This window comes from Embiotoca jacksoni, unplaced genomic scaffold, assembly GCF_022577435.1.
Source record: "Embiotoca jacksoni isolate LCO1_2020_lvr unplaced genomic scaffold, fEmbJac1.0.p SCAF_7, whole genome shotgun sequence".
NCBI classification, from domain to species: Eukaryota; Metazoa; Chordata; class Actinopteri; family Embiotocidae; genus Embiotoca; species Embiotoca jacksoni.
In genome coordinates this window covers 14,663,245-14,798,567 of record NW_027185425.1, presented here as the reverse complement: position 1 = coordinate 14,798,567, position 135,323 = coordinate 14,663,245, and the positions used below count along the sequence as shown (strand labels likewise).

General features: G+C 41.8%; 8 protein-coding genes across 10 annotated transcripts; 5 read left to right on the top strand and 3 right to left on the bottom strand.

The window, feature by feature from the left end:
- The first annotated feature begins 37,002 nt into the window (after nucleotides 1–37,002).
- On the top strand, nucleotides 37,003–40,598 carry cckb (cholecystokinin b). The gene is made up of 4 exons (XM_069176628.1): nucleotides 37,003–37,111; nucleotides 37,777–37,897; nucleotides 37,993–38,148; nucleotides 40,115–40,598. The coding sequence occupies exons 2-4, from the start codon at nucleotides 37,777–37,779 to the stop codon at nucleotides 40,249–40,251; spliced, it is 414 nt and encodes a 137-aa protein (XP_069032729.1). The 5' UTR covers nucleotides 37,003–37,111; the 3' UTR covers nucleotides 40,252–40,598.
- Nucleotides 40,599–46,935: 6,337 nt separating this feature from the next.
- LOC138214462 (trafficking kinesin-binding protein 1-like) lies at nucleotides 46,936–58,433 on the bottom strand. 3 transcript variants are annotated; one of them, XM_069176109.1, is made up of 17 exons: nucleotides 58,332–58,433; nucleotides 57,316–57,392; nucleotides 56,694–56,810; nucleotides 56,281–56,381; nucleotides 56,024–56,129; nucleotides 55,863–55,941; nucleotides 55,663–55,793; nucleotides 55,491–55,565; nucleotides 55,232–55,369; nucleotides 55,076–55,152; nucleotides 54,086–54,334; nucleotides 53,620–53,900; nucleotides 52,030–52,148; nucleotides 51,278–51,485; nucleotides 51,079–51,184; nucleotides 50,394–50,519; nucleotides 46,936–49,332 (listed from the first exon to the last, which is right to left on the bottom strand). In XM_069176109.1, the coding sequence occupies exons 1-17, from the start codon at nucleotides 58,411–58,413 to the stop codon at nucleotides 48,738–48,740; spliced, it is 2,667 nt and encodes an 888-aa protein (XP_069032210.1). In that variant the 5' UTR covers nucleotides 58,414–58,433; the 3' UTR covers nucleotides 46,936–48,737. The 3 variants fall into 3 exon arrangements, with proteins under 3 accessions (XP_069032210.1, XP_069032211.1, XP_069032209.1); XM_069176110.1 differs by having other exon boundaries at nucleotides 53,620–53,897; XM_069176108.1 differs by having other exon boundaries at nucleotides 55,663–55,941.
- Nucleotides 58,434–67,219: 8,786 nt separating this feature from the next.
- Nucleotides 67,220–76,583, top strand: LOC138214459 (solute carrier family 22 member 6-B). The gene is made up of 10 exons (XM_069176105.1): nucleotides 67,220–68,211; nucleotides 70,051–70,154; nucleotides 71,825–71,979; nucleotides 72,683–72,851; nucleotides 73,022–73,136; nucleotides 73,955–74,061; nucleotides 74,171–74,382; nucleotides 74,496–74,604; nucleotides 74,687–74,899; nucleotides 75,181–76,583. Exons 1-10 carry the CDS (start codon nucleotides 67,873–67,875, stop codon nucleotides 75,281–75,283), a joined length of 1,626 nt encoding a protein of 541 aa, XP_069032206.1. The 5' UTR covers nucleotides 67,220–67,872; the 3' UTR covers nucleotides 75,284–76,583.
- Nucleotides 76,584–76,678: 95 nt separating this feature from the next.
- On the bottom strand, nucleotides 76,679–86,562 carry LOC138214458 (digestive cysteine proteinase 1). The gene is made up of 11 exons (XM_069176103.1): nucleotides 86,411–86,562; nucleotides 85,600–85,659; nucleotides 85,434–85,526; nucleotides 84,441–84,613; nucleotides 83,285–83,546; nucleotides 82,992–83,187; nucleotides 82,655–82,848; nucleotides 82,480–82,571; nucleotides 79,033–79,194; nucleotides 78,327–78,516; nucleotides 76,679–78,240 (listed from the first exon to the last, which is right to left on the bottom strand). The coding sequence occupies exons 1-11, from the start codon at nucleotides 86,454–86,456 to the stop codon at nucleotides 78,053–78,055; spliced, it is 1,656 nt and encodes a 551-aa protein (XP_069032204.1). The 5' UTR covers nucleotides 86,457–86,562; the 3' UTR covers nucleotides 76,679–78,052.
- Nucleotides 86,563–89,710: 3,148 nt separating this feature from the next.
- sh3bp5a (SH3-domain binding protein 5a (BTK-associated)) lies at nucleotides 89,711–104,837 on the bottom strand. Its single transcript, XM_069176106.1, has 10 exons — nucleotides 102,734–104,837; nucleotides 102,524–102,613; nucleotides 101,924–101,986; nucleotides 99,786–99,914; nucleotides 93,763–93,927; nucleotides 93,516–93,646; nucleotides 93,182–93,224; nucleotides 92,484–92,700; nucleotides 91,968–92,333; nucleotides 89,711–91,047 (listed from the first exon to the last, which is right to left on the bottom strand). The coding sequence occupies exons 2-10, from the start codon at nucleotides 102,599–102,601 to the stop codon at nucleotides 90,860–90,862; spliced, it is 1,380 nt and encodes a 459-aa protein (XP_069032207.1). The 5' UTR covers nucleotides 102,602–102,613; nucleotides 102,734–104,837; the 3' UTR covers nucleotides 89,711–90,859.
- A 163-nt stretch (nucleotides 104,838–105,000) lies between these two features.
- Nucleotides 105,001–113,448, top strand: mturn (maturin, neural progenitor differentiation regulator homolog (Xenopus)). The gene is made up of 3 exons (XM_069176107.1): nucleotides 105,001–105,406; nucleotides 110,004–110,126; nucleotides 111,871–113,448. The coding sequence occupies exons 1-3, from the start codon at nucleotides 105,248–105,250 to the stop codon at nucleotides 111,976–111,978; spliced, it is 390 nt and encodes a 129-aa protein (XP_069032208.1). The 5' UTR covers nucleotides 105,001–105,247; the 3' UTR covers nucleotides 111,979–113,448.
- A 1,209-nt stretch (nucleotides 113,449–114,657) lies between these two features.
- On the top strand, nucleotides 114,658–121,277 carry LOC138214903 (E3 ubiquitin-protein ligase ZNRF2-like). The gene is made up of 4 exons (XM_069176750.1): nucleotides 114,658–115,421; nucleotides 117,018–117,113; nucleotides 119,108–119,213; nucleotides 120,365–121,277. Exons 1-4 carry the CDS (start codon nucleotides 115,094–115,096, stop codon nucleotides 120,420–120,422), a joined length of 588 nt encoding a protein of 195 aa, XP_069032851.1. The 5' UTR covers nucleotides 114,658–115,093; the 3' UTR covers nucleotides 120,423–121,277.
- Nucleotides 121,278–123,814: 2,537 nt separating this feature from the next.
- Nucleotides 123,815–128,217, top strand: txnl4a (thioredoxin-like 4A). The gene is made up of 4 exons (XM_069176843.1): nucleotides 123,815–123,931; nucleotides 124,091–124,270; nucleotides 126,813–126,916; nucleotides 127,751–128,217. Exons 2-4 carry the CDS (start codon nucleotides 124,118–124,120, stop codon nucleotides 127,920–127,922), a joined length of 429 nt encoding a protein of 142 aa, XP_069032944.1. The 5' UTR covers nucleotides 123,815–123,931; nucleotides 124,091–124,117; the 3' UTR covers nucleotides 127,923–128,217.
- The last annotated feature ends 7,106 nt before the right edge of the window (nucleotides 128,218–135,323 follow it).

The window sequence follows — 135,323 nt, the reverse complement described above, 5'->3', positions numbered from 1 at the left end:
CAAGAAGAAAACTATAGAAAGATGTTAAGTTGTAGCTGCTCAGTGATACCTCACATCATCTTTCTTTCTTTGTTTGTTTCTTTTATTTCAGATGTGTAGCAGCTCCTTCCTTCCTTTCGCCCTCCCTCCTTTCCTCCCTTCCTTCCTTCCTTTCTCCTCCCCTCCCTCCCTCCCTATTGTCCCACCTTAACCAGGTGTAACTCAGTGAGCTGCAGTTCCCTCCTTCTGCCGCTTGATGTCAGCAGCGCTACATTTTCACCCTGACAACAACACCGAGGGCTGATGATGATGTTATAGTAGGTTTTTTTGGTTTGATGTACATTATTCACGTGGGGTGGTGACTTGAACCAGATTAAGTGGAGGATGGGTTGATGTGCGAGGTGTACTGTGAAGTATAAACGCGATGGAGATGCCCACCTCCTGGAGAGATGTTGCGGTGGAGGGGAAGGTTGGAGGAAGTAGAAGAAGTGGCTGTTCGGATAACGATGACTCGTGAACTGCAGGTTTACAAAATTACAATGACACGACACAACGTGTGTGATCAAACGCGGCAGCAGGCTGGTGGGACCAGGAGCACCTGTATGTGTGAGCCCCCGACAGATGGCTGGGAGGTCCTCGGGTTGGTGTGTGTTTTTGCGTGAATGGCTGTGTGTGTGTGTGTGTGTGTGTGTGTGCGTGCGTGCGTGCGTGCGTGTCTCTCAGAGGAGCCAATTAGCTGCAACAGACTGAGGCGGCTCGGCGGAGCACCGGGATGCAGACTGTTTCACTTTGGTTGCGGCTCTAACTCGACTGTTCTGCCAGAATCAGCAGAGACCGTCAGTCACCTTCAGTCAGCGAAGAGCTGGATCTCATTCTCATAGTTTTTATTTGACTTATGTGCGCTGTGAGGGGACAACAGAATAAAGACGGAGAAGATATAAACCACCAAAATGTGCAATATTATATACTTTTAAGAAGACATGATATAAATAGTGAACTGGACCAATACATGTGGAAGTAATTAAAGTGGCTCAAATAATAGGAAGTATAATTTCAGGACTATTCAAAGTGCTCTTTTCAAAAGGCTGATGCAATAGATTATGAAATAATTTAAGATATTGAAATAAATCACAAATTCTTGTCATGAAATTAATCAATCAATCAATTAGACTTTTAAAGACGTTTTCATGAATAACAGGGAAAATGTATAAATAGATAATTTAATAAATACATAAAATAAATTCGATTCAATTGAAAGCCAGACTAAAAAGGCGGGTTTTGAGTTTGCTCTCAAATATTATTTCACAAAATGTTTTCACTAAAATTTTCATTTAATGTCATATTTTGTTTCATAATGTCCATTTTCACAGAGCTGTAAAATAGGTACATTTACGCAAGTACTGCACTCAAGTACATTTGAGGTACTTGTACTTTATTTGAGTATTTCCATTTGAGGTGCTTTCTACTCAACTACATTTACAGTGCATCTGGAAAGTATTCACAGCGCTTCACTTTTTCCACATTTTGTTTTGTTTTATTTGCCTTATTCCAAAATGGATTAAATTAATTTCCCCCCTCAAAATTCTACACACAATACCCCATACTGACAATGTGAAATACATTTTTTTTTGAAATTTTTGCAAATCTATTCAAAATAAAAAATGCAAAAATCACATGTACATAAGTATTCACAACCTTTGCCATTACACTCAAAATTGAGCTCAGGTGCATCCTGTTTCCACTGATCATCCTTGAGATGTTTCTACAACTTGATTGGAGTCCACCTGTGGTAAATTCAGTTGATTGGACATGATTTGGAAAGACACACACCGTCTATATAAGGTCCCACAGTTGACAGTGCATGTCAGAGCACAAACCAAGCCATGAAGTCCAAAGAATTGTCTGTAGACCTCAGAGACAGGATTGTATCGAGGCACAGATCTGGGGAAGGGTACAGAAAAATGTCTGCAGCATTGAAGGTCCCAATGAGCACAGTGGCCTCCATCATCCGTAAATGGAAGAAGTTTGGAACCACCAGGACTCTTCCTAGAGTCGGCCGCCCGGCCAAACTGAGTGATCGGGGGAGAAGGGCCTTAGTCAGGGAGGTGACCAAGAACCCGATGGTCACTCTGACAGAGCTCCAACGTTGCTCTGTGAAGAGAGGAGAACCTTCCAGAAGGACAACCATCTCTGCAGCACTCCACCAAGCAGGCCTGTATGGTAGAGTGGCCAGACGGAAGACACTCCTCAGTAAAAGGCACATGACAGCCCGCCTGGAGTTTACCAAAAGGCACCTGAAGGACTGTCAGACCATGAGAAACTAAATTCTCTGGTCTGATGAAACAAAGATTGAACTCTTTGGCCTGAATGCCAAGCGTCATGTTTGGAGGAAACCAGGCACCGCTCATCACCTGGCCAATACCATCTCTACGGTGAAGCATGGTGGTGGCAGCATCATGCTGTGGGGATGTTTCTCAGCGGCAGGAACTGGGAGACTAGTCAGGATGGAGGGAAAGATGAATGCAGCAATGTACAGAGACATCCTTGATGAAAACCTTCTCCTGAGCGCTCTGGACCTCAGACTGGGGCGAAGGTTCATCTTCCAACAGAACAACGACCTGAAGCACACAGCCAAGATAACAAAGGAATGGCTTCGGGACAACTCTGTGAATGTCTTTGAGAGGCCCAGCCAGAGCCCAGACTTGAACCCGATTGAATATCTCTGGAGAGATCTGAAAATGTCTGTGCACCGACGCTCCCCATCCAACCTGATGGAGCTTGAGAGGTCCTGCAAAGAAGAACGGGAGAAACTGCCCAAGAACAGGTGTGCCAAGCTTGTAGCATCATACTCAAAAAGACTTGAGGCTGTAATTTCTGCCAAAGGTGCTTCAACAAAGTATTGAGCAAAGGCTGTGAATACTTATGTACGTGTTATATTTTTGTTCTTTATTTTTAATAGATTTGCAAAAATTTTAAACAAACTATTTTCACTTTGTCATTATGGGATATTGCGTGTATAATTTTGAGGAAAAAAAAAATAATTTAATCCATTTTGGAATAAGGCTGTAACATAACAAAATGTGTAATTAGTGAAGCGCTGTGAATACTTTCTGGATGCACCGTATATGAAAGCTTGAGTTACTTTAGACACAATGGATGATATAACAAGCTTTTAAAATTTTCCCTTCTAAACTTCTCACACAGTTTCATTTCAGTAAATATTTAAATGATCCAATATTTCACCAAACAAATTTAAGATTAGAGGAAGAGTCCCAAAACTGAAAACAGATTTGTCGATCAGAACTTTGTATTTTAATCATCTGATGATCCCTCACATTTTGTCTGCTGTCCCTTCGATATAAAACTGGATATAAAGTATTTCCAACTAGATCCACCTGCAGCAGCTACAACAGTAACATGCTGCTAACACACTGATTATTCACTATTATTAATCTAATGATGTCATAATAATATATCAGTCAGTGGGACCGAACCAGTGCTTTTACTTCAATATTTTAATTTGCTGCTAATACCTGTGTGCTTTTACCTAAATAGGACTTTTCATGCAGCACTTTCACTCAAGTATTTTTACATTACTGTACTGCAGTATCGGGTCTAGAAATTAATGCTTGGTGTAGTGAGGTTTTGGCAGGTTTGCATGGGAGGTTAAAAACCCCAAAACATCTATACTTCATCACATAAATTGATTCAACAAAAAAAAAAAAAATCACAAATATAGAGAAGCAATTGCTAACTGCTAAAATAGCACGCTAAGTATAAAACTAGCGAGAAATTTTGCAAAACTGGTGCTCGACTTTGTGGCCCATTGTAAGATTTAAGAGCTGAAATAAGTTAGTGAAGAGCAGCCCAGCAGTGTTGGCAACAGGAAGTGAAACAGTGTTCTTACAGCAACATCACACGTGACACACAGGATTAACATGTATGACATATAATAGGCCAAACATCCCATCACAAAATATTTATGAAATAGAAGAAGAATTTGTGGATCGTCCCCGTGATTTGGATCCACTTCAACATTTTATAAGTTCCTCTTTGGGCCATGTTTTACCCTTCCACCATTTTTTCAGTAAATCGACCGGGTAGTTTTTCTGGAACGAGCAAACTGCATTAAAAACACAACATCCTTGGTGGAGAAAATAAAAAAGGAACATTTTGAAATAAAACAATCTCATTAAATAATTACATAACAGTTCATATGAAATAATAAAACTCAAGTAAAATAGAAAATAAGGATGAAATAACATGTTATTATGTGTGTGTTATGGAGTATTTCTAAAATTACTATCTGTTAATTTGTTGGTGTGATTATTAGAATCATCTCTTACCAAAAAAAAAAAAAAAAAAGTCTTTTGGAACAACAAAACACCTTTTTCCTTCATCACCTACTTTTTAATAGTTTTTTGTGAAAGCGCTGCGCTCCAGTAGATCATAATTTTTGTAGGACCTCACCAACTCTTGACCTCCAGCACCGAGGCGTGGGCGGATTTGACTGAACCCACTGGTACAGAGCAGAGCTGGCAGCTGACGTCGTCTTGACGCTGAGGTTACGGTGAGGTGACGGTGAGGGCGTGACGTAGTTCGAGACTCCGGAAGAACCCCCCCCACCCCCTCCGCCCCGTCCAACCCCGTCCAACCCCGAGGTGCCGTCATATCCAATTCACCCCTGGTCCTGAGGAGAGTCACTGCTCAGAGTTTAGGACGTGTCAGCAGGCAGACAGCAGATGTGTTGCAGCAGCAGAAGGAGGGAACCAGAAGGAGAGAGAGGAAGACACATTGATTTCGTCTCGTATTTCACACTCTTCAAAGACTCCTCAATCAGATTGACTCCAACTCACGCCCGAGCAATATTTAGGCTCGGCCCCATCACGGAGACACACCAGAAAACAGTCCTGCTTGTGAGATAATGAGGCGTTTCGCTCAGAAAGAGAACAAGACGCACAAAGTGAAGACATGGAAAACAACGTCTTGTCACAGGATGTGATACTGGATGCCTTTTGTCGTTTCACTCACGCACAGTTTGTCAGCTGGAGCTCTCCCTGTCTCACAGCGCGGCTCCATCTCGTCCTGTAATATGTGTAGTGTAATATTTTCCGTTGCCTCTTTCATGCCGTTTGTCGCACTACGAATCAAAGCTGTGGACAGACACATACAGACAGATTTAGCTCAGCAGGGAGCTAAAAATAAGTTGTTGAAATCATCCTTATGTTTTGCAGTGAATGGTGTTTCCTTACTGATTGCTGTCGGGCCAACAAATTACCTCATCTACTGTACAGCCACCGTCCCGTTCAGATGTACTCTGTTGTGTAGTTTTATTTGGTTCCTACTTGTCAAATTCACTCATATCGACGGCAAACGAAAGCCAAACTCAAAAGCTGATGCCCTCAGGCAGATTGAGGTGACACGTTGAGTCATACTTTGGCTGATTTTCCTCCATCAGACAGCGCCTGTGCCATCGATTTATGTATTTATTTATTTTGATGAAGGCCTCTGGAGAAGATGGGGCAGATGACTGTGGATGACAGTGTTGACGTAGCAGCTGCACGACATGTGGTTACTTATAGCCATTGTACTGTATGATATCCTCTGATTAATTTCTTCCACAGATGAATTGGATCATGACATCTTCATCTTCCTCCCTGTCTGTCAGGGAGTCATAGCAACCCCACTAAAGCAGCGTCGTCAGGCAGAATGTGATTGAATGTGAATAATGTGTGTGTGTGTGTGTGTGTGTGTGTGTGTGTGTGTGTGTGTGTGTGTGTGTGTGTGGTGGTGGTGGTGGTGGTGGTGGTGGGGGCGGAGGATGGGGGGGGGGGGTGTCGACCAATGATCACTGCCCTCTTGTAACCTCAGGTTTTGTCCAGGGTGACCACCACTCTACCTCGTCATCATGCCTCGCAGACGCTCATCAGACGCACACACACACACACACACACACACACACACACACTCTCCTGACCCAGCCATCAGAGCAGGCAGTGGACTGATAACCATACAAAGCGACAGATGCGAGATGGAGACATGTAGGAGCTCATTGACCTCTGCTCTGCTCTGGGCGCTGCGTTCGCCGGCACAAATTACCCGTCCATCCGTCCCATGCATCCTCCCAGCAAAATGAGACTGACCGAGGATCACCGCATCTCCTGCACAGATGTAGCCCACTCCCATCCTGAAATCTGACCCCTTTTCATGCGTGTGTTTGAGAGAAATAACCTCAAAGTATGGGTGAGCGTAAAGTCTTCAGGGGTTTTTGCTGCTCTGGGATATTTTATTCACAAACTTTTAGCATATATATTAAAAAAGTAGCTAAATGGAGTCCATGGTTAGGTTGCATAACTGAAAACCCTTGTAAGTAAACATTGAGCATTTTAACTTTCTACCTAAATCACCTCTGCTGTCGCATCACTGTTCAAACTCTTCGGGCCTGATTTACTAAAGGTCTGTGTGTGTAAAATCACGTGCAAACTCCACACCACCCACAAAGAAATGTCCAAGCTGATCTACTAACGACGTCCAGTGAAGATTGCCTCTTTCAAATGTGCAATTTAACACGTCGTCCATTTGGCGTGTTTGCCGGCATGCACATGTAATATTGGGCGTGTCTACCTGAACATGCAAAATACTGGGAGGGAACATGCAAATAGATCAATTTAGCACCCGCAATGATATTTACTAAACCTGACAGTAGAAACAGGAGAAGTGATTGTTGTGTATTTTAGTACGACTGAAAGGAACACATTAATCAGGTGCGCAAATCTGGAGAGACAACTGCTCTTATTGTGGTGAGAAGGAGACGCAGAGAAACCAAAGAATACGTAGAGAAATGTGGTTTTACACCCGTGGAAACATTTTTGATGCCAGAGGAAAAATAATTCAGTCATGTCTGTCCAGCGATGACATTTCTGAGTTATTGAATGAACTGAATGATGATTGACAGCCAACAACAAAGAGGAGCCACGAAATACCAGCAATTAAAAACACTTCTTACGACTACATTGTCCTGCCTCTGGGTCATTGCAGCGTATCGCTGCGTGGACATCCTGCCCAGTCCTGTTATTCAGGTGTGCTGTCACAGGTCCTGAATGTGTCCCGCAGAATTCACAGGTACATAATGTCCCCGAGCAGTCGCAAGACACTGAATGAAAAGTCACCTGCTCATCACAGAAAGATCTGCACCTGCTGATCGGTGTTTGTTAGAGGAGCTCATCCACCGTTCCTCCTCTTTTATTTGCCAACGTTTTAATATAAGCCGGGTTTTTTTTCCACCTCATATCTTGCCATCTTCTTATAATTTAATCTATTAATCTTTTTGTTTTTCCCACGGCATTGACCTTCTTGCTGCCAATCTCCTTTATAGCATTTTGTTCTTGTTATATTATTATTTATTCATTTCAATAGGATCAGACTTACTTTTCCTTTTGCGATCGTTGTGTTAGAACAACTGGAATCACTTTCACACACACAAACCCCTCATTTAAATTAGACCCTTTGAACATTAGAAGTTAGCAGCTTATGCCAATTAGAAGTTCACAGACACATGGCTTCTTTCACTATTATTTCATTATTTCAGTGACGTGTCTGGCAGCAGGAAGTCCTTTTGTGCGTAATTTAATGGAGCTATCTTTCCTAATTATGTTAAACATGCTCAAATCTTCTCGGTAACCTGAGTTAACTAACTTTGTTAGCATCAGCTTGCTTGTTGAAATGGATGTAAAGCTGCGTTCAAATGGAGCTCGTGTTTACAAAGCGAGCCGTCACGTGCGCGCCACGCTGGGCGTTCAAGTCGTGAGACAACGGCAAAATGGACGCCAAAAGGCTCGTTGCTGTCGGCGTCCGGGGGCCACAGAAGCTAACAATTTAGCAGGCGGGGAACATATTGCAGGAAATACAAAGGCATCATGACAGAGGGACAAAAGGAGGCCGTCGGGGACATCACCGCTTTCCTTACATATAATATTAAATCACAAAGTACGGCTAAAATTACAATATTTCACCAACCAAAAATGAACTTTCATGGCTTCCGTTTCTGAAAACATCCGCAAACACGTCACAACTCGTGAACTTTCTGAGGTGGTGAGGTTCACCAGAGTGCAGCTTTTACATGGAGAATACAGTAAACAGTAAACACGACCCCATTTGAAGGCAGCATAAGAACTGATGCTATACCGCAGTTTACAGTACAATAAGATGACTGACATTTCATGCATTGACTATTTTATATGAAAAGTTTGAAGGAACAGATGAGAAAAACTCAACAGTAAAAGACCGGCTCGCTGAAAAATATCTTTGTTTAAAGTTTAAATATCCGTCTATTGATTTGGTTTATGGTATTTGTCTTGCTTCAAGAAAAGCTCTCCGTCTCTCTGAGGTTTCTTTAATTTCACCATGTGTCTGCTGTTTTATGGCTCACACAGCCAATTTGTCATTTCTTAACTCCTCTTGTTTGTTACATCAACCTCCTCGAAGTCAGTCATGCATAAACATTTGCAGCCGTCAATTTCATAAACTTATTTATTTATTCAAGGCGTCTTTTTTGTCTCTTTTGTTCTTGTTTCCCAGAAGTGTGTCGCAAATGGAAAAAACAGGGAGATGAGCCTCCGTTAGCGCGATCAAAAACAGATTTCCCTGTTGCCACAGTGTGAAAAGGTCAGTGAACACACGCACACATACATTCGTCATGGCGTGAAGCGACATCAAACATCTGTACTGTACCAACACCTACATTTTCTCTGCGTCTCTGATTGTGTTCTTTTCTAACTTTCTCTTTATCTCCCACTCATTCATCGAGCTTTCTGTTTGAATGAAAAGATTTCTTCCTCTCTGACGACAGGAAAAAAAAAAACCTCAGCAATGAAGTGCATCAAAGTTCGTTTCATGTCGAGCCGCAAATGCCAAGTTTTTTTTTTTTATTCTGAAGTCTTTAGAGGAATACACTGGGTAGTTGAAACAGGCCCATTATAGATAAATTACTTCTGAAGTCATGAGAGCTCACACATCAGTCATCAGTGTTTTGATAACTGCATCCATTCAAGCTCAAACTTGAGCAACAGAATTTAAATGACTGCGGGCAAATATAATTAAATCGTGAAAAGCTGTCTTTGTTTATGAATGAGGATTTTTAATTCAAACTATATTTTTAAAAGATTGAATTATGGTATTTAACTGATACGTGACCCTGCAATGGCCCTTTCAACCTCTGACCTGGTGAGAAAAAAATAGCTGGGGAACATCTGTAACAGAATCTGTTCATTAACAATTTATTAATGTTTCACAGGTTTGACAGATTGTTGTTGTAATAACCAGTCAGGACCTATTTAGATCAGCAGACAGACACAATGGCATTTTAAAGTGAGAACCCAACAACAATCCATGTGTCAACAGTTAAAAATAATAGCAATAGTAATCAATAATTAATAAAAAAAAAAAAAACATGAATAAGTTACTAATAAACAGATTAGTCTGAGATCAAATAGTTTAGAGGAGCAAAAAGAAAATATTTTTCAGAATCTGGCAGCCCAAAATAAATTATTATTAATATTCATAAAGCGTTAGTAAATGTTTTATTAAACCATGATATAGCCATTAGTTAAAACTTATAAACGCATTGTATTAAATGAGAACCCTGCAGTGACAGCATGGAGCAGCAGTGTTAATGATCCACAGGGGACACGCCGGGAAAGTTTCATTCACGACGCAGACAAACAGCAAGTTGAGCTAAATGATATGTGCTCAACATTTAAAAGTCATCTGATGGTGAGATAAGGAGCTGGACCGGTGTTGTTGCTCCCGCTGGGTTAATGATTCTGTCAATATCAATTGAGTACAGCAAACACAGTGCTGTTGGCATAACAGATCACTGATCGATAAAGTGGCACATCACCAGTCACTCACTGGACGTCAGAGGGGTGTGGGATTAATAGGTATTAGATGATGTGTATCCTTTAATAGATTGTAAATTAGATTATAAATTGTTTTGTAAATATTCAAGTTAATAATTTATCATTTAATAGTGCTTGTTCATAATAACAAAATCAGAAAAGATTATCACCTCGTCCTGTTCCAGGCTTGTTTCCAGACGCTCTCATTCCCAGTTCATTAAATACGGCTCTTTTGTCAAATAACTTGGAAGGTTACATATATAAAATTACTTATTTCAACCATACACGATGTAGAAAAGTGAACATAGCCTCATGGTCTGACAAGTGATGCCAATGCGGAAGTGACATGAGTTGCAATACCACAGATGGCCACTAGGGCTTGGCTCCAAAAAGCCTCTAGCTTCATAGACTCCCATTCAACTCGCATGAAATACCAAGTCAATTTATTTTTTCCCCGAGTTATTATGGTGACATAAGTCAATCCTTCTTAGTTTTCTGGTGGTCCATCTGAAAATAATTACATAATTAATTTTATACTAAGCCTCAAGCAGCTGAATTTGTTGAATTTGTGTTTGATTGACAGATCTGTGGTGCAGTCAGGTGTAGTGTCCTCGGGATTCCAATCAGATGGAGTCAGGTCCACCGCTCGCTCCTCCACAGCTCGTCCAAATATGGTCACTGTTAGTTCTTAAATAACAACATGGCGACAGGCGAAATGCCGAACTCGAGGCTTCATAATGGCAGTTTCCAAACCATTGAGTGATGTCACTGTTGGTTGCTGCTTGATTTCACCCCAAACTATGATCTGTTTTTTTTTTTAACCATAAGGTTTTGGTGTGTAACATTAAACAAATTTTCACATTTGACCCAAACGCTGACATCCATCTTGTGAGTTCCCCTGAGACGGCAGCGAGCTGCGACTAATTGACAGTTTGTGACGCCTTGGGATGAGAACAGGTCGTTGATATGCAGCAGGTGGTAATCAAATATTCTTTCATGAACAGCAAATTGTGACGAGCTGGTTAAAATGCCTGATATTCAGTGAAATCCAAAACAAAGCTGATAGGAGAGTGACTCACCGCTGATTCATGTTGATGGTGTCTTTATCTGCTCGATGGGTAAAAAGACTCTGTTTGCTCAGACGTTGGTCGCAATTTTATAAAGTAATAAAAAGTTCAAGCTTGATGCGTTGCCCACAGGTGGCGTCAAACATCAAGGCAGTGCTACAAGAAACAACAAGAACAAAGAACATACAAAAGGAAACATGAGCCTTGATTTGTCTCTTTTAAACGTTCAGTCTCCATCTTTTCTTCTTGCAGAGGAAAAAAACAAGCAAAACCCACAAAAATGTAACTAAACTTCACCGAAATTGAGATATGGCCGCTTAAGACCAGAGATTTTCCTCAGATTTGCAAAGCCAACATCTTTTGTTGACGCCACAATATCTGCGAAGCCTCTCGGCCCATCAAATATTGAAGTGATGTGCATTAAAAATGCATGAGGTTAACAATACTGTGTTGTTTCTCTGATCCGTCTACGACAGATCATCTTTAAAGCTCCCAGACAAGCAGCCGCTGGCGGAACGAACAGACGGACATCCATCAACATTGAAATGGTGTCCAGTGCAGCTTCACCCGTTACATTATATTTTATTTCTCAAGGAAAACTCTGATTTAGGACAAACAGAAAACAAAACGGCTTATATCTCTATCTTTATAGCTATACCATTTATTATGGTTGACATAATATTGAAGGAATAGTTCTGCAGCGCTTCGTGTTCAAAACTTTTCCTCCACATCTTCAAACCAGCCGTCGCTGTGATCATTTCTCCGTGATTATCAGCTCAAGCTGCAGATATAATTACACACCACTAGCTTTCTGCATATTTAGACATTACGCTCCATTGCATTTAACCATGAGCTCCAATTTTTCTGTATTAAATGTGCCCGCAGTTTAATAGAGATAAACACTATACTCTCTTGCTGTATATAATAGTTGAGGAGAATGACAGAAAAGCATTTGAAGTACAAATGAAGTCTTGCTTTTAATGTCCCTCTCATCTCAACCGTCCTCCCACGTCCCCACCTCTGTCGTTTTCACTCCCAAGTCCATTTAATTTCCTTTTATTCCCCTTTCCTCTCTCTCTCTCCCTCCCTCTGTAACAAAAGTTGTGAATAAGAAGCCCGATGAAGACCAGACAGACTTCATAATGGTACGTCACCATTAAAGTCCACAGGCATACATAAGTAAAGACAAGAGTGACGGGGAGAGGTTTCCAGCTCAGAATAAACTTCATTATTATGATGATTATTCAACCTTCTTCAGAGCTGGAAATACATTTGATGTTATTTGATGTAAAATAACTGCGTGAGCCCACAATGCAACTGAAGCAGAGTGATAACTTTTCACGACACGCTGCCATATGCCGTCGAGATTCGTCTCAAGGCTGCTGTGTTTTGACGTGTGGCGATGGCGGATGAGTCCATCAAGCCCGACCAGGACGGGGATTGAGAGATTACAAGCTGTACGGTTGTCCTCGCTGTCAGCATCGCGGAAAAGTGATGTGACGCGGCTGGGGGAGCTCTAGTGCATTTTTAAAGATCCTGTTATGGATGGTTATGTGCGTTATTTGCATTCTCAAACACAACACGAATAATCAGTGGCACTACGGTAACATTAGATTGAAATGCTCTGGGGCAAAAGTTAAAAATTTAAGATGTTGACGCTTAACTTATTCTTAATGGAAAGTAAACATTGAGCTTGTGTTTATTTGTGGCAAAGCAAGTGATGTACCTCTGACTGGTAAATGACTTTGGGAGTTTTACAGCATAGAGTTTGTGGTAGTTGTATATTTTCTATATTTTCATTACGAACATTTAATAATCCCAAACTGGTATTAGCCTTTGTTTTAGAGCCTACGCAGTCAGAACTGCTGAATTTTTTTTAACAATCATTATTGTCAACACCCCGCCTGATACCTTGAAATCTACTAACATTGTTTCGGTATCAAAATAAATGACAGACGGGTATGATCCACTCTTGCATGATCTTTGTCATTCAATTTAAAGGCACCCCATAAAGTTTGGAGAGTAAACCAACATTTTGTTTTTTTGACAAACTTTACTAAAACATAAATATTATTATGCCGTGTGTCCACACAGGGATTTTAATTTGAAACAGACGCAGGAAGTATTCAGTTTGTACTGACACGTAATGCAGTAACTTTAACAGGGCAAACGGTAGCGGATCAAAACTAGGCTTCGAGTTGACTGAATTATTCAATACAAATGTCAATATGACAATTTTCATCATTCCATTTGTTTTTATTGGCTCTCTTGCATGACAAATGCTGAAGAGAAGATTGGATCTTAAAAAAATGTAAATCAATCAACAGAACTGTGAACATTTGATCTAAGTGGCAGCGCGTCGTTACGGTACGCTCCGGCAGCACTACACCTGGTTTCATGCTAAAAACTGTTGCCAGTGTTTCTGAGCGGAGAGTCTCTGAGCCCAAAAAACAAAACAAGGACCTGAAAGAAACTAAAAAAGCTCCATAGAACTAAGTGAGTCATTTTTTGTGGGTTTGCAAATTTTTTTACATACATGTAAATATAAAATTATGGAGCAGTACAGCTTTAATAACAGAAAGACATCAAATTGTTTACGGCACTGCTACCTGTATTGGTGCATTGCTTTCACCAACTGTTGCTGTGCATCACTACACACTGCAGATGGCAAAATGATGTTTGTGTCTGTACAATGTGAAATATGAGCAAAAACAGGATACTAACAGCTCCTCCTGTGGTCAACAAACCAACTCTTTAACATGTTTTATTCATCACCGCCCTTTAGATTCAATAGTTTATACCAGACACACCAATATGATGGACGATGTTGTTGATCCTCTTGTTATACTTTTGGTAAAGTCACAGATAGGACAAACTTAAAGAAAACACATCTCAGCAGTAATAATAACTGCATAGCAGAGGCTGCCTCTAAAAAACAGTAAAGGAGGAGAAAAAACAGGTTGTCATGGAGGGACGGACGCCGTGCCAGAGATGTTATCGTCCCCGTTTTCTAATTAACAGCGCCTCAGACAGACGTCAGTGCAGATTGTGTTTGGTTTTGAGTGCTCCTTTGTCAATTTCCTCCACCTTGTCTTACATGGATTGATAATTAGCACTGGTTTAACATTCAAGCACAAGCTTCCACTCTAATGAAGATTGGCATTTCCCCACAAATAACACAAAACGTTTGATATATTTTCTTACAATTAAATAACAACTTGACTGTATTGTCTCCATATTTGGCGGACTTGATCGTGAATTGAAGGTATTTACTTGTAGTCCTCTATGAAAACAGAATTGGACATTCATGTCAGTGTTGATACATACATTTAATTTTAAGAAATAGGGCCCAGTATTAAAATACATGGACATCTGGGGACGACTTGCAGGTTTTTATTGGCCCCAGAAAAATTAATGATCCACTTAATGCTGGAAGATCCAGCTGTTCCCTGAAACCATTGGGATTCGAGCAAAATTTATTTCAGAAATTTTTGAGGATACAATTATATCTAATAACCATGAAGTTGAGCAATACAACCCACTGTCTGCGTAAGTCATTTTACTGTAATAACAGTAAGGTGAAAGGGTCCAAGGAGAGAGCATGCTGTGGGTGGCTTCTCATTTTTTAGATACGACATTTCGAGGAACTACAAAACCTTTCTAATTTAGAGGATATTCACAAAGAAGGTGTCACTGACAGGTGTTTATTTGGGTTTTTTTTTGTTTCTTTGTTCACAAACGATTTGTTAAGAAGAAAAAATATTTTTGGGTGAATGAACTGATTCCTTCATTTCAATATCAATAAAGAAACTTTAAAAAATATCAAGAATTACGAGTGGATTATGAATCTATGATTTTTAGCCTTGGTAGGAGCGTGGCTTTAAGGATGGCTGTCCAGTTCACTGTTTGTCCCAGGTTGAGATATTTAAACATTTATTGGATGATATTTTGTTGAAGTTTTTCTGTTTCTTTTTACTTTTTGTTTTATTTAGGTAACTTACCCTCCTCTCCTTTCAGGTGTCTTGACTTCCTGCCTTCACTTACCTGTCTCCACCCTGATTGTTTCCATCTTTACATTACATTACATTTCATTACATTTCATTTAGCTGACGCTTTTATCCAAAGCAACTTACAATAAGTGCATTTCAACCACCTGTGTTAAATTGTCCTCCCTTTAGTCTGCATGTTTCTATCAGTTCATTCTTGTCCATCGTGGTATTCGTTCCATCGGTCTCTTCCCGGTGTTCCCAGTGTTTTCCAGTGAGTTCTCCCGCTTTTGACCTTGTTCTGTATTTTTTTACTCTAAGCCTCTTGTCTCGCCCATTTGGTACCTGTTACCGTCTGCCTGCTTTTGACCACGGCCTGTTCAGGGACTCTGTCCTTGCCTCATCCTCTACTGCCTCATTGTTCTGATGCTACAGACTCTAAGTAAAGAGCCTAAACCTTCTTTCTGAGTCAGGTGTTTCAGTTGCCTGTTCCACAGTCCAAAACTGTTTTAGGAATATACACAATATATATAAGGAAAGCATCAAAGCATCCTCTTGTTTGAGGAGCTGTAATCTGAAAATGGTCAATATTTGTGTAAAATAAATAGCTGACAATGATCAGTTAGCAAACCTGGTTTATTTTCTGTCCATCTATTAATCAGTTTGTCAACTGATCATTTCAGTTGGAAACTTCACAAAGCCTAACATCGGCAAGTCGTGAAAGCATATGCGGTCATATGACATAATCAAATCACTCAATTGATGACAAAAAGTGAGGTTATAGGAGCATCTTCGTGTTCACTCTTCCAGTCAGATTCAGCTCTTTGGTACTCTCTCGCAGAACATCACCACTTTTAGTGGTAAAAAGTGGAAAATAGTTTTTTTTCTCACTGCAACAGAAGCTTCGTCAGTTCTTCAAGGAATTTAGAAGTGTACACCCCCCTCACTGCTTGTCGATGGAGCCATCTGGGAGATGGGCGTCTTGGCTCCTCTGAGATCGTCTGTCAAGCTTTAGCGCTGCCTGTGGGATTCTCTGTAGATTCAGGTTGCTTTTCTCTTCTTCTTCTTCTTTTTTTTTTTTTTTTTTTTTTTTTTTTTTTTTTACTCAGCCATCCTGTATACCACATGGCTGACTAATGGGTTGCCTGCTGAATGGATAATGGTGACTCTGCACTAGAATATGCCTGTTAACAGCCACCCTGTGTCCACTGTGCATGAATACACAAACAGAAGCTTTATGGATTTCTTTCTTCTTTGCTCTACTTTACTTTGTTTAAAGGTGAAGAAGATAATTTTACATGTATAAAATGAAGCTTTTACCTTATTTTTACAAAAGGATTCTCTATGGCGAGGAAGAGGAAAGGTCCTGGTCAGATCCACTCATCTTACTGAGCTAACTGTTTAATGCTTTGTCACTTCTTTTTGTTGTTGTTGTAAATTGTAGTCTTTTTGATCATCAAACCACAACTTGGACTAATGACCCCAAAAAAAACTAATTCAAGTGCAAAAAAAAAGAGCATTTGTTGCTCGGAGGGACACAATAATGGCTTCAACTGGTGTTTGCAAAGAGACAATGTGCTGAAGGAAGTTCGGCTCTAATTTCAGACTGACGCTAAAGAAAATGTGGCGGAAATCGATAACCAATTGAGCAGCTGATCTCATGTTGTCGAGACCAACTAATCAGACATTCCCTGTAAAGTGACTACATACCATAGACGGAGAAAAGTGAGAGAGAGAGAGACCTGACATTCTTGAATGCTAATATGTGAAGAGGGTCCAGGTGTACAGGAGACAGGCAGAAGAGGTACCATCTGTTTATCCAGACATGGCATGCCAAATATCTAATATTCATTATGATTCATAGAAGCACACAAGCCTACCACGCATACTGTATTTCAGTTGGGCCTGAGGCTGTGAGCATCCATATGCAATAAGCTGGGAGCTGGATGTACCTGTCAATATGCGTGTGTGAGAGACTGGTTGTATGTGTGCCCACATAAACTACTGTCTGTATTTTAGTGTGGCTGTGTGACTAATTCCTTCATGTCAGCTCTGGTTAGGATCATTTAGTGTTTCATTGCCAGACCTACAGTGTGATGGTGTTAAACCTGGGAAGAAGAAGTGTCCCACCATTCATAGTCATCGGTATAACAATTTATTACGAAAAAGTTTCCAATACTCAACAAAAATAAGTAGTTACAAAGCTAAATAAAGTTAATTTAAGGATATTCCTTTTGAAGTACCTGGTATGACTTTCATCAGACTATTGAATAGGTCATATACTGTATGACAATTGGACGGTATAAGCGACAGGCATACTGGACATTTGCTGTCATGATAACGGTAAAAAACACGTGGTTAATGTTGCCATACGTTCACAGTTCAGTTAGCTTTAAGCACGCACACTACGTTGTTAGGTGTCAGAAAAATCATGGTTTGGGTTAAAATGAGAATGTTACTGATGGAAAAATAATGAACTCATCATACTTGTCAAATATTGGTCTATCTGTTGCACAACATGGTTCTCTTGTCTCAGTTACAACGTCTCTGTACCTTTATCTTGTGACCTACGACCTCACTCAGTACTATCTACAAAATCAGATATACAGAGGAAGTGGAGATGACTGTTAACTGTTTGTCACACTGTATAAAAGCTGAACTACGGAGAAGAGACTTCGAGCAATGCTGGACACCTTTCTTTGAGTGTACATGTATTTGCTCCTTCTTGCAAGAATAAATGTCCGATGTGTTTGATTTTGAATCCAGCCTCTGAGTAATTTTTCTAACAGTTACGTACGTCACATAACACATGAATTTACGTGTTATGAAAGTTGAATACGTCACGCAAGTTAACTTATTTAGGCTACGTAACAAAATGGACTTTTGTTTTCACACGGGGCATCAAAAGCGGTCTTATTGGTGAAAGTCCTGAGAATAAACCACCCAGACCTCCTCCCTAAGCAAACGTTGTCTGGATGCAGTTTGCTTGTCTGAATACAGGCTGGTGTTTCCAGACCCAAATTCACTGTGTTAATGTTTGTATCTGCACCCTCCCTTCATACTGAATCCTTTCCAGTTGTTGAAAAAAAATGGTTGACTTCAACGCCATCGCCCTTTAACCACAGACATTGGTCACTGATTGGTCCGACCTTCAGAGTGGCTGAACAAACTTTAATGTGAACAAGGGTTCCAGACTTTAATCACAGCGAAAACCATAGTCTGGGAACACCATGCTTGGGAATGAAATAAATGGGTAATGGGTAACAGCCTCCTGAACCTACTAGTAGGTTTAATAGGCCCCTACTAGACTGATATATTTGGGACAGATTTGTAATGATAACCGCCTATTCAATAGTCTGATAACAGTTCAATTAGGTGTAGAAACATATCCAAGTAAATCTTATCTTTGAGAACCATGTCTCTATAAATGCTATACTTACTACCAGAGTACTCTGTACCTTCCAGGAAACCTCCTACAAATTCAACACAATATTAGTAGAAAATGACTGACCTAGAAAAAAAAGTTTCTGTTCACTGTAATTAGCTGATGCTGAGAGAAATTATTAAAGGGCGTGTCCCACATGGCTAACTGCCTCATTGTGACTAGTTGGCAAAAAAATGTAGCAATGTTCCTTTTACATTGAGAGCTTCAAAAGCAGCAACAGAAAGCAGAAAGAAACACAATAGAGGTCCCCATCTGGTCAGCGTGCTAGACAGATCCATGTCCTCTGACTGGATCATCACTGAATTCGATTCTCGGTTTATTCTACTTTCTAGTTTATTACACAACTGGTAGTTCCGACCCAGCGATCTGATTGGTCAACGGTACATTTACAACGTGCTCAAATCAGCATAAAGCACCACACCCTGCTCATCACCAGAAATATCACTCCGCCTTCTCAATGAGAATATTTGATTGGAATTGAATTTCATATAATATGCAATATAATGTTGTATTTACTTGTTATAGGCCTACTAATTGTGACCCATTTGCTGAAATCGGGTCTCTTTTGGTCCTTATTTATCGCTCTGACCACCCGTACCGTAACACCACAGATACTAAAACTCCTAGTGGAGGCTCGCTTCACCAATAATGTTTTAACACTTCACACGGTGCTAAAATCGTAAAAATGCATAACTCCGTTGATAATCATTTCTCAGCGGATATCTTACTTACAACGAGATTGAGCGAGCTATGCAGTTTAGTGTTTGTATGTGCTGTATTTATTCAGTTTGAGATCTCTAGAAAGCAATAAAACTGGCTAGATTCTCGTCTCTTCAGCGATGTGCAAGCGCCTCGGTCCTGACTGCATCAATTTTGTGCCAATAATCACGTCAAAGTACACCATCTTGTGTAATATTACCTAATTTACTAACCATCCCTTTTTGTTTCCATCCTTAGTACTGTCTAGTTTCCTGTTTGTGCGCCTCCCTCTTGATAATCTGTCAGTCAAACAGTACTCAGCAGGATGATGTGTCTTTTCTCCGATGCAACATTTATCTCGTAGCTCTTTACAAGCTTTCAATCATATCGCCTACTTTTTCTTTAAAAAAAAAAATTGTTTGCTCATGTGTCTGGTAATTGTAAATCCATTTTTGTGGACCACACTGGTAAAAATTGTTTCGTCAATTACTTTTTTCAAGGCTACAAATTAATTTTGAAGTCTTACAAGTGTGCTGTGAAATGGAGATTTGTACAATTCCAAGACAACTGAGAAACTGTCTGCTGAAGAAGATCATGTGATGTGACTGAAAGCTCAAGGGAAAGTTTATCTTGGTTTAGGCTCAGAGACAACACAACAGAAAGTCTTTAATATTGTAGGGGGAGGTTTTGAAAGAGACTATTGTTTGCATCTGATTTCATAATACTACAACAAAGCAAAAGTTAGGTTTATTCAGCAGTTTTGGTTTCGAACAGTTTATCTATAATCTGTCTCTTAGATGTCCCCTCAGCATTATGGAAGTGCAAGGACATCCGTGGAGTAAACATTTAAAGGGAAACAACCATATGTGCCGGTTGAGTTTACATGGTCATGAGCTCTGGGTAGTAACCGAAGGAATGAGATCACAGTAACAAGCAGCTAAAAGGAGTTTCCTCTGCAAGGTGGCCGGAAGCAACCAACAGTGACGTCACCCAGAGGTTTGTGAACGGCCGTTATGAAGCCTTGAGTTCAGAATTTGGCCGACGCCATCTTGCTAGTTCGGAGCAGTTTGGAGCAGGAAGTGACCATATTTGGATGAGCTGGTGGGAGTGAGCAGTGGATCTGACTCGATCTCCTTGGAAACCTGGCGATACTACATCCCGCCCACTGAGAGCTGCAACCTGACTGCACCACAGACATGTCAATCAAACAGACACACCCCCAAAAACACAGCTTTTTGAAGCTTATTTTCTAATGAATGAGGGCAATATTTTCAGATGGACCCCCAGAAAACTAATAAGTAGGAGCGACTTTAGCTAACAACACAAAAATAATCGTATATAATATTCGTAGACATTTTTATTGACTTTGGATTGCTATGAGAGAAGTTGAATGGGAGTTTATGGAGCTGGAGGCTTTTTGGAGACAACCTTTTGCGGCACATGGTGATAATGCAGCCTAAGGCACCAATGCATCGGCCTCATTTTACAAATCCGGACGCTACCTCCACTTTTATATACAGTCAATGGTTCAGCCTTGGAGATAGGGTGAGGAGAACCGACATCAAGAGGGAGCTCGGAGTAGAGCTGCAATTTCTTTGCGTGGAAAGGATTCAGCTAAGGTGGTTCGGGCATCTGATCAGGATGCCACCTGGGGCCTCCTACTGGAGGTTTTCTGGACACGCCCAACTGGCAGGAGACCTTGGGGTTGACCCAGAACACGCTAGAGGGGATTACATATCCCATCTGGCCTGGGAACGCTTTTGGATTTCCCAGGATGAGATGGAAAAATTTGTCAGTGGGAGGGAAGTCTGGGCCAACTTGCTCGACCTGCTGCCACTGCGACCCGATCCCGGATAAACGGAAAAAAATGGATGGATGGGTTTCCATTATCCTACATGTACCATGCATCCTTGCCTCCTTACTAATCTTAACTTTCCTCTTTATGCAAGAGTCATTAGCAGCATCTTCCTTGAGCTACACCTGCAGAAGTATTTCTGAGCACAGGACTGCATCCACCAGCTCCAGGTGCCATATAGCGAAACTGGCCCTCAGGCACACATTACTAGATGTAAACCCACTTTATTTCTGTCCTCAAACAACCAGTGTGACATTAGGCACAAACCTTGAGTATTATCTTGGTTCAAAAAGCGTCTCGTCCCACAACCGCCCACCGAAGTCTTTCAGATTGGACAGACTGAATCCGGCTAGTTGGGTATGCTTATGGATGGTTTCCAACTTTGTGTTCCTCTACAGTGTCACTGATACTGCAATCTAAGTCATTATGCCTTACTAAATCTTTCTCTGTCCCCCTCCCTCATTCCCCCCTCTCTTTGGACAGTGAATGCCCCACACCACCCAGAGACACTTTTCTTCCGGTAATTGCCAAATTCGTGTCACATTACTGCTCTGAACCCTCACGGAGCCAACGGCTGCCAAACGCCACTAAAGCCTAATGAATTATGCATCCAGTGGGAGGGAGACAGTGAGGCAGAGACAGTGGAGTGTGTGTGTGTTCAAAAATCCTTAAATCCCTGCTGTCTTCAGCATTCAACAAGTGTTTAGAAACTGGTGACAAGCCAATACAGCAATATATAGAGAGAGGAGGGAAAACTAACATTGTATGAAGAGTTAACTAATTTATTGTGTAACATAAGTGTGAGACATGTAAAAATACATGTCTGGATCCTTCTCCCATTGACTGTATGTCCCTCATTCAAATTCAGAAGAGCTGGCAGGAAAACACCACAGACCAGCAGTGACATAACAGAGCAGACACCGGCTGCGATCTGCCGCAGTCACACCTTCACTTTATTTTCTCTTGTGTAAACTCCAGACAGTCTTTTCTTCATTTTTATGTTCATGCTGCTCAGTTGCACTAAGCAACATTTCTGGACAAAAGACAGGATGATTGGTCAGAATAGTGACCTGGTGTCTTTCCAGGCTGACGGTCAAAACAAATAGTTCCTGTAGCTGCGGCCAAACACAGTCGTTGAATTTTTTTACTTTCTCTGTTCTTCATATTTACAAGACTTTGTGAAACTGGTATAATTTACAATATTTTGCACATGTTCACCATCATAAACTGGACCACAAAGCTGATCGGGCAGATTGTCAACAGACTTCAGGGCCAGCCAGACATTTCGAAGAGAAAACAAAATCAAACAGTAAAATCAGCGAGTGCTCAGCCTCACTCCTTCCTTTAAATTTGACCAACCATAGTTAGTCTAATTAGTTCCCAAACTGTGGTACGTGAACCACTGGTGGTACGCAAGGGCCTTGCTGGAAGGCCAAACAGTTGCGCTCCAGTCCAAAAATGTGTCATACACGTCGCATTACAATGACGTAAAAATATGTTGTTAATCCATTTAAATATGTCAGAAATAAATTTTTGCCTGTGCTGAGCCATGTCAGCTGATGTTATCTCAAGTCCAACATAGGCTGATGTTAGTTCCTCAGTGTTTAGCAAGTAGAATGAGTGGGATTTCGAAATCTCTACAAGGTCCATAAAACAGTCGAGAGGCAAAGGACAACTAAGCAGCAAGTGTTGACTCTGGCATTTAAGTTGTCGCCACCTTGCTATTTTGGAGCCAGAAGTGATGCATTTGGAAGAGTTGGGTAGAAGCGAGCATTGGATGTTACTCGATCTGATTAGTTACCTGAGGGTACTATGTCCCGCCCGCAGATAATGGAAACCTGACTGCACAACATGCCTGTCAATCAAACAGACACGCCCCCAAACACACGGCGTTTTGTGGCCCTAATATCTATAATTATGGAACCATTTTTAAATGGACCGGCAGAAAGCTAATAAGAAGGAGTGACTTAAGCGAATGACACATGCCTGTCAATCAAACAGGCATGCCCCAAAATACAGCCTTTTGTGGCCTAATATCTAATTAATGACAGGATTATTTTCAGACAAACTACCAGCAAACTAATAAGAAGGAGTGACTTAAGCGAATTACATAATAATGACTTATGGAATTTTTTTTTTAATTGTTTTTGTATTTCATGGGAGGAGTTGAATAGGGGATCTATGGAGACAGAGGCTTTTTGGAGTCAACCCCTAGCAGCCATCGGTGGTATTGCAGTTTAGAGTGCTTATGCATTGGCCTTTTTTTTTTCAGACCCAAATGCCACCCCCACTTCTATTTACAGTCTATGGTAACAACACTGGACCTGACAGGTCGGAGAAACCCTTCAATGCTCAAGTAGAGTCGGAGTTGAGCCACCAAGAAACCTTTTGTTGTTGTTATTTAGCCTTTCCGGGGGCTAATGCTGTTAAATCAGTGAATCTCATTTCATGAAAAAAAAATGGTTGGTATTGTCAGTGGGAAGTGGTACTTTGGGAGAATTGGTTTGGTACATAGTGGTACGTTGTTTGAGAACCTCTGATTTGGATAATCTGGCTGAACTTTTGCTCTAATTGTCTGACTGCTTGTTTCTTTGCTGAACTGCTTCGCTTGCTCTGCTGCAGCAGCCATGTTTCCAGATGATCATTTACATCGTACGGAAAACTATTAGAGTGTGGCATCTACAACCATCTGCTTCTGTTTATGTTGGCATCACATGTGTTAAACCATAATTAAGAATAATATGATAATGGAATAGGGACATGTTGGTTCACAGATATGAATATAATTTTGTGTCGTTTTGTCTTTAAGGTAAATTCATTTTCACCTTTAAAAATCTCTAACACTGACATATTTAGTACCATCTGAGTTTAAATAACAAAGTACTTATCAGAGTTCCAACTGTGCATTGTGTGATACATAAAACAAAGTTATTATTCCTATTACTATTATTACTATTTTCCCTCAGTAAATGTCAAATGCAGTGAATTAAATGATCATCAGAGCAGATCAATAGTTGGTTACTTTTTTATGATTGTGTTTGATAGTTACAACTGCAGAAATCAATAGAGGTTTTGTGAGGCAGTTTTACAACGGGGTAATGGTTTCCCTTGTTGACAGATAATGACTGTTGCTAATATCCTTTATTGGCCAATTCCTTCCTGTAACACCAACACACACACACACACACACACACACACACACACACACACACACACACACACACACACACACACACACACACACACACACACACACACACAGAGCACCGACACTGTACGTGCAGCTCATACATCTAGTACACTGTGTGAGTTCATCAGTCTAAATGACAATTAGCGCGTGTTTAATATTTAATGATTTGTTTTATCTATTGGATTTAGCCTGGATGTGAGTTATGGAGCTGCATTAATGTGCTTGTCTCTGCTAAGAGGATCAGAGGAACATTGTGAGGTGGAAAAACATGTAAGAACACAATGAATTAAGTGAAAGTGTCTAAAAAACAGATGCTTAGACAGGATCAGAATCAAAGTTGCATGTGTACAGAGAATTTTTAGGTGGTAAATAGTTTTTCTTCCAGTAATCACAGCAATTTATCCATTACGATAAGCAGACAAAGCCTTCAGCATGCAAATGCCCCTACTCTTAGTTTTTATTTTACCAAAACCAACCTCACTCTTTGGTTCCCACACCTCATGCTTAGACTTTTTATTAGTTTTTACCAAGCTGCAACAAACAGTGACGTCACCCATTGGTTTGTGGACTGCCGTCATGAAGCCTCGAGTTTGGCATTTCAGCTGTCGCCATCTTGCTATTTCAAAGCCAGAAGGGACCATATTTATACGAGCTCAAGGGATGAATTGATGGATCGGATTTAATCTGATTGGGAACCCAACAATACTACGCCCTTACCACCAATAGCAAAAACCTGACTGCTCCACAGGCCTGTCAGTCAAACAGATACAACCAAAATACAGCTTTTTGAGGCCTAATATCTAATTAATGATGTTTTTATTTTCAGATGAACCCACAGTAAACTAATAAGCAGAAGTGACTTTAACGAATGACATAATAATGACTCATGAATTTTTTTTTTAATTGACCTTGTATTTCATGAGAAGTTAAATGGGAGTCTATGAACGGCGCTAACCTATAGTGGCCCTCGGTGATATTGCACTTTCAGGCACTTGAGCATTGACCTCACTTTTCAGACATCCACTTTATATGCAGTCTATGGTTTTTACTTCCTACTGTTAATGTCCTCAGATTGCAACCAAGTGAGTCCTATTTAATTGTAAATATGTCATGGAAAAATGTATGCGAGAGGAGATCTTTTCATTTACCTCTTTGTTGAATAAAAAAAGAAATATTGCCACATAGCTATTGCAATCGAGCTGGTTTCTAGGTAAAAGTGAGGCAATAAAGTCATCGTAGAAATCTTTTCACGGCGTGACGCCTGTGTATCCTCAGTGGGAGTAACCTATAGCCACTCTCCTCTGTCAGCGGTGACACACCACAGGTTCATTTATAATTCAGTGCAGAGACCCCAGCAGAGCCACACAGATAGCTCTTCCTGCAGACAACACTGCAGCGGAGCCACAATCAGAAGCCTCTTACGCTCCTCTCAGTCCACGTACGCCGATGAGTAAACATGCAGACGCACGTACGGATGATGATGACATTTTCCAGCTTGCGGAGGAGAGCGGGTTAACGGCATCAAAACTTTCTGTAGGCAGCTGCTGGCTGCTGTGTTATAAACAGGCTTCAGCTTTACCCTCCTGACTGCTGGATCTTCTTGTATAAGCCCTCCACTTCTCAGTGACTCACGCTGCATTTTCTCCAAAAGCTTTTTAATTGCTTGGAGTTTAGAAATGTGGCATAATTTAATGAACCTTTATCAACTTAATTGGATCCAAAATATTCACAAATATTTAATGTAGCAGCTGACGGCACACAACAGACACACGCCAGACACACATGCTAGTCAATATGTTCACAATGACTTACACAATACCTGCATGCTGACTCAGGCTTTAAGCATGTCAGAAGATTATTTATTATGTTGACGTATTTTAGTCTTTCCATAATTAAAACATCATTGTGGTTTCATTCAGCTCTCCTTGATTGGGCATCTTACCTAACTGCCTGTCAAAGAAGTACTGATGATTAGCAAGACTCATGATAGCCTTCCTTCATCTAAAACTGTGGTTAGTGGTTTTAAACTGCAGGATAGGATGCACACTTGGTGAGCTGCGGGGCCAAAAGGTCCGGATACTTATTTATAAAAAGCAATCCTCATATTTATCTGGACTTTCCACCGAGAGAAAAGACAATCTCTCCTTCTCCTGGGTTGTGTCCCCCGATGCAAACCCTTTTCTAAATAAGAAAGCGATGCTGTTACACAACAAAGCCTGAAGAGAAGAGGCCAAAGTTCACGACACTCAGGAGAAGTGTGTAAGAATTGAGCTGCGGGCGAAACACTCACTTCTCTGTGCAAATATAAATATAAAATCCACATTGCTTCCTTAAATATTTATCGAGAACAAAATAGCACTGAAGGAAAATAGACCACTGTAGCACTTTACAGCATATGTTCCCTTAAATGTGACATTTTTGCCACAGACTCCCCCTCCGAGGTGAGCCTGCCATTGCTAACGGTGGGGGAAAAAAAGTGTTTTTCCATTTATGTCTGTTTGACATTATGCGATTTGACATTATGCGATTTGACTGCTGCAGAAGTCACGAAGACACGTAATATATATATATATATATATATATATATATATATATATATATATATATATATATACATATAATGTTTGCAGATGAGTCAAAGGCAACACGGTGTCAAACTGTCCTGACTTGACTTCTAATCAGAAGCGTCTTTTTGTGCTGACCTTTAAAATGAATGACATGGAACTGATTTGAATGTTGTTGAGGGCTCCACTTAAAGCGTGTCAACGTCTGAAACATGTTGATGAAGCCATTCAAAATCAACCTTTCCCACATTGAGGTGGAAGCTAATCCAAAAACAGACGTGTCTCTTTGTATTTAGGGAAAAATAATTTTCATTCACTTTAATAGACAAGAAAAACACATTTTATTATGATTATGGACACCCTGAGAGAGGAGAGCATGAACATACTGTATGGATCTTATATCATAGGTTTATATGACCAACATAAAGTGGGATACATTCAAACACAACATATCAGTCAAAAGATGATAAAGTAAGAAGTTCTAGCATGCTACAACCTATTTTTCATGTGATTGATGTTAGTGGACAGGTAAAAGCTGCGTCAGGCTATCATGAGCTGGACACTAGTCGGGCTGCCCCCCTGAAAGTCTAATCATCCATCTGAGACCCCCAGTCCCCTTCTTCTAGGTGAGCAGTCAATTATTATTCATTTACAGTTATTTCCATGTGTGATAGCTACTTTGGTCCACAGTGCAATAACGGTTCCTAAAATTTGACAACCCAATCTCAAACATCGGCATCTAAGATTTCTCAGTTTTAGAGTTGTTATTGTAAAACTAATCAAGTGATTCATACATAAACTTTAACAATCTGTAAATACATGCATGTTTTTAGACAATGCATCTTGCTATAAATCTTGAAAACACACCTTAATTACCCATACTGAGACTAAGTCCTCTCCATTGTGTTAGGTGTTTTTCAGAGTAAAAGTAGAGAAAAACACTCTTTCTAGTACAAAGCATAGAAGACAAACTACAGACTGTGAGACCAGAGACCATCGTTTGATATCTGAAAGATTTTGAGAAATCAAAAAAAGAATGTAAAAAGGCTTCATGAGCTGTGTGGAGGTTTTGGCTTGAGAGTGACTCTCCAAAAGCCGGTGGAGCAATGTTTCCATTAACGCTAATCAATAGCATCGACCACCCTGAGCCCCTCTGCGTAACAGGTAAACTTTACTTACTGTTAATCACTAAGTGATTACAAAGACCAGACGCACACTCCTTCCCTCCCTTCCTCTGTTATCTGAGTCATCCTTCCTCCTTTTTCTTGCTCGTCTTTTCTCACTTCTCCACCTGTCTGCATCATGCAATCTCACAGAGCAATGTAAAGAGGCCTCTGTGTCCTTTTGGAGGTCATTTAAATTTCTTTCAGTGAATTAACATGACACGGAAAGGGGAACAAAAATATAAATGAAATTGTTGCTCTATTACAACACTTGTAGTTTCCACTTTGTGCCTTTTTATGTCAGTCAGAAGAGCTGGGAGAAGTTACATGATGAAAGCCTCGAGAACCAGAAGATTTAAGCAATTTGCACATGATAATACATGTGACCATCTCCATCATAATGGCTCTATTGCTGCCGTGAGACAGGTTCGGTCTCATCAACCTGCAAGTCAGAACAATTGATGGGAAGCACACAGTGTAATAGGTCTCCCTGCCCTGTCCACACTGGTGCATGATCTCCAGGGAGATTCATTCGCACGTGATATCGCCCCGTGGCCCCGCAAAGAAAATGAAGAAGCTTCATGTGTGGAAATGAATCCTGCACACATCCAGCAGAGATGAAAAAAAACAACTCCTTTAATACCTTTTCCTTCTTCTTCTAGGTTTCTGTTTTACAAAGACTGGAATAAAACCAAATTGATCTCGATATGTGGGGTCGAAGAACAGGTTTCTTTACAGGAATGGTAATTTAAATAGAAGAGGTTAGGAAACAGAAATCTGCATGAAAAGGGTGTGTAATGAGCTTTTATTATTCCTGGCCATGCAGCCTGTGTATGGCTGGACATATCTTTAGCCATTGTTTCCCTCCATGTATGTGTGTGTGTGTGTGTGTGTGTGTGTGTGTGTGTGTGTGTGTGTGTGTGTGTGTGTGTGTGTGTGTGTGTGTTTGTTTGTTTGTTTATGAAGGGGTAGCGTCCTCGTCTGAATGCAGCAGATGGTCCAGGTGTCTTCTTCGCATCGCACTTGAAACTGAATTCATTGGTACTCGAGTGGCGTTGGACCACCTCTGTATCCACACACCACCAGCTCCGAGCGCATGTTGGAATTCGGCCATAAGCAGAGTGTGCAGAGTGTGCTTGAGTTGTGCAAGAGCAACCCTGCTGACTCATGTGAGTGTGTGATTTCAGCACAAAACTTGAGGTGAGGATGCGGCTTTCGATTGTTCCATGGAGAGGATTACTGACGTAGGCGGCTACTGAGGGCAGAATATACGTGATGTCATGCACCTTGTCAAGCATGGCGGCTGCTTGGCCTGGAAGAAGTTATCTGTGCAGCAGGTTGCTATGAGGGTGGTTAATGAGTTGAATTAGTCAACTGAGATTCTGCAAGTCAATCAATCTTTTTCATTTTAGGTTCATGGTTATTTTACACACAGACATTGAACCCTCCCCCCAAACTATTAGAGTGGGAACTTGAGGTGCTGAAGGTGCTGAAGGGGAACCACGGTGAAGTCACAGCATTACGCCGAGATTAAGGTTCAGAGTGGCAGCAAATTCCATGTCAGGTCAATCCATCCCTGGAGCAGGATGCTGGGAGTGTGCCGCTTTGGTGGCGGTGACGGGTTACAGGGTCATCCGATCAGGATTGGCCAAGACCAGGAGGTGCTCCCTGACTGCTCTTGTGCCTGCCGGCCACAGCCTCCACCAGGGGAGGTCTGTGGGCGCAGATTGGGGTGACGAGAGGCGGATTCACACCAGCAGGTGTCCCAAATTTGATATGGGATTACATTGCCTATTCATCCCTTGTCCTGCATCCTACATATTTAGACTATGTCCCACATTTTGGTTGGCTCTAGGCTTTAAGTGTCAACATTGAAGGACAGATGCTCTTTTAGAGTCTGTTTTTTGTCCAAAGGTTGTGAAGAAAGCAGGAAAGGGTGTTAGTCTGTCACCATCTTTTCAGCCAACGCTACTTCAACAGAAAAAAAAAAAATTCAAGTCACCACGAAGTCACATCTAAGCAGCAGAATATGATGAAATCGAACACAAAGAAAATGAGATGCAGCCACGACCAAGACTGGAAATTACTTCTAACTGGGTGAAGCTGATTGAAGGTGATCCTCAGAGTTTGTTTTGCCTTTTTCCCAGAGTTATGTCTCATATCCAGAGAGAAGAAGACATCGTGAAGCAACTCAGTACATGGGAGTCTCAAAAGAAATGTGTAGAGATGTGCTGATCTGTGGATGGATTCCCACTGCAGCCCTGAGATGATTGCCAGACAGATAAGCAAACAGCAGCTGAAATAAGTTACATTTACCAGTCTGTCATCATGTCAATCAAACTCTGCTCGTGGGTCAAGTTCAGGTTAGTCTGTCACCGCTGTGCCCAACGTGGAAAATAGTGAGTCAAAAAGTCACAAGCTATGCAAATTTTGGCAGAATAAAATGGAAGCTAATGAGGAGATGCAGCCACAACAAAGACTGGGAAACTTTTATCTGAAGCCAGTGGAATTTGATTCTCAGAGAGCTTTTTGCCAAACTTATTTTTCAATTTCACACGGCGGTGAACACGACCTGAAGTGACACAGTACATGAGGGTCTCACAAGAAACGTGTGGGTCAAGAAGAGACACGGCGATCTGTGGACACATTCCTACTGAAACCTAAAGATGACAGCCAGACAGATAAAGTAACAGCAGCTGAAATAACTGTCTACCACACTGTGCTGCCCGGTCGTACAGGTCAGCAGACTGTGGTAAATGTCATGTGGTTGGACAAAAGCAACGGCTATAACTACAGATGTGCTCGGACATCGAACATTTATTTTAGGTTCAGTTTGTGCCAAATTTTTGATGAAATGCAGTCGTTGGTTTTGGGATGAACTGAGTGAATAGAAGTTAACAATGCCTGTGGATTTGCTTACCGTGGTCCTACTTCAGTTCAGTATGTGGTACTTGAAAAGTCTGAACAACTTTATTAGTTTTTTATCAATGGTGTTTAGAAAGCACAACGGTGTCATGTGTCCATATCTGTTGTTGTAGAAAATATAGGCAGAGTCCCTTAAATTATAAGAGCAGGAAAACCACTGAGTGAGATTCTGTTTGATTTATGATCACATTTAATGTGTTCTGTTTCATTGTTCGCAGTTAAGTCAGATTCGCTGTTGATGAGAGGAAGCACTGAAAAGAAAATATGAGTGCATGCAGATTTTCACATAAGACCATAGGAACTGTGATGCTTTAACTTCTTTTTATGCTAATTGTTTAACTTAGCGTTAAAGTTGGAAAAGTTGCATTTGAATAAAATATGTCTGTTAAGTCACATGTTAAAAGGCCGACCTGAATCCTGCCATGTCTATTATGTGTTTATATTTGAAGTTTAATTAACATATGAAAATGTAAGCATGGTGGCTGTAGCCTCCCGTTTACCGTACAGATGTGAGCATATTTCCACATAAAGACTGGATGCAAACAGCTGAGCTGGGTCTGTCCAGCATTCAAAATATGCATACTATCACCTCAAAATGGCAAAAGAAAACAAACAGAAATATAAAAATGGCATTTTGATGAGTTATGTAATCTCATGTTTTTTTTGGCAAACACCAGTAGAAGCCATTATCAACCTAAACAACCCTGTCTGCCAGCAAACACTACGGAGGTGCTCCAGAGACATGCAAAAAGTGATTACCTGTTCAGTAACCAACGTTACTAACTAACGTTTCACTTTTTATTTATATATTTTTTGAATTGATGGCAGTTTGGATCTTTTTTTTATTTATTAAAATTTTTAACTAATTGTTTTCATTATTTTTCTGTCCAGTTCCACCAAGTCTTTGTATGTAACACACACACACACACACACACACACACACACACACACACACACACACACACACACAGATATTCTTATAGGCGCTAACAGATGGGTGTACAGTATGTAATGTTCCTGATGACATGAGGCTCCTGCTGAGCTTGAAATTGAAACGCAGCAATGCACGCAGCACCTTGGCCTGCACGAGGAAGAGCTCATGAACAGGTCGACAAGTTCATTAAGTAAAACCATTAGGTCACGGAAATACGTGAAGGATCTCCAAAATCTACCTTGTGGGTAAAAACAGTCCTCTGAGACTGGATTAAGGAGCTCGACATCGCCACGGAGACAGATGCTTTACTAGACCTTTGCATTATTTAGTGTTTACTAACTGTATACCAAAGCTGTGGCAAATGCCCCCGGCGAGGGGTCTCTCACTGTCGCTATTTGTAATTGCATATGTCAGTTTGGTTATCATCTCCTTTTGAGACCAATTAGATACTTCAAGAAGTGTAACCGGGTGGTAACATCCATAGTTTAAATATACTGAGTGTGTAGGAACTGAACCCCAGTAATTTTCCGCTGTAGCAGTGCTGTTGTAGATATTGACATTGGACAGCAGGGGGCGTAGTTTTACCGCTTCACAGAGCAGTGTGCGCACTGAGATGGCAAAGGACGCTGAGGAAATACAGGAAGTACAACCTAAAGCGCTCTTTTGCACTCTTGTCAACAGTGAGGGAATTAATGAATAATCCTCTGTTAATAAGTGATTATTTAGCAAAATACAGCAATATGTTGGTTCATTTGTGTATGATGCACTGATCCAAATCAACATTTTGTGTAATTGTTGGTTTAGGATCGCAGATGATTGTGGAAGGTGGATGTCGCATGTGTGAATTAGGTAGGAAACTGTTTAATCATTTTTCATGAACTAATGTTTTCTATTCAACTTGGCTAATGTATTTTGCTTTGTGGACACATTTTGTTTCCTATATTAGCTGAAATAGTCTCTGAGTATTGAATAGCAGTTTTGCAGGGCAGTGATGTGAATGTCCTGTTAGAGAGGTGCCATTTTTGTGTTATTTGTGTCGTATTTGTAACACGTATTTGTTCAAGTGCTTAAGTGGTGAAAACACAGTTGCTAGGCAACGTGGATGACGTCTCGAAGCCACACAGGCTAACAAGTTTGCAAGCTAAGATCAACATTTTCCTCAGACGTAGGCTATTATCTAAGTTATGAGGGAAAACTCTACATGACTAAAATTGCAATATATTAGCTTAACATCCAACAAAAATGAATTTCCATGGCCTCTGCCATATCCATAAACAGCAAACACGTCACAACTTGTGAAATCGAGGCTTATAGATAATTTCTCACGAGTTCTGACGTCGTGAATACCACAAGAGGGGGCCGAACATATGGACTCATTTGAACGCCTCGCTAAACTAATCCTGTCAGTCCAGATGTGTGTTGCAGAAATTGAACTCACTGGAGTGGCGAACTTTAGCTCGCCCACACAGACAGGTGAGAGAAGATCATGTTCAACAGGTCGCCTCGAGGCTGCAGCCAAACCATATCTCAGCCTCTCATAAAATATCTCATAAAAGTGAACATCTCTGACAAAAGCTCACAAACACACATTTCACACACATGCACGCCTCCCACACCACATGGTTAATTAATTATAATTTGAACGGCCGTGACCTCCTCTCCTACACTCATGTCTTGTGATGGTTCCCACAGAAAATGTCTCAGCATCCTCAGTGAGCGAGAAAGACGGTCAAGACTGGAGCAAAAGCATGAATGCGAAAGTAAAAAAATGGCAGAGCGAGGTGACATGATCGAGAGAGACTCGTCGTGCCCGAGTGACAGCTGGGAGTTGTGGCTCAAAGTCTGGCAGGCAGCTTTAAAACTGGCAGCCAGAGGTGGCTGAATTGAATTTTGGGCGTTTTAATACTGTGAAATTTTGCAATATGCTGTCAGCAAACATGGTAGAACAGGCACACAACCTTGCTGGGTTATGATATCTAATACCATCACGGAGATGAGAGCAGCCTTGTTTGGACAGAGCGCCCTCTCACAGCTGCTTCACGCAAAGATTTAAGAGTGAAGGTGTTACTTAGCAGAGAAGAGCTGGATGATATCAGCATGGCATCTGGGCCACATGATTTCTGCAGCTTTCATAAGTGAGATAGACTGAACGTAAATATTTGAATGCAGGAAGAAGAATACAGGGTTCCTACTCTCACTCAAATGTCAAATTCCCTGACAGTCACTGACCTAAAAGTTGAATTTCTAAGACCTATAATGAACAGAAAAACAGTCACCTTTGTGCTGATCAGACGAAAACCAGCAACACTACTCTATTCCCAGCTTTATGTACTAGTTCACAAACTTAAAGTTTTCTTAACTTCTTAAACAACAAAATGAGCAAAATATTCCTTCACAAATGGAACAAAATGAATGAATTTACTCCTCTACTGGGCTGCAGCGGAGCAGTGATGGGAGCAGCATGCTACCTACTGTTGTAACCCTCTCCCACATGTTAATAGATCAATAATAGTTTTACAAACTTTACATCTGGCTTTTCTGTTTTTGACTCTTAACAAATATCTTGTAGCCAAAGTTTTTGAAATTTACATTTTCTTGCATGTTTGCCTTCGTTAGCAGCTACAGGAAAAAGCACATCTTGACTGAAGTGATTGTTGACGAGCAGGAAGGACGATAAAACCGCTCTGGAAACAAGTTAAATAACACTATATAGAAAAATACTTCATGCTGAATATTACATTTATGCAATAAATGGCATCTAATATTTAAACCCGCTACAAATAAAGTTCCATGATATCCCATGAATTGGCCTAAAATATTATGAGATCCCCTGACTGTTCATGCCTGCAATAAACTTTTTATGATTCCATGATATCCCAGAAAGTCCATGAGCAGCGGGAACCCTGGGAATAACATCTCCGGAGGTGGAATACAATGACGATTATTAAAACAAGTGTTGGAGGTTTTCATGTAACAAGTGTGCGGATTAAGGGCACAGTCTGTAGTTTTTGATCATAAATTTAATCATCAGCATGACATATATTTAAAACTAGGTACAGGCCTTTCAAGCAAATATACTATTCGAAAATTGCTTCGAACTATTCGACTATTAATCGTCTATTCGCTCCCCCCTCCAGAGCCTGTTAGCAGCGTTATTCTTCTCCTTATGTTGTTTAATTGCGGCTGTCAAACAGCTTTTGGGTGCACAACGGCCATCTTCTGGTGGGAGTAACGCATTACAACCGGGCGCCGGGAAATAAAGAAGAGTGATAGTAGCATATAGGCCTACTAATCATTTTTTTAAAATATTTTAATAACTATTTGAAATCATGTCCCATCCCTGCTTATTTTTTCTTAGCCACCTTCAGGGCATTGATACAAGCTGAAAACACACGGATAAATTAGCACCACTTTGAATGTTGAGTGTTGAATGTTAGCATGTCTTACACATCCAGCAGCCACCGTGCAGCATTACATTCATTTGGATTAATGCTTCTGTCCGTTTGACAGATGTAAGTCCAGTTTTCAATTTTCATTTTGTTGCTGGGGGAAACTGTCATGTCCAGTTGGTTTATCGTAGCTCTTTGCAGTTGCCCGCGTCAGCTGTGAGTTAGAATTGTAAAGTTGCTGCCCTAAAACCAAAACAATGCGCTGAGAAATGCTCAGTAGAGCTGTCATCTCAGGTAATCGTGAGCTTGTCACTTTGAGGGACCTTTTTCACATTGAACACAATAACCTGATCAAATATGAAAAGAAAAGATTTCTGGAGCAGCTTCAAGTATCTTGTAAACGTTTTTCTAACTTATGATTCAAAGTGAATATAACTTGAGGACTGTTTGGACAATAGAGATGATGAGCAGTTAATTTCTTTATTACATCATCCCTTTTTATTTAGAGTATCAGGACACTCATATGTTTACATGCAGCTTTTAAGCTCACTGTCTTTCTCTGAACATCTAAACTGCAGATGTGTTTAATTGGGGAGTAAATTGGGGCTTTAAACACGACATTCATCTGCACTGGCAACGATAAAAAAAAAGTTAGTGTCTCTGATTCTAGCTGAACCCCGGTGATTGTTTTATTTTTATTTATGTAGCAGCAAAAATGCAATTCATCTATATTTTATTGAATATCAGCACAAAGTAAATACTGATCACGATGTTGTGTGTGTGTGTGTGTGTGTGTGTGTGTGTGTGTGTGTGTGTGTGTGGAGAGCAGCTTCACACTCCTCTCCCTCTCAGATCTGTCACTAATTTATCTCCTCTAATTAGGCCACAGCATTAACAGGATGTGTATCCCTCCCCTCAATGGTTCCCCCATGCATGTTAACCTGAGTTAACCGCCTCACTGATGCTGCAGTCTCTTGTCCACATTTTCTCAGCAGGTTAAAAAAAAAAAAAAAGGATCCCAGTCCCGTCATGCATCAGCGCACCTTCAGCTCATTAATAAAAACGTTAAATCACAGCAGCGGCTCAATAGCTGTATTGACTCCGGCAGGCTGATTTGCTGCTACACCTGCGTGATTGATGAGGCGGGTCCCTGCGTGGTTAGAGGAGGACGGAGCAGCAGTGAGAGACAGCAGGTGGACGGTGGTGGAGATGTCTCACTTCCTGCTCCGTCACCTGGTAAATGAAACAAAACTGAAGATTCTCATTTTTGCTTCCGCCCACTTTTTAAGTGTGAGCATCCACTGACATCCACTACACGTGTGTTCAGATACTCACGCCTACACACGCGTGACCACACAGCCACACACACACACACACACACACACACACACACACACACACACACACACACACACACTGGATTTTTCTGGAAGGATAAAAATATACTCAATTGAAGCAAAAAAAAAAAAAAAAAGACGAATTTTTGAATATTTCAGCAGCAGTTTGAAGCTATTCTTTTGATCAATATGATTCACTAGTGCACAGAAACATTTACTATAACACTCACATGTCACACATTGTTAATGCAAGTGAAACAGGCAGCTCCTAATTTATGGTAAGCAAACACAATAAAAGTGAAACACAGTGCTGGATGGTTGAGGCTGTAACAAATGCACTCATAAGATTAACAACCACACACACACTGAGGAATACACGGGAAGCATACTGAGGCAACACGTGCGCACACACACACACACACACACACACACACACACACACACACACACACACACACACACACACACACACACACACACAAACACACACACACACACACACACACACACAAACACCACACCACACACACACACACTGAGGAATACACGGGAAGCATAGAGGCAACACACACTCAGAGGGCGCTGAGCGGGGAGTATAAAAGGGGCATCCTTCCCACTCCATAGAGAAGTCTTCTCCTCCCTCTCACACACTCCTCCAACACGCTGAACCTCGTTTCTCAAGGTAAGAAAACCACTTTATTTTTGTTTATTATATGACAGAACAGAGATCAATGATTTTTATGCTCTAAGACTCTTTTTTTTTTTTTTTTACTTCATAATGAGAGAATTCAAACATGGGCACAACCCATATTAACACAAAGCCAATTCTGTGACATTTTTTTGCAACTTTTAAAAGTAATATTTATGAAAATGCTTCACATTTTTTCCCCTTTAATGTACAATTCATGACAACTTAAGTCTTACATTAGAATAAATTTACTCTGATAGCAGCATCATATTTTATAAAATAATTTCCGGAGACGTTTCCTGAAGTAGAAATGAGAAATTCTTTTCAAAGTCAGTTTGACCCGTTGAAATTGCGCTCCTGATACCGAGACCCGGCTATCGGCATCGACCGAAGCTGTTGAGCAGCGTGCTGTGCCCCTGGACGACATGTGTGAAGATGCTGCACTGATTCACGCGCCTCTCGTGGAGTCAGCGTGATCGTTAGCTGTGAAGGAGCAGTTGTCTGGCGGGTGGCAGAGGGTCTCGTGGTTGTAGTTTCTCAGTGTGGAAGATTACAGTCGAGTCGTTGGCTGTAAAACCCAAACTGGACTGCAACTAAAAAAAAAAAATCCTTTCTTAATGAACTTCCCCTGCGTGCTCTCCTCTCTTTCTGTGTTTCAGATGACTGCAGGTCTGTGTGTGTGTGTCGTGCTGGCAATCCTGTGTACGAGCTGTTTGGGGCTCCCTTTCTCCTCGCAGCCCTTAGACGAGGGCCAGCGCTCCATCTCCGCTCCTTTAGAGGGTACGAGTGGGTCCGCGCAGGTAGAGCCTCATTCATGAATAGCAGTGAGTCTTCATATCTGACATCTGTGTGTTTTCTCTGTGTGCGTCGAGCAGCTCTCCTTGAGGCGGACACCCACACCTTGGGAGAGCCCCACCACCGACACAGGCGCTCGGGCCCCCAGCTGAAAGCTCTTCCTCTGGCTGAGGACGATGCAGATTCCCGGGCCAACCTCAGCGAGCTGCTCGCAAGACTCATCTCCTCCAGGAAAGGTGTGTGTGAGGAGTTCTGCATGCACCTGCCACCTTGAAGCTTACAGGGGGGGGGGGGGGGTAGATGAGTGTGTGTGTCCAAAAAGAAAAACATCTGGCAACAACAATATTTGTATCATATGTTCATTTTCAGACGAGTGCCCCTTCCTGCCTCTCACCTCCCCTCAGACCTGCTAATTACTGGAATTAGTGCACAGCCAGCTTTGTAAAATGAATTAATGGCTCTGAAAAGCTTTTGTGGTTTGGAAGAGCGTGTATTAGCGCGTGCAGCCTTCCGGCCATTCCCATCATACCGACTTTTTTCACTTTTTTTCCCTCCCATCTGACTTACGATCGCTTCACTGTTTCTTTTCTTTCTTTCTGTCATAGTTCCTTAGTTTCAGCACTCAGATCTCTCTGACAGTGTGACATGACGGAGGAACACACACACACACACACACACACACACACACACACACACACACACACACACACAATGTCAGCATCTGAATTTTCCACTTGACTTTCAGACATGGAAACTGACTCTGCGTGTCCATGTGCGTGATGTCTCGTTGTAGAACAGCCTGAAAAAGGCACGTTTCCACAGACGCTCAGAAAAACATCTTAACACGGGTTAGAAACAGGCAAAACATTATCTGCATGTTTAATCAGCAGTTTATTGATAAAAACAACATATTAAAATTGCCTTCCCTTGGCTTTACCATGAAACACAAAGATGCATCTTAAATGTATCTGCATATTAAAGCTGTAAAGTTTATACTTTTTGCTGCTGCATAATATTCAGAACAAGACAAACGCACTCTGAAGTCAGACAGTGAAATCTTCAAAATGTCAGAGGGCACAGTGAAATTAATATGTAATACCTCGGAGAGTGCATGTTTTTGTTCAGTGGAGCGTGTGCGTCCGTGGGTGTCGGTGCCCGCTGTTCACTTGCATGTTTCGGTGTAGGAGGTGTCGTTGTCGAGCCTTCTGCGGCCAATCTTCTCAGCACACCAGGGAGCTGAAACGCTGTGTTTATGTGTGTGTGTGTGCATGCTGGTGTGTGTGTGTGTGTGTGTGTGTGTGTGTGTGTGTGTGTGTGTGTGTGTGTGTGTGTGTGTGTGTGTGTGTGAATGTGTGTGTGTGTGTGTGTGTGTGTGTGTGTTGCGGAGGCGGATGTGGGTTGGAGTGAAAACTGCATCTCTGTGAGCGCGCAATTGATTATTAAACGGAGAGGAGCATTGCCTCACTTTCCTTGGACTAAAAAAATAAATAGAATCAGAGATCAGAAGTGGAGAGATGTTTTGCAAGATGTGTGTGTGTGTGTATGTGTGTGTGGGAGGGATGGGGGGGGGGGGTATTTCAATGTAATGGGTGGAGAGGAAGACAGGAAGGCAGGATAATAGCATGCTGTCAGTCTAAAGTCCAGCTTTCTTTGGTACATCCCCTTTCTTTTGGCCACGTGTATGTGTGTGTTAGAAGGAGAGAAGCACTACTAAAATGGCCAACAGCACACCAGCTTCACAGCAGTCATCTCAAAATCAAATCATTTTAAAACCCCAATCATCACAGAGTTAAATTTTGTGAGCACTATTTCCACTGAAAGGCGTAAAAACCAAATTATAAAGGCTGTAATTTGGTTATGAACTCACCTCATTTGCAATGTGCCATTTTAGGGCAGAAAATATGGCGAAAGTGATTAAATTTTCGGATATTAAAAATATCAATTAGTGAAAATGTATTTCTAGTGCTGACTCTGGTTAGTTTGTGAGAGCACCATTTGGGTCCAGTCTGTTTTAAAATGTGCCTCATTTGAATATTTTCAATACAAAAATTATGTTTTAGTCACTAAAGTCCTCTCAGCTCTCCTAGTGTCTGATCAGAGCAAGAGATCAAAAGTCACGTCCTCTTCACTCAGAGGAATCCTAATTTCACTCATCCTGTATCTTCACCCTCACCTCTCCTCCTCCTCCTCCCCTCCTTGCAGGCTCTGTGCGTAGAAACTCCACGGCGAACAGCAAAGGAGGCGGACTGAGCACCAACCACCGGATAGCAGACAGGGACTACTTGGGCTGGATGGATTTCGGCCGCCGCAGCGCAGAGGAGTACGAGTACTCCTCATAAAGGGAGGCGGGGGAGTCACGGCTCATACCTCTTCCTCCTCCTCCTCCTCCTCCGTACGGGCACATGAGAAAAAGAAGAAAAAAATCCCCACGCAAGCTGGCTCCTCACTGTCTCACAATACGAGTCTATTTATGATGTATTTGTTGTACATTTGTTTGTAAAACTGTAATAACGCAATATACGTACTGTATGCCAAAATTTTGCAGAAAAGCTCTCATTGTCCACGGTTCGTTTGTTTCTGGTTATCTCTGGTTTCTTTCTGGGTTGTTTTTTTTTGGGTGGGAAGGACCCAGGTGGTGTCAGGGTCTGTAGAGACTAACTGGACTGAATAAAGATGAGAATTATCACCCTGCATATTAATTCTTCCAACACAAAGCATGCTGCTTCACTTAGACCCATTGACATCCATTAGGTGCATTCATACGGTAGATGTGTGACAGAACGGCTGTCACGCCTCCTTTCTGCAGCCTCCTGAGCCTTCACATATGACATCATGAGCATGTGTTAAAACCCATTACACACCTCTAAGTACACACACAGCTGCCAAAAAGTCATTGTGACAGTTTATGAAGGCAAAGACCGTCTGAATATAAAACAAGATACAAAATTATCCTTCCACATACTTAAATCAGTCATAAAGTCTTTACTTTTAATTTGGAAAAATACCCTCCGGTTCATCTTTGCCTTTTTTTTTTTTTTTTTGGCAACAAAAGCAGAATGATTTCCACTCTAAATACACAAAGGATGACTGTTTTTTTCGTATGACAGACTTAAGTCAATGGAAAAATCTTCCCTCCTTCAGTTTGGAATGAGATGGATCACAATTTATCACTTCTGCGTATGAAATCTCAGAAAATTCAGCTCTTATTCATCTTATTGGACAGTGGGAACATTTAACAACTTTGGATTTCTACTGTGGTGATGGAGCCTGGTTGGATCAGAAAACTGGAGTTATAAAAGAGGCCTTCTCTTTTATTTTGCTAGAACTACCCTTGACAGAGTTGTCACTTGTTTCTATGAAATATAAATTACTAGAGAAAGTGTTGCTTTTAGGAGACAAGGCATTTTTTTGACATGCATTAAGGAAACCACAAAATATAAGGTGTATACTTCAATGAATATTTGGGAGTCACATCTGGTCCTCCTCCAATCATTTTGTTGAAGGCACCATCTTCATTGAAAAGGACAAAACATTGTTAGTGATCACAGTCAGTTGCAGCATGAAGATTTATATTGTAGATTAATGGAGATATGATTCTGTCAGGGTATTGTTTGTAGAGGAGAGATGTTCACATCACCGTGTCTGTATGCTTTGTACATATCACCATGAGAGGTAAGACCTTAATCTGCCTGCAGATTCCTGAGTAAAGAGCCTCGCAGGCGCGCTGACATTCACCAGTGATCATATGTCTGGTTGGTTTTCTTTTATGTGAAGCCTTGCATGTATTAATAAATTAAATGTTTTGACATGAAAAATTCACAATCATCTCTGATATTCATACAGAAATGATTTGATACACCACAAACAAATTATGACACAACGATTTCAGAGAAACCACTGTCAACCAACCCGGGGTCAAAGGTCAGAGTATTTGTCTGATGCTAAATGATGAAAGGAAAATCCCTGCTGGAACATGGTGGTTTATGGGTAATGATGCAGGTTTTACTGGAAGGTGAACGTAAAGGAGGAAGTCGCTAATACTGAGAAAAAGAAGGTACAGATGAAAGTCAGTGAATGCATCCATTCAGGGAGCGAGCCCGGGCGAGTGCTCAAAAATATCTTCAAACGAACGGCAGGATCATTATGAGCTATAACGTCTGCTAAATATTGAAAAGGTTTGAAGCGTCCGGAGAAACTGATATGGATTGAATTATTTAGGCAGGCACCAAATTAAACCGTCATAATTCCTCTGTCGAGGAGCCAAAAACAAATCCTCTTAATTGCTTTTGGCTCCTCTAGAGAGCCAATAACAGCTTCCTGAGGGTCCGGTATATTTTAGACTGCTATGTAGACATGCAGCATGAAGAAAATACATGTATACAAAGACAGAAGAATGAATTCTAAAGTGTTTTTGTCTTTCTACTTCTTTTTATTACACTTATCTCGAGAACAACAACACTGACCAGCCAGCGGTTACAAGAGGCAACAAAGTTCAGCCTCTGGAAGGTATTAGCGAGGGAAAGAGGAGAAATCCACAGTGGTGGTGAATTGTAATGAATGACGCCCATTATCCTGCTGCTGGCCCCAGCGTGTTAAGTGAAAGACGTGTCTGTGTGGTGTGAGTGAGAGGTAGAGAGGGAGGATCGATGAACAAAGCAGGCTCGGTGAATTATTCAGAGGTGGTTTTGGATGCCCTGAGGGAAAGAAAGAGTTTGCCGTGTGTTTATATGTTTGTGTGCGTATTGGGCATTTAAGCGACTTGGGCATGGACTGAGGTCCCACCTGAATCAGAAAATGTACAGAGACTTGAGAGTCATACGGATCCATGGGAATTGAGTGACAGCTTTTGTTTAAAGAGCTGAGGCCAAAAGACTCCCGAGTTAAAGGCTCTGGAAAGGTTTAAAGGCTTCACTGGGACTGCCAGTAAATGTCTCCACTATGTGTGTGTGTACCAGCAAGTGTGTGTGAGATATAAAAAAGGTCAAATGGCAAACATGTGAGAAGATTGCCATTTCTTCCATGGAGTGATTCGAGCACTACATGCCTAAGTGCTCTGGTGATGTGTGCTAATGGGAAAAGCCACAACGCTCATGGAAGCAACGTGAGCTCCGAGACTGTGGCTGTGAAGAAGATCCAGCGACGGTGACGAGCAGATGGTCTGAGCTCTTCCCAAAACTGGCTGAACATACCGTCTCCCATTCTGTCCTGTCAGCCTCCAACATTTCCTGTCTTTGACTTCAGATGATTCAAATGCATTTCACTGGCACCAGAAACAGAAGAACTTTAAGTAAAAGCAGGAATCCTTCACGTCTTTGATGCACAGACAGTGATGACAGAAGCACAATGACATGTTTTGAACTTGATGAAAACATAGTTTGGCATTTTGAAAAAGATTATAGCTTTCCCGCTGAGAGTTGGGAAGAATGATACTACTCTCCTATCAAATTTGCTTAAAACAGCTCATCACCATGGTGTAGGCTGTACCCAAAGTAAACTGAAAGCTGTTCTTAAACTGTTTGTAGCACAAGTGTGAGTTTGGTTCTCTTGAAAGGAAACAAGGTGATAGTTTATCCCCAACATTCAGAATCACTGTAGGTGCTACTGGTACTGAGTTAAAGAAGTTTCTTTCTGTGTTGGCCCTGTGACAAGAGTGGTGAGGGTGTACCAGTCAGGACCTTGTATGTCAGCAAAAATTGATTTGGTTTGCTGGTTTTTAACAGTTTTATCATAAAAACAATGTCTGATGGATATTTTACAAACTTTATGACGCTCATCTTTGTTGTTGTTAATCATTTGATGATGTGTTCTCTTTGATATAAATTACTCTTTTTTTTTCACCATACCACTTGTTATGTCTCCAAATCCCTGCATCCATCTATCATCTATACTCTCTTCATCCTAAACAGGGTCACGGGGGGGGTGGGGGTGTAGCCCGGGGGAGCCTATCCCAGCTGACTGGCAGCAAGTTTCTTTATGTATTTGTTTCAGGTAGGAATCCACCCACTGAAGCCTTGTGTCCTCATCCTCACAATCTCATTGGCTATACAAAGTGTCAATCACCAGTAACGTCACTTCTGATTGGCTGGATCTGTAAACAACAGAAAAGGTGCAGCCACCTCAGTTGGACACCAACTCTGGCTGGCTTTTGTAGGCTGGGGAAAGGATATGGAAGCTCCTATTGGCTCAATGAGGTGTCAATCAAACAGGCAGCTTGCTGGCGGTACAGCGTTACTTCTGCTAACTGCAGTTGGGTCTTGACGGAAAATACTGGGAAAGTAATGAAAGACTGCCTGGAAATTTCAAAATGCTGACCAAATATTTTACTGGGTTGGATTTACTGGACCTTTGCTGACTTAACCAGGCCATTTGCTAGACTATTTCTTGGCCAGCAGTTTTATTTTGAAGTATCCATTTGTAACCTGACAACGTCACAGCTCAGGAAATAGCTGCACCCCAGCAGGAAATAGTCTGGCACCATTTTATATAAGGTCTATGTCACCAGAGAAAAGTCAAGACAAATTAATTCAGAGGTTATTGGTAAGCTGACCTTCAGTATGAGTTGGTCAAAATAAGTAATGTAAACTATCAGACATGATAAGTGAACTAAACAGGATGCACCTCCCGATGTGTTGTGTTTTAAGGGCAACTAAACATGTTGGAGATAAAGTTCTGGCTGAATTTCAGGAGCAGGACCACGCCTCAACCACTCCACCACTTCCGGCCACACTCCTATAAATATCCACCCACTTTAAACCTCGGCCTGTTCGTGTTTTCCGCATCCCACCCTCCCTCCCTCTTGTTAAACCGTTTCACTTGTGGTTATCATGTTTCATAGCCTTTATTCTTCCGTCCCACATGGAGATCTCGGGGATCTGCAAGGCCCGGGAGCCGCAGTGGATCCTCAACTAAGCCTTCCCCAAACCGCGAAACTCTCACCCCGGCTTAATCTCCCTCAATTAATGAAGGTTCGCCCTCGGCTGAGGCGGGGTCCTAGCTAGTGAATTGTTTTTAAAGTATGCTTGTGCTTGAATGTCAGTCCATCCATCCAAAGTTAAAGATTAAAGATTAACATTTAAATGAATGTCTGTTAGGTTTTTGACTCACAACCAAAGAGATCTAATTCACAATTGTGACACACCAAGGAGCCTGTTTTTTTAAGCAAAATTCTCAAGTCAGTCACCAACACCAACATAACTGAGGGATAATTTGTTGCAATTAAAATAATTTTATTCTCACTTCTTATATCTGTACTTACAAACCTGCTTTTTGATTGCAGTGTGAAAAATTCATAGTCTTTCATACTTACAGGAAAAAGACACAAAACGTTCCTTCATATTGATAACGACACAGCTCAAAACTTCAACGCTCTTCAACTCACTTGTGTGTGAAGCGACTTCTTAGTAGAAGAAAAAGCTGCGTGCTATGTTACCTGGTCTCTGTTAGCTACTGTGGCTGAACTAACAGAAAAAAAATCTATGACTGCAGAAGTTAAAACTTCCAAAACAAGTGCAAATTCAAAGAAAAAGAAACGGTTTCATGCAGGCGACGCTGGTTGGATCTCTCGGTGAAGTCCAATAACACAGCTGCTCTTATTGCCACAGGTGCTACTAGAGAGTGAAAGCGAGGTTATTTCTTTAACAAGTTGACTGCAGTGAGCTCTGACCACAGGCGAGCATCTATAATGCACCGTGCAGTCTAGTGTGTAATCAAAGAAGTTACATGCACTGTAAATCAAACTGGACTTGTTATGCACACCAAAAGCTTGTTTGACAACAAAACTCAAAAAGTTTAGAGCTTGGTGACAAGATCCAGAGTCAGTTTTATGTAATGCATCGCTGACATGTTCAGAGTTTGATGAATAATCAGACTGGTTCCAAATGTGCTCTTTGGCTTTGTTCAAACTGCAGGCAAATCGGATTTGTTTCTTAAATCAGATCTTTACGACAGACTGTCTGCATGGTTATTTGCAAGTGAGTGGATTAGCTTAGTTGTGTCCAGACATCACCAGCCGATCTACACGGGTTGCTGTCGTAACGACGTACACGTAGCTGCGCTGGTGACGTGGCTTTTTAATGCAGAAGCATGACAAATTGAAATATTTCTTGATAAATAGTTTTTTTCTGGTAAATTCTTTCCAACTTTGCCTGAACAGAAGCCTCCCACCAAAGTGCCAGCAGAATTATTTTGGTGTATGTCTCTAAATGTGGTTTGGATATGATTTGCAGTCTGAACAAGGCCCAATAGCATGTCGGACATAGGGGGGAAAAGGATTTAGGCATTTTTATCATTATTGACTGTACATCGAACAAATATGATCGTTACATCTGGCAGCACTGGTCCGTACACAACTTTGTCACTTTAAGTGATGTTGAGATAAGTTATGGATTATAATAATGTGTTTCCAGTTAAATAACATACTGTTATACATCCTGTTAAATATCAATTTGTCTTGAATATAACTGGTAGCTAAACTCCTCTGCTACACCTTTTGGGGTGTATTTGATACTGTCTGTTTTTTCATGTGTTCAGAAGTGGAAACAGCTTGGTACTGACTGTTTGCACCAAAGGTTGGATTTCCTCTTTCAGCTCTGGAGGTGTTTGATCTGGTCTTGGGATAAATCGGATTATCAAAATGTTATTGTACGATGACAAATATCCAACATGAAAGTGATATTTCATGCAGTTTCATTTCTTCCAATTAGCCTCCCCGCCTGCCGCTGTGGCATCTTTTGCTTATTGCTCACCTCTAGTCACCTCGTGGTCAGTCGAGTTTTAATAAGCCGCCCTTATCATGGCCCTCAGCGCAGCAGGTACAGATGGTGGAGGGGTAATGGATTATGACTGCGCTAATGTGGATCGACGCATAAACACAAAGATGTACTTCACATGCTCTCTATGTGTTATTTTTGAGCACCATCTGCTGGAGGAGAGTAAATATTATTTTTATGTTTTGGGCTCTTTTTCTTCTCATTATTACTGCGGTCATGAGTGATACATGTGGAGAGAAAAAAAAAGAAAAGATGAAGTTATTGTTCGATGACTTTTTATTTGGAAAAACCCTGATTACATGCTCGCCCCCGATGCTTACAGTGATGTGTGGTTCGTGTTTATGTCCTACACATAACAGTTCATTTATAAGTGTGTCATTACTGACATTCCAGTAATGATGAATAGTATATACAGTGTGTAAGACAACATGATTTTTAAGAAAAATAGTTTTAAACTCACAATGGGATTTTTAAAAATAAATACAAGTGCAACTATGGTTGTGTGAGCTACTTCACACCTGCATGAGGAGCATAAATCATTAAACACAAAAGGCTGAGGCACTATATTGCTTCATTTTTCTGACAAAACCTTAAGGAAAATGTCCCAAAAGCTTCCGACCAGGACGGCTGATTGGCCACAGTCCCTTCCCTCATCCCTCTCCGTGTCCTCTTTGTGAGCTGTGGCTGCAACGTATTGATCCGTCCACTTCTGTGGAAGCACCATCAACTTTCCTATCTGACGGCCAATTCGGAAACAAAACCAAAGTATCTTTAACACTGACATAAAATCCATTCAATGATTTATCGAAACTGGCTGATCACACGCACATATAATTACTTCAAGAGGGATTTTGGTAAAGGTGAGAGGGAAGAGAGTGACGATGATAGATTTTAAGTATTTGGTGTAAAACTGAATCCAATAATGTTGAAGAAGAAAGGCATGGTTTAGTGCTACAGCGACTACAAATAGCCAACAAGTGCGATGGAAGCTTGAGCAGAGTGCACCTGTGTGTGCCTGTGAGTGCCTGTGTGTGCCTGTGTGTGCGTGTGTGTGTGTGTGTGTGTGTGTGTGTGTGTGTGTGTGTGCACGTGTGTGTGTGCTTGTGCGTGTGTGTGTGTGTGGGATTTTGTGGATGTGTTTCAGAAACAAGGCAAGAGTGGGAGTACTACATCTAGCCAGCAGAGTCAGTCTCCAATCTTAGTGGATATCTCAGTAGCTCTCTTTTAATATATTCTGTTTTTAATGGCTCAGTTCACCCAATTATGTAAAAAGTTATTACATAAAAATTGGTTTTATGTGTCCAGATTTTTAAATAACTGTGTCAAGTGAAGACTAACAGCAGCTCTGTTATCAGTGCTCAGAGTTAAATGCTCACATCAGCACACTAACAGGCCAACTATCTAACTGGTACAAGTTCACCATCTTAATGTAGGATGTTAGTATGCTCAGATGATCGCTCAAACCAATTTACATCTGAGGCTGATGGGAATGTTTTCAGTTTCGTAGCAATTTGGGCAAAAAAGTGAAGCGAAATTCAAAATCTGACATGGTAGAACAAGAGAGAAAGTCAAGAGGATCGTCAGTTATTAAATTCAAGCTCGTGCATGTCTGTCCATCCAATCGTTGTCAAGATATTTATCTAAAGATTACGTAACGGTTTTTAAATGAAAATGTTCAATGTTTGGACTGAAAAGTCTTAAATTCATTAATTTATTTCAGCGATATCATAAAATCTGAGCACAAAAAAGCAAAACGTCCGTATATACATGGCTACACACCAGTGGTATGTCAGAAAATGTGTTTATTGTATTTTGGGTGAACTAACCCTTTAAGTTTTCCTGTTAATTCAAGCCTTCACCACTTAAAGCACTGAAGAGTGGAGCACGTTTGTGTGGAACCACAGTAGTGATCAGAAACGGGTCAGTAGTGCCACTTTGTCGTCGTACAGTATGAACATTGTCAGTCCGTGTTTGGGCTCCAGGTGACTGCTCAGCAGCCAGCTCTTGGCCCTGCCTGGCTCCTACTCTGCTACCCGGATGGCCAGCAGCAGTCCAGACTACTCCTGGGGCCCCGGGGCTTTCATGGCCATGCTGGCTCCAACCATGGCTGGATAACTCCGGTTCCTCCTCATTCCATCGGGTCCAAAAGGGGAGCCGGATCTGCGCAGCCCACCCAGAGGCCCCAGGATGGGACTGGGACTCATTGCTCGGCCCCCGGGAGCTCCGGCCACACCCAGCCGCTTCACTTTGTCCAGCAGGTTGAGGTTGTGGACGGTCACGCTCACGTCCGTTTGGCTTTCGCAGTCCCTCCCTCTCTGTCTGCCTCTCATCCCCCCCGTCACCTCCTTCAGAATGGAACGGGCCGGTTTGGAGGCCAGGAAGTTGTCATAAGAGGGGCTCTTGAAGTCGAAGCCCGTTGAGGTCGGCAGGGCTGAAGCTCCCTGTCTTGTGGGGGAGTTTGGAGGGGTGGAGGGGCGCAGGGGGTCAGGATTGGGCGCCCGGTTAGGGGCAATAGAGGTGCTGAACAGGACTCCTCCGCTGCCCTGACTGTGCTCCAGGCCCTGGCTCTGGTGATACATGGCTGCTGAGATGCCGCGCTCCTGGAGAAGACGCACTAACCCCAGGGAGGTGCTGGTGGTGCGGGTTGCATCTCTGCACAGACAGGGGACAATTGTGAGTCCAAAAAGTTGATCATAATCAAACAATCTGCTTACAGAACCATTGAAACAGCAGAACTTTTCTTTAAGCAAGTGGACTTATACAAGGTGCGATCAAAAAGGTCCTGTTGTGAACGACTGAAGCTCAGCAGTGATGCACACAGAGCACAGGGTGGCTATAACCTTCATGAGATAGTCCTCAAAGTTACTTCGCTTGATCAACATCAGCACGTGAGTTACACACATTTTTGTGACCACTAGTGCGTTTGCGTTTTCTCCGTGGACTTAAGCAGAAAGCGCACATAAAATTTTGTGTCCGACTTGGGAAAGCGGTACATGAAATTGAAATGCTTCAGTAAGCCTACGGCAGTGAAGCAATGAGCCGGGCGAGATAGGTGCTCTGATTCATATTCGCATTTCAAGAAGGGCAGATTGTCACTATCCAAGACCAAAGAAGACGGTCAGCTGCTCCGGAGCGCCACCAGGTGTGATTTCTTTCACATTCGTAGGGTTGTTTATTGTCAATTTGTCCACCAGGATCAGATGGCACTTTGCTTCTCCAACATGACAATGCCCCTGCTCACAGCACTTTGAAAACGCATTAATTTCTTGCCTGAATCGACACCATCATCTCTTCCCTACTCCCACTGCATCATCTTTCTGTTCCCCAAAACTTGAAAACTTGAAAATTTGATGTGTTCTCTGCTCGAATTTCAAGTCCATATTCAAACTGCAAATGTGCACATACAAGGGGACACAAAAATGTGCGTAATTCAGGTGCTGATGCTGATCAAGTGACAAAGCTTGAAATACTACTCATGAAGGTTATAGCTTCCACCATCTGCATGTGCATCACCGGGCTGCGCTTCATTATTGCACAACAGGAGCCATCTCTGAGCTTTTTGATCACACCTTGAATGTTTTGCTTTGACTCAGTGTGATATACAATGATTGTGAATGGCTTTATAAACGTGATGAGGTAACAATGAGCTGTAGGAAGTAGGAAGAAAAATATATTTATTTGTAGCTGAAAATGTCACATATGTGGTGCCTTGCCTGAGGTTAGTTGAGGATTCAGAGGGCCTGAGACCGAGCCTGCGTGACGTGCAGGGAGTAGCAGCAGGAGTACCCAACAGAGTGCTGGTCATCACACAGGAGGACGACGTAGGAACCGGGTTCAGACTTTAAAGAGGAAGTAAAAGAGAGACACTGATGCTACTCCTTTCTGAATTTATTCTCCTGTGCACAGAGGATGTTTGAACCATAAGCACCGGCATGTATTATTTAGTACCTTCCCACCGTCTAGCAGAAAAATGACTAAATGTTGTTGTCTGGACTCGATCCCACCTAAATTTGTCTTGAGATTTAGTCACATTCAGACTGAGTGCAGATTTAGCGCAATGTAGGCTTCTACAAGCATGACATTGAAACAAAATGATGATTATTAAACCACATTATATTCTTAAACTGCATTGATGTTTGTGCTTAAAATTTTAGTGATATTGCAATATATGAAATGTCACAAAATACGTGTTTTAGTTGCACTTTAAAGCATCCACCGTTCAGGAGAGAAGGAAAAACGGCTTATAGAAATGTACCGGTTCATTATTAGTATTGTAATGAAGCTGATGTTAATATATGGTGCCTTTAGCGAAGAAGAAAAACTTTGCAGTCGTTGGTTATGGAGGAATTGTGATGCACGCAGCAAGAGCAGGTGTTGTGTGTCAGTGATTTTATTTACCTCGGTGTGACCCGCGTCTGCTCATCAGTTGGGTGGAGGATCCGACAGGTCGTGAAGGTGTATGTAGAGCTGGTGTGGGCCATGCATTTTCCTGGGTAGTATGCAGCTGAAAGTCACATAAACATGATGAACATCAAACACTTTACAGGGTTTACAGTCATGTTCAATGTCATGTAAATGTACTGTGTGTTGTCCTCACCTAGAGCGTCGGTGTTGCTGAGATGTGGTGACGGCGATGGAGAGGGCGGAGAAGGCAGAGCGAGGCTGGTTGGAGGCTGCCCAAGGTTGGGGTCTGCTGTGCTGGAGGTGGTGGGCACGGCCGGGGAGGCGGAAGCTGAGGAGGTGGGTAGATTCTGGAAGTACTGCTCTCCTGGTTCGTCCTCCTCGAAGCTGCCCCATGGGTAAACCTGCAGACACAGAAGAGCCCAAATCCAAATTCACAGCTATTAACACTCGAATGGACAGAAACAGGAGTTCAGTAAGGAGTACTTTTAGTAGTAATAAATAAAGTAATGCTGTATGAACACACCCCTCTACATGTGAAATTATCCCACAACTATCTGAGCAAATTCCCTCAGCTGTTTTGGTAAATATGTGTTTTATCCATCACTGTGCTCTCCTGACTCTTCTCCTACTAATTGTGATATAGCAGAAAGTTGAAGGGAGACGGACGGCTGTTTGATATAATCAAGAAGAAAAGTAGTATTTTACTGAACATTACTGTGTTCTGCTTTCATTGATGCTGCAAATATCTACAGTAAAAGAGGACCTGATATTGTTTGCAGTGTGCAACCTGTCACACAAACACAGCTGTAGATGTGGTACACATACAGAGATGTATTTGAATGATCAGTGTTAATAAGGACTCAGAAATCACACACGCACACGCACACACACACACACACACACACACACACACACACACACACACACACACACACACAGACAGACCTGCTCCAGCTCCAGTTCGAGCGGTCTGTAGCCCTTTGGCACAACTCCTGGCCGGGCGTCCAGAATCACACCGAGGTGAGGCTGCGCTAACTGCTGCCAGTGGTGCAGGGTGGCAGAGCCTGTTGGAGAGAAGTGAATATAACTACAATGTACTGGACTATACTGTAACTTCAGTTCCTGATCTTATAACACATTCAAGCACCAAACACTTTTATCATCACCAGTAGTTTTCCTGAATATACCTGTTAGCATCGCAGTGTCACGTGCCATGCAGTAAAGGCCTCACTACATTAATTAGTATAAAATCATGATGTTTTGGTTCTTTTAAATGGTTCTGTATATTGTTGCGGGGACATATTGACAGTTTTTCTACTCCAAAAAGTAAACAGCACATCACAGACAGAATTGTCTAATTTAGGCTAATAAAGACTGCAACTTGTGTAACAAAATAATTACAAATGGCAGTTATATAAGAAGTGAATGCTAATAACATATTTTTAATGTCTGTCTAGTGGACATATTCATGAAAAAAAAAAAAAAAAAAAAAACAAGTGAAGAGGAAGACAGGATAGGTTTTAGTAATCAGGATGACAAAGATGAATACAGAGAGCAGAGGAATAATGTGAAAATGAAATGAAATGGAGAAACAAAATAGAACGAGAAAATGATTTTATTAGCCAGCCACAACTGTTAATAACAACTAATGAACTGACACAGCAAGAGGTGCAAAGGAACAATGAAAAACTGAAAAAACATAGGAGGTCATGAATAAATAATAATGAAACACAAGGAGAACAAAGCATAGATAGGAAGAATGCACATTAACAAATAAGACAAATAATAGCAGGACCTCTAAGGATAATGGTACACAGTGCGTTTAAATGGAGTATAAAATACTACCAGCAGAGGGCAGCACAGGCCAAAAGAAGTTAAATCAACAGAGAGGGAATGATAAAAACGCTGCACTGACTCTTTCTGCGTTCACAATCAGCTGTCAACGTAAAAGCACCAGCAGAGACATTAAATCTCTGGCCTAAGAAGTTCAGAGCATACGTATATCTAGTGTGCTGCTGTCCCATGTTTATGTTTGTTTTCCCTTTTAGGTCAAAGTTAATAAAAGAACAGCAGCAAGTGATGCATGTCATGAGCAGAGTGCCTCTTCCTCTGTCTAACCATGTGTATGTTTCTACAACCACCCTCTGGGCTGTGTGTCTTTGTAATAGCTGTGTGGAGATGCGAAGCTGCCCGACTTGTGATGATGCATCAGAGACCAGAGCGAGTTGAAGAGCATCAGCGACAGAGGCGTCCCTTTACTCTCTTGCGCACTCCTCATCTTCCTGCTCCCTGCTCGGTCTCTGGCCCACCTCCTTCCTCGCTCCCTCTCTATCCCCGCTCCGGTCTTCCTCCCCCAGCCCCAGTCTCTCTCCCTCTCCCCTTCGAGCGTTCGCCCATGCCGGGTCTCCTGGCTCCTCTCCCCCTCAGCCCCCAAGCCCCGCTTGCTGCCTTTCTTTGTCCCGACCCCTCGGTGCTGCTCCCCTTCCCAGTCCCTCCCCGCTGTGCAGCTCGTCCCGCGCTCCCTCTCTCCCTCACCTTCGAGTGGTTTGACGATCTGGAGTTTGTCAGGGAGGTAGGGCCCTCGTGAGGCCCAAACGTGGAGGTTCCCCAGGGACATGATGCTTTCAGACGGGGTCATTACACTCTCCTGGCCCAGGGCGTCCTGCAGTCCGGTATGTCCCCCCCTCCTCCGCTCTCTCTCCTCCTCAAAGAAACGCCTCTCGCTCAAGTTGTTTTGTCGACGCAGAGACAGGCGGCGCAGGGCCAGCCGCAGGTCCTCAGCCCCGCTCACCTTCTTCTCTCGGCCCTCGGTGCTGCTGACAGAGCAGGAAAGAAACAGACACCAAAGGACAAAGATGTTTTTCAATAAATTACTCTTGAAAAAAGAGGAAAATGTTCCTCAAACGACACCACTGACTAATCCTCTTTACGAAGTCACTTTTTCACACGAGAACAGCTATTCTGTCTAATTTATGAGCTGTATTGGCCCGCTCATTCTCACCTATCCTGATTGGATGCTGTCTCCATCAGGATGCTCTGTGTTCGGTTGTCGAGGGCGACGTTGTCTCCGCTGTTGTCTCCTCCATACATACTGGAGTGAGGTGTGGTGAGGCCGCTGGACTGGGGCGATGTCCGCGCCGACAGAGACTGGTTGGAGCCCGGGATGTTGGCGCTGGTTGGAGTCAGTGAGCGCTGACGGACCGTCTGGTTAACGTTCTTCACCGTCTCAAACACACGCTTCCGATGAGTCCTGCACAGACACAAGTAGTTAATCTGTTCTCTTGGTCTTTTTTTTAATTCAATGTTTATATCTAACAAACACCGGTTTCGATTCTTTTTTGAAATTCTTTCTTGGCCAAAAAAGTTATATTAGCTTGGGAATCTGATTCAATCTTGTTGGAAACCCGACGATACTACGTCCCACCCACTGATAGCTGTACCCTGACTTCACCACGGGCCTGTCAATCAAACAGACATGTCCGCAAAAACACAGCTTTTTGAAGTTTATTTTGTAGTAATGATGGGATTATTTTCAGATAATAAGATTTTAAACTAATAATAAGGAGTGATTAGCTAACAACACCGAAATAACTCGCCCACATTTTTTTGCGACTTTGTATTTTATGAGAAGTTGAATGGTAGAGCCAGAGTCAACCCCCTAGTGGCCCTCGGTGGTATAGCAGCTTAAATCACTTCGGCATTGGCTTCATTTTTCAGAACCTGGAAGCTATGTCCACTTTTCTATACCATCTATGATTTTAACCCGAACCATGATCTTTTTATGACCATAACCAAGTAGTTTTTTACTAAACCTAACCACATGGTTTTTGTTGGCTTCACGTGACACTGACAACGGTGTCCTGTAGTGGCCCGACGGGTGTATTACACGCATTGGTGTGTTACTGGACTGTATAAAAAACAGAATGCAGCTTACACTGATGCTCTACTGTGCACAATACAGTGAGGTGTTAAGTTCTTCAAGAGTACTTACTTCTGTTCCTCACACTCGGGGTCATCCAGACTCAACTCCTTCCTCATCGTTCCCTCAATCTCAGCTGCCAGAGAATCCTGCAATACCAAAACTCTTTAAGGAAAGGAAGATGATACATACTCCCAGAGACACACAAACACACCCTCACACCCTCACCATGGGGTACAGGCCCAGCGGGTGGTGGCGGCGGGGGGTTCCTGCAGGGTAGTTTCTGTTCCTCAGGTTCTTCAGCTCCTCCTGAGCTTCATGCAGCATCTCGATGCACTCCAAGTACTTCTCCTCCAACTCCTGGAGCTGATGTGTTGAAGAGATTAAAATCAAATTCTATAAACAGCCTGCTGTCATGACAACACTCAGAGAAATACAGTGTTCACAGTACACAAACTGTCATTGGTTTGCAAGCGAGGAAAGTTACCTCTGCTGTAAGCTGCCTTTGTGCATCTTTAGCTGCCAACAGGTGTTGAGAGAGCTCCTCGTTTTCCACTGCAAACTGGACACACATACGCAGCTTTGACTTAGCAACACGACAATATAATATTAAACCAATAATAACTCAAATTGAAATGTGTTTGTCTGCATGCACTCACAGATTTGGCTTTCTTTTGCAGGTCTACTATCTGAGAGAGGAGGTGCGTGATCTCCTCCTGCTGTCGGGACGCATCTTCTGTCTTCCGAGCCAGTTCCTCTGCTATGACAGAGATCTGGAGACTGGACAACCCTGGACAACACGAGGCAGTCACAGTTAAGGTCAGTTGGGACGCGTACATAAAACTTTGGCAAAACTTACTGAGTTCTTTCACACAGTCGTTGACAAGCTGCTGCTCCTTTTCTTCGTACGTTTCGGTCTCTGACTTCAGATGGGTAGCCTGCACGTAGACATCCATGATTAAACAAAATATTCAGAGTTGTTGCTGTTTCTCACTGCATGCTGCTGTTAGTGTGTGATACCTCCGAGCGGAGAGAAAGGTTCTCCTCCTCCAGCTCTTTGAGTTTCCTATTGAGTGTGTCGTTCACAAAGCCTCCTGAAGCTGCTTCCACTTTGCTCTTCTTCCCCCTTTGAACCGATAGAGACAGAGTGAGCATGATATTTGACTCTCTGTGCTCATTATTAGTTTATTTGCGTCTGTTTTTACGCCTCTAAGTGGTAAATGATTGTATCTTTAGACAGTAGGAGTGACATTAGGTAGCAAAGAGAGGAAGCTCACGTCGGGGAGCTGCTGGACTCGTCTTCGCTCTCCTCTGCTGCATTGGTGTAAAACTGCAGCAGCTCATCCTTCAGGTTCAGCTCATGGTGTAGCTGGGCCACCTGGAAGAGGACAGATCCTGTTCAACACATGGGCATGTGGTACCAACATACCTGTCAAGAGTCAGTGAGTAACAATGACGCTGTGTGTGTGTTTGTGTGTTTGTGTGTTTGTGTGTGTGTGTGTGCGTGTGCATGTGAGTGTGTGCGTGTGAGTGTGTGCGTGTGCGTGTGCGTGTGCGTGTGTGTGTGTGTGTGTGTGTGTGTGTGTGTGCGTGTGCATGTGAGTGTGTGCGTGTGAGTGTGTGTGTGTGTGTGTGTGTGTGTGTGTGTGTGTGTGTGTGTGTGTGTGTGTGCGCGTGTGCGTGTGCAGACCTCCTCTGTGATTTGTCCCACTTGTTCCTCCAAATAATCATTCTGTTCAGTCAGAGTTCGGTTCTTCTTAAGAAGCGATTGGCCGATCTTTGCAGCCAACTCCAGATCTCTCTCTTTCTATTGGTTGGAAGAAAAGAGGAGGAGGAAGAGAGGAGGAACAAAAAAGAAAGAGAAGAGGAGGAAGAAAAGAGAAAGAAAGGAGGAAGAGAAGGAGATAACGAAGAGGAAAGAAAGAAGAGGAAGAGAAGAGAAGTAAACTAAATTTATCCTAGGGAGGCCGTGGCTCAGACGGTAGAGTGGGTTGAACACTAATCAGAAGGTCGGTGGCTCAGTCCCCAGCTCCTCCTGTCCACATGCCCAAGCGTCCTTGAGCAAGACACTGAACCCTAAATTGCTCCCGATGGTGTATCATCAGTGTGTTGTAAGTCGCTTTGGATAAAAGTGTCAGCTAAATGTAATGTAATTAATAATAATAATAATCCTGTTCAGTCATATTGGGCATGTCCATATCCCAGCATCCTCTCTGGTGCAGCATCGCATTGGGAGTTAGTTTGATTACAAAGTCCTTCCTAGTGCAGCTTTGAGGTACACCGATAGAAGAGCCAAAAATAGAAAGGCTCACCTCCTCCAACAAACGTGTGACAGCATCAATGTCATTGTAGGTCTTTGTCATCTGGCCCACTCTGTCTGCACATAGCACTGTGGAAACATAAAACACACAAACACGGTGAGATAAAGGCTAGAAAAGACATACAGCTCAAAACTGAACCTGCAGACTTTGCAGCAAATGACCTATTTCCTCATCACTTCAGTTGTGATAGAGCAACATGTACGATGGCACGCACACACCGCTGCATTATGTAACACAAAGTTTTAAAAGTCGTCCTCTCAGAAGTGGTGGGCAGGTCGCATTTAGGATGCAACACTTCCATCACCAATGATACAAAGTTTGCGTGTGTGAGAGCAGGGCTGTGTTAAAGGGGAAAGGACTGTTTTCCATGGTGCACAGCAGTTTGCTGCCTGGGGTGACAGATCTCATCGACTCCAGAGCTCTCATCGATATCATGCTGTACACAGTTATTGAATGCATGATGGTAATCCTGTTAGTGTTTTAAAAAGTGCAAAATAATGAAATCAAAGCACCTTGGAAGCTCATATGTTTATAATGTTTGTACCTATAATGCTGCTGTAGCGAAAACATTTCCCCTTGTGGGATTAATAAAATAACTATCTATCTAAAGAGCAACAACAGTTAAAATTATGATCCACTCTGACTCATACAGGCACAACAATGATCCATGGGAATTTGTGTGTGCGTGCTGAGGGTTGATGTATCACAACAGAGCAAATTCAAAGCTGGTAAGCTTCAAGAAATCCCTCTTATTAAGGAGAGTAAAGCTACAGACAACCTGTAGTAAACCACTATTTACTAGTAAATGTACAAAGACGGTTTGACATTGTTGGAGATCCTGAAATAAAAAAAATACTAATATACTGCAGTCACTAAACAACCTGTAACAGGGACATATCAAGCTATAAAGGTCAGCTTTAGTCTACTGCGAACAGAAATCTAAGTGATCACATTTTAAATTTCATATAAACAAGCCTCTTCTCTGTTTTTCTCGACATGTACGTCACCTTTCTTGTCCTCCCTACAGTACCAGTCCTCCAGTCCACATTCATCCCTCGCTATTCTCCCCATCCCGCTTTTGTTGTCCATCTCCTCCCTTTACGACGAGCAGAAATGACCACCTCCAAACACTGATCCATTCACTTTCTATCTCCCTCCCTCCCACTGCTCAGCTGCTGCATAACAGGCCCGGATACTGAATTATCCTCCGCCCAAATGGACACTCCTGTGAGTGAGCGCGAGGGAGGCGAGTCTGTTTTCTCTACAGCTGCGGAACTGAAACAGAAGTGGAAATCGTGTTTTGATTGGACAGGAAAGGATGCAGGAAGGAAGATGGAGCCAATCAATAGAGGTGAGCTGCATGTGTGGACTCTTCTCTCTGTTTATAAGTGTTTTTAAAACTCCCACATCTCTCTCTTTTCCACCTTTCTCTCGTTACCCCACTTCCTCTCTCTTCCGCTCTGTACAAGGCCGCTAAACATAAATATGCATACAGCAGCTGTTACCATGGCGACCCTCACCCACAAACAAGCCCGCGACAAATGCATAGACATTCATTCTCACTCTACACCACTGATCAGGATGCAATCAGATACAGGTTACCTCTAACACGAGTACTTAAACTAATGAAGATAATAACAATGTACAGCTTAAGTATATCTGAATTGGAATATCTGAACTCCAAAATATGAAACCTAGTTAAATACATGAGATGATATAAAATCCATAATGAACAACACAGAACTGAACTTAACTCTCTGAACCAATCTAATGTTACAGGGAAATAAAGGAAAAATAATCAAATTCAGTCTATTACAACCATGCAAGAGACCGAGTACAGGCATTGTTTTGTCTGACATTCAGATAACAGTGTTAACACCAAGACTGTAAGCAGACTATGGGCTCCACCTTGTGGAAGGAGTCTACAGTGTCAGTTATATCAAACCAGTAAAAGGACAAACTATAATAAAAGTGATAGATCAGAAAAGATCTTACCAAGGAGTATCATATTCATATGTATCAGACAGCCAAAAGGCAAATAAAAGGTATTATTTGATGCATGCTGCACACAGTGACCCTGTACACCCCTGATATTAGAATCAATCCTGGCATGACTGGATCACAGCGACCCAAATGTGTCCCAAATGACCACTTCTCATCGGATCTCACTTCCCTGCCTTATTTGCACACATCACAAAAATATACAAGTAAATAAGCACAGGAACATGAACAGAAATGAGAGGAGTTGAAACAATGGGCAGTTAACAAAATGACACGTCCTCGCTCACAGCAGCCTTATTTCAATGAACCGTCGTTAAAACACACGACGTATTTCACATTTGTAAATGTCTGAACACAGTTCAGTGAGTTTGTAATTCCCAACTGGAATCACCGATTGGTTCGGATCAGATTATTTAATTGCTCCAGCTGGTTGAGCTCTGATTCTGTGGGTCTGATGTGTGTCAGAAGTTACACGAGATTAACTAAAAGAAAAAGGATAAACCTCCAAAAATGAGGAACCTGCTGTAACGTTACGGTAACGCAGGGAAGCAGAGGTCAGATACGAACACAGGAACGTGAAGCTGCATTTATATTTATTGCTTATTCATAGTAGGTCAGCTGAGTAAGAGGTCTTCCAATGTGACCCAGGAAACCTTATATACGTCGTCGTTCTACTCATATCTGAGTATTCGTGACCTTTTTCATGAAGTTTCTCCTTTCATAGCAGTTTTGAGCTTTGATGTAGCAGCTAAGAAATGTATTTCTTTGTGAGAGTTGTAATTCCATCTGTCCAGCGGAGTGTTCGTCTTCCTCTGCTTCTTTTCCCTTTCACTTTACCAAACATAATCAGCTTTTCCAGATTGTCTCCTTCACGCCTGGCAATGTGACCAAAATTTTGCAGTTTTTGTTTTGCAACCACTTTGAAGAGATTCTTTTTTTCTCCAATTTCAAGCAGGACATTCTTGTTGGTCCTTTTGGCTGTCCAAGGAAGGCACAGAAGCTTTCATCAACATCACATCTCAAATGCTTAAAGTTTTCTCCGATCTGCAGCATTGATAGCCCAAGTTTCGCATGCATATGTTGCAATCGGGAAAATCAAAGTGGAGACCAGTCTGATCTTTGTTCTTTTGCTGATGCGTCTGTCCTTCCATATCTTGTTCATAGCAGACATTGATGATTTTGCCATTGCAAGTCTGCGTTTTATCTCAGTGGAACAACCACCTTTGTTCGATATCATTGACCCAAGGTAATTGAAATGGTCTATTACTTCAATTGCGTCGTTTCCTGCATGCATGGATGGGTTCTCTTCACATTGGTTGACAATCATCACCTTCGTCTTGCTTACATTTAGAAAGAGGCCAAACTTTTCACTCTCTACTTTTACTCTTTCAATCAGATTCTCCAGTTCATTTGCAGTACTTGCTAACAGAGTAGTGTCATCAGCATATCATATCATTAATTGTTCTGCCTCTGACTGATATTCCTTACATACACAAACAAGCTAAAAAAAAAAAAGAAATGGCCACATGCGTCCCAGACCACCTCCAAATGTGGCCTCATCAGATCGGATCTCAATGCATCCTGGGTGTGTTCACTGATGTACTTTTAACTGTACACTCCAATCACACCAGGAAGTATCAGGTGTGCAGACGGACTACTCAAAACAGATTAAAATCTGTGTTAATAAAGCTGGAATGCATTAAAGGTGTTTTTAGGTTTTCAAATATCATCAAAGCATTCCAAGCAAAATGTAATAAATTAACAACAAGCATTAAGATGAATGTTTAATGTGAGAACGCCTCTAGAGTCAGTGCTGTCCTCATTCACTCTCTGAGCCTCCTCTCTTTGTTCATGAAGCCTTTGTGTAGCCAGTGTTTTAGGCAGAGTAGTGATATAGCTTGCAGAGAGCAAAAATGGATGTTAATAAAAGACAATGTAGTGATGTTGCGGGGACGTTATCTGTTTTAATGTCAACCAAGGACAGATACTCACAATCAGGATGCAAAGTAATTATCCAAAAGAATTAATGACACTCAGACACTCCATTTGAGATAAGAAAGTCCTTTAGGAAATCTCAGGACTACTGGATGCAGGCTACGTATCCAATTTCAAGACTCGTATCATTCCTCTTTTAATATAACCTCAAGGATTAAGAGCGTTAAGAAGAGCATCATCTCATGTCCCAAACCCTCCATGTATATACACTAAGATAAAATCCTCCCACTTTTCATCCACTACTTTTACACTGAACACTTATACTTTGAATAATTAGCAGATTCCAGACTTACAGAAGTATTTGAGTGTCTCTTCGATCTGCTCAGTGGTCAGGTCAAGCCTGGTGTCCGGGGCAACCAGCGGCGTGTGGAGCCAGTCATCGTTGTCGTAGCCGTAGACGGTGTCAGCCCGCAACCGGTACACCGGCAACTGCTCCTCCAGAAGACTGATGATCTCGAACTCTGGCAGGTCGGTACTGTTGCACACATCTGAACAACACAGAGAGGAAGAGGAGGGCACAATATTTTATTTGTGTCTGAGCTCACCCCTAATTAGACCCCTGAAGGTCGAGATTTTCTTGGTTGATATCAATACTGATCATACAGCATTCAGTTTTAACATTACATTTTTATAATTTGATCTGACAGAAGCTTTATTTTCATCAGCTGCAACATTAAAATGATACCAACACACTAACACAAAACAACAGTATAAAAATCCTTTTTTTTTTAAATTTTACAGGCGGTATTTCTCTGAAAAACAAGTACTTTTACTTTTAATACGAATACAATTTGTAGCTTTTATGTATTTTTACTTTAATCCATAGTGCAGGACTTTTACTTATAAGTGATAGTTTGTTACAGTCAAGCCAAACAACTTCAAAGAATGCAGATGAATCCAATCACTGCAGGGTGAATCTCTGTATTTCACTAAAAACAGACTTGTTAAATCTGGTGTCTGGTGAGACATTCCCGCACTGGTGGATGAATGCATACTGGGCATGCTCCAAAGGCAGCTAACTTACAGTTTAACAAACGTTATCTGACCGAACGGATCAAATTCTGATAGTGAAACTTGTCGCAGGGTTGTGACGCCTTTTCACTTTAATTCATCCGCCATTTACCCACAATTAATGCAACATTTCACAGCCGCAACAGTAACGACAGAGTAGATGGAGCCTATTACAAAAGTACATGTTAACTGGGTTTCTTTAATTACTCTCACTGGCAAAAGTAGGAGACAAAAGTCCTTCACTGCAGGTTTAAGTACGATTTTGAAATCAGGACTCCCAACAGGGTATCTTCACACACTGGTTTCACTACTTTAACTTACAGCAGGTAAAGGATTTGAATGCTTCCTGTATCTGTGAATGTAAGGCTACTTGGATTGGGAGTACCTGTGCTTGTAAAATGACACCATTTTTTGAGGCAGCACTATTTTATGGATAACACTATTACAAAAAAAAGAAGTTACATCTTGCAAACTATACTAAATTTCTTTTATAGTGTGAAAAAAAAACCCATTTAAAAACCCATAATAAACAGAATCAAAGCCTCTTATCTTAATTCCTAAAAACACACACGCACCTGTGATGGTCTCAGCGTCCCTGCAGTCGGGGGGCGCCAGGTGTGTCTCCGGCTGGCTGTACTCGCCCTCCGCTACATACTGCTCCTCGTCTGTGTGCCGCTGATTGGGGTCCGGGTCCGGGTCCGGGTCCGGATCCAGGTCTGGGTCCAGGGGCAGGGAGGGGCCTGGGGAGGCCAGCTTGGCTCACCTCTCACTGGTGGAGAGAGACGGAGGCCATGGGCCGCTGGAGCTGGAGCTCCACTGAGTTAGCAGGGCCACCGGACAGACGAGAGACAGCGGTGACAGACACCTGGAGGGGACAGAGGACAGGATGGAGGGAAGCAGACACCTTTAAGGAGTCGTACATACGGCTGTAATCCAAAGTCCACACTAATCAATGCGTTTCCCTCCTTCCCTACAGAGTCTTTAACTTCAAACGCTGACTCTGCAGTGTGCTGCCTGCCAGCTAGCTGCATACATCACAGCCTATCCACTGCAAACACCACTTCTCATCTGTCGGGAAACCAATATGAAGGCAGATGGGTTCTACGAGTACTTCTTAATGATAACATTACATAGAGAGTGTTCTACTTAACTGATCCAGCTACGGGAAATCACAGGGAGAAATCTTTTAACCGCTAGCCTACTCTGTATCCCACTTCTCCTGACCTCCCTGTCACTTAAGAAGGACCTTCCTCACAGTCGCAGACAGTACTGTGATCTCAACTTCTTTTTCTGAAGTAAATACACCACTGCTCATGCACAGTGACCTCTTGGTCTCACTGCGGGAATCAGTGTGTCGCTGCAGAGGAACAGCAGGTTGCTGTCAGTAAACACGGCACAGATTGAGCTCATGAAATCCACCTGAGTGTCAGATCAGACAGCGAGCGCTGTCGTTTGGGGAGCAGAATAAAAATAGAAACAGAAAAAAAGGTCTCCATGCTCGAGTGTTCGTGTGAGCCAGTTGCATGAAGAGGTGGTTCGCCTCCGTAGTTGCGTAAGAAAACCGACATCTGGTGATAGATGAGTGCATCTTTGGCACAACCTCTGTCCTCTGTGTGGCCGACACTACAACCTTGGGACGTCTTTCCTGTTGCAGCGGTCTGATTGCTGAACTCACACTGGCTGTTGGACCAACGTTTCGGAGAAAAATTGGCTTCAAAAACACTTTTCAAATTACATAATCTGAGGGTGAAATATGATTTCAAACTGTTATTGTGCACAAGCGGATTTGGGATTAAAAGTCGTGCAGTCTGACACATCACACACATACAGATCACTGGTCCCAACCAACTGAACCATTTACTGTATGTCAACTTGTGAAAACTCTTCCTCCTCAGGTTAGGAACAAAAGGATGAGTAAGATAGTTATTAAAAGCAATGTCTTTATGTTTAATATTTCCATATTGTTGTAATCAAACACTGAGGAGAGAGAAACCTGAAGTAAAACAAGGGTGCAGTAACAGTAACATGTCTTACAAAGCATATAAACATGACCTGTAGTCTGAAATATTACAACTGTCCTGCAGCAAATGCTGGGAGCTGCTAGTGCAGGTGGTAAATAGGCCATGGGTCATTCATGCATGTGGCATAAACGATGTTATTTGAATGCTGTCTGAGGGTGTGGCTTCATCTCCATCAGCGGGTCGGGTCGCGTCACGGATGCGAATCTGGGTTTTTCATACATCGTGTCCTCTTAGCGACACAGAAAGAGGCTGATCATCGGACCTTATGATGCATGACATCGCTGTTAAAATCGTTTATGAGGCTTATACTCACGCTCAAAGTAGACTGATCCACGTGTGTTGTCAAAAAAACAATCCGAGAGGGACTCCGGTGCAGTCGACTGACTCTGCAGGGAGGGAATCGGCGGATGCTGCAAAATGCTCCTTGGATGATCAGTGTCAGTCAGACAGTGTGTGTGTGTGTGTGTGTGTGTGTGTGTGTGTGTGTGTGCGCGCGCGCGCGCGCGTGCGCGCGGAGGCCGGGCGGAGCGCAGTGGTGTCTGTGCGCTCTGGATTGTCTTCGCCGCGCCGACAGCTCTAGATGATCAAGGTCACCTAAGGCTGGTTTCCAAACTCGCTCCTGACCCGGTCCACTTCTCCTTCCCTTCAGCCATCTCCCTCTGTTTCTCCGTGCTCTTTCACTCGCTCGCTGAACGGAGCCTCCCTCATCAGCGTCAAAGCAGGCAGGAGCGGGATAACGGGACTTCTGGCCCAGACCTTCAAAATAAAATCCTTTTTTTGCGAGATCATGTTTAGGCTGGATTGTAACAAAAGAACCACCGTGGGAATTTATCTGTTTCCTCATTTTATTATTAAAAAAGGATCAAATATTTTTTAGAGCATATTTTCATAGCAAGCATTATTGTCGTACATGCCTGAATGTATGTAATGTAAATAGAGGATTATCAAAGTATACATCATATTGCCAAAACTACAGAGTATAATGGACAAACATGTCTTAGATCAATCATATTTAAACTTGAAGATTTAAAGGTGTTGCCAATTATGTTCTGTATATATAGATATAGTTATTTGTTATGCAAACCACAAACTTCCGTCACTAGTTATTATTTTGTATTCATTTAATTGCGAAAAGGTAGAGTATGCTTTTTGTGCTTTTAATTTTAGGGCAGCGCTTTATTTCTAGCTGCATCCTGGATAATTTCAATGGACTTGACGGTTTTTCTCCCTGCTGCCTTTCAGACACCCACACCAGGACCCAACCCGTTCTGGACCAGACATCAGTGACGTCACATGCACCCATAACAGGAAGGGGACAGGTTACGAACATGGATGGATCATTTGCCGTTTAGCGGAGATAAAAAAAAAAGAAAAGTAGAAAAACTGGTTCCGGGTAACCCCATAACAAATAACTGTGTATTATATTTAAATCTATGAGCTTTTAGTGATTTCTTTTATTCAATGTTTAAATTTTGATTTACTCCAATATAGGAAACGCATGATTTATTTATTTTTTAACTAAGAAATTGCTTTCTTCTTCATACAAAACACAATTGCTCCCACACATGAAATCATCTTTTATCGTTTAATACTAATAATACAGAGATTACCATCAATCTGCACTGCTTCCCTCCCACTTTACAAGCTGGACTGAAGAGAAAGGATCTGTTGTTCTCCAGCAAATAACAAAATAACTCAACCCAAACAGCCACTTCTCTCCCCCACCTGAAAATGCTTTTCTAAATGTATTTTATCCTCGTCTTCATAAACCGACTGAATGAATGCAAAATGAGAGAAAACTATCAAAACAAAACATTATTTTATTTATTTTCTCACAGTTGTCAGTAGTGAGTTCACAGTCATCTTCTGCTACTCTTGGCTGATTCTTGTTTGTTCTTTAATGTTGTTAACTTAGAGATTTCTGTTTTTGGTAACAGGGAGGAGTCAGGATTCAAAATCTGTTACAGTACATTACTGTCTACATTATGACATCAGCTCACAAGCATTAGATCACTTGCAGAAGACAGACCTTTTAGTAACACAATGCAATCAGTGTTTAAATCATGTAGCCGATTAATCAATCTTAACAGGACATACACTGGCCTGTAGGGCCTGTATGCAGCCAGGCATCACCTGCCACAGACTTCAAACCAGTTGTAATATCTTAAACTTATAACTTGGGATAATGTAAATATAGCAGAACTCTTTTATTTTGTTGGCTGACCAGAACTGTGTGTGTTACATTTGATTTGTAATCATGTATGTAACTATCACAGAGGAATATATCAGTGCAATACATGACATCTTCTGTCCTTGACCTGTAAATTATGTCAGTGAAAGCTCAAAAAGAGTAAAAACAACTGTGGTATAAACCATTTAATCACCTCAGGGCAGAACCATTTAAAAGAAAAATCTATTTGTTTTGGCAAGCAGCTTCCTGTGAGCCTGAAAGGATTCTTTTTCATATAGCTACTGAGATACTCGTGGTGAAATCAGAGGAGAAGACATATCCGGAAGTAATCCTGTCATTTTAAGCAAAGTCCATTGGTTATTTCTTGAATACAGACTCCAATAGGGAGTCTTTTCTAGAGATGAGATGAAGCTTTTTGAGGAGCTCCTATTGAAACAGTAGATGGCAGCAGAGGGCCTCTGTGGACAGCATATAAAGTAAATATAAAAGCAGAGGTGATCATGTTGCAGGCTTTCTAACATTTAGATATTGTACCTGCATCAACATGGTGACTGGAAACATGTTCAGCAGATGTTTAAATGATTTCCATCATGAACATGATTAAATCCAGTGTATCCCTGCGCGTCAGTGTTGTGCTGTGCGTCTCACACTGGAGCGCGTTTTGTGGGATTTTGTAATGATGCTGTGGCCCTGCCCCATAAGTAACGGATACATCACACCGTACGTGCTCCCTGCTGCCATTAATGTGTGCGCCTATCTCTACATCTTGCACCGTGTGGAAAACAACAACAGAGGTGACAACAACAACACCGGCGATTTCTTGGATGCGCGTCTTTTCCTCACTTTTTAATTTCTTGAATTGTGGCTTGAACGTGGACACTTTTACAGTCAGTTTTCCGTGCAGCAAGCTGATGCATTTATTTGTCTTGTTTCTCATTATTTCTGGAATATTTGGACAGAAAACCTTTAATTTACCTTTTGGTCGCACGTTTGAGTGTGGATAATTATATCGACTTCTGTGAACCTTCATTTGGAGACACAGTCGGTGCTGCCTGCATAAAGGGGGAGTGTGTCGACGGGAAGATGTTATCAGTTTAGTTTCTTCTGGTCATTTCAGGACTGCTGCTGCTTATGTGGAGAGACTGCACCTAGACTGACCACAGCAGCACATTGGAATTGACAAGTTTACCTCCTGAGCTCCCCACCGCCTCACTGACTTATTGTCTGGGGGTGGGGGGGTTTGCAGTCAGCCTTCCGCCTCCTTCCCCCTGGCCGATCCACTTGAAAAGAACCAGTCTCCAATTTGGCCTATATTTCCGCTTTTAAAACATGAAGTTCGACCAGATCCTCTCTGCCATCGGAGGCTTTGGCAGATACCAGAAAATTTTATACATTTGGATTTGTTTACCTCAGATCCTCCTCGCCTTCCACATGATGGTGAGCATCTTCACCGGGGCCACGCCACCCCATCAGTGCCAGGAAAGCTCGAGCTCAGAAGTCGGGAATCAGTCCTTCATCCCCGGTGCAGTCGCTCTCAACTTCAGCCTCTCGGACTCCTCCTGCTTCTCCTCCGATATGCTGCTGCTGGGCAACCGGACTGAGCGTGTCCCGTGTGGCCGTGGATGGGTCTACAGCCAGGAGACTTTTCAGAGCACCACGGTCACCGAGGTACAATGATAATGTGGACAAGAAAGATGTTCAATCTGGGTTGAAATACTACTTTGATTATGCATGAACTCACCTTGCTGCATGCAAACAGGTGGATCTTTTCCACATTAGAAATAAGGGATATATAACCTGTTCAATATGAGACTAGGATGCATTCAACCCTGAGAGTATTTACTTAATCTGATTCATAAATTAAGGAATCTAACTGCACCAAAAAAAATGAAATAACAATGGCAATATGTTTGCAGATAAACATTGTATCACACATGGCCACACTAACCTGCTAGAGGGCCATGGGGCAAAACAACCTGCCGGCCCTCATTAACTCCCTGCTCCTCCTTGGCAGTTTATTGTGTGAGCAATCTAATCAAACACAAATTAATTTGGGAATAGCCATTACAAATAAGAGCAATATAACCCAAAATACGTCTTATATATGCCATATTGCATATTCTCCTATTCCCAAACAAGGTTACAGGTTATCATGTTACTATAGAGCAGAGCCGCTCAATTTAAGGGCCAATTTGGCCCCCAGATTCTTTGTTTTGGCCCACCACGGCATTTGACAAGGTTTTTTTCAGTCTGAATTCTTGTTCAAATTGAAGCTTATTAATGCTTTACGTTTTTGACAATGATTTCTGCAAAATATTCAAATTACTAGTAAGCCGATTAATGAGTAACATTTTAATTATTGTGATATTTTATTTTAGATTTAAGTAAATTTGGGGTAAAATATATCACACTTTAATGAAATATAATTTTACATTATGTAAACATTTATTTTTGACCTGCAGCCCTCCATACAGATTCATCTTTTGCCCTTCATAGGAAAGAATTCATGCACCTCTGCTGTAGACCAATTAGCACACAGTGGGCCTTAATCTAATTAGGGTCCTTTAGGGTTTTGAATCTTTCCATCATTGGCCTGTTTTGTCCAGCTGATAATCCTGCAATACTCTACAGCAGAGGTCTTCAACAGGGGGTCCGCAACCCCAAGGGTGTCCGCGGAGGTACTGCAGGGGCTCGTGAAATTTTTGGTTGATTAGACAATTTTTCATATCTCTTTCCCCCAATTTTTTTTCCACAAATTTAAATGTCTTTAGATACACATTAACATGAATCCAACATATTGTAGCGAATGGATAAATGGAGGCAGAAGATGTTATCTTTCAGCCAGAAATGCACACATTCAGCGACACACAGGAGCTCTCTCAAGCTGGACTAAGGTTCACTCACAGTGCCAGACTTGCCTGGACCCGTCCCTCCAAGCCTCCTGCACACAAAGAGGAGGACCCGCCCCTATCGCTATAGGTTAACCTGTGTATTATTTGAATAGCTTAGTATTGAATGCACAATAACTAGGCCCAGTTTAATATAAAACACAATTTTATACAATATATATAGTAGGGGGTCCCTGCTCCATCTCTCTATCAGTTTGGGGGTCCTTGGTCTGAAAAACATTGCTCTACAGCATCAATATCCCAGGAGTGGCACAAACATACAGTCACTATAGTCCAGTAACGTGATATTTTTTTTTATCACAAATGATTATCTTGGTTTTTGGTCTTGTGCACACATGATAAGGATCTTGTAATTAAAGTCGTAATCTTATAATTATCCTGAAGCACAAGTTGACTATTTTGTGGGAACAAGTTATTATTTTGCATTCAGAAAATAATAACTTCTTTCCATAAAATATCACCTTACAACACTTTAAATGCTCCGTAAAACCGCACAAGTAAAGCCTGTTTGAAAACATCTGTCAACTGCACAAGCAGCCATCTATAAATAAGAAATATATGTATGTACAATAGAGTCTTTTTTTTGTACATGTACCAGTGGGACCTGGTGTGTAACGAAGCCACACTGAACAGCATTGGATCGTCCATCTACATGTCCGGCCTGTTGGTGGGGTCTGTGCTGTTTGGAGCCATGGCTGACAGGTAGGCTTTGCAGCTCTTATTCAGCCTGCAGCCCTGAACCTCTGATTCTGTACCGATACAACACAAAACCACATCCTCAGCATCGAAGCATGGCTGCAGAGCAGACACAGCTGGAGTCCTTGGTGTGTGGTAGTTGTCTGTAAGTAGGGCAGTTTACACATCATGCTGGTTTCGTTCAAGGGCTAAAGATACACGCTGTGGTTTGACTGAAACTCTTCCCTCTTAATTGGAATGACCTTTCCTCATGTTTAGACCTTAAATATCTTTTGAGAAATTGGGTCATTAACAAATTCAGTGTTTCCCACTGGAGGTGATGGCGACATCTTTGAAATAGCAGTTAAATGTTCATGTGATACTACAACTCTCCCTTCTGAAATTTCTCAAGAGCTGTTGGCAGGAGTGGCAAGTTCTTTACTTTTTTTATTCTAGTGCAGCATTTCTCAAGCCACCGTTCTGTTTTTCTTATCAGAGACTAGATTTACTTTCGTGGGACCAAAACATTTGTAATTTTAGAGCTGAAATTGTCTACAAGATTATTGATTAAGACACAGTTGCGGGCAAGTGTAGATGAGACAGCCTGAATATATCATTTAATAAGATAGCAACGTCAGTCACCGGACGCAGTAGGTCCAGTCACCATAGTGAAAGAAGAGGAATATTGGAGGAAGTAGAATTGGGAAACCTGCGCTTCTCCTTTGTTGAGGAAGGTCCATGAGCTGGTTGTCAGCATGTTGACATTTTGGCTATGACGGTTTGTCTTTCTGGTGCAGAGGCTGCTGTGTCAGGATGTATCGTCTTGGGTCTAATGGGCATCAAAGAGGGAACCGGAAATAGTTCAACAATACTTTACCTCCAGGTCTGCCCTGAAAAGATGGTTGTGGCAGAAACTCTGTTCACATGAATGTTCAGCGACCAGCAGGGGTAGCTAAGTACAGTGACATTGAAGTCAATCTAACAATGGCAGCAGTTTTAGAGCTGGATGAAGCGATACAAACAGTTGCACCAACACTAGCAAATATTGAGGAAAAGAAGGAGCAAAACAAATGCCTAAAATTAATTTTTAAAAGTCTTCAATGGTCATTTAGTGACATGGTGTTGCACTGTTCTCCCATTGATGGAGGGTTAATGATGTTTACAGATTGTTTAATTACAGCACCTAAAATATGTCAGATGGTTTAACCAATGCCGATTGATTAAAGGCTGCTCCAATACTTTCCAAATTAACCCGAGGTCTAGACCCGGTAGGTTGCAATGACTGGAAACAATCACCAATGGAGCGTGATCAGACCCGATCTATTCACAATGTATATTTGGCTCCGTTAATAGGCTACATTGTGCCCCCAGAACAGACTTAGCTTATCAGTGTAGTTGGCAGAGCCGCATCGCTGCTCAGCTGGTTGTTCTGTTGCCTCCTGGCAGCAGCACACCTGTAAACATCTGGTTTCTGAAAGTCGCACCTCCTACAACCAGGTAATAAATCATGAGATTTATTCCCCTTTGTTTTCACATGAGAATTTTCTGCCTTTTTCTGTCAGCTGGCACTTTTCATGACACTTTCATTACCAAACTTATCAGAAGTCATCTGCACATCTGTCTAACTGAGATTTATTCATGGTTCAAACCTGTTTTCACGTTGAGGGAAAGCTCGTGTTCATCTCTCTCTGTTCAAGGTACGGCCGGCGTTTCGTCCTGCTGCTGTCCATCGCTCTCCAGACTGTGTTCGGAGTCGCTGTAGCTTTTGCACCCAACTTTCCAGTCTATGTGATTCTTCGCTTCGTAGTTGGCACCACAATATCTGGAGTCATCATCAATGCTTTTGTACTTGGTATTACCCAAACACACACGCACTCAAACACAAACATAATGATGATTTGAGATCATTGCAGGAATGATATCGATGTTTGATATCTGCCTACCAGCACCTCTAAAGTCACAGATTTTTAAGTTATGTGTTATTGCCTGGTTTCCAGAAAGTCACTACATCTGGCCAATGAACAATTCCACACATACCTAAACCTGCACAACCTCATACAGTCATTTTTACACTTCTTTTTTCACAAGAGCTAGGTCTGCCAGTCTTTTAGAGCTTTACTGCTAAACTAAGCTAACTGGTTGTTGGCTGTAGCCAATCGGACTCTCAGCAAAAAAGTGAATAACTGAAATGACAAACAATTGACAATTTGGAGACACGTATTTTGTACTGGATCGCAAGGACATGTGGGTGTCAATGAAAACGTAATAGGCGGGCTATATATTATAGGAAGATTGAATGCAGAGAGAAGGAACATATGTTAGCAGCAGATGTAGCGTCAGTCATCTCATTTTCACTTATTAGTCAGATACTAAATTTTTATATAGTTTCTTGTCTCTGCAAAACCCCTGCTACATTTTCCCCTTCCTGAAAGCTCCAAACCACCACCTCTGTTGAACCAAATACCCATGATCCTCCTCTCCTCTCCTCTCCTCTCCTCTCCTCTCCTCTCCTCTCCTCTCCTCTCCTCTCCTCTCCTCTGTTTTCCCTCTAAAAGGCACTGAGTGGACGTGCACTAAGAGACGCATGCTGGCCGGTATCATCACAGACTATGCCTTTGGCCTGGGTTACATACTGCTAGCAGGGGTCGCATATCTGATCCGCGACTGGAGAAAATTGCAACTGGCGATATCAGCCCCGGGATTCCTGCTCATCTTCTATATATGGTGAGAAATTCAACTGGCATCTGAACATTAGATCCACTGTGCATTCATACATGAGTACATGAATGCCTTCTTTGTGATGCTCATTTCCCCCTCTGGCCTTATTTCTCTCTGTCACTCTCCCTTGCCTCTGTCCACTCTTCCTCCCCTGTTCTCTCTCTATCTCCTGCCAGGGTGCTCCCCCAGTCTGCCAGGTGGTTGTTGGCCAACGACAGGAGAGAGGAGGCCATCACACTCCTCCGCAAAGCAGCGCTCGTCAACGGCCGGGTCTTACCTCCCGTCGTACAGGTGTGTTTCTCTGCATCTTACACTGTCATGATAGTTTTTGTCTGCAGCATGCTGCCTTGAAAAGTATTTTTTTGTGAATGTCAAAAAAGTCCCGTAATAAGAAGCAAACCAAATAGGTGAGTCGGACTCTCACTTTCCAACAACTTGCGAGTCTGTGGTACTCTTCTCCAAGCCCGCCAGCGGCAGCCACAGCCGGAGACATAATGTTTCTAGGGGGTCTGTCCATCCTCCGTCCGTCCGCCCGACCGTCCTGTTCTCCTCATTGCAATATCTCTAGAATGCTTTCAGGGATATGGTTCAAATTTGGCACCAATGTTGGATGAACTGATTAGATTTTGGCTGTCAAAGGTCACTGTATACATAACTTTATCCATAACTCAAGAACTCTGTCTCTAACTGGAATGTCTCACGATAAAAAGTGAGCTGAGAGGATTGATACCACTCTCACATCTGTATAGTTGATATGACGATTACACCAGAAGACAGTCAGCTCAGCTCCAAATAAATGTCCTTCCCAACTATCCCGGACACACATGTAGTTTAGAGATCACTAGAACAGTGGGTTGCTGTATTTTTTTGTAAATGGTACTCAACAGGTGTAACTAGTATATTTGTAAGGGACTATTTTTAATTAGTGGGACTGAGTCGACCACATACTATGTTCAATTATGAAGTAATGTCATCCAGTGCAATGATGTGGATTTTTTTTCTAAACAGCTTTTAAACAACAATGTTGATCTATGACAATGAGGATTAAACAGACTCCGGCTTGTTGGTTTTGGTCTTTAATAAGATCTGCTCTGTATCCTGCACATCAGGTAGAGAAGTGTGACATTTTTGGTGGAGGGAAGCGAAGGCACACGGCAGTGGATCTTGTGCGGACGCCTCAGATGAGAAAGAGAGCGATCATCTTGTTCTACATCTGGTGAGTCTTTCAATCATTTCGGTGTCATTTTAACAGAAGCGACAAATCAAATTCTCTCCTCCTTTCCTCATCCTCTGTCTCGCTCTTTAAATTCTGTTTGCACTCCCAGGTTTGTGAATGTGCTGGTATATTATGGCTTCTCACTGGGCGTATCCAGGCTGGGGTCAGACCTCTACCTGACCCAGTTTGTGTTCGGGTTGGTTGAGATCCCGGCTCGTTCCCTGGTGCTCGTCGTCCTGCCCTGCAGCCGCAGATTCTCCCAGAGTGGCTTCCTGGCTGTCGGTGGGCTCGCCTGCCTTCTAATGGTCGCTGTCCCTGCTGGTAGGATGTGACTCTGTGTGTCTGTTCTGACAGGAAGTTGAACTTTCTGCAAAACTTAAGACGTATAGTAATGTATTTAATCACTCAGATAATTCTCTTCCTTCTTTCTTCAGATCATCCCAACGTCCTCACTGGTCTCGCCATGGTCGGGAAGTTTGGTATAACCGCTTCCTTTGCTGTGATCTATGTATACACGGCTGAGATATTCCCCACTGTGCTAAGGTAAGACTTGTGAGTTTTACTATATTATTTTCAAATCTTCTCAAATACCTGAAGTTGTTTATTCCCCCTGGTGTACCTACAGGCAAACAGGAATAGGAGTATCCAGCATGTTTGCGAGGATGGGCGGTGTGTTAGCACCCATCATCAACATGCTGGATAACCACAGCCCTACTACACCCCTCGTTATCTTCGGCATCACACCGTTACTGGGTGCCATCTTAGCCCTGGCGCTGCCCGAGACTGCCGACAGACCTCTTCCCGACACAGTGGAGGAAGTGGAGAACTGGGACATCAGGTACCAAGATGTAACATAGCAGGATGGGACTTTAATTTTATAGATGTTCGGTCAGATTGGTGAGGAAAGTACAATTTGAGACGAATTCAAATATATGTTCTTCGTCCTAGAAAGCAGAAAAGTGCCTGCTTGTGTGCAAAATAAAAGATGTACAGTTGGAAAGGAATAATTTTCTTGAATTTTTTTCACACTTTGGCTCGCTGTGCACCAGCTGTTATCACAGTTACTGCATATTATGACGTCTAAATAGATTTGTCTTTTTTGTGTTTGGTCTCCTGTAGGATGCCTCCCACCAAGGACCACCCTGACATGTGTGAGGATGTTAGCCAATCAGTTGGCAGCATAGACAAGCAGGAGCTGCGACATCTAGCAAGCCTGACCTAACATTGTGTTCCATCGTTCACACGTTTTACAGGCACAGGTTTGATACCAGACTCATTACTTACCATAAGACCCTCTATGCAATTCCATGTCAGCATGTGATTTTGAGCTCTACGCATGAAAACCAAACATGTTCGACATTAGCACGCAGGTGCAGACACGCACAAAGCAGGCATTCAGTTCTCCTGCAAAGGCCAATAAGCGGCCTACTGTTTGCAGGTAAAAACCAGCAGTCAGAAATAGACGTTTACACCTCTACTCCAAGTTTGAGAGGTGGTTTCATGTATTTTAGAAATGTTGGGAAACAGGATAAATAGTTCCCCTTAGGACTTTCCAGACGCACAGCTCTTATATTTCTATACATTAATACAGTAAATCTGGAGGCCAAACACACAACTTTCTAAAACTGATTTGAAGATTCCACAAGAGGATTTAGCAGATTGCTACTTCCTCTCTAATGCAGTACTCACAGTCCTGTCGAGCAGCTATTTTTGGAATATCTTACTTTTCAGGACTGGAGGGTTTATTCGACTTTGTGAATTTCATAAAAACACTTATATCATATTTTTGTATAAAAGTGGATCACATCTTTCTGAAATATGTTTGTCGGATCTTAATGCTGTATTGCAAGCAACTGCCTCATCTTCTCTTTTATGGTCTCCAGCCAAGATAAATGAATCTAGACCAGTGAGATTGCATGCACTATTTACCTTTGTTATGCCTAATGTCGCCTTTTGTTGGACGACTGTAGTTAACTTATCATTTTGTATGGAAAATATGGGATGTTATTGGGATCAGCATGTGAAGAGATACCTGATTTTATCATTGTTTGTAGAGGTTTGTTCTCATTTTCTTACACCGAATTATACTCAAATGTAAGTCGACTGTGGCTGTGATGCTGACTTGGATTAAGAAATACAAGTGTTTAAGGGTTGTTATTGTTTGTATGAATTCATGGTACATTGAAGAAATTCCAGGTGTATGTCAGAGGCACAAGTCATGTACTGTATCCTAAGCTACTTTAGGGTTATGATGTTACTCAGGCCAAAAGATATTGATTTTTCAAAGTCTGTTATTGCTATAGCAAAGAAGTCTAAGGCCAGTGTGATTTGAATGCTGAAAATGTGAATGTGAAAGTGTAACCTGTTATTTCACTGCATGAATTTGAGAGAGCATACCTTACTGCTGGCCGCAGCATGTCATTATACCAGAAATGTCACTGCAAATGGAAAACTTTTCCATTTTGTTATTGCAATGAATCCTTGTCCAGTGCATTTGAATGCAACAATTTTCTGAAGAAACAAGTGGAAATGTGTCACAGAATGTCTGAATGAAAGGAAGGGATTGTGCATATGTACATCCAGCAATAAAGTTGTTTAAAAAAAGTGGACTTCTGCGTGCAAGTTGGAAACATTTAACACATTATGATCAGGCAGCTCGACTCGCAATAACTGCACTTTGATACATCCAACATTACATGTAATTTACCTCAGGCACTCACAAAGTGGCATCAAAAGCATCTGAATAGTATTAACATCCTGCCTCCTTTATAGAGGACACAACAGTGGTGTAGTCTACGAGCTACAAAGGTGTACTCCGTAAAGCTCCAGGATATCTGTATACCTGCTTAAAAATGAACAAGGATAAAACTATGTTGTAGTTTTGTGGCAGAACTTTCAATACAGTGATTTTGTTTCACAGATAACTGCATTAAAATACGTTTTGCAGGGGAAAGCGCTTTGTCCATTCATAAAATTTACTCTGCGGTCTGTCCGAAGAGTGGAGCGTGGTAGGAGGGGCTTAGAGTTTGACCGTGACGTGACTTACACCTGACGTCACCTCCCAACAAACAGCAGTTTCCTCGACAATAGCAGACATTGAGCGTTTCAGGTTTTAATTAGCTAACGCCAATTGCCAAAGAATAAATAATATATGAAATGAAAGACAACTACTGTCTTAATTGTTTTAATTATGCCTGGCCCTGAAGCCACCATAGCTTCAGGTGACGCTACAGAGAAGGAGCCTGATGCTGACGTTACACCTGGTGAGTGAAAGTCACAGACAAGTTAGCAGTTATTACTTTAGCAGTGGGGCACTGTTGGTATGGGTATTAGATTATATTATTTACCATATAAAGCGGAACCCAAGTTAGCTAGATGGGATTGATCTCAATGTCGGGCAGTGTTATATCGTTATATCGCGAAATCTCGCTCTCAATTGTATTCGTCCTGCAGCAGCTCTTGTCCGCTGTCCTCTGCAGTTAATCTGACACTTAGCCTCAGTTTGACAATGGTTTGGTGGAAAAGTGAAAATATTGTTTTAATTCCTCTCCTTTGGTCTTTTTTCCCCTCCCTTTCACTCACACAATGATTAGGAAGCCCAAAGACCCGCCGTTGTGATGAACCCCCACGTGAAGAGCAACAGTGACTTGTCACCAGGTTTGGTGAGTGACCCTGAAACGACAGGGTTTAAATGACCCCAGCTGTAAATGCCTGACCTGATTGTGGTTCCAACTTTTTGGTGTGTCCACAGCATTTTTTTCTGCATGCCATGTGGTCACAGCTAACGTCCTAAATGCACTCCCTCAGTTCAACTAAACGGTGAGGACTGCTATTTTTTTCCCACATTGCTATATTTGATTTGAATGCAGCATTCATGAGTGTGGTGGCTCTTGTGGTGTCGTCCTGGGACGGGTATGTACAAAACTGGGAGGGAATCATTACAGTACCCGCTACGGTAAAATAGACGACACCACTGGGGCGCAAGTCCTTCCTATGCCAGTGTAGCGTATGTAGCGTCAGTGGTGACGCCACAGTTGTTATCCTTCATAGACATGAGGATGTAGCCGTCATTGCCCCAGTAGGTGGACCAGGAGTTTTTTATCAACCAGTACAGCTCCCCTTTCAAGGTGCCATATCCCACTGCAAGAACAGCATGGTCCAAATCCTCCGGTTTATTACCTGAAAAAAACACAAGAAGCGTGTTAATTGTCGAGAAAAGAGTTGTTGGTCCAAACAGTGTGACCCTCAGTGAGAGGTAAACCTACCACAAGCAGGTTCGTAGTAGACGCCGTGGCTATAGAAAACAAATGATCGATGTGAAGCGTCAATGCTGACTGCTGCCGGGCCGTTTTTGAAGAGAGCCAGTTTAAGGGCCTCAGCGTTTCCTGATGTGACATTGGTGTAGCTTTGGATTCGTGCAACAAGCTGGGAGGAGTTCAAATGGCAAAATCCGTTCTGTTCAGAGAAAAAAACAGTTCTGAGTTGGGTTGCATAAAGGCTGACCAAGCATATGTAGTTCAGACTATTCTGGGAAAGTAGAGACGGTGAACCGGAGTGCTGGACAGAGTTTTACAACTGAGCCACAGACAAACAAACAAACCCCCGTCTTCAACACAAGAGCACCTGAAGGTGTAGCTGGCATTAATGCCACAACATTACATTCACAGAGTTGCACTCTACAGGTGGGAAAATGTCGTAATGTGTCTTTTCTGAACACAGTCAGAGTTACGTTTCACTGGAACTTGTAACTCTAGAAGTCAGTTAAACATGTCAGAGTCATGCTGCCTCAGTTACATCAAATCATCTTCCAATTTTCTTCCTAAATTGTTTCAGTTTGTCAACCGTAATGCAACACTTTCACAGTAGCTTACCAATCTTTGGTTTTAAAAAAAAAGGACTGTAAAGTGTTATGCAGTGATCGTTTTATAATTATCAGGCTATTTTAGCTTCATCGTCATGTGATCATCTCACCATGCCCATATAGGCTCCGTAGGTTTCTGTTGTGGCGATGCCCCCGTGTTTCATGATCCACTCGTACCCTCTCCACTCCTCCCCTCCATCACAGCCGTTATTGCCGTAACCCCAGGAACAGTCGATCAGCATCTGCTGAGACAGGACCTGCAGGGAGCCCGTCTGAAAGACAACAGCAAAGACATGATCCCACGCAGATTAGCAGCCTGTCCTCGTCTGCAGGAGTCAAACCCTCTGAAATACAATACAAACACTTTCACCAGCTGTTGAATTTATAGCACCACACAAGCCTCTAATAAACTAAACTAAGGGATAAGTTAAAGGCTTGATTAGATGTAAAATGTTTTATAAGGGAAGGGAAAATTAGACTAAAAGTCATGTTAAGTACCAAAAACATTCAGACCTGTAGACATGTGCACGGGGCTTAAGATGGGAGCACAGTGACGTTTCTAAGGAACATTTTTACACCAGCTGTTGTCCACAGGTTGCTCGGCAGACGCTGTGAGATGAAGTAAATTTAAAACTGGCCTCCGAGGAGTGGCTGTGTTTATGAAGCTGTCTGTGGGGACGGGTTGCTGCATCACAGAGGACACTTCCTGCTGCTGCGCTGCACGCTGGCTAAGGTACAAAGACAGACTGCTGGGGCCTCACTACGGTGATGTCCTCAAGCCAAATCAAAATGCTTTCGCAATCTCTGCAAAACAATTAGGAGCGGTGAGGTTCATTGAGTCAGCTCTACCGCTGTGCTCCTATTATTTTGACAACTGACTGAAGTGAACTAATTTAATAAAACTGCCAGAGGTTGTCAAGATTACATATGAAATTGATTTAGTTTATTAACATTTCTATTTTAAACAAAGAGAAAAGAAGAAATTGCTTAATGACATTATTGTTAATGTGCTGAAAACAATTGTTTTAATAACCACCCTCCTCCCAAGTGTCCGTTTGACCCTGTAGAGGGTCAACTTACTCCTTGGAGAGAGTACCCAAGAACATTTCCATGTACTTTTCTTGGTGTAGTTAAGTGCAGTTTTGAGGTAGTTGCAGTGTGTATTAGGGTTAACACAATTACTAAGTTTTAGTTGATGATTCATTTCCATATAAATAATTGCAATAAACAATTTGTCTTTTTCTGTTCATTCTAGTTTTGCTTGCCAAGACAAATCGCCTCCTACAAGTTAGGAGTTTGTTTGCTTCTGGCTTAAAAACAAAATGTTCCCATAGCAGTGCCGTGGTGTTTGGCTTTGCAACTAAATCTCTGATGTTACTGTCAATAGATGCTCATCAAAAAAGTGCCTGACGATGAACAGTTTGTTCCTCCACTCGTCTGACATTTGACCACAGCAGATGAAGAGAGCGCATCAATGGCGTCATCAAAAGAGCACCAGTCAAACCTCAAATGGTGGAAAAACAAAATGGAAACAGCGATGGAAATATTTCTTAGTTTCATCCTGCTGTTTTGATACATATGAATAAATACGATTCTAAAGGTTATTGAGAATGATTGTGATCAGCTTCAATAATCACAGTCACGGGATTATGTTAAAATTGTGACGCGTCTAGTGAGTGTTTCCATTTTCTGATACTTTATACTTCTTGACAACTGAACACCTGGGACAAATATTATAAAACACTTTTTTACCTCAGCACACTTATTTCATAACTGAAGTTACTTTTCAGATTCTAATGAGTAATACAACAAGTTAGGATTTTTTTATATCATAGGTTAGGAAAAAACCTAATTGATCCTCTGGGAAATTCCCAAACTTTCCATCATTATATAAAGTAGTTAACATTAACTTTACCAGCTGCAACATTACAGTGAGTTTTACCTTTATAAGTAGATTTTGTCCTTGAGTAAAACTTCAAGATCTGAATTCTTCTTCTCAGCCTATCACTTACAGCTATCGCCCAAGAGTGGTTTGTGTTTGCAGAAAGAGAGTCAAAGAATTTGGTCACTTCAATGGAGTGCCATCAAATCCCATAATAGACCGGCCCTATGGTTGGATCACGTTGCTAAGCAACACGGGAGAAGGAATGCCTTTGAGCTGGGTGGAGGCAGGTCAAAGCTGACATTCATTCTTATTTGTGAAAGTGGCAAAATGAATCGTGTTGTGGACCTGCTCTGAAAGGACGACTCCTCTTCACTCACAAGGATGCTTTTCTTATACCTAAAGCAAATTTGTGCAGAAATCAATGCACTAAGATGAATGAATACAAATTGGCAGATTTTACACAGATATGATAGAATAACTAATTTGTCCACATTGAGAAGTTTTTTTTCCAGAAAGAATGTAACTTAATTTTAAATCTACACTGTTTAATCATTCATATATTCATCAGTCGTTCTGGCGATTGGAGTATTTAATGCAATTCGAACAATCTGTAGTATTTGAGGCAACTTGCAATTTTGTTAAATTCGTGGAATTTCTCTGCAATAAAGTAAACTCAATTGAAGCTCTGCTGAAATTATTACAGCACAAAGTAAACCTTTCCAAACAAAACGTTCTTCATGAACAAAAGTAATTCCTCATTTCAGTCAGCAAGGCTCTTCAACCTCTCATCATCAAAACAAACCACATGCTGGTTTACTGGAAAAATCAGCAAAAGTGGATGGAGTTTATAGTAAATGTGGTCTTATCATGAGAATTAGACAACCAATCATTGCACTTGATCACTTTCATCACAGCCTGTGTTGAATTGGTATTATTTAAAAAGCATAATTTTTTTTCAGAATATGTTGCCTATGTATTCTGTATTGTAGTCACAGACTATTTTGTGAAGCTACGTCACTTTTATGACTCAGAAATGTTTTTGTAACTTTGAGCCCAATGAAGGTTCTATAAGTTCAGAAAATTAAATATAAAAAAAAAGAATAAGAACTTAAATATTTCAAGCCATTTCTGTGATGTGCAGATGAGTTATTATTGTAGGAGGTGAATACATATGACAAGTTTTGGTATTAATTAGTAGTTTTAAAAAACATATTTTTTTCCCAGACTTTAAATTTTTGCCAATTCACAGAATTTTACCACCAAAAAAAAAACACACACACTTCTAAATTTCATTGCTATATTTGAGAAAGGCCGCTCCAAAATCAAGCATTTTTGATCACTATAATCACAAAGCAATGCTGCAAAATCCTAGAAAGACTGATTATATTATACTCTTGAGAAAAAAATAATAAAAAAATAAAAAAAAACTTCTCTAAAGTTCTATTTTTCGGCCTGAACAACCCGACAAGAACCATCAAAGTTAAACCTTATTATTTCTTAAATACCTCGTAGGATGCCAGTAGGAATTGCATTGCTAAACCTAAACATGAGCAGATGAAGCGCCATGCTTAACATCTGTGGCTTCAAAGACCATAAGCAAGTAGCCCCATCAGTTGAAAACACTGGCACGGGGCCAGTTACTGTGTGATAAGCTGCTTTCTATCGTTCTCACCTTTAAGAAGAGAGCGCCCTCTACTGCTCCAGTGGTGGCAAAGCTCCAGCAGGAGCCGCAGATGGCCTGGTCCTTCACTGGGGTCACAGCTCCTGGAAGTGCAGAGGAAAGGTATAAAACTGAATGTCCTGGCAGACCGATGCACCTCTGGGATACATTTTGGAGTTAGACGTACCATAGAGCCTCCAGTCAAGGGACTCGGGTACTTTCACTCCTTCATAACTTTTGGAGAGGAAAGGGAGCCCTCTGTTCGGTGTCTTCCCTCGCTTCCTTCCCCTCATGGTTGCCAGCTCCGACTCGGTGCGATCTGACAGGGAGTTCAGAGCCAGGCTGTAGGACAGCCCCGCTCTGTTCTTAGAGTGGACATACCTACAGTGACAAGGAACCAGGCACCGGGTCATCATAGACGCTTCAACTACCAAATCTTCTACATCCATGCAGAACTGCTATTCAGCATGCCGATGTACTTGATGAAAACAAAAATCGTATTCAGTGTTGACTGTTCCTCTCACCGGAGGTTATGGACAAAAGCATGTTCCCTCTCCTCATGCTCCTTGTCATCGCAGTACTGACGCTGAAACTTGTCCTTGAAATAGTTGAACATGCTTTGTGAGTGGCCTGATGCCGAGGTGTGGATGATATCTTTCATCGGATTGGCCAACATGTGGTGCTCCACTCCGGGACCAGGAAACCCCTCACAACTCATCCCTGTAGAGAGAGTGATAGAACATTTAAGTGTTGTTTTTCCTCCTGTGATTCTTTTAAAGCATTGGATTATTTAAGAATCCACAACTGAGACACAAACCTTCAGGCAGCGAGAAGACTTTGGGGTCCACGTGAGTGCTGAACTCCTTGTAGTCCACCAGGTACTTGTCATAATGGGACCCCAGCAGTGTGTTGTATCCCATCATCTCGTAATGGAGGGGCATGGTGGTGTCCCCTTTGCCTCCCGCGCCTTGCTCTGAATGTGTCACCCACAGTGTGTACTTGTTCTTCTTGTAACCCACGGTGGTCACGTTCTGCCAGACCTCACACAGGGAACCTCCGTAGTACTCCATTCTCAGGAACTGTGGGGGGGCATTAACATGTTGACTTCTCCGTGAACATCATTGTGTATTATTGCAGCTGGATTTTTCAAGTCCTCAACATCACAAGGTTGTGAAATTAAGAGTAGACAGGACAATACATTTTAAATCTCACTAGTGATGACTATAGTGTCTCTGGGAGACCTGCAGCCCATTTACAGCAGTTCACCAGTCAGTTTGCATGTCAGTGAGTGTCTGACGGTTACGATGAAACATCTCAAACAAGCAGCAAATAGTGACGGTTTTAGTCTGTCTAGTCAGCATCATGAAACTCATGCTGACAATTAACTGTCGTACTAATAATAATGATTGAATTGTATTTTTCTTCCTTTCATAGTAAAGGCCTAACCATAGTTTAATAAAACTAAAAAAATTGCTTTGCTGTTTGCCTTTTTAGGCTTTGCAAACCAGAATTGCACAGAGATATGACACAGTTATCAATTTGCATACACAAAACTGGAATTTAAAAAAAATTGCTAATAATGAGTGAACAGCTGGATGGAACTTCAGCTGTCTTTCCAAGTTTGTTGAATTGGGTGGGTTGGTCATTTTTTTTTTTGTGATTTGTGGTATTAACACGTTTAAATGCCACCTTTATTCTGCAAATTAAAATGAGCTGAGCATGTAGCTGAAGAAGAGGGCGCATGAGATGACATCATTAAAAGAGTCAAAACTCAAAACGGTGGAAAACGATGTGGAAATAGTTGGGAAAATTGGACATTTGTGTCCATGTCATACAGCTGTTTTTTTTGTTTGCTTTTTTTTTTTATCAATGAATGAAAACAACTGTAATTATTAAACAAGTAGTAATTTCTTTAGTAGTTCTTTTTCTGTACTGTAAAACAACCCCGGGGTCTGACTTTGTGTCTCACACACCTGGAAGCCCTGCACGTCGGGCAGTGATGCCTGCGGTGTGACTGCTTCCTCCTTTGTTCCGTTAACCTGGAAGCACTTCATCACGTTTTGCTCCACCTCGGTCGTCTCAGGAGTGATTTTATAGGCGGTGCCAAACTGTTGCTCCGACCCCTGCTGGTATGTTAAAACCTGGCCTGTTGATAATCACAACGAGAAATGTTAAGAAACAGGCATTACATCACTACTTTAATCTCAGTAACAGTAATCCCTTTTTTAAAAGTTGAATAACATTTTAACATTGTTTAATACCTTAAACTGCACTGCTCTTCCTGCACAGGGTGTAGGATAGCATTCTGCTGCCCCACTGATTGATTTGATAAATCATCCTCATCTGATAAAATGAGTGCATTTCGTATTTTATCATTACAGAGCTAATAATTAATGTCCAACTGGCCACATTTTTGCATTTTTATTAATATTATATTTCGGTCAGTTAATTAAGACTGATCCTGGGTCTGCTGTGGCTTTCTGTGATGACCCATCGTATGATTTCCTGCTGTAGAATAATTGCTGACATTCAGTGAGAGATTCCAGGCAAAAAACTAAATTATTCATAACATTTCTGCTTAGGTTACCTAATCTAAAGTGTTCCTGCTATTGCAATAATAATTGATCATGTTAAACATAACGACTGTAATCTAGGTTAAATTCAGATTACATTTGCCAACATCACAATTTTAAACATATACAAAAAAAATACTTAGAAATCAATTTAAAAAAAAGACTGAAAATCCTTCATCATAGAGGTTAGAAGTAACAAGTGTGTAACAGGAGATACCAGACTGAGTCCTTTAATACTGCTGATTGTTTCATTTTCACTTCTTTTATTATTTGATGATGCTACAGTCTGGTCTCTGTACTCTGACACAGCAGACTCTCCGTTTCAAATCACTCATCCAATCAAGCAGAGTCAGTTTAAAGAGAAAAAGTCACGGGTGAAGGTGTTTTTCTTACCATGGTAGTAGTCAATTCGGCTGGACTTTACCACTAGGTCGAACCAGGCCTCAAATGGCTCCTTAATCTCAGCGTAGGGCAGCGAGATCACTCCTGCAATAGAAATGTGAAATAAGATCAAATCCAAGGACAAAGAGGCACTAGCATATGGTGTTTTGCGCCTTACCTTTGACATGATAGGTCTTCCCAAAATCAGGACGGGAAGGGACTGCTTTGCCCTCTGCAGCTGCAAAACAATGGTGGAAAGATACTTTACAAAAATGATGCTTTAGTGACTGACCATATGTGGTGTGTGTTTTAAAGGATAATGAAGTAAAATGTGACTGGATTTGTAGGAGCTGATGGCTGTGCTTGAACATTTGCTCTAAAAATGTCTTCATATCTTATGTACATGTTCCTTTTATTTACATAAGATATAGTCCAGCAAAATGTCTGACAGACGGACTGGTACTAAAGTCAATTTTTGATTTCACACACATAAAGCAGTAATTACATTGGAAAATGTAACCATGTTTCACCTACCTAATGCTATTGTGCTTTGAGTAAGAGAGACTATAAGTTTTCAATAACGTTATCAAAATAAACAAATAGTTTCAGTTGGAGGGATATTTATGAATGCCGAATTAAAGAGTAGCCTATATAGTTTCTTTTGGGGTTATAAACCCCATTTTAAGATAAATGTGGTTGTTTTAAAATTAAAATAAACTCTAAATTGACATTTTTGGGGGGCTGATTTCGGATTAAGATCCTGTAAATCGGCACATATAGAGACCAAATCAGAAAACCTTTGCATGAAACTTGAGAAATATCGCACGTATTTCCTTCTGCTATAGCCGCTTATATCTGGGAGTGGTAATAACAACGTTGAGGGTAACAGCTGTGATAACGACTGTGCAACAACAGGACTAACAACTGAAGCTGCTTTCATAGCAGGTATCGATAGCTGACTGAAAACGTGGAAAATTAAATGTTCTTACCGATGGCGGCCCACAAAAGAACAGCTGCAATGTACAAACGCTGCATTGTTTCTACTATGAGCTCAAAAGTACAGGAAAGAAAAGCAGTCGGACTAAATACAAACACTACAACAACCCATGACTCTGCAGGCGACCCTTTCTATAACCCTCAAACCGCTGATTAAATCACAAAGTCACCGATGCTCCCTCTCGACCAATCACGCTGCGGCGAGGAAGAGTTTCCTCCAATCAGACACAAGAGGCGGGACTTCTTGGCACGTATATCATGTGATTTGTCATATGACCAGAGTAACCAACAGTTAAACATTTTAGGAAACTGTTGAACAGTGCCAAAAAATTGTTGTGTAATTTTAAACTTTTTTTTTTGTGCTAATGTTAAAAAGGATCGAGGAACAGTTTTTGTTTTTAGAGCAGGAAGTGGATAGATGAGCCACATGACTCAACAGAAACGGGAGCTCTGCTACTTGAGGTCCACTGTTTCATTTAAATCAGACAAAAAAAAATAATATTGATTATTCATTTGAGCTGCATTATGTAATCGACATTTAAAACAAGAGTCCTCATTTTTCTTGGGTTTGGTTGGATGCATAAAGAAGGGCTGGTTGCTCTCTTCAAAGCAATAATACAAGTCAGCTAAAGTAATACAGAAGTGGTTTATTTATAGGGAGGAAGATGATTTTCCAATATAGCGCAAAACCTGCAAATTTGCTGGGTAATACCACCAAAAACTCTCTATTCTTTATTTTTTTAAACCAATCTTTCGTGGAGAATTCACATCCTTTCTTAAACCATTGTTGTTGATTCAGGGGTTTGAATCAACATGTCAATATAAGCTAATCAAGTGACATCTGGAGACAGTCTCACACATCCTGAAGTTTTGACCACTCTTTGGTTACTGTCAACTGTCTGCCAAACCACTTGATCTCGTTTTTGTTAGATGTCAACCACACCTTAGCAGCTACAACAAAAGCTTACCCCATCCATGGATCACTTTAGCATTTACATACAGTCCCCTCATATATGTTTTTGTCATCTGCCAATTTTCCAAGTCTTCTTATCTTCCCAGACGTAAAGAGACCACTGTTTGCAACAGCTTTGCTTTTTTACACTCAATGAAACAAAGCAAGCATCATATTTCAGTGAGTGATTTTACATAGTATACTGGCTTTTCCAAATAAGAAGCGTGTTGACCTCCAGTCCGTTGCTGTTCTGTCCCTTTCAGACAGACGTCGGCTCTGGGACTCCCTCCACTGACTGCCACCTTCATTCTTGTCTTTTGTTCTCTGTAAAGAATATCATCTGCCTGCTCATCAATATTTTTGTTCAGTGGGGGCCACAAGGGGAAAGACTTGGCAAAGTGAACTGAAGGATTTGGGGGTTAGGCGCAACAAACTTGAAATGCATCCTGGTACATGTAGGAACTTCTGTCATCTCCATGAGCAGGAACAGTCTGCTTTCTTAGTCCATATAGCACAAACTGAGGAATATATTCCTTCAGTTTATTATAATTTTCCATCAACACTAAAAGGACATCCATATAAAAACTGAGGAAGTTTCCCTGTAGATCTTAAAAAGCAGATCACCTATTAATAGTATGGAAATATCCTAAACAGCAGGGCACTGTGGTTTTCATGCAATGTTACTCATACATGATTAAATGCTGCATTTCATGGGGACTATTTTCAACCTTACATTAATACACATTTTTCCTGGGTGATGGTCTTTATGGCACATGTGTAGCTTTCTTCATTAGACCACTGAGGCCTTGATCACTCTGAGGAATATGATCTTCTTTGGAAAGTACCAAAGGTTCAGTATGGTAGCCTGAGAGGATCAAGTTTAACTGTTTGTACCTTCAAAAGTATGTGCTATGCTGAAATAAATCATGTCATTGCAGGATGACCTCTGATGGACTGAAGGTTTGGAGTTCTTGATATTGCTGCTGTTGCTGTGGACCGGCTCCTCCAAAGTCAACTCACCGCGGAAATGCCGAGGATCGTTCCTTCACTTCTCCAAGCTAAGTCTTTTCCTTTTGTGCAATCACAATGCAACTATAGCAGAATCAGTGAGCTACGAGGCTCCCAACACCTGTTACAGTCTTGTAGATCTGCTCATAGACAACACAGCTTTTATGCTGCATTTTCAATGACCAAATTTAAATATCTATATAGATATTAGTATATTCATTTAATTCACACTGGTGATAATAACAATAATAATAATAATCGCTGAATCCTCCTATATGTAAAAGTTTTCAAGAGCAGGCTACTTATACTGGGTTGAGCATGCTTAAATGTGGGGCCCATTTTTGTTTGTAAAAAATGAAAATGGTATTTAATGTAAATCCAGAGTCACATCTATTGTGTACTGTCAAACGTATGTGTGTGCAGCTCTATGCTGTACTTTTTCTATAATACACATCTAATGTTCCACAAAGTGCTTTCTAATATATTAAATCCACAAATGAATTTCGATATCATGAAGGTAAGTTTCCTAAATCTTTAGTACCTAATAAAGGCCTGAAGAGTGACAGAAATATCTAACCTGGCCACTGGATGTCAGTATCTGACAGAACATGGTTGTATTCTGGCTCAGTGTTTGAAGGCCAGAGCTGTAGTCTGGCACACTTATTGAAATCACAGGATGCCACATAATTTAGATTGGCGTGTTGTCTGGAGCATGTGGAGACAGGCAGAGGACAAGCAGGACTGGAGGACCGAGTTACAGAGTAAAAGAAGCTGTTCTGCTCTGAACTTTGTCAGGTGGGAGTGTCAAGGCTTTAACTGAAGTCATGAGGTGTCACAGTACGACAGCTGAGCAGCCAGCAAGACATAAAAACAGTCAGTGTGCGGATCAGTGCACAATAACAGCTGGATTAAAGATGAGTAGTCAGCGAGAGAAGAGCAGGAAGTAAATTAACTAATGGCCACTTTGTGTGACTTAATGGTACACACAATTATTAAGATATAAACTATTACAATAAAGAAAAACTAGTTGCTGTTGCTGTGTAATATCGCTGCTTTCAGGGTGCTCTACTTTTTAGTGTAGGACACTGTGGCAGCATAGCTGTTGGTGTGTTGTCAGGTGACTCATATCCCCTGCTATTGCGCAAGAGTTCCCCTCAAGACGCCAAGCTCCCCACCCCCACCCCCACCCCCACACCACACCACCCTAGACAAACATAGATACACGTTGTTTCCGTCTTTACTAATGGCCTAATATGACACTTTCTCTGACTTCAAAAGACCGATCAGCTACTTCTAAAACAACCTACAAATGGACTTCAATCAATAACAGGCATTGTCATATGAAGCACATGTTTATTGTTTATTTTTGTGTTCAACAATTACAACAGTAACCACAAAACATTGTTCATATAGAAGAATACAGGAGTATAAATATAGAATATCTGTACTACGGGATAGTATTTGAACATTTGTCCAAAAACACAACAGACACACTAAAAAAAAAAATCATTCACTCGGCCACACAAACCAACCACCAGACAAGGTTTGCACTTTGCACTTAATGATTCATTCACTCACTCACTCACTCACAGATACAAATGGAAGACCACTTATTCCTCAAAAAGGTTCAGTCCCATTTTTTAAGTCTCTTTAGTTTAGTGCTTTGAGGCTGTCACTGTAAAAAGGAGTTTGTTCTTCATGTCTTGCCTGGTAAAAAATAAAACTTAGATTTAAAAGAAAAATTCCGTTTGCACTCCAGTTTCTCCAAAATCGACTCCAAATCGTATTTTTCAAATTGACAAGAGTGAAAGGGAAAAGTTCCAAACTGAAAACCGAACAAGACTTCATCCTACATCAGACAGCTTGTGTTTGTGTGGAGCCGCTAAAGAGGCTCACTGGTCACATTAATACAAAAGGTCTCTAAGTGGTGCCGACTGTTAACACCATTTACAGTTTACCACATTAACTCGGGACACATCACTGCATCGCTATAGACAAGTGACACCACTGCTTTACAATATGGACAGGAAATGTGTCACACTGCTGTACAACAGATTTCATGCTACCAAAAAAGAAGAAGGTGGTCTTCTCTTAGTAAATACAGACCAGGGAAAACCAATCCATTGGCAAATAGGATGCAAGGAGGTTTAGGGGGAAATGCAGTTCCTTCATTAACACTATTAATACCGCAGGTGTGAAATACAGACCACCAATCATCCTGTCCCTGATCTTACTTCTTTACATGGTTTTATTTAACAATGATATACTAATGTTAAATACACGACGTTTAACACCTTTCCTGTGTCAGCACTGATGTTTAGACAATATGGAGACATAACTGCTATGCATGGTGGACATCTTGTTGTCTCATTGCTTTCAGTGGGCACTTTGTTCTGCTCTGCTCCGTGTCTCCTGCCAGTTGAGTCCATCGTGAAGCTTGAAGCTGGGCCTGGTGAGTGTGTCTGGTAAAGACAGGCGTTCATTAGACACTGTTGAGAAGCAGAATGGCCGTGGTAGCAGTGGCGGAGCTGGGGGAGGAGATGTCAGGGTTAATGTAATGGGGGTCTTGTTGGTCCTCCCCAGAGTCTCCTCCTTGTTTTTGTGCTACAGTCAAGGTTAGCTTGTTCAGACTGGACTCTAACGTCGCCTCCGCCCCTTCTGCTCTGTCACCTGGAAGAAACACAGAAAGAAAAAGCCCTGGTTCAGGAATCTTTGTTAAACCAGGGATGCAGCAACTTTTCTTTTCTCTGTAGAATTATACTTAAAGATAAAATACCATGTACTTGTATTTGACTATTTCTATTCCATGCAACTTTGTACTCCAACTCTACTAGTAGGATTAAAATATTGTACTTTTTATTCCGCTACATTTATTCAACAGCTACAGTTGATAGTCACTGATCAGCTTATAAAATGATTTTACCTACTCTGAATACTTCCCCCTTCACCAAATTTACTAAACGTTTTCTTACTAAGAAGCTTTTTCAAAGCCTAAACACCTGCCAGTCAAGTCATCCACCTCGAGCAAAATAGATATGGTGGTATTTATGTGTAAATGATCACATCCTTTCTTTAGAAAATTATCATTATTCTCGAAAATCCTTTCCATACTTTTCCTGATGAATTTGAATCCATGTTTAGAAATCAGGCATGTTTTTAAGTGACAGTTTTGTATACTACATATTCATAAATAAGGATGTTGTTACACCTAAAATATGTAAAACTTATAACAGGGACATCCCTCTTTAGTGTGCAGCAATATTCTGGAGAGGGACTCCATTTTACTGGCTCCTGCTTTCCGTGTGCATTAAAGTAGAGCTCTAGAGCTGCTGGTCGGCATATTTCTCAGTTTTCAATATAGCCTGGCAAGCTACTACCCTCTACTCTCAGTCTCTATGCTCAGACAGACTCATCACTTTCTGATTCTGTACTTAACACACAGACATTCAATTGGTGCCAATATTCAAATGTCATTCTCAGAAGAGAAAGTCAAAAAGCATATTTCCCAAACAGTTGAATTCAGGACCCACAAAACATTTGCAACATATACGATGAAGTTTCACAAAGTTAGCGGTCCGTCCGACACACACCTCTCTCCTGGTCGCAGTCTGGAGAGGAAGCTCCACTGCACTGGCTGCGAGGGCCCAGGAGAGGTGAGGCATGCCCAGAACCGCACACTGAGTCTGGGCCGTGAGAGCTACAGGGGCTCACTAACTCCAGGCCACTAGGACATGAGGAGATGGTGGAGGAAGAGGGAGAGGAGGAGAGGGAGTAGAGCGAGGAGGAGGGGTAAGGGCAGGGCATGTCGAGGGGGGTGGAGGCGGAGGTGGAGGGATGGGAGCAGGAGGAGGAAGGTGAGGTGGGCACAGGTTGGGAAGAGGAGGTGGAGTGAGTGTCGGTCTCCTCCTCTGAGCTGCAACTGTGACTGCCCTCTTCGTCAATAGATACTGACACCACTGAAACACACACAGATATGTACTTTAAACATGCAGACGCACAGATGCATCAACAAAAACAAAGCAACAAAAATAAATAAATAATAATGTGGTTTGATGAAGTGGAGGATTTTTTTTTTTTTTTTATCTCAGAGCGTTGGCCGTACTCACTCGACAGACCGTCTGACTCCATCTTGAAATTGACGATGTCCTCGTTGCCTCCGTCTTCCTCTGCTCCAACACCTTGCTCCCTGGTTCCCATGGCGAGGGAGCGTCGCTGTGCGTGGATCTCCTCTGAGATGCTCTCGAGGTTGCGCAGCGCTGCACGGTACTCGGCTTTGGCGACCACAAGTTTGGCCTGATGGTCATCCACATGACGCTTCAGTTGCTAAAAAAAACGTGTTGTTTTGTTTGTTAGTAAACACACATCGCATGTAAAACTGTTTGCACATGTGAATTATATTCTAAAATACAAGAAGAATTTTCTTAGTACATGTGAGCATTAAATCTAAACAGATTTAATGCTCACATGTACATGTACATGTCATTCCTGACAGCTTTGTAAGGCTTTACTTTGGCACAGTGATGCTAATGTCAGCATGATAACAGGCTCATAATAATCATGCTAATAAAGTCATATTTAGCATTTACCATGTTCACCATCTTGGTTTAGCATGTGAGCATGTAGTTGAGGCTGATGGGAATGTAAGAAATTTTGTAAAAGTCATAAACCAAAGTATTGGCCAAATTAAAATGCTGACTTATGATGACACTAGATAGAAAGCAATTTATCCACACCCCCAAACCGACTCATCAAAATTAGCATGGCTAAAGCTGTATAAACCCCAAGGAACTGCTATTATACATACCTCAAGCTGTAGGTAATACTTGGCTTTCAGTTCAAAATACGGTCTGCAGGAGGAGAAAAAACAAGAAATGCTGAGAGAGGGGGAGGGAGACACTTTGCCGGTCATTGCTGGAGAAACTGCTTGAAGAAGAACACTCTCTGTGAGCAGTCACATTCCTTGGCTCTTACAAAGGGAGTACACCCCAAAACTGCACAACCAAAACACGAAACATCTGGACTGCATCAGATGACATAAACCTAGCCCCTATTTCTCACACACACTCAAACACACACCCAAACATGAGGCCCAAGCAAGGGGAAGCATCATTTCCACTCTATCAGAAGGAAGAACAGACCTGGATTTGTTGATGGAGCGTTTGAGTTTCTTCTCCAACTGCCTCATGTGGTTAATACAGGAATTGTAGTTGGCTGCGGTTTTTCTGTGTTCAGCTTCACTGCGCGTTCTCGCCTGCTCTGCCTCCATCACCTGAAACAATCGACAAAGAAGGTTTATTTTAACTGTAGAAAACTTCACTATCTCCACAATCTAAACCTCAAATTCGAGCTTTTTTTTGTATTTTTTGGCCAGTGCTATGTACACACCCTCTGTGTGGCATGGTTGAGCATTTCCTGCCAGGCGGAGTCGAACTGGCGGCTGTCCTCCTCCAGCAGCCGCTCCTCAGCCAGGGCGATGGTTTCCTTGGCTGCCCGCAGGATCTCCACTGCCCGCTGGAATTCCTGAGTGGCCTTTTGGGCTTCAACCTGAGCCTGGAGTTCATAGAGGAAGAGTAGATGGTTATAACTCACTGAGGGCAGACGGGAAACAGAGTATCCCACTTGCAAATACTATTCAGCTTTAAGCCCGTAAATATTACTGCTGAGGAACTCGGGGGTTGATGATAAAGAGAGATGAGATTTCACTCGATTTCGATGTCATGAAAACTGACAAGTGTGAAAAAGATGATAGAAAGCTTAAATTATAGCATCCTGACAGCTTCAAACTGCTGAAAATTGCCTTTTTGTTTATGAATTCAGCCAGAGAGTTTGCTCTCACAGGGTATGAATGCTGCAGTAGTCCCTGCTCTGCTTACATTATGTGAGTGTTTGTAATTTCTGACCTAAATTTCCTCTGAAAGAACCATGACTGATTCCTTATGACAGCCAGAGAGGGACTAAACAGATCTGGCTTTGTGTACATACTCGTACAGAAAGATAACTGAGCTTTGATCCAGCACACAAACAGAAGTTTTGTCACTGGGGAAATCTGACACACTGTCAGTGGGCTTGTCGTGGCCACAGTCACAGTCAATAGGAAGATTATTCCCATCACACTGGACATATTTGGACCAACTCTCTCCGCTCCGACAGGCGTGACTTAAAGGTCACAGTATTGGCTGGATACCAAGATTAAGCAGTCACTGTAGCTCCAATCAGATTTCCTTTTATTAGATAAAAATCAGCAAAGTTTGGTTAGTCGTGTATTTCATATTCATAAATCTAATGGAGACCTTTATGTTGGAAGAATATAAAACTGTGCTGACGACATCACAGAGATTTAAATGTTAATATTTAACTCCCACATAGAAGGGTCTTAAATATTTTAGGTATATGTATAAAAGACATTTACATCGGCTTTTCTATAGAAAACTTGGTATTAGAATGAATATAAAACAAAACGATTACATTTTTTGTAAGAACTGTCTTCAAGACAAAGGAATAGTATAAAATGTATTTGTGACACGTATGCCAACATATTCCATTCATACTGATTATGAAGTTCTGCTAACCATCCTGAAGAGTTTCATTTTAGGAAACTCAAATGGTCTAAAGTGGACAAATTTGCAGCAAAGACATAAATTATCCACCTTTCCTCCAGGCTTTTTATGGAGTTAGAGTGCATTTAGTTTCAACAGTTTAAAGGGACATAAGTCTCGACAAACTGAAAGGAAATCAGTTGTTTTAAGAAGTGTGTAACCCTCTAAAATCCCCCCGTTATCTTTATTGCCTCTCTCTATTGACTGTATATGACAAAGACTTGTTCATCTAGTTGGAGTTTCTATCGCGGAGTGTTTTGAATGGATTATTGTTTCAACTACAAGGCCATTTTTAACTGTGAAATAAAGCCATCCATTCATGTTAAAACAATAAACCATTTCACAGTTTCAAATGTCTACTGTTTAAAATACAAATGTATTTTCTGGAGGAGGGATTTCCTGTGTTAGTAGTTGACCGACAAGAAAACTGAGCCCAAGCTGAATGAAGTGGTTTACACGAATAAAACTAAATTTAGATTATTTCAAGGACTCAAATGATTTTGGGTCATGTACTTGTATATGTGAAATGGCTCAAGGACATCTCTATAAAACTGTTAACACTTTACATAGGTATAAGTATTTAATTTTACTTATTATCGGACTGAAAAAAGATAAATGTTAGCACATGCTAATAATTGATCATGATTATTTAAATCTGAATTTAATTATTTTGGCCTTTTGCTGACAACAAATAACATCAGCATTCATTTAGAGTGTAATACAAGTCTGCTTTTAGCAGTGTTTTGTTCTCTGGCATCTCTTGACTGTGAAGATTCTCAGTCATCTGGGTCATGGTACATCTAAGAGTTATCCGAAGGCACCTGGACTTGTTTGAGGTTCTTGAAGATGTCTGACTTCCCGTCCTAAAGGCTTCTTCAGTTCTGACTGAATGGTGGACAGTCCCAGGCTTTCAACCTCTTCTGGGGTCGTGGACACCTTGAGAGTCACTGAGGTCATACGAGAGTTGTTGAACCACTCATCGCGTGAATCATGAGGGTGACAAGTTGTCAGTGGGTTTTAAGCTACCTGGGGAGAGATGTCAGGACGGCATTGTAAGAGGCTGGTAAGTGATGCTGAAGACACCTCCTCTGTTTCATGATGGTCATTCCAGTTCGACTCAGTCGGACTCCATCAGTTCTCTGTCAAACCATCGTTATTCCCTGGACAAGAGGTGTACATTGCTGTCCTCAAATGAGTGTCCCTTGTCCTTCAGATGTAGGTGGACCGCCGAGTCCTGACCTGAGATACCTGTCCAGGCAGCTGAACACCTATTCACAAATACTACTTTCAAGTTGTCAACAACCCCACGAGAGGTAAAAGCCTGGGACTGTCCACCAGTCAGTTGATTGAAGTAGTCTCGCAGGGCCAGACCTTTCTGCACCCCACTGTGCCAGCACCGGAGACCGGTCTGGCTGTGGACATAATTCATTTGCTATAGGGGAAAATTGTTCTGGCTTGTTTGTATTTCTTTTAAACTTTTCATAATCATCTTGTTGGGCGCTAAGATGATGAAGACCTTGTCTTGGTGGAACATTTGTAAGTGGGGAGGTGAGTCCCAACATAAAAACTTTTCAGCTTTTCAGCCACTTTCAGCATCTAGGTTGCTAGCTTGGAGGATGTTGTGTTTCCCACGGTGATAAGGATTTAGAAAATGTTAATACTTAGGTAGCGGAAAGAGAGGAGAATGTGGCCTGAAAAAGTCCATTAATGGCAGGTCATATTTAACATTCAGTTAGTCAGGCAACATCTGAAGAAGGCTCTCAGATGAGAGGTTAAATGTCTTCAAGACCCGCAAGTCCAGTTACCAACTCCCAAAGGGAATAACTGCGAGTTGCAACTGTGTTCACAAGCTAATTTCTAACTTTGAGAGTGGTGGAAGTCAAATAAAACTGTAAAGTAGTGGGCCATAACACCAAAAGAAATAGCTCAAAGTGGCTAATCATCTCCATAGCACTGTCGAGAACTCAGAAGATTCTCTTTGTGTTTGTCCCTGTGAGCAACACATTTCACATAAAACATCTTTAACATAACAGACTCCCAAAAGGTCAGTGTAGTTCTTTCAGCTGTTACAGATTTTTCTCATGGCCTTGCCTGGCTCTCGGTCACGTTAACCCCTGTAACGTAACCCCTGCCTCTGTCAGCCATGTTTACGATAAAGCCTCCAACTGTGACGTGAGCAAGCAGAGGTTTGTATCGTCTCCCACAAAGTGTAGAAAGTACAAAAGCTGGCACCTTCTCTGCTTGTATTGTTGTGATATCTGGGTGTTGCAGAGGTCAGATATGCAATCCGGCCCCTTTGAGAAGGTGAGGAGATAGAGAAAAGGAGTGGGAAGATAATAGTTGCTCATTGCATGCAATCTGTTAGCTTGACCAATGGATCCTTTCTCTTTGTCCTCATCGTGACCCATTTCCCAGGCTCTGAGAGGAGCAGGGAAAGCAGAAGGAGGATGATGGATATTTGATGAGACGAATGCCGAAGAAACAGAAAAGGAACTGAGACTTTAAAGCTACATCCATCATTGTTGTTTTGTTTTGGTTTTTTTGTCATGTTGGAGCCTACGAATTAGACTGGACTTGGGGAGCCTGGAGGAATAACTCAAGGCTTCAGCTCTTTCCTATCCATGATGGGTGGACTGAGTTGGTGGCAGGGAAAGGTGGAAAGCAGCCAGTGGACACATGTGGACCAAGGCACAGAGGAAATAATGTGAAATAATGTTTAAGGTGTGAGAGACTGATCAGGGTGATGATAGGCTCAGTCTCAGTCAGGGGGTTTCTGTGGTTGGGAGACTTTGTCCAGTTGCAGAATGAACAACAGAGGGGGTTTTCAGCTGTTAGTTGTGCTTCTTTAATGGTTGTCTGGAGGGTAGGATTTTTTTTTTGTTTTGTTATTTCAGTGCTTTTGCTTGCTGTTTTTGTCTCAAAGTTTGAATGCCTGTTAGGGTGTGTGTGTAATGATTGCTGATGTAGAATGGGAGTCTGTGTGCCAACTGCAGTGCTTTGTTTTGGCTATTTTGCAAGCGTTGTAACAGGTTGTCAGAGATGGTGATCTAGGTGTGAACATGGTATTCAAAGAGTGTTCGTTCGGATGTATGACAGGTAGCTAAAGAGTTACATTTAAATGCCAAGACTTGTTGGACAGAGCAGCTTTTAGATTTAGTCAATCACTAAGCTGATCAAACATGGTGCATATGAGTTTCTGCTTTTCTTAACTTTTGCAACTAATGACAAAACGTTGACACCCCGGTGATGAAAATGGATCAAACCCAAAGAACATAATTTGCCTTTATCTTAATGACACAGAAGCCCGCTGAGCTGAAGACACTATGCAAATGATGAGCTTTGTTATCAGTTAATTAACCTAATGCCATGGCGACCACATGTGACACTCAGAACCAAATAATACGAGAACTTTTTGTGTGAAACACCATGACACACTGTCAGCTCGTGACATGCACCATGACCGCCCATGTCATCCTACTAAAGCATGTTTTTGATGCAGGTGACTCATGTTTGATTCATGTGTCAGATGCTGTAATGCCGTCTGGCGCCTTTGTCTGTAGAAGTTCACCCTGTTTACAGTTTCCAAAGGTGAGAGAGATGGAGGGCTGGGAGGTACAGGGAGGTGACTAGGGGTGGGGGGGTGGGGGTTGTGGGGTGGGTGGCACAGACAGCCAGCCAGACAGACAGGCAGTGGTGCAGAAGAGAATGCTGGGTAAAAAAAAGGACAAAAGATCGGACAGTACAGGCAAATTCCTGTACACCACCGCCCCCCAGTCTGGTGGAATGTAAGTGGGGGAAACATGAGGGGAGGGGGATGAGACGGCTTATGGGTGGGGGCAGAAGCAACACTGGATGTGTGTGTTTGTGCTGGAGGGTCACCGAGGGTAAAGTAGGAATCTATTTAAAATAGGTCATGTATTAAAAATGTAATATTCATCCATAAATCATGACCTGACAATGCGCCAGTTTAACCCGAAGCCTTTATCGGCTTTGCTCTATTTAAACCCCCGATCATATACACACACAGACACACACGCAAGGGTAGGGAGGGCTTTTCATCTTTCCACTCGCATGCAGGTCCCATCAAAATTCAAAACCTCCCAGTAATCCAAAGCCCTCACGTGTTGCCTTGCCGTCATAAACAGATGCCGCTGGCAGGTAGTTTGTCATATTGCAGTAGGGATAAGCAAAGGACGAACACAAACACACACACACACACACACAAATTCACAATCTATTTCAGTTTGACAGCTCAGTGCTGACACACAAATGTCAGCCGTCTGATGGATGACTCATAAGCTCCTTCTTCATTGGCTCGGATGGAGGGGGGTGCTGAACTCTAAATTTCTTATGCTATCCAATCAGATCAAAGACTCAACAGGCTGGAGCAATTAGACAGTGAAGTGCACGACCCACTGCAGAGGGACCAGCACAGTTTAGTGTGAGAAGTACTTGAAACAGCGCCACGTGCATGACAAAACCTCCACGATACAGCAAAACAAACAAGTCAGATCACCAAAAATATTGCAAATCTATCAGATTCTTCTGCACACAGAGGAGCTGTACATGTGTGCATGACACTAGCTCAGGATACGGAGGTGTTGCTGAGCTTAAAAATAGACATCACGTGACTGTGCTCTCTTTAAGTAGATAGCAGAGCTCTTTAAATTTCTCACTGCTAATCCTCAGTAAACCTGCCCTCACAGTTTCTATTTGCTGACCTCAGAGTCATTCCAGCTCTCTTCTCTGAATGAATGTGTGTATGTGTGTGTGTGTGTGTGTGTGTATATATATATAAATATAGAAATTTACCTGTCTTGCCACTTTGCGTGCCTCCCAGTAGGGCTTGGAGTCGTCCACGGCTCGTCCGATTCTCTTCACCTGCTCGTCCAGCTTCACCGTTGCCTCCACCAGCACAGCGCGGAAACGCTGACGGCAGTCCTGCACACATGCAAACATTCACAACTGAGCATATAAACACATCAAGCACACTGCTACAAGCTGGACACGGCAAACTGTGAGCTCATGGCTCATTGTGAGCCATGTTAGCATGCTGACTTTAGCATTTTATTTGGCTCAAAGCACCACTGGGTTCAAGCTCAGCCTCACAGAAACACTAGTGTGGCTCTTTTTTTTCACTTATTCTAAGTGCAAACCCCAATTTTGTCCCTCTTTGTGGCTACTGCTGTCCTGTTGGCCCTCGTAAATCTGCCCTTGTGCCTCCAAAGCATCTCTTCTAGTTCAAGTCTTCCCTTAACTATTACCTAAATATAAGAACATGCATTAACACAGTGTATCTCGTGTTTTCCGCCCCAGTGGGTGTGTTAGCCCCCAGTGATGTTGAGCAACCTCAAACACATTCTTTAGAGGTGAAGTAGTGAATGTTTGAGAAATGATGAAGCGTTATAGTGAAGCCCAACACCTGAAGCAGCTTCAGTGGTGTGTGTACGTGTGCGTGCGTGTGGTGTGTGTGCGTGCGTGCGTGCGTGCGTGCGTGCGTGCGTGCGTGTGTGTGTGTGTGTGTGTGTGTCGTAATTTTCACACCAGGGGTTTGAAAGGCAGCAGCACCTGCATCCTGTTCGTAGCTGACGGAGGACTTTAAGAAGGAAAAGGGAGAGGGTGCTCCAGGAAACATATTTCCTGTGACATCATAACGTTTCCTGACTTCCTCTTCCTGCCATGAGATAGTGACACAGAATCTGGAAGGTAAATCCTGTGAGCTACTTGGTCATATATTGTAGGCACACACTCTTGGCTCTGATCTTATGTCGCTCTATCGCACTCACACACAGTTTTATATCTCCGCCTGGACGGACGAGAGGTTTAGCATTGTGTTGGCAGAGTCGAGAGCAGAAATTGAGCGTGGGTTTAACCTCACACCCCGAACTTTTCCCGAATCCTCTGAACCTGCTGTGCGTACATCGTCCTTAATGAACTCCAGACTCCGCAGGGAAACAGCCTGCTGCCTGCCAGCGCCACATTCTGCAGCTCCTTACGTTCATTTTGCCTCCTAATGAATCGCCTTCTTTCTCTGTCTACCAGCTTGTGTCTGTGTGTTTATTTATATCCGTCACTCTACCGACAGAGCTGGTTCTTGAAAACACCACAAAAGCAGTGAAAATTTGAAAACAGCAGACGGCAGGCAATCCTGTCAACTCAGATGGTTAAAAATAATCTTTAATAGTTATCCTGTCCTCTTCCTCTTGTCTTTTTTCATGTTTATTCCTGCTCTCCTTCGTGAGTGTCGGTCTCATGAGAAACAGAAGAGGCCTACTTTTAGGAAAATAAAATCTGTGGCCTGACTCTGGAATGTTTTTAGTTTTGCTGAACAGTAACCTAATAACTCACATTTCAATGCGAGCAAGCATCGTAAGACCCCTCTTCCATCTTTCATCCATCTTTCTGCAGATTCTCTGTTGGTTTTACAGCCTTTTTCCTTCGTAACGGTGTTTTTAAAGGAGTGTTTGGCGAGTTGCAGGGAAACGACAGAAGCGCTGGGGATTTAGACTGCTCCAAATGTGCCATTCAAATATCATATTTGACATTCAGATTGCAGCTATGCATCTTTTGCAATAGCAGTGTGCACAGTGCAGCGTTATTTAGAAGCAGCAACAGTTTCTGCTTCAGATTTTCCGCATTTTTCCTCCAAAGCTGCTCCCACGTTAAGAGAATTTCCATCTTTGCTATGCTTTCCATGTGAACTGTTTCGTTGCTCGGCAAAATCCACAAAACAAACCGGATGAGTTATCTTGCAGAACTGACAGGATTCCTCCCTTGTTGCGACAAAAACATACATGAGATTTTATAGTCGGAAAAAGGGAGACTTAATGTCTCAGTGAGATGGGTGTTACTGTGGCGCAGCTCACACTGAGCTGGAAGTATTTACCCCAGCAGGGAGAGGCAGTAATGATAATGACAGAAAAGTGTTGATGGTTGGTGTTTCAGCTTACCTCCAGCTCGCTCTCCCAGCGGTTAATGTCATCTGTGGACTGGTTTAACTTCTCCAGCTCTCCCTGTTTACAGACAACATGGCATTCATGGAGGGACAAGGAGAGGGAGGAGGGCGGTTAAATCAGATTGTGTATCTGGAGGATAAACTGTGTGACTTCTGTTTACTAAATTACTGAGCATGCATCTCTTTCAGTGAGTGTGTGTGTGTGTGTGTGTGTGTGTGTGTGTGTGTGTGTGTGTGAGTGTGTGTGTGTGTGTGTGTGTGTGTGTGTGTGTGTGTTAAAGAGGAATTGAATGCAAAAATACTCTTTTTGTGCACACATTGGAGCATAATATTGCATTCAGCTACTTATTTTAAGTAGGCTGCAGCTGTGTATTATAAAGGTTGCAGTTATATATTACAGTAGTAATACAGCTAATAAAGTAATATTCTTTCCCACTTTATCGGCTGTAACTGTTAAATAAACACGAGGTAAACATTATGTATTCAACACAATCTCACAGTTCTATTCACTGGATAATGCCCCCCACCCCTCCACCCCACCCCACCCACCCTCCACTGTCCACATCTGGAACCATTTTCCCAGCCCTCCACTCACCTGGATTCTGGGATCCACTTCTTCTTCCTCCTCACAACACTGCAAGTCATCCTCACAGTTACTCCCATTTCCTTCCATTCTTCAGAAGATCTGGACGTTTTTGAAAAAAACAAACACAAACAAAAAATGAGGGTCTTCACCACTAACAAAGCGCGACCCCGGGGTGCTGAGCGGCAGGGGTGACCGGCAGTGATCCGCCCTCTCTCTAACCTTTACACTGAGCGCATCGCACGTTTCGAGCTATGAAAGGATTCGGCGTGTTTAAAGGAGGAGAGAAGTCGTGCGTCCCTGCCGCAGGGAGATCCGGCACACACACTGTAGAGGATCACAACCCCAGGGATCGACAGCAGACCAACTGTGGAAGAAGAAAGTACTAATCCAGCTGTAATGATGAATAGAACTACTTCTGGTTTTGACTTTCAAAATAAAAGCCATAGCGAGGAGGAAAAAAACCCAACAACTCTTAAAAAGCCCTAAACGTGTTATTTATTTTGTCAGGAATGCCTAGCTGGCCTCTTTCTTTCTGAGAATTGTGCACAGCCTATAATACGTACAATGTTTTTATGCCCCTTGTTTCTTAATGTTTGACTTTAAAGTCACATGAAGTATATCTCATCTAAGCAGAATGTGGGAATCAAACTTTAACGTCCTCCTCCAGTCAAACATACGTTTTGGTCAGTGTTACTTCTCTTGTGTTCGACCTCACTGTACAGAACAATACATGTTCAGAATTTTAAGGTGAGACCCTGTGACTTTGACTTGTAACATCACACCTTGTTTAGAGGCCAATGCTGGCCCAAAGGGAAACATAGCCCACACAAATGTGATTTGTAAACCTGAAGTATGGAAAAAAAAAATAGAGCCATGATCGGTGCAGCGTTGTGGCGAAGATAAGAAATATCAGTTTAAAATATGTGTTGTGAGCACAATAACTTTAAGTTCACTGGTCTTTGAGTGCTAATATTCTGCTTGTTTTTTTGTTTTTTTATTTGGACAACTACAGTGCCCATTGAGTAGACTTTCAGTGGAGACATCCTGTATCCAGATATTACATTTCCATATTTTGAATCCGCTTGATTCTATAAAAGGCATAAATTAAATGAAAAAAGAAAAATTTACATATCTGACAGAAATTGTGATTCAAAGAAGATTTTTATTTAGGCAATATGGGCATATTCCAACATGCCTGGGTCATTTGAGGGTAATAATTTATTTGGTCATTTAAAAAAACAAATGCATTCAGATATTGTAATTTTGATTCTTAAAGAATATTATTGTTGATCATATTTTTTTAAATTTTTTTTTAATTATATTTACTGCAATTTACAAACATTAGCATACTGTTGCAAACTGACTGAATTAAATATTGGACATAGTCTAATAGCATAAGATAGTGCTGTTTGGAATTTCACTGACTTTGTTCAGCCTGTGTTTACATCATGGCCTGTTAACATACATAATTTACTTCGTATTATCTTTTTTTTTTTTTTAACCCTAATCTTCCACCAAAATTATTCTTTAATTTTGAAGGGGAACACTCAAATATCCCGGACTTTTCGGACATAATTATTTCCAGCTTGATGGAGCTCCAACATGGGAGGTTTCGCGGGTTTTATCCGCCCTCTGGTGGTGAGGACTCCGGGGAACAGGGTGGGTCAGACATGATAACAGCGATGAGCTCCTGTAAACACTGGAAGCAGTGTTTGTGTAGAGACGTGGTCCCCAGTATGATGTCGGAAAGATGCCATTCAATTTTCTGTTATATTCCCCAATCAACTATAAGACGAATTAGAGATAGATTTCTTGGCATCAGTCACTGTAGAGTGGCTCATTTCAATTTGAAGCAATCATAATTGATATGGAAATATTGGAAATTAGTTTACCAGTAACCGTATCGTCTATTATAGTGTTGTTTTTAAAAAAAAATTGAATATTCTTTTTATTAATATTACAAGAAAAAAACTAAAATTATTAATACTCAACTGACCGTTATTGATCTAGAAACTGAATTCTAATTTTGCCAGAGCAAATTCAGCCATTCAGTCACATCTGGGTACCTTTCAGCAGATAGATTCTATATTATGGAATGTAAAGGTCTCACATTTGTCCTCTTAAAAGAAGTAGGAAACATGTGAGTTTAGTTTTTTGATATGGGTGCATAGATCCTTTAATGGCTTTCTTGCATACTATAGATAAATATGATCATGGCAGCCCTGGTCTTAAGGCTCATATAGTTTATGCATGGTGACCTGCTCTTTCTATATTGCCACATCAGTTTTTTGCCCCCCCCCCCCTGCATGATGTCAGCAGGTTAAAATGTTCCAGTAATTCAGCCGGCAGTGAAGAAGTTGTCGGTCGGCCCTATAGCGCCTCAGATATGGACGGCTGCCCGGCTTCACTCTTCGTCATCGCGTTTTTTCCAGCGTCCTCCTGCGTATGCATGTATGCGACCGACGGGCTGATTTCATAACGTGGGGAGGAAGAGAGGAATGGGGCTTTGAGCACGGATGAACGCCAGACCGCGCTAGGCTCTTTGCACCAACCGCGCCGTGTTTATTTCCCAGGCCATGCAGAAGGTGCACTAGAGGAGATGCGGTAGTGGAGGCTGCTGATGCTGCTGTCCGATCAGCTGTTGTTTGCGTCTTGAGCATCATCGCCGCGACGGCCACAGAGATAGAGATCAAGCTCCCGGAGCCAGGGACACCGCAGACCGGATAACGGAGGATGGAGTTCAAGCATCTGGTGGAGGCGGCGGAGAAGTGGTGCTCCGGTAACCCATTCGACCTCATCTTCGCCGAGGAGGACGACGAGAGGCGGCTGGACTTTTACGCAGAGCCCGGCGTCTCCTTCTACGTGTTGTGTCCCGGCGGCACCGACAGTTTTGTAAGTGAGCTTCTGCAGCGGGGCCTCCGGCTCTGTCTGTCTGTCTCTCTGTGTGTGTGTGTGTGTGTGTGTGTGTGTGTGCTTGTAGGTGTGTCGAGGGTGGGCTGGAGGTGGGGTTGTCCCGGTTGGTCCCAGTTTTCTAGCTGGTGGAGGTGGAGAGGGGGGCTTTGGGATGTGGATGATGTCATTTCAGTTTGGGTGCACACCCCCCTTCCCTCGAAGTGTCGATGGTGTGTTTTTTTTCCTCCATCATAATCAGCTGCGATAACCCTCTGAACCGCAACACCACCAAACTCGCCAGGTTAAAAAAAAAAAAAAAACACACACACACACAAGGCCTGGAACTTTCAAAATAAAAGTCCTACACATCATCATGTTTAATATGGAGCTCAAGTATCAAAGTGAAATTAAAAATAACAGCGGAATCTTTGGAGATTTAAGCAGAAATGTATTTATTCTTCTTGAATATCAGTTTAGTTACATTATTTTTTAACCGTGAAGGCGAGTGCCTGTTGCTATTAATGCTAAAATCTTGGATTCTTCTTCACAGTTGATCCACTGACCTGGGAACATGTAGCAAATAAATACTTAACAAAGGACATAATGTTTTATTTGTACAGAATTATTGACAATTTTGTGCTGTAATCTAGTCCAAATAATCCAATTATTCCAGCTCCTGTAAGAAATGTTTACCAAGATACCAGTCAAATCTGCAAATTTCAATTACGTCCTCATGAATTTATTAATTTCACTACTTTCTTAGCATTTTGTCCTCACATGATAACTCCATAATGTGGAGAAATGCCAATTCCCTTGATTCTACTCTTATTCAATTTATTTCCCCCAAAAGGATCCACATGTAAAGGCCCAAAACAAGACCAGAATCAGCCTTAAAAATATGCAAACTAATCTGTTGAACAAAACATCCACAAAACTCTTTATTATGAGCTCAGTGTCTTGCACTGCTCTGATACTCCACAGACGGTCTTGAAGCAGCTCACTAGCTTCTGTATATCCGATACCAGTGTGGTGCAGTGGTGGTGTTATGAGTCCTAAATCCCCAGAGGCCAGACCCGCCTTCCTCCCCCCTCCTGCTCAGTGACGGGGGCGATCGGGGCGGGGAGCAGATGGAGATGACCCAGGAGCCACAGCGTCTGTTCAAGCAATAACACATTACATTATGTCACACGGAGCGTGCCTGTGTCATGTGTTTGCAGGCCTCGTCTGGACTGTCCCGCAGACAGCGGTGCTGCTGCTGAAACATAATGTAAATGTAGCCTCTGCATGATCGAGCAGGAAAGTGGTCACAGAAAAACATAACAGAGAGTGAAATCACACAGTCAAACACACAGTTTAAATACATGATGTGATTTGTGCCCACTTCATTTTCCATCCTCCTTCCTTTTCTCGCTCTTTATCTCCCTTTCAACTCCTCAGTTTCTTCCAGCTCTCTAATCTAATGCTCGTCAACTGCTGCAGCCTCATGAGTGCGCGCACACACACACACACACACACGCACGCACGCACGCACGCACACACACACACACACACACACACACACACACACACACACACGCGCGCGCACACACACACACACACACACACACACACACACACACACACACACACACACACACACACACGCACACACACACACATGCACATACATGCATCCTCAGTCCTCTGTCAGCTATGCACTCTCAAATCAGCTAGAATATCTCTGCAGGACTCTTGAGATCTAGTTACTCGCTCAATCAATAGTGCTATCAGCAGGGCATCTCACATGCTGTTTCTCTCTCTTTGTCTCTCTCTCTCTCTCTCTCTCTCTCTCTCTCTCTCACACACACACACACACACACACACACACACACACACACACACACACACTCACACGTTTGTCTTTCTTTGTGAGGACACTCGTTAACATAATCTATTCCCAAACCAACCACAATCTCAAACTAAACCTTATTCCAACCTGAACCCTAAAACCAAGTCTGAACCCTCAAACAGCCCTTTAAAGTGATGACGACCAGCCTAGATGTCCTCACAATGCAGAAATATCCGCATAACTGTAGAAAGACATGTACAGGCGCACACACACAGCCCTTGTCCGTTTATCTTGTTTTTCTCAAAACTGAGAGCATCAGTGTGTCAACTAGAGGGCGCTGTGAGACAGTCCCCATTATAATAACAGCACAGCTGCACAGCACTCTTTTCAGCTCTGTAATTTCCCTCTGGGTACGTTTTTTTTTGGTAGTTTTCAGACGCACAAGTCATGTGGTACAGAGTTTAGCTGCTAAAAAAATAACCCTGAACAATTGAATCGGCCATGTGGCTTTGAAGTTGTTTCTCTGCTCATCCAAGTGACTTTGCTGAGAGGTCGGGACTTGGCTGGTGGAGTGGAGACACACACACCCATGTGAGAGTCAGTCTGTCAGTGTCAAAGTGGATCGGCCGTCCCACAACAGTCAGAGCTGGAGACTCTGTTATTACCCCAGTCTGCATGAACATCTTTACCCTGGCGGTTTCCCACTTTTTCACACGACTGCAAACCCTCTCACACACACAGCAGGTCTGTCTTCATACATTATTAACGAGGTTTTTTTTTTTTTCCCCTCATCAATCTGGTAGTTATTAATTAAATGAGATATTTTAATGAGATTTAAAGGCCTGATTAAGGAAAAATGTATTAAATATATTAACGCATTTTACTGCTATGGATTATTTGCACATTATAGGGAACAAAAGCCCCTTAATTCTGCACCAAAACCATGACAACCATGCTTTACACCTTACAAAAGCCTTCAGTTTTAATTAAGGTGAGAATTCAGAGGTTGTTTTCATAAGCATCCATAAAATCCATAATATAATCTTAATGTTGTTGTTATCCATTGATTCATCTGTTTATGATCCCCATGTTTGACATGAAAGCATTAATAGTCACTTTAAAATTCTTGTCCTTTGAAAGTGTCAAATAAAGCATGCTTTTTTGTTTTTTTTAATGTTTTGAGGGTCACTTCTTAAGGTTCGGTGTGTAGGATTTTGTTGGGGGAAATAGAATATAACATTTATAATTGTGTTTTCATTTGTGTATAATCCGCAGAACCTAAGAGTCATTGTGTTATCAATACCTCATAATGACCCCTTCATATCCATGTAGGCAGCAGGTCCTCTTCCACGGAGAGCATCATGTTGCACTACCATGTTTCTACAGTAGCCCAGAAGTGACACACCACATACTCACTCCAGAGAGGGCCTTCCCTGTTTTACACAAGCTTAGCAAACACTGCAGAGTCTCTGAAGGAAGAGTGTGTGCGTGCACGTGTGTGTGTGTGTGTGTGTGAAGCGAGGGGTATTCAATTAATTGCAATCTGCATACTCACCACTAGATGCCACTAAATCCTACACACTGCTCCTTTTGGGGTTTGCAGGCTATGCCTTAAATCTGAGGTGTAAATACTTCAATATTAAACCCAAATAAATCTCCTAAAACATTTCTTGAATACAATCCAGATTCTTACATTCCAAATATTCCTAAGAGAGTTCCTAAAATAAAACATCAAACATCATCGGTGTGAAAGCTTCGTTATACTCAACCAACAAAGCCTCTACATTGAAAATGACTTTTTGTTCCACACCTGCTGCTTATTTCCTCCAGGCTGTTCTGCACACTTAACTAGACATCCGTAAAAGCATTACATAATTATATAACCTAACAGTACGACCTTTGGACTTCAATTAACACTAAAACACAACTAAGTAAAACTGAATAGTTCCAATGACCTTTCCCAAACAGCCATGTTTATATTACAATTCCTGTAAAAGCTTTGATGTGGCCGCGACTTTTACTTGTACTTACTTCCTTATACTTCTTTATACTTTACAAGTATAAGGAAGTTGATTTTTATCAGACTAGATGTGAAGGAATTACAACTTATCTACAGTTAATGCTGATTTATTGACTGTGGGGAGGCTAATTTTCATTTCTGACCCTCACCTGAGCTGCAGAGTTACAACTTGGGTTGTAAACTGGTCACAGCTGTCAGAATAGACAGAAATTGTGATGAGAAAAAAGTTATTTAGGTTAGAAGAGGAGGAAAAGCATATAGGACCATGTGTGTATGGAGACAATAATGTACACAAAGTCCTGAACAGAAAACAATTTAGATAAAGATAAAGTAATCCAGAGGTCCTTCTATAAAGTTAGTATGATGTAACACGTTTCTTGAGGGCAATGAAAAACACCAGATAATGTGGATTCATACGGTTTGTCTATCACTAACACTGATTTATTCTCTACTTTTTACATCTTGCATTTAATTATCAACTTACTGTTATAGATTATCGTGTGTTACTTGCTCTTCTTTGTCTGTTTATGTTTATTCCAGAAAAGTCTCTTTATCTGGGTTAATAGCTTTGTCCTAGTTTTTCTGTGCTGCACACTTTACGTATTTACTCATTAATTATGTTGTATGTCAGTAAATAGCCCACATGAGGCCACGCTGGTGGGTTTAAATAAGCATTTAATTGATTTGCCTCATCAGAGTGTTGTTTCCTTCGTCACGTTTTGAATCTGTGTGTTTATCTGTGTGTGTAGCACGTGTGGAGCGAGAGCGAGGACTGCCTGCCCTTCCTCCAGCTGGCCCAGGACTACATCTCCTCCTGCGGGAAGAAGACTCTGCTGGAGGTCCTGGAGAAGGTCTTCACGTCCTTCAGGCCCGTAAGGAAACAAATGGAGAGACGCTCGGGGATTCACAGTTTACTTTTTAACTCGCTGTAACAGACTCGGCCACAAGGTCTTACAGCCCCGACACATCCTGTTCTCTCTGCCTCCAACAAAAACATCATCACTCAGAAACTTGACGCTTCAGCGTTGCTTTGTTTATCAGAGAGCAAATGATACAAACCATGAGCAGGATGTCAACCACGATCGAAGGCCTTTTATCAATATGTAGAATATTCTTCTCTGCTTGCCACGGGAAAACTTCTGTTTTCTTTAAACTCTGCGCTGCTGTCTTTCACGAGCTTTTTTAGTAAATATGTAAAAAAAAAGAAAGAACGAGAAATAACCAGATTTTAAAAATCAAAATAGGTGTTACTTAGTGTAGGTTGTTGATAAAATAACTAAGTCCCTTTATTTCTTTAACCAAAGCTCCATTCATTTAGCCATCAAAATGATGGAAATAAGGTCGGGGGATAATGGCAGGGGAATAACAAAGGCCTTTTATATATTTTTTTATTTACAAATGTAAAAGAACGTAAAAAATTCAGGGTTTTCATTCAGTCATGCTGGTAGTCCATTAAAACTCCTTAATGTCTTATAATATATTAATTTATCCAATAATTAGCCACATATTTGGCCTGAACCCTTCTTATTAAATACCCAAATACTGAATGCGAATATCTTAAAATATCGTAAAGTTATACTGGACAATATTTCAGATCCCCAATGAAAACCAAAATTTGAGTTAATAACATATATTAATCATGAATAAATTGTACAGTGCATGCGTCTGACATACACAGTAAATCTTTTTATAAGTGTTTCTGCAGGAGCCTTTCTGTTTGGAGTTAAACTTTCCACTGGTGCTGCGGGGCTTTTCTCCTCCCACAGTTCAGAGACGTGTGTTTGGTTAATAGGTGATTCTAAATTGACTGTAGGTTTGAATGTGAAGGTGAACGGTTGTCAGTCTTTCTGTGATAGACTTGTCAACCTGTTCAGGGTGTACCTTACTTTCACCCAAAGTCAGCTGGGATAGCCTCCAACCGCCCTTGATCCTGTTCAGGATAAAGTGATTATAAATAATGGATGGATGAATTGATATGAATTAAGGACTTTTGAAATGTTAAAAGTGTCTGTAAGGAGTTAAATTTTTACTTTTTCACCTGCTGTCCAAAGGCTCAAGGCTCACTAATTAACACTTTACATCATCAGAGCAGTAACATGTCTTAGCTGGTTGTTCAACATCTTTATGCTAAAAAGATTCCAGGCAGCAAATAGTCCAGAATATTTTTCTCCCAATAAATAAATTTGTGTCGACTAAGCAGAAAAGATCAAACGTGTTAAACTGAGCTGCAGAAGTGCTGATAGGTGAATTTTTTTGGTTTTATCACCGGGCAGAGTCCGACTAAAGTAGCTGTTTCCAGTCTTTATGCAAAGGATGCCAACTGTAGTTTCATATTCTCTGCACACACATGATCCCACAATGTGAGAGTATTCTTTTGAGGTCTTTAGTGTGTTTTCAGTGGTAAATTACGGATTAATTAAGTGTATTTTAAGGGTTTACTTTTCCTTAATAGTATAGGATCTGAATCTGTTTACTGATAAACAAGGCATCATTAAACTGCCTTTATACAACACGTACACACACACACACACACACACACACACACACACACACACACACACACACACACACACACACACACCGTCTCTAACAGCATTCTCTCTCTCTGTCTGTTAGCTGCTGGGTCTTCCAGACATCGAGGACGACAGCTTCGAGCACTACCACGCTGACATGGAGGGGGAGCCGGGGCCAGACCACCAGCAGATGGGGGTCAGCCAGCAGTGATCATCCCCCGGGAGGAGGCCTGATTCAGGGGTAGAGCTGCTCCAAAGCGTGCCCCCCACCCACACCCTCTTTCCCCCTCCGAGGCCTCGACACATTAGCCCGATCACTTAACAACAGACACACACACACACACACACACACTCATACATACTTACAGTCAACTTGCTAAAAATGCACACCACCATGTTCTTGAATGTTTCAGTGGCTTTGCTTCCCAAAGAGTGCACGTCGTTGCACTTTTTTGCCCCCCCCCTCCTCCCCCATATCAAACACAAACACACACAAACACACATAGTTTGGGGCTACGTGAGCTTTAGCCACGTACAATGCGAGTATCCTAATCATTCACCATCTGGTTAGTTAAAGTTCCACAGCGCAGCAATATTCAGCCTCAGCTGGCTTTGTTATGCAGAAATACAGTCAGATGTTACCGCAATACACCCCATCCAACCCCCCACCCCGGCCCCCCGTGGAGACGAATGTGGCAGATAGCCTACTTTTTCTCTGCCTGAGTGTCGACACAGACGAGACGAGACGAGCGTGATGAGCGACGAGTGGGTGAAAAAGCAACGGTTTGTGGCCTTCATGGAGTGACGTAGGGAGGAAGTGATGGAGGAGGGAGCTCTGGTTAAGATAATCTTACACCTGATGGAGGGAAAGCAGGAGGGAACGGGCTGTATAATAGTGACGTAGATTCAGGTGGGGCAGCTCTCAACCTGTTTTAAACACACTTAAAACTAGTCATAGGTTACAGTTCAAGTATTTGACACAATCGCTCCTCGTGCAGAAATCAAAGTGTGCAGCTTTAAAGTAGCATGGATCTGTTTTTCTTTTGTTTGAGGTGAGTTTGTTGATGTTTCCGAAGCAGTGCACCTTGAAGAGTTAAAAGCCACATTATCAGGATGTTTTAATCAATGTTATAATATCATATGACCGCCACCACAAAAGGCCCATGCTGCAGCTTAAAGCCCTTCCCAGTTTGGGTGCCTCATTGTCACATGACACCCTAAATTCTTGCATCCTTGTAGTCTTCCTGTTTGGTAGTTCACACTCTGCCCTCCTTCTCTCAGCACAGTCTGAGGAGACACCTTCCTAAAAGCTTGCCAAAATCTCTCTTACACGTGTTGTTTTGAGGTTTTCTCCGAATCATAAACCTATTAAGGGCACACACCCAAACCCCTGAGTGATATCACAGGGAGGAGAATATATTCGTTGTAAACCCCCCCCCCCCCCTGCTATTTCTAATCTGGGTGTGTTGTTGTGTCACATCCAGTGCACTGCAATGCTTCAGGACCCGCCGCCTTCCAACCACTAGATCCACATGTGAGACTCTCGCCAATCTTTTGCCCGTTTACTTTTGGCTTGTAAATGTTTGTCTTTTTATTGCCTCTTTGAATGTTTCTCATGTAGTGTATCTTCTGTTTGTCCTCCAATGTGTGTGAAATTGGTCAATAAACCGTGTGAACTGAGTGTTCCACAGGGATTTGTTTTCTTTTTCTTAAAGGCCTTAGGTTAATGGAACACAAAGCACCAAACATGGAGGGCTTTTCATATCAGTGTACTGGTGACCTGCTGCTGTGCCAACAGCCCGTTGGTGTGACTGGGGTTGACGTCACGCGCCACCTGACGCGCCCTCCGAGCTGCGTCAAGCTGGAGACTGGGAAGGGGTCACACACAGGAAGCGAGGATTTGGCATTCAAAGTAAAAGCATGAAAGGTGTTAATTGGTAGAATTACAGGTTGCATTTGCAGGAGGCTATGTCTAAATACTGTTTATTCCACTACATTTATTTAAAATATTCAGTTAGACTAATGACTAATGTACAGATTAAGACTTTAAATACAAAACAACAACAGTATAGACACTAAATAGTTAACATTACACTCAGCTTGACCAATTACTACACCAATGGGCTTCTGTACATAATAATTCATCATAAAATATAGTATTAAAACACCTACAATTATTTTTTATTTCTTATTTTGAGCACTATTGCCTTGTTACTGGAAGTACACATTTACCAAATTTGTTTTTACTTCCGTGACATTTTAAGTTCTGAATTTTTCACTACTTGTAATAGAGTAAATTTATATTGCACTACTCCTACTTTTACTTAAGTAAATGATCTGAAAAGACTGTCTCCACCGCTGCCTGTAAATAACCTATAGATATTTGGTGTTTTTTTGTACAGGTAGTACTTATGGTTTATCTGCGAGTATGAGCACAAAGCTTTACATGGAATTAATAAAATTTGTTTCTCCTTTTTGGAAAAAGTATTTTATTTTTAGCATGTAAAACATTTTTTTAATCAGAAAAGAATACCATTGGATTGTATACAACCTTTAGACGGATTACTGTAGAGTAAGATATTTCAATAGGTAATAATCTGAAGGCTGTTAAACAACTTGTGGAATACTTTCATACAATAAATGCAGTTGAAAGTGCCTTCAATAAAACATTGGTGCAGGATGATCCTGCGAAGGCAGGGTGGTGGATGGAAAGGAAAACATAACAGGCGAAGAGTGAGGCAGCATTATCATATAATGACCATTTATTTTGGAGACACGTACATTTTATTCTACAGTAACTTTTCAGTCAACGTTTCAGAATAGAGCTACTTTTACTTTGAAAGTAAAATCGTCTCACTCTCGGGAACTTTGGGTTGTTTGACGGAACTGCCCCGCAGGAGGAGGAGGAGGGCAATCCCTGCTTTTATTTTTCTTTTCCAGACGGCCAGTTGAGCACAAAAACGAACTTAGGACAGACGAGCTTTGGGTCAACACTTGCGCTTATGGCCTCATCTGAAGCGGGGAAGTGAAGGCGTGCAGCTGAAGAGATATTCTCTCTTTTAATTTTCCATTGTTGAAAAAAGGGAAAGTCTCTGCCAAAAAAAAGAGCATTTGCAAATTAAGTTATGCGTCAGTGGGTGCGCACTTTACGCACAGAGCGCACCATGAAACTTTGAGATGCAGGATCACCGCGGCCGTGTTGCTGTGCATGTTATGGGCTTTGTTTCCTTGTTTGTGTCAGATCTTCGGGACTCGCTGTGATTATGTGTCGCGGCTAAAACTTTAAAGCGCACTCAAAAAACCTGAGGAGGTGAGCCTGAGACAGCATGGGGGCCAAACAGAGCAGCCCAGTGTTTGATGGCAGAACTCGGGCTTATTCCAGCTCCGACCTCCCCTCTGGGAACTCCGGCGCAGGGGAAAGGATCGCGGGGTTTAGGTACACAAATGGACCCGACGGTCCCCGGATCCGGTACACGGGCGGAGGGCCAACGAGCTCCGGGTTTAGTATACCGGCCGGCGGCAGGTCGGGGTCACACGTACTCAATCAGAGCCTCGATGGCACAGATGGAGACGATGAGGACCAGTTGCCCCCAGAGGGACACAGGCTGATCATAGGGTCCCTACCGACTCACCTGTCCCCCCGTCTGCTGGGAGGTAAGACTGAAGAGTTACTGCAAATGTATAGTAAACCCAGAAAACATCTGGAAACATCAAGTTACGTTGCTGAGTGCATTTTTATTTTCCTGATTTCCTTCAGTGTATATTCGCGGTAGGCCTAAACACTGAAGATATAGGCCTAACGGCGTTTTACGTTATTTATCACATCCGTTTTTATATTTAGAGTTTGTTTATTGATCCCAGCACAGAGAATACTAACTTTTATTTACAAAAAGGCAATTTCTTTTCATCTCGGAGGTACAATTGTCATATTTAATCTCTTTAGGGATTACGGTGTCTGTTTATTATGACTTTAGACTCAACAAGTTACTTTACATTGTGTACCATTATGTTTATGCCCCTATTATAAGATATTTGTACAGTTGCAGTCAAGAGTTGCTTAGTATTTTTCCATTTGACATTTGATACCTGGCATATGGTAATAGCTGTCTGGTGACTGATCCTTTTGTTTAGCACTTCTGCACTTTTATTGAAGCCACAGGTGGCTCTGCTGTACTGCACTACACCCTTTTCTTTCTTCTGCTTCTCTGTTTTGCAAAACGGGCCTGTTTTTCACTCTGGCTGAGAGGGAAGAGTGCATTATGTAGGTCAGCAGATAAGAGCTTCCTGCTGGTTACACATTGCCTGACAGACACAACATGCATACACACACACACACACACACACACACACACACACACACACACACACATGCTCGTCAACTTCCTGAGTCTGCAAGTTAAGGTTGTTTTTTTTGTTGTTGTCGAAACAGGTTGTCTTCAGACTAAACCACAACAAAACAAGAGTCAAACTAACATAACAGCTGAGTTAGACACTTTAACACAAAAGCTCCAAAACAAGATTCAATGTTTTGAATTGAATCTCCAGTTTTTCTTGAATCCTTTCTTTCCCGTAAGATTATGACACATGCTCCTATTTCGTAATCTTCCTCCTTGTGTTCCTCCTACTGGCATCGGTAACTTCCCCAATCAGGAGGTGTAATCATTAATATTCCCATCAATAACCTTTGCTCATGAGGGCCATGTGATTGTGACTTGCCAAGCCTTCGCATTGTCTCCACACACTCATCCCATTTCCTCACCTCCCTTAAAAAAAACACATGACACAAACACAAGGTCCACAGCAGATGTGGTGATAATTGGCGCCTGCATAAATAATGCATTTGTTGTCCTTTTTCTTGATTGAGGTGTTACAATGTTCAACAGGAGGTCAGTTTATCTCTGGTCCCCCAGCTCTTGGCCTATTAATCTTTGTGCAGTTGAGGAGTTTCACAGGCCTTGTTTATGTGGGTCAAAGGATAAATTAACAACTTGATTTATAGATAGAGTGCAGTGAAGGAGTTAGCAATTAGTTTACAGTTAGCATTAAAAACGGTATGACGTAAGAAGATTGTTACAGATTACAGGAGACCTGTGAAGTGCATGCAGGTTTTAGGTCACCGTAGGACTGCATGAGACCAGCACAACCCGACCAGTCCCACATCCTCTTTTGTGTACATATCAATAAAATGTTATGAGCAAGACTTTGTCACATCTGGGTCCTCATGTTGTTGTCCTTGTGTTTTCCTCCCAGGTTTCCACTGCCCCGTATGCTCCAAGTTTATGGCATCGGATGAAATGGAAAAGCACCTGCTCATGTGTTTCAGCAAAACGCGCCTCACCTACAACAGTAAGATTATGGGGACGGAAGTGCAAATTATCTTTCTGCTGCAGCAACCTATTGTGTCGTTTATTCCTGGATTTTACTTGTTAATCTAAATTGGACATTCAAAGCAATACATTGAACAAGGCAAATGAAGGTGCTACAGAAGTCAGACAACTTTGTCCAGTGAAGGAAGTACAGAGATAGATAGATAGATAGATAGATAGATAGATAGATAGATAGATAGATAGATAGATAGATAGATAGATAGATAGATAGATAGATAGATAGATACAACAAATACCAAAAAACTTGAAATAGTTCAATTCACAGTATAAAAAAAAATCTTTGCATGCACCATAAGTATAATAAGATATACTGTGTAAATATATATACATAGATATACTGTATAGATGCAAAAGAGCAGCACCTCTGACCCCACCCAACATCAGAAAGCAGCTAACCTCTCAGCCTGATGTTAATTTAAGTTGCAAGTAAAATCACGTAAATATTATTAGTAAAATGTACTTTGACTAAAAGTATTAATTACACAGAGGAATTTTGATTGCCTCTTTGAATTGAATTTTGAATGCTTTCCACATTCTCAAGGAATTTTTGTCTTGTGACACTTTAAAACAAATAAATGTCTACTTGCAGCCTCTCATCAACACTGCCTTCAAAGAGGGATTTTCCCTCCACAAAGTTTCATTTGAAAAGATAAATGCACTCAGTGTTTCACAGTGTTTCTTGCGATCGCTAAGCTTTATCCTAGGACCCCTTCAACCGCCTCCATGTTGCAAGCCAATAAAATATTAAATTATTGTTATATTTCTATTGTAGTTTTCTGCATTACTGTGAAACATTTTTAATGACTTTATTTGCTGTAGGGTAGTTAAATCTTTAACAACTTTTGGAAAGCTAATTATAGGTTTCATGAGTAAAATCTTAACCTGCAAATTATAACTGTGAGAAAAAAGTAACAGAATTAAAGGTTAATAATTCAACAAATCCACAAAAATGTAATACAGATTGTTATACAGTGCTGCCTAAAAACATCAATGCAGCAGTGACCTGATAGCCGAGTGGTTTGGCTGTATACTACGTGGGCACTAGTGCTATGAGGATAGAGTCGCCGGTTTGAATCCCAGCTGTTTGGAACATTTACAGCATGTCAGTCCCCTTCATATAATGAAGGCCCAAAAAAATATATTGGAAAAAAAAAAAAAAATCAAAACAGATGCAACCATTCACCTGTGCACACACAGAAAGGTAAACACATCTCGTCTGTAGAAACAATCATTAACCTGCAGTTGTCACGACACTTCCTGGACTCGACATTGGTGCAGTGTGTACTGTGTCAAAACGAGTAGATTCCACTTCATCAGTAAATGTTTCTGCATGTGTAGATTCATGCTCACATACAGTTTTTAGATTGCACACACTCACAACTGCATGCATGTTACTGATAGATACACAGTATAATGCAGCTCATTTATCACTAGCTTATCACTGGGGTGCGGATGTGTAACACCTATGAAGTCATCACTTTATCCTTCACCTAAACCCATGCAAATATTTTCAACATTTGAATGAGTATCTTAGGGGACGTTTGCATTAAAAAGGTACAAACAAGTAGTCATCCTTCGCCTCAGGTATTGACACTAAGGCCTGACAGAGATTACTATGCAGGTAGATATGTAACACAAATTCATCATTATGTGATCTCAGGTGAATCTCATCAGAGACTCAATTTTCACCCCGTTATCAGGCCGCAATGTCAGATTTTATTTAAAAGAAAACAATTAAAAGTGAAAGTACATTTCACCAAACACAACCGGTCCTCATTGGAGACTGCACATTTCCCCTGCTCTCATCTTGGCACAGATGACAACAAGTATTGTCAGTATCAGAGGTTAAACAGATGGCTGTGCAGAAGTCAGGGAGCTGAACATTTGATACAAGGTTTGGTGTACGAGGCAGCTCTCGGCTCATTTTGTGTCTGTCCGTATTGTCTTTCTCAGAGGACATCCTGTCCAGAGATTCTGGGGAATGTGCCATCTGTTTAGTAGAGCTGGAGCAGGGAGACACCATTGCCAGACTGCCCTGCCTCTGTATCTACCATAAAGGGTAACTAACACACACAAACAAGGAGAATTGTGTTAGACATTGGTACACAAATGCATAAAAGAATCTAAGTGTTTTTCCTTAAAAACTTACAGACTACGTATGCACACTTTATACAATACATACACATACTAGCAAATGTTTCGAAGAAATAGTTTGCCATTTGGAAAAATGAATGTTCTTGCTAAGAGTTAGATGTAGAATATGACACCACTCTCATGTTCAGGTCTGTTGACTACATACTGACAGGAAAAGGTCAGCTTGGCATAAATAAAACGAGCCCATTCATGAAACAGTCATGAAACAGTCCGGCACCATGTAAAACTGCTTTTTTTGTATGGGTTACAAGATTTATTTATTTTATTTGAAAGGGGCCGTGTTCCAGCAGTACCAGCAGGATCATTTATGCAAAAGTACTGACTATAATCACAAGAACACCTGGTCGCTTGCAGCCCACCTTCAGCACCCGCTGTTCCCTCAAACACACATGTACAATAATAACAACCACCAACAGAGTAACCGAGCCTTGAGCTGTCAGCTGACCATGTGTGATTTACAGACAGGTTCTCATAATGACTGAAAACCTGAATAAGGCTAGCCCGGCTCTGTCTAAAAGTAACAAAATCAACATCATTTTATATAAAATATGAATCAGTGAACTTTATATGTCATGGTAAAGAATTGATGTTACATTCCAACAATTTTTTTTTGTGCTAAGCTAAGATAATGGCGAATCTTAACAGACTCATCTGAGCGAGACATCAATGCTCTCATCTAACTCTTGACAAGAAAGCGAATATTTCCCCAAGATGTAGAACTATTTCTTTACGATGATTTTTCCATTTAAAGGATCTTCACTGGATATCACATCAGGAAGCACACATTACACACCTGCCCACATGCAGCTTACTGTATGCTAAATAAATTATCCAATGAGAGGACCGAAGTGATAGTCGGTGCATATTGGCACAGCCTACAGGCTATTAGTGGATAATTCTTTATTTTTATAGAAAGTGCAAGATATAATTTTTTTGAAAAATAAAGACAAATTTGTTTATCAAAATATTTAGTTCAGTTACTGGAGATAAATGGGATTCCTGCTCAGTTTTCAGCTTCTTTTGACCACGAGACAAACTTCACTGTTCCTATTTCAGGTGCATCGATGAGTGGTTTGAGGTGAATCGCTCGTGTCCGGAGCATCCCGCCGACTAGGAGCCACAAAAGTTCAGTTTGAGTCTACAGTTGATGGCTGTGGCCGACTGTGCGCCCTGACCTTATCACAACACTGTCTGTTCCAGCCGAGCGTCAGCGCTCTTCAGGGATTGTAAGATGTTATTGTGTGCAGAAGTTTTCATATTGCCTCATGGAGCAGCGATGGACTTTGGATTTGCTCGCGGGATGTTCACCAAACCACTGGGGGAGTCATTTCTGTCTCCAGAAAATATGTGAATGTTCCTTATGCCACCTCCTAGCCTTAAGTGGCTTCATGTAACCTGGAATCTGAACCGAACTGTTTGGCTGAACGCGGTGCGGTTGTATCTCACAGGACTTGTGTGGCCGACACGATGGAAGACTGGTGTCTCTTTTCAGCAGAGATTTAGGCTGACAGACTTTTCAGAGACCTGATCAGGAAGGCTGATGTTGTGCAATGTGAAAAACAGCCATACAGAATAAAAACAAATGCCTGTATCAGCTTTAAGGGATGTTTGCAGTGTGGATGATAGTCAGGAAATAGATCCTAATTTTGTTGCAAAATGGTTTTTTTTGTTGCAATATTGTTTGTCAAACAATCATGTGTCCTTGACCAAATAGTCTAACATGACATAGACTTTGTTAATCTGTTGGCCATTTTAGAACCATAGTAATGTGATTGTGTAGTTTAGTGGTGGAATTAAAGATAGGCTCAGACATATCTAATGATGATTCATACTGTCTCTAAAGAGTGCCATAATATGCTGCTATGTCATAGACTGGAAAGTTTTCCTTTAACCTTTGAACCTGTGTTCGTTGTTCTTTGTATTTGTACTGTAATGAGTTGCACAACAATAAATGTTTTGTCTGTCTTTTTCCTGAGAGAATTATTCTACACTTCTGTATATCTACACATTAATGAATTAAATTTATAAATCAGCAGTGTGACACAGGCATTGTTTCTGTCTGATATGGACAGATGGAGTTTTTTTTTTAATATATGTATTTTAAAAAGTACATATAATGGTTCTATATTTTGTATGTAAAGTCTAGAGTTTAAATGGTAAATAATGTTTAAAAATGAAAGCTTAATTCTGCTAACACAGGCCAAAGCTCAGACAGCAGATTCCTGAAGTTCTATCAGCAGAGAGAGAGAAAGCAGTGAAGACGTGATGTCTCCTCAGATGTGGGCATGCAGGGACATGGAGTGTTATTTCGGTTTGTTGCAAAATGAGTAGTATGAGGAAATGTAATCTTTCCTTTGACTGTATTTGGTGATGAAATGTATGGGTGTCACAGAAGGTATTTTTCAAGTAGAAAATAGGAAAATCTTCCACAGATTTACTAAATTACTGCATGTTTTATTATGGTTGTGACCAATTTGAGAGCTGTTAAAGAGAGTTATCTTATAGTTACTAATCAAAGAAAGGCTTAGATAAGGCAAAAACAAATGAGTCTATTTTCATATTGATCTTATATATAGTTGGTCTTGATAAGAGTTTTTTTGTTTACTTCATCCAAGATTCTTCTAAATTTCTCTAAGAATGTATAATGAGAGTGTTAAGTTTCCAAAACATAAACACAAATCACACACCATGCAAACAGCTGTTACTTTGCATTTACTTTTGTTTCCTTTTTTATTTATAAAATCCTAAAATAAATTGATTTAATATAGTTTTATTTATATAACTGACTTATCATTGTTTTGGTTTGTTAAGTGTCCCCAAACTTATAAACAGTTTATCATCAGCAGTGGACACCATCCACTCCACTGTGTCCAAACTGCAGACTAAGCATCCCGGTGCATTTTTGGCAGTTACTGGAGACTTTAACCACTCTGGATAAAGTACTTCCAACTTAGCAGCAGTATGTTAACTGCCCCACCTGGAACAATAAAACTCTGGATCTCCTGTATGCTAATGCCATGGATGCATACAGTGCTACTGCCCTTACCCCCCTTAGTAGGTCTGATCACAACCTGGTCCTGCTGACACCAAAGTATGTTCCTCTGGTGCAGAGGCAGCCTGTAACCACTAGGACTGTGAGGAGGTGGACACAGAAGGCTAAAGACGCCCTGCAGGACTGCTTTGAGTCCACGGACTGGGATGTGCTGTGTGGACCACATGGGGAAGATATCAACAGCATGACGGACTGTATCACAGAATACATCAAATTCTGTGAACACACCACCGTACCATCTCGGACTGTACACTGCTTCCCCAACAACAAGCCGTGGACCACCAGTGACCTGAAGGTGCTTCTTAATAAGAAGAAAGCAGCTTTCAGGTCTGGGGACAGGGAGGAGCTCAGGAGAGTGCAGCGCCACCTGAAAGAGAAGCTCAGGGAGTGCAAGGACTCCTACAGGAGGAAGCTGGAGGCCAAACTCCAGCAGAACAATGTGAGGGAGGTGTGGACCGGTATAAAGGAGATTACTGGGTTCAAGGGGAGAGAGAGACAACCAGAGGGAACCTGGAGAGAGAGACAACCAGGGGGCTCCCTGGAGAGGTCCAATGAGCTAAACTGTTTCTTCAACAGGTTTAGTTCACCGCCATCATCTGTCTCCTCCACACACCACACCTCCCAAACACCTCTGCTGCCTTCCCCCCTCCCTCCTCTTTCCCCCCGGTGAGCTGCATAGACACAGAGTCCTCAACTCCAAAGGGCTCTTCCACCATCGACGCCACAACCGCTGAGAGTTCTAGTAGAGGTTGTGGACATGGTGGAGGAGTACAGGTACCTGGGTGTGTCCATCGACAACAGACTGAACTGGAAGACCAACATCAACGCTGTCTACAAAAGGGGATGAGTTGACTCTTTTTCTTCAGGAAACTTCGATCCTTCAATGTGTGCAGCAAGATGTTGGAGATGTTCTACCAGTCTGTTGTGGCCAGTGCATTGTACTTCGCTGGGGTCTGCTGGGGGAGCAGCATTGGAGCCGGAGACACCAACAGACTTAACAAACTGGTTAAGAAGGCCGGCTCCATCATCGGCTACAAACTGGACAGCCTGGAAAAGGTGGTGGAGAGGAGGACGCTGAACAAACTATTATCCATATTGGATAATCCTGACCAGCCTCTCCACCACCTGCTGCAGGGACAGAGGAGCACTTTCTCCAAAAGACTCCTCCAGCTCCTCTGTCACAAGGACAGATACAGGAGATCATTCCTGCCCACTGCAATAAGACTGTACAATAACTCACCTCTGGCAAAATCCATCACAGTACAATAACACCGTTGTCTGTTTTTCCTATCTATCTATCTATCTATCTATCTATCTATCTATCTATCTATCTATCTATCTATCTATCTATCTATCTATCTATCTATCTATCTATCTATCTATTAATGTAATTTTGGTATTTACGTGACGTAATCACGTGGCACGCTGGTTGGATGACGTGGTTACGTACAGAAACGTAGCAGGAACGACAAGGTACACAACAGCAGCACAAGTTTGCTTTATCTTGGAGTTACAACCTACGTATTTTTTATAAAGAGCATTTATATACGCATACGCTTTTTTATTTTAAGGTAAGTGCTTCTTTCGACAGTTTCTTTTTTCCCACTTCCAGACTTTTCCTTCGCTAACTTCAGCTCTAGCTCGGTAGCTAGGCTAACAGCGTGCTCACTGAAGACATCATTGGGTTTGATCGGTTCTGTCTTTCTGAATATCTCATGTGTTGATTTCAGCTCAGGAATCGACAACTTTGGATCAAGATGTCGTACATGCTACCACATCTCCACAATGGCTGGCAGGTTGACCAAGCCATCCTGTCGGAGGAGGACCGAGTCCTGGTGATCCGGTTCGGACACGACTGGGATCCGACATGTATGAAAATGGACGAAGTTCTTTACAGCATCGCGGAAAAGGTTGGTTCGTTACCGACAGTGTCTCCGGTCTGTTGCTCTGTCACCAGCTGAACACGTTTAAGGTTTAGGACGGGTTGTCTCCTCTGTTGTGTCTCCTGTGTTGTGTCTCCTCTGTTGTCTCCTCTGTTGTCTCCTGTGTTGTGTCTCCTGTTGTCCCCTCTGTTGTCTCCTCTGTTGTGTCTCCTGTTGTCTCCTGTGTTGTGTCTCCTGTTGTCTCCTCTGTTGTGTCTCCTGTTATCTCCTCTGTTGTCTCCTGTTGTCTCCTCTGTTGTCTCCTGTTGTCTCTCCTCTGTTGTGTCTCCTGTTGTCTCCTCTGTTGTCTCCTCTGTTGTCTCCTGTTGTCTCTCCTCTGTTGTGTCTCCTCTGTTGTCTCCTGTGTTGTCTCCTCTGGTTGCTGTGCTCTGTAGTGATGAGACTCCATAAACTCCTGTTGTCTCCTGTCAGTCTAATTTAAATTTGGAGCAGACGTGTTTTAACTGAGGAGGTTTAAGTTCATGCATTCAGCATTTCAACAGACCTGGACAACTCGGATCATTTTATTTATTTCAGATTAAAACGTAAAATCTCGTACCATTTATATATATAAATATAAATATAAATATATATATATATATATTTATATAACACTATAAACCCATGTTAGTTCATTTTTGATGACACAACATGTTAATTTGTGCACCTCCGGTGCCTGAAAGAAGGGCACGTCGTCCATTTGCCACGAAGGTACCGGTCCCAAAAACAAATAATCATATACGATGGTGGATCAGTAAGTTCAGAGACTTCTCCGTTTCCGTGCAAACGATGCACATCACCATGACGATCACCGAGCGGACGGACGGTGTCACCTTAATGAGTTGGTGTTAAAAATGCTGACGCTCGATCAACATCGTCGTCCCCGGTTACACACGCGTTTGTCAACATCGGTCCAAGACGAGCAGCGGGGAGACAAAGACGGCGAGTAGGAAAGGTCGAGTTATCGTGGGCCGGAGACTTGAGCGTTTCCGAAGCGCTTGAAGCGGGTTCGTTGTCATGTTGGAGAGCCGAAGCGACGTCACGCCGGTTCGGGTCATTTGCACCGAATGTTTTCCCTTAAACGCCTCAAACCATCGCAGCACAACTCGGTTCTGTCACCTGACGTCCTCTTCGCCGGTGCCGAACGGAGACGTCCGACTCCTCCGAGACACAAATGTCACTCAAAACACGTCTTCGGGCTCACCGCTTCATCGCCGTGGGCTCCCCGAGGCATTTCTGATTTCCAGAGTTTGACGCCGAATCGAACGTGCGCGCTCGGCTCATTTCCCCGGAGAACTTGCAGACCAGCGCTCGCAAAAACGTGCGACAAAATCTGTAACACTCCTTCCTGGTTTGCTGCACGTCAACGGGAGCGGTCTCTGAACTTACCGATCCACCCTCGTGCATTTTGTGTGACTGATACCCACCACAATTTTGCCGCGAATTCATATGTATATATATCGTGTATATCTGACAGATTATTGATGCTAATTTAGGTTAAAAAACAACAACAACAACAAAGTGGCTGAAATATTTAGAGCAAAATAGCTTTTTCAATGAGTGAATTATCACATGTGGAAGTACACATAATCTGTAGAGATAAGATTTTCACACAGGAACTAATGTAGATGGTTGATGAGTCTGTCTCATCGCTCTCTGCGTAATCACTCACTTGTATTGATTATTTGAACAATGATGTGGAAATGTGATCAACAGTGGAAACACTGCTCATCACACGCCCCGCCGCACGCTGTTGAACCATCGGTTACCATTTTATTGTGAAAGTGGCGGTTTATTCTGCACTCACAGATAATGAGCTGTTACAGTAAACAGGGACCTTGAATGTTTACCTGTAAAATAGGGAGTCGGCGCTGAGAGGAGCATTTCAAGTCCGGTTTGTTTCGACCTTTCGGCCAAAAGTCATATGGATTTAACACGTGACAGAAAATCACGAGAGCTCTTCTCTTGGATGTTGTCGATTTCCTTGAATGCAGATAATCTCATGTTTGCTGAAGGGAAGTCAAGATTCATCGGTGTTCACTGCTCTGGGAGGTTTATTTCAAGATTGTTTTTTTTTTTCAACCAGGACTCCCAATTACAGTTCGTAATGTTGGAGCAATTTGTAGATGGTTTTCGGGACGTGCTGCCCAAAGCTGTTAAGAAAAGATCAAACCTGCATCGCTGTAACGTTATTTAAGCTCGGCGAGTTGGCGTAAAACTTCTGCATCATCTACAAAAGTTGTAGATGATGCAGAGGCAGAGGAGGATGTCAGTCCTCGGCGCCACTTCAAATCGAACGGGTAACTTTTAAAAGCAGGTTTATGGTGTTCGTTATGTAACAAGTCTCTTACATGTACAACGGTGTGAGCTGACAAAGCAGGTGCTGTAATTTATAACGAAGCCGCAGTCCGAATTGTTTTGTTACTTCCGACCTCTTCTTGCCGTGTGTTTTCTGCTGTCATGTTGAATCTGTGTTGTCGTGTTAAGACTCCGCCCCGTGTTAAGACTCCGCCCATCGATGTCTTGACAGGTAAAGAACTTTGCGGTCATCTACCTGGTGGACATCACAGAAGTGCCGGACTTCAACAAGATGTACGAGCTGTACGACCCCTGCACGGTCATGTTCTTTTTCAGGTAATCCTCATTCACAAATCTCTTGCTTGCGTCCGTCCTGAATTTGTTCGTACTCTGCGGACAAATTCAGGACTACGTCAGATCCTGCGTACGAACAAACGACGACCGCCTGGCTGTCTTACCGAGTATAAACGCACACCTTGAAGCACATTAAAACTGCATTCATTAAAAAAAGGGATTCAATAAACGACCATTTTGAAAACAGGCTAACACACTCTTTAATCCTCATCAATTATTGTCTCAATTAAAATATTCACATATTTGCAGATAATTGCAAATTGGTCTACCATATTAATTATGGAATAAATTACCTGTGGGCTTTTGTGATTTTTTTTTTTATTTTATTTTTTTAAATTTTTTGGCACCATCTCTGTCAACTCATTGTTTTTACTGTTATCAGCAGATTTGAATGTGATTTATACTTTTATTGATGATTTTAACCTGTAAAGTGTCTTTGGGTGTCCTGAAAAGCACTACAGAAATAAAATGTATTATTATTATTATTATTATTATTATTATTAATAAACTTCAGCTCGTCTTCACTTCACCGCTTTCTTCATGACAAACTGGTGTCCTCATATGGAGCAATGGGGGCCTTACGGTGGCGAGAACAAAATTGTCCGGTGTGCACGTGTCATGAATCCCTCTGTGATTTGGCGTGCGCACTCCCTTTGTGTGCAAAGTAACAACTTTTCTACGCACATATTAGTGAGTGAGTCCCAAAGTCCACACTGCACTGTGGCAGTCTGAATGTTGTTTAAATAGTTAGTTAAATGTGATTCAGATGAACTTCGTGGGGAAATCGTGCCTCACATTCTCATTTGTGTTTTTCAGGAACAAACACATCATGATAGATTTGGGCACCGGTAACAACAATAAGATCAACTGGACGATGGAGGACAAGCAGGAGATGATAGACATTGTTGAAACGGTGTATCGAGGAGCGAGAAAAGGCCGAGGTCTGGTGGTGTCTCCGAAGGATTATTCCACAAAATACAGATACTGATTTTTCCAGTTTCCTATTTTTTTGGGCAGTTTTTTTTTCGTGATGTCATGTGACACAAAACAGAGACTACACATTTTGAAGTGTTTTTCAGTGAAAGGACAATATTTTTCATATCATAAATATTCATGATTGTGTTACATTGTACCATTTGTATTGTGTGTCGATCACAGTTTTATTCAGTTTCTTCGAGATTAAGTTGTTTCTTTTCTTTCTGTGAAACGAAGTGCTAAACAGAAGACACACATTGTACAAGGCCTCATTTTTAAATGTCATAATAAACATGGTTTTGTACACAGATTGTTTACTTCAGGTCTTTTGGAGTGAGGTTTAGATGGTCGGATGGATGGAAACAGTAGTTTGCTGCCTAGAAAATATCTAGGGATACCATTTAAAACAGGACAAACTTTATGACCACAACTAAAAAAAAGTAATAATCTGTCACAGTGCAAGATGTGAGGCCACTGATGTGATTGTGGAGAGTTAATTGGTTGAACACAACCACAAAACATGAGAAACCTTCTGCCCACAGCAGGAAGACTAAATAACACCTCACAGTGTCTCTGCAACTGTCAGATACTGAGAAGTTTAGTGTTGGATCTAGAGATGCACGATGTTATTCAAGGTTTATGGCCAACTGTTGATGCAGGTACTGATATGCACACGTCTAATTGCAGAGAACAGTGAGAGAGAGGAAGTCGGTGTTGTGTCATCTCTTGTTGGGGTTGGCCTGATGCAGACGGCAAATATAATGCTTTTCAAAATGTAGACGTTCACAGGACAAAATAAGCAAACTACTTCAACGTTAGGTTCTGTAAATAGTGCTGCATTTATTTTTTGTAAAACATTTTCTTTTCAGTCAAGTATAAAGTATTTTATTGTCCTGTCATTTTTAATCAATCGGTCTATGCTGTTGATGCTGATATCTTCAGTAGCATATTTTACAAGGAGGTAAAGCAAAATCCTGACCAGACCAGCGCCTGAAGCCAGAGGGGGCATCTCCCTCAAATGTCCATCAGGTGGAGCCAGAGATGTTTGACAGTTTTGTTCGTTTGGATAGAGAGGGATTGAAGAAAGCATATGATAAAAACGTCATATTATAGCGCGTCGTCCAAAATATGATAAAAACGTCATATTATAACGCGTCGTCCAAAATATGATAAAAACGTCATATTATAACACGTCGTCCAAAATATGATAAAAACGTCATATTATAACGCGTCGTCCAAAATATGATAAAAACGACATATTATAACGCGTCGTCCAAAATATGATAAAAACGTCATATTATAACGCGTCGTCCAAAATATGATAAAAACGTCATATTATAACGCGTAGTCCAAAATATGATAAAAACGTCATATTATAACGCGTCGTCCAAAATATGATAAAAACGTCATATTATAACACGTCGTCCAAAATATGATAAAAACGTCATATTATAACGCGTAGTCCAAAATATGATAAAAACGTCATATTATAGCGCATTGTCTAAAATATGATAAAAACGTCATATTATAACGCGTCGTCCAAAATATGATAAAAACGTCATATTATAACGCGTCGTCCAAAATATGATAAAAACGTCATACTATAGCGCGTCGTCCAAAATATGATAAAAACGTCATACTATAGCGCGTCGTCCAAAATATGATAAAAACGTCATATTATAGCGCATCGTCCAAAATATGATAAAAAAGTATTTTAATCTGATATATTGAAAATTCTGCTTTTGTGAAATGTTTTTGCAACGACTGCAACTACTTTTTGTCAGACAGTAACAGATACCTGAATAGGTAACAGCTTAGTAAATATGATAATGCATAATGTTTTTTTTTTGTTTTTTTGTACATTGAAAGGCTCAAATTGTTATTATCAGTGACTGACAACATCATGGAAAAAAATCCCTACAAATACTTCTGTTGCACCAGAAACGGCTGTAATGTCGCTTCTGTTCAAAGCCACCAGACTCAACTCCTGTTCTGCAGTTAAAATTACTGTTTTTATTAATGGAATCTGGTGGCTTCGATCAGAGCGATACTACAGCTGTTTTCTGGTCAAACAGAAAGGTCTAACATTGTAGGAATCCTTTCCATAACACTGTCAGACATTTTGAACCTTTCAGTAGCAAAACAAGCACTTTTAATAGTGGACTGTAAACAGCTGTAAACTTAGCTGAAAGTTTTTTTCTTTTTCTTTTTGGGTGTTTATTAATTATCTGCTCCAACTTTTCAAATTATTTGAAAAATATGCACACAGTTATGATAGTAATTGTCACAAATTATATATTTTAAATTTTAAATTTGTAAAACGTGCTTGGGAGATGACCCCCAAATTCCCAAACAAATAGGGGCAAACTTAGTCTTAGTCCATAAGTCTTCTGCAAACTCAGGGAAAGCATTGTTAGAGTAAATGGTAACACGTTGACACCTCAGGAGATATTATGCACAGCACAGGGGCACAATAAATAAATGCCCTGTAAGTACACAGCTGTATCAATACTAACGGCTGCATGTTGAAGGGAGACACATAACTGGCTGTTCTTGAGTGTGAAGTCCTGAGGGAAGAAACAATTCTTGTGTCTGCTTGTTTTGGCACTCAGTCTTCTTTAGTGCCTGCCAGATGGGAGAAACTCACCTAAGTTTTAGACAGGGTGTGACGTGTCTGATGAAGACTGCGCACGCACGCACGCACACACACACACACACACACACACACACACACACACACACACACACACACACACACACACACACACACACACACACACAGACAGACAGACAGACAGACAGACTCCAATGGAGTTCTTTTTCCTGTCATAGGACTCTATCTACCTCACAAGAATATAAGTTTTGGGATGCAAACCTCTTTTCATCTATGTTCAAGATTTAACCTAAAATTCAGTTCATCACAAATTATGAACACTTAAATGGATATTTTGTTTTACTCACAAGAGAAAGTTCACTGTGTTGTCTTTTCACAATATTTACACACTATTACCAGCAGTCAAATTTGAAAGTACTGTTCTCTCTTTGCTAGGACAGATGAGTGAGGCCATATGATTTCCAGTCCGTTGTTTTATTAAGAATTTGTCTAGAAGGGTTTATAATGGCTTTTTTTAACAATGGAAAAGGAACATTATTATTATTATTATTATTATTATCATCATCATCATCATATTACAGTAATCTACATACTATTTACATGTTTCCTTAAATATATTAACCAAGAAAGATCATCTAAGTATCAACTTTGCCAAATACACCTCTAAACAATAGTCAACATGCAGAAAGTAATTCAACGCTAATCACTGTTTAACCATAAAAACAAGGCAGACTCACATCATTTACTAAGTCCAAACTTTAGGCGGTGTCCACCATGAGGCCAGCCAGGTTCCTTTGTTCATGGAGAGTGATCCAGGTGAGCTGGGCTCCCAAATAGATTGTGGGTGGAGCCACAGGAAGCTGGAGGCCAGGTGAGGGAAGGAGAGTGTGAGGGTTATTCACATCTTTGTAAGATAATCAACACAGGCCTTGACTTTTCCCCAGAATCTGCCTGCATCCCTGGCTGTAGTTATCTGTCAATGAGAGACTGATAGAAATACTGAGATGAATAAAACAGAAGGAAAATAAGAGGAGTTGGAGAGAGTGTGGAGACAAATACCATATCTATGAGTCTCATTAATATCCGTTAATTGTCAGCTCCATGTCTCACAGCTCCTCATAATCAGAGGCCACACACTGCACGGGAGACAGAGTCCAATTTGTTGAATGATAGATGAAGTGAAAGGAGACAAATTCTGCCTCTGTTTCACTTTATGTGTTTGGACCAGAGACAGACAGCGAAATCCTCTCCAGCCCGACCTCTTCACCTCTCCTGAGCGAGACAAGTTTTGTGGAGTCACTTGGGATAAGACCTCCGATATCAGAGTCAGTGTGTGTGTGTGTGTGTGTGTGTGTGTGTGTGTGTGTGTGTGTGTGTGTGTGTGTGTGTGTGTGTGTGTGTGTGTGTGTGTGTGTGTGTGTGTTCTCGCTCAGATAAACCAGTGTACTGTATGAAATACTCCCCAAAGTTCAACCCCCGCATCCCACTACTGCAAGACAGGAATGGCTTAACAGCAGCTGGCTACTGAAAGTAGCTGAAGGAGAAGTAAAATAACTGCTGTTGCAAAAACCCAACACTCTGACTGAAAACCACATAATCTCGAAAAACAATCCACTTTTCATGAACCACATACTGCGTTTTTAAGTTGAGTGCTGTTCATTTTTTATGCATAACAATATATAAGCTGCAGCTGAAGGATGACCTCATTGTCTCAATAAGTGCACACTGGCATGCGTGAGCATATTTGCCGCTCAAAAAAAACCCTAATTTCCTCATCTTTGGGAACCTATATCCACCCCCTCCAGGCCTCACATGTCTTTTCCACTAGTCTGGCGTGGCTTTGTCTTCGTCTGGCCTGTCCCTGCAGGGCCCATGCACACCATTACTGTGCCACTGTCCTCATATGGAGCGCAGGGGCCAAAAGGCCGCCTCCATTGGTTCATTATAATTCACATTATCATGCATTGTTGTTCCCTATTACTGTTAATCAGCTCAGCCTGCGGGGAATGGAGAGGTCTGGACGGATCAGGGTTACTGGTGAACTCCAGTCTAGACGCGTATAGCAGGACCTACAGGGCGTGTGTGTGCACGAGGAGAGACAGAAGGTGAAGTTGTTCTTGTTATAGACTATATGTGGAATATGCACACTCACCCCTAGAGATAATAAACCAGGATCTGTTTGCAACTGATAGTGTTTAAATAGATCCATACAAACAGGGTTGCAGCCGGCAGACCATGAGGATGATCCCGGTGCCAGGGGGAAGACATGCTGGCATCCCTCCATCTTCTCTCCCTGTTTCTTCCCTCCCTCCTCCTCCTCCTTTGCTGGTCTGTCACTGTCCATGTGGATGCCCAACGGTGGGGGGAAGGGTGAGGGGCAATTGCCAATTTCTGGGACACCCTACCCCCACAGCTTCCCCCTGTTGGCACTGATGCGCACACATACTGTACACAAATACTGTGTTAACCCTTTCGCTTTGCCCAGCAACTGTTAGGTCAGCGTCTAATCTAAGTATGCTTCATGTCCCATTTTGAGTCAGCGGCCTCAAAGACATCCTGCATAAGTCGCTTGTGGAGTTTAAGTATAATTGCCACCTTTTCTGTGCGAGTACACCACTGCAGTGGTTTAACAATCTTTTCAGCTTGTGGCCCCTAAAGTTTAAACTTCCCTCATTGCAGATTGTGTGTGAATCATGACCCTATAAACCAAGGATTCAAAGCCCATAGAAACCACGGCCCACAAATCTGACATTTTTTCTGGTTGTCACAATCACTGGGGACAAAGTACAGCGATAAAATGGTAACAAATCAGCATTTTAGGCAAATCTACAAATAATAATTAGCTGGCTTAAAGTACCATATATTCTTTGACATCAGCTATGCCATGTGTTGTGCATGCATCCAAACATAGTCAACTATATAAAAAAAAAAAAAAAAAAAAAAAAAAGTTATCATTTTCCAAAATAATAATGATGCCTTCTAAGTACATTAATCTTTCCTATCGTTTCCTGTTGTTGGTTTTGTTTTCTCTCTCAACAGGCAAAATGCCCCCATGTTGATTTTAGCACGTTGCAGCGAGCTACCATGCTGAAGGCTGCTGATGTCCCGTAACTTCAGACTGAGGGATTTGGAGCAATTGAAGTTTCAGTACTGACGTGTTTTATGTTTTATTTTTTTTCCACTGAAGAATAAAACAGAGGGAGGATTTCACTGCAGAACCACACTACTAGAATTTGCCATCAATAAGCTAACATAGCCACACTATTTCAGAGCTGTCCAAACAAGTCTAACATGAAGGTGTTTCAATGGCTTCTGGTATTTTTTTAGCCTACATATTTATCCTGCAATTGGAACACAGTATTTCATTGACACACACACACACACACAATATATGAATATACATTAGTATATTCAATAAAAAACACTGATAGTGGCTGAACTGTAACTGCAAGAGGCAAAAAGGAAACAATTTTGCATGACAGAAATATGCAGTTGGGAGCATCTCCATTAATACATCAAGGCTCAATAAAAACACAGCTGACATATAGTATGAAATGAATAGATGAGGTTTCACATGAAGGGACCAGGGTCCAGTTGGTGTTAGTCTGTGACCTCGTTCTCGCACGTCCTTCAATGTACTCATCCCATGTACTCCATCTCTCCTCTTGGGTTATATCACAGCCTCTTTACATAACTGACACACCAGGAACAGTTATCAAGACTCATCTCGCCCTCTCGACCATTTTACTTCCCTAATTCCTTCAAAGGGGGATGTCAGTTCAGGAATATGATGGAGCGATAGAGGAGATGGTTCTCTGTTATATAGGAGAGGAGAGATGGTGAGCACAGGTTTATCTCCCACCTCCTTCTCAATCAAGATCCAATGTTTCCATCTGATCTATTTTTCCTCTAAGATCGACTCTGTTGCATGGGCTGCAGGTTGGGTTTAATTTTTTCTGGCCCAGTGGGGGAATTACTCAGAGTTAATGAACTATTGCCTACAGGTTGCTAGAGATTAGGAGGCGAGGATGTTTCGTACAGATAATATGCCGAAACAAACACACACCCTCCACCATTAAAACGACTTCCCGCCTGTCTCGCTTCAGAGAGAGTAACACACTTAGCAGCCGGGTGTTATGTTGGTTTAATTCCCTTCGTCCCCCCCCCCCCCCCCCCCTTTGCGTCTGCCTTTTACTCCACTCAGGGACCTGTGACTAAATGGATTTACATCTCTCTTCCCGCATTGTTCCCAAAGGAGTGTCATCCCTCCATAAGCAACAAAATGAGGGGTCCATTTAACTTAACCGAGGCAGATCTCAGTACACAGTGAGGAGGTGTGTTTATGCCGTCTGTGGCAACGCTGACACGCCGATGCACACGTGCTGAAACACACGCGGATCACATGAGGCTCTTCGCTCTACGCTTTCACCTCCATTCACAGCAGGCCGCTCCATTCAGAAGCTTCAGACCCAATTAGCACCTGCCTGGTTCTCGCAGGCAGAACAGGCCTCCTGCTACACGGGAAGTGTGACGCTGACAATTGCTCCAGCTGAACTAACAGCTCATGCACGCACATGCGCGCGCACACACACACACACACACACACGCACGCACGCACGCACGCACGCACACACACACACACACACACACACACACACACACACACACACACACACACACACACACACACACATTTAAGCTCAAGTGGGGAAAAACTCAATTTAATTGTTTCCCCATTTCAAGAAGTGCGTTATGGGTAATTGTGGGTTTTGACGAGAGAGAATGCTGAGAATGAAAAAT

Excerpts from the sequence above, each read along its gene's own strand:
- LOC138214903 (XM_069176750.1), top strand. The coding sequence starts at position 115,094 with ATGGGGGCCAAACAGAGCAGCCCAGTGTTTGATGGCAGAACTCGGGCT. Across the intron at positions 115,422-117,017 it reads GTCCCCCCGTCTGCTGGGAG|GTTTCCACTGCCCCGTATGC; the intron begins GTAAGACTGAAG and ends TTTTCCTCCCAG. Across the intron at positions 117,114-119,107 it reads AACGCGCCTCACCTACAACA|AGGACATCCTGTCCAGAGAT; the intron begins GTAAGATTATGG and ends TGTCTTTCTCAG.
- mturn (XM_069176107.1), top strand. The coding sequence starts at position 105,248 with ATGGAGTTCAAGCATCTGGTGGAGGCGGCGGAGAAGTGGTGCTCCGGT. Across the intron at positions 105,407-110,003 it reads CCGGCGGCACCGACAGTTTT|CACGTGTGGAGCGAGAGCGA; the intron begins GTAAGTGAGCTT and ends CTGTGTGTGTAG. Across the intron at positions 110,127-111,870 it reads TCTTCACGTCCTTCAGGCCC|CTGCTGGGTCTTCCAGACAT; the intron begins GTAAGGAAACAA and ends TCTGTCTGTTAG.
- LOC138214462 (XM_069176108.1), bottom strand. The coding sequence starts at position 58,413 with ATGGACAACAAAAGCGGGATGGGGAGAATAGCGAGGGATGAATGTGGA. Across the intron at positions 53,901-54,085 it reads ACAGCATCCAATCAGGATAG|CAGCACCGAGGGCCGAGAGA; the intron begins GTGAGAATGAGC and ends CTGCTCTGTCAG. Across the intron at positions 51,185-51,277 it reads CAGCAACACCGACGCTCTAG|CTGCATACTACCCAGGAAAA; the intron begins GTGAGGACAACA and ends TGTGACTTTCAG.
- LOC138214459 (XM_069176105.1), top strand. The coding sequence starts at position 67,873 with ATGAAGTTCGACCAGATCCTCTCTGCCATCGGAGGCTTTGGCAGATAC. Across the intron at positions 70,155-71,824 it reads TTTGGAGCCATGGCTGACAG|GTACGGCCGGCGTTTCGTCC; the intron begins GTAGGCTTTGCA and ends TCTCTGTTCAAG. Across the intron at positions 71,980-72,682 it reads CATCAATGCTTTTGTACTTG|GCACTGAGTGGACGTGCACT; the intron begins GTATTACCCAAA and ends TCCCTCTAAAAG.
- LOC138214458 (XM_069176103.1), bottom strand. The coding sequence starts at position 86,456 with ATGCAGCGTTTGTACATTGCAGCTGTTCTTTTGTGGGCCGCCATCG. Across the intron at positions 78,517-79,032 it reads ACGGAGCCTATATGGGCATG|AACGGATTTTGCCATTTGAA; the intron begins GTGAGATGATCA and ends TTCTCTGAACAG. Across the intron at positions 78,241-78,326 it reads CTACTACGAACCTGCTTGTG|GTAATAAACCGGAGGATTTG; the intron begins GTAGGTTTACCT and ends TGTTTTTTTCAG.
- txnl4a (XM_069176843.1), top strand. The coding sequence starts at position 124,118 with ATGTCGTACATGCTACCACATCTCCACAATGGCTGGCAGGTTGACCAA. Across the intron at positions 124,271-126,812 it reads TTTACAGCATCGCGGAAAAG|GTAAAGAACTTTGCGGTCAT; the intron begins GTTGGTTCGTTA and ends ATGTCTTGACAG. Across the intron at positions 126,917-127,750 it reads ACGGTCATGTTCTTTTTCAG|GAACAAACACATCATGATAG; the intron begins GTAATCCTCATT and ends TGTGTTTTTCAG.
- sh3bp5a (XM_069176106.1), bottom strand. The coding sequence starts at position 102,601 with ATGGAAGGAAATGGGAGTAACTGTGAGGATGACTTGCAGTGTTGTGAG. Across the intron at positions 101,987-102,523 it reads AAGTGGATCCCAGAATCCAG|GGAGAGCTGGAGAAGTTAAA; the intron begins GTGAGTGGAGGG and ends GTCTGTAAACAG. Across the intron at positions 92,701-93,181 it reads AGTATTACCTACAGCTTGAG|CAACTGAAGCGTCATGTGGA; the intron begins GTATGTATAATA and ends CGTTTTTTTTAG.
- cckb (XM_069176628.1), top strand. The coding sequence starts at position 37,777 with ATGACTGCAGGTCTGTGTGTGTGTGTCGTGCTGGCAATCCTGTGTACG. Across the intron at positions 37,898-37,992 it reads CATCTCCGCTCCTTTAGAGG|CTCTCCTTGAGGCGGACACC; the intron begins GTACGAGTGGGT and ends TGCGTCGAGCAG. Across the intron at positions 38,149-40,114 it reads ACTCATCTCCTCCAGGAAAG|GCTCTGTGCGTAGAAACTCC; the intron begins GTGTGTGTGAGG and ends CCCTCCTTGCAG.